The sequence below is a fragment of the Crinia signifera genome, chromosome 12 (genome assembly GCF_055691185.1).
Source record: "Crinia signifera chromosome 12, ASM5569118v1, whole genome shotgun sequence".
Lineage (NCBI taxonomy): Eukaryota > Metazoa > Chordata > Amphibia > Anura > Myobatrachidae > Crinia > Crinia signifera.
In genome coordinates this window covers 26,661,656-26,787,536 of record NC_139228.1, presented here as the reverse complement: position 1 = coordinate 26,787,536, position 125,881 = coordinate 26,661,656, and the positions used below count along the sequence as shown (strand labels likewise).

Here is a 125,881-nt window from a genome sequence, read left to right as displayed (position 1 = left end):
AATTGCAAAAAAAAAAAGAATTGCTAAAAACTACTGGGGACATCTGTACCAGCACTGTTGAGGGAATGATATGGAACTGGAACTAAATATCTGCAAGAAAATGATTGCTAAGCATTCAAATTCAGTGGCTGAGATTGTACACAAACTTTGTTTCATGTTTTGTAAGCTTGTTTTATGCACAAAAACTTTGTTTTATGTTTTGTAAGCTTGTTTTATGCACAAATAAAATATATTTGTGTGTATTTCATGTGTTTGATGTGTGTATACAATATAAATGCAAGATACCTCAAGATACATCATTGAAAAATAAAAATATTCTGAAATACAGAATAATCTGTTATCCAAAATTCTTTTGGTCCCGAGCATTTTGGATAAGGGATACTCAACCTGTATACTGCACACATATTCTACAGCACTTTACAGAGAATATATATAATTTACATCTGTCCATGCCCCAGCAGAGCTTACAATCTATATTCCCTACTACATGTGCAAATACATTCACGCTATTTACTACCAATATATTTTTACATTTACTAACAATATATTTTTTGGATTGTGGTTATAAAACATAGCACCTGGAGGAAACCCACACAGGTACAGGGAGAGTATTCAAACTCCACAGTTAGTGCCATGGTGGAACTTGAACTGTGACCTGTGAAGCAGTAAATGCTAACCATTGCACTGTTTATGCTGCCCCATGCCTTTTTTTCATATACTGTACAGTACCGAACTAGTTCAAAATTCAGTGCTGGATAAAAAGAAAAAAAAATACAATATTGTTATGTTCATAATGTTGCCGGACAAGTGGTGAAATATACTGTAGTCAAACAAATAAAGATACAATTAAAGATACGGTACTCTTTACCTAGAACGGCGCCAAAGAATTGGATCTTGGGCATCGCAAGGTAAAAAATCGCGTCAGTCACATCGCATGCGACCAAAAAAATCGCATGCGATGCGACAGACGCGATTACCGCGATTTTACATAGGGAACAATGTTAAATGGCCCAATTGACCCGATTTTACATAGGGAACAATGTTAAATGGCCCACAGAGCCCAAATAGCCACCCTCAAGTGTGAAATGGCCCCCCCAATTGTTAACGCCACCCCACGATCAACGTCAACCCAAAGGGTGGCGAGCGCAGCAAGCCCGCGATGGGCGGCGGTACGCGTCCTCCGACCTTTTCATACCCCCACTATCCACGTCAGCCTGGAGTTGAGAATAGAAAGTGTGGCAAGCACAGCGGATACCTTCACAGGTATCCGCGTCCCCTCGCGGGCTCCACAGGTATCCGCGTACGCTCGCCACGCTTCGGGATCGGAGGCTCACTGCGCTCGCCACACTTTCTATTCTCAACTCCACACCGACGTGGATAGTGGGGGTATGAAAAGGTCGGAGGACGCGTACCGCCGCCGCTCGCCATGCTTCGGGTTGACGTTGATCGTGAGGTGGCGTTAACAATTGGGGGGGGGCATTTCACACTTGAGGGTGGCTATTTGGGCTCTGTGGGCCATTTAACATTGTTCCCTATGTAAAATCGGGTCAATTGGGCCATTTAACATTGTTCCCTATGTAAAATCGCGGTAATCGCGTCTGTCGCATCGCATGCGATTTTTGGTCGCATGCGATGCAACCGACGCGATTTACATTTTAACATGCATTTCTATGTGAAATCGCGGGCATCGCATCGGTCGCATCGCATGCCATTATAATGCCATGCGATGTACATGCGATGCCCGCGATAGGCGCCGTTCTAGGTAAAGAGTACCAAAGATACAAATAAAGATACAAATAAAGATACAAATAAATATTATTATAATAATAATGATAATAATAATAATAATAATGAGACAGTTATACCCCTTTCACACTGCACTTGTTAAACAGCATATTGCCATTATTATTTCCATTTCAAAACGTTTAAGGCTACAGTGGGAAAGCACCAGAGTTGATTTACCGTTTAAAGATAACCGGTATTTCAAAATGTTTAAAAAGTCCTACACGTTTCAGAGCCGTTTTTTATGCAGTGAGAATGGCTCTGAAACGGTATTTAGTAAAAACAACAGATTACAGACCTGTGATAGGCTGTCCCCTGCATTCTGCCTTGAAACGTGTTCAGGGGATTAAACGGGTTGACTGATGTGAATGGTACTTAAACGGTATTTAAAACGGTAATCTACTGCACTGTGAAGGCTCAGACCCGTTTTAAATACAGTTTCAAAATACTGTTTTTTAAAACGTTTTGGCAGTGTGAAAGCGGTATTAATGAATGCACTGGCTAGCTTCTATAGCCAGATTATAATTTATTTTCTGTATCATCTAATTGGTACAGTCCATGTGTTCATTTATGATGACTAGAGCAGATCATTTGTATTATATACAGTATGTAATTATGCAAAATTCTATTCTTCTGCAACTCATCAAAATGTTTATGAAGAAACCACAATATTCTTTTGCTGAGAAAATGTTCTTGTGTGTGACTCTAAACAAAATGTCCCAATAAGTTAAATTTTTTCGTGGCCACAATTGCAAAAGCACATACAGTAGATCCGACAACATACTATACACTGGATACTTTTTTCCTCATTTTTTTTATTTAATTGACCCAAAAAATCATGGTAAATCCATTTTTTGCTCATGCAAATGTAACGTGCTTTATAAAATTCCCAACATATTCTAATTTGTGAGAGTAGTCCTTACTAAATCACATTTTATTTTATCCAGATGTTTTTCATGGTTAAACTATATGTTTAACCCAATGTTAACACAATGTATTTTTTTGCAGAATAAACCTTTCCACAAATGTGCTAAATTAAATAACATATATTTTTTATCATAATTATCTTTTACTTACGTAGTGGCCCATAAATAAGCAATAAGTAAAAAATATCATGAAACAAATTACAAAAGTCATTGTACAGTTTCAAACTAGTTTGCAAATTGCCAGAGTTGCATGATTACATAATAAAAATTATATAAATATGAGGGTGGTTCAATAAGTAAGGTAACAAGACCTCTCACGTGTGTAATATTCTTTATTTCATTTTAGTTTTCTGCCACGGCAGGTAGGCCACTGTTTTCCTTCACGGCTGTTAGACTGTGGCTTGTATCAGTCATAATATCTCAACATCAGTTGTAAAATGGCTGGGCTGGTGGAAATATGGTCAAACATTGAGGTATGTAGAGTGATCAGATTTCTGTGTCTAAAGGAGTAGTAAAGAGTAAAAGAGGTGAAATTCATTGACAACTTTTTGAGGCGTACAGTGATAATGGCATGTTACGAAAACATGTTTGGATTTGGTGCACTGTCTTTGATAATGGCAGGACAGACATGTTCAAGATGAGCTGGGATCCAAGTATGTCCACCACAGTGCACCAAACCCAAACCTGTTTATGGAACATGAGTTTGTCACGGTACACCTTTGCAATTTGGCGATGAATTTCAGCTGGTGATGTTTCTTTTAGATGCAGAAATATAATCAGATTTTCATACATATTGTCAGTCCTGATTGCATCTGATAGCTAAAATCTATACATGGATATCTGTATTCTGACTATATAATGTCTTCAAATTATTTGATTTGCTAGAGCCAGTTCATTCCAGCGAGATAGTGACACGCATTAAAACTGTGTTTAGTTTTAACTTGGTTTTACCTTTAAGTAATTGCCTCCAATATTTAAATCTAGTGATTATTTTTTTTGTAATGTATATTTATTGTATTTTGAAAATATACAAAATACAAAATATGGCAAAATCTAGTGATTATTTTGCTGGAATTGTACATATTGTACAATTAATTCTAATTTTCAACTTCAGACTAAATTATTTTTTTTTAATGCAACTATTGTTAATATTTGACCTAATATTGCAGACTTAAATGCATTCTTGTGTGTAGTGTTACCGAAACACGTTAATTAGATGATGTACTAATATTATATTTTAAAATTATTTATTCTCCTTCTGTTACAGATATGCAGTATATTGTAATTAAAATGGATCAAGATAACATGACTGTGGTGAAAGAATTTATTCTTTTGGCTTTTCCAAATCTCCACCAGTTCCAACTTTTACTTTTTATTGTAGTCCTACTCATGTACATTACATGTGTTTTTGGATACTTAACAATAATTTCCCTAATTATGTGGGACTTGTGTCTTCATGCGCCTATGTACTTTTTTATCAGTAATTTTGCTTTTTCAGAAATTATTTACGTTTCTATTATTATTCCACCATTCTTACACATTCTTGTTGCTACCAACAATAGGATATCATATGTTGGCTGCTTTGTGCAAATGTATACTGCTAATACAATGGGAGTCGTGGAATGTCTTCTCCTGGTTGTTATGGCTTTTGATCGAGACTTGGCCATTAACAGTCCTTTTCATTATTTTAACATTATGAGCACGCAAAAAATTAAACTCGCAGTAAGTTCTTGGATTGGAGGATTTGTCTTTGCCGCTATCCCTGCAATATTTACGGCTCGCCTAAAATTTTGTGGTCATAATGAGATCGACCATTTCTTTTGTGATTTGACACCTCTGCAAAATGCGGCTTGCTCTGATTCTGTAGTTAGCAGGCTAGCTACAAACATAGTAGCCCTTGTTGCTGTAATGTTCCCATTCCTCGTTATTATAGGGTTTTACTTGCACATTATAGTCACCATCTCCAAAATTAAAAGTGTGGAAGGAAAACACAAGGCTTTCTCCACCTGCTCTTCCCATCTCATTGTAGCCAGTCTGTTCTTTTTCACAACAATTGTTGTGTATGGCAGACCATATCGCAGTCAGTATGACAAATTTCTCGCTCTTATATACACAGTAGTCACACCATTGTTAAATCCATTTATTTACGCACTGAGAAACAGGGATGTGAAAAGTGCTTTCTTTAAGTTGGTTGCTTATGTAAATCCATTGATAAAAAGTTCAGAAATAATTTAACGCATGCCATGAGACATTGCTATTTCGGAAAATCATAAACATTTGCAGAACAATGTCTTCAAATTTGTAAATGATAAATGGCAAACACTATTATTATTTCTTCGTTTTCTTTCTTTCTTGTCCTTCCTTTGCCTTACTTCATCACTCATCTTTCTTATGTCTCCTTTCCCTTGTCTTCCTTCTTTCTTTTTACTTCGTTTTCCCTCTTCCTTCTTTTTTCTTGGTTTTCTTTTTTGCTTCCTCATTATACTTCTTCTTACTTCTTCCTTTGTCTTCCTTCTTACAGTACTTCTTTTTTCTTGGTTTTCTTTTTTGCTTCCTCATTTTACTTCTTCTTACTTCTATATTATTCTTCCTCGTTCTACCTTCAGCTTCCTCCTTCATCTGCTGTCTTAATATTTGCTTTCTTCCTTCTTTGCCTTTGTCTTCCTTCTTGCTACTTCTTTCTTCCTCCTATTCCTTTGTCTTCCTTCTTTCTTCCTCCTTTTCCTTTGTCTTCCTTCTTATGTATTTTTCCTTCATCTTCTTTCTTTCTTTCTTTCATCTCATTTATTTGTCTTCTTCATTCTTCTTCATATTACCTTTATCTTCTTTTTTCTTCATTATTCCTTCTTCCTCCTTCTTCATTATGTCACCTTCTTTCTTTTGCCCTCTTTTAGCGTCTTCTTTCTTTCTCAATCTTCCTTGTGCTTCTTATTCTTCTTAATTGTTCTTCTTCATACAGTATATCTTCTGTCTCCATTGTCCTACTTTCTTCTACTTTCATTAATAAAATCTTGATAAAATAACTTAAAAGTTTTGTAATATAAATCAGTAATAAATAAAACATTTATTTATATAGCGCACACATATCCCGCAGCGCTTTACAGATAATATTTGAACACTCACATCAGTCCCTGCCCCAGTGGAGTTTACATTCTATATTCCCTACCACATGTATGCACACACAGACATTCTAGGGTTAATTTTTTTTAGGAGCCAGTTAACCTACCAGTATAATTTTGGATACTGTTATGAGCTTGTAAAAAGTCAATATGCAGCTCTCTTTAATTTGAACAACCATTATTTTTTTTGCACCATTTATGTGCTGAAATAATATACAGCTATGTCCATATGTAGACTTAGCGCATCATTGACTTGCATTTACTGTAAGATAAGAAATGGGGTGAACGAGACTGGTAATCCTAGCTGAATACATTAATAATTTACAGGAGAGGATAACAAAATAAGACATGGATAAATGCACAGATATATTTTTGGAGGTTTATATCTTGCATATACTGTTATTCCATTGATGTTAAAAGATGGTGATTATCAGCAACAATAAGGTGCCTAGTGGGGTAAGAAATAACTTGGTTCTTCACTGGAACACCATCAATGGAGATCACTGTAGGTAGGAATAAATGCTGCATTATTGCCTGAAGATCACATGTCAGCACTAAACAGCATTGACTTACCATATGTAAACTGTGAAGAAAATATTAAAAACAATATACAGTACAGTAGCATCCACTGACAGAGTAATGCTGACATCTAGTGTCTGAAAAGTATATTTCACTTGCAAAAAAAGCTATTATATTCTAACAAATATACAGTATATCTAGCACAGCAAAACTGGATAGTGTGCTACATTTTACAAAATAATATCCTCAGGGCCGGAGCTACCATTAGGCAGCTTTGGGTAGCTGCCTAGGGCGGCGGCCGCTGGGGGGGTGCTCTTCCTTCAGCGGGTCCCAATTTGTGATGCAGTTTCAGCCCGCACTGCGCTCCTCACCACAAACAGCAGCCGCCCGCCCGTCTGACCTCACGCCTGCTTATTTTTTGCATATTAATTGTCCCTCCCCCCACACAGTGAGGAGAATAAGTGTCAGCCAGTGCTAATCCAGGAGCGCACCCACACAGCGTATAACACTCACACGCTGTGCTCCGTCTCTTCTCACTCCCTGCGCACTGTGTCTTGTCTCGCCTGCCAGACGCCTTCTGCAGTGAAGCCACTCAGCACCGACAGCTAAAGATGGGTTTCCCTGTTCGGATGACATTACAGGGACACCCACTGATCGCACCACTCTGCCCCGCCCTTGCCTGTCAATCAGCCCCCAACGGGGTCCAGACAGAGGCTGCAATGACCCGCAGATGCAATTTGCATAGAGTGGGTGGGCGCCGGCGTGCCCACCCTCCTGGGGCGCTCCGGTGCCTAGCACCGGCCCTGAATATACTAGATGCAGTGGCGTAACTAGAAATTTTGCTCCCCCCTGCAAAAAAAGTTTGTGGCGCCCCCACCCCCTGAACAGGGAAATTAAATTATAAATATTTATACATGTGTGTGGATAGATAGTTTGATATACTGTACATGTACAAGTTTTGTGTGGGTGTTGTCAGCTCCTGTGAGGCTAGGGATGGGATAATTGAAATACAATATAGACTACAGATTGTAGGGATAGCCAATATGTGCAGTGGTTGAAGTGGGAAGCCGGGGGGGGGGGGGGCACATCTCCCTGCATGTCTTCCCACAGCACATAGTCACAGCAGCAGGCTGTCGAGCAGGGAGCCCACCCCATACCTCTTACCAATCTGCTCTCCCCAGCAGTCACTGGAGCATGAAGGGTCACTTGAGCATGAAGGAGAGACCCAACGCTGGCAGGTAGGATCTCGGCCAGATAAGCACAACGCAATGCAGTGGGTAGATTGTATACCGCTGCAGATAAGCTAGTGCTAATGTCCTGGGCCCAGCAGTGCACGATGTGTGTGAGGTTGCACCTGAAGACATTATTCCAGCTTCTCTCTCCCTGCATCCACCAATAAAAAATAAAAAGGGCGTGTCCTATTATGCAGCAGAAGCTCCGCGCAGAAATAAATGCACAGAGCGGAGCTGCAAATACTTGTCTGTGCAGCTGTGAGGCAGCCTCTGCCTCTGCCTTTGAATTTCTTGACTATGAATATAGCTGTGGTGCGCCTTAATTCTTAGGGGTGTTGGCAGGTTAAGGAGTAGCAGATAATATAAAGTGGTAGTACTTGTTGCCCTGTCAGTGATTTCACAACAGTGTATCAATGCACATAAAATTTGGAATGATCCTATTTCAAATGATATAGTTTTATTGTTAGTCATATACAATGTTATTTCAATGTTTCTAGCAGAGAATCTCTCTGATACTTGTGCAGACCCTAATGCAGGAAACAATATGTTTTCAAGATCGCTGGTGCAGATTGTTAGTAGAGAAATCCACTGCAGTTACCGTACATATCCCCAGGCACACTTTTTGTGGGGCTACTGTCGGGCAGTGACTGGCTACTGGATGCCGCTGTCAGTCACTCCGGCAGCACAGATGGTAGCCGTTGCCGTGAGTCTGACCAAGTGGCCTGTCCATGTGTTCCGTCAAACTGTCAGACAACAAACGCCAACATGCCTAATGTCAGTCACTCCTGCGGCACAACTGATAGCCACGGACGTGAATCTGTGTGGTTTCTGCGATGTGCAGTGAGCGTACGGATGCGCGCCAATTTAAGCTAAACACATTTCAAAATACATTTCAAGAGGGTGCACTCATGAAGCCCCGATCAGAGACAACGGCCTGCGTACGCTTCACAGTGAGCTTCGTTATGCAGGAGTGGGGGATCGGTCCCAAGAGAGCAGTAGTCTGTGGACTGGAGAACTGTCCAAAGCAGCTGCTTGGTTAGGTTTTTTTAGTGCGCCCAGCCAGCACTGACGCACTATAGCTATGCCACTGCGTAGATGGAAGGAATTATGTGCCATAGATGTGCGAACGGCCACATTATACCTTTAAGGCTCTTGGGCCCCAACAACAGGTCACAGCTACACAAAACGTATAACTATTTCTTTATTGTTTCTTATATAGAGCAGAATATTCTGTTGTTCTTTAAAATTAGCAACTTATCATGAAATATATTTTTACTATAAGAAATGAATGAACCCCAATTAAGTATGCAGTAGTTAGGGTCTCAAACCTAAAATCCACCATATTTTATCTGTAAGTCTTTTACCCCTATTAACCCCTTGAGTGGTGGGTTTTGCTGGGGCAGGAAAAACCTACAAGGGCAGGTTTGTCCTCCCCCAGTAAAAACCACCACAGAACATAGGAAGGACCCCTCTCACCTCTGCTCCGGCGTTTGTACGCCGGAGCTCCCCTGCCGCCACTGCCCCAGTCACCAGTCAAAGTCAGCATTGACCACAGGCAGCAGGCTCGGGGATGTTCGCGGAGGCTCGGGAGGACTCGGGCGCCTGAACTCCTGAGTGCTCCCGAGTCCCCACGAGCTGCCCCAAACATCCTCATCTGATCTAATTAGAAAATGATGAATACACTTGCGCTGTCCCAAGGTGGACTTGACTTGTCTTTCCAAGATGAAACTCGGCAGACGCTTCTCAAATATAAAAACAGAGATGAGGCAGCAACAGTCAGTGGTTATCCCAATGCTCAGACACCTTAGGGGATATCACCCTCTATAACTGACCTCTCTGCAGGGCCCTATAGGCACGTAAAGGTATCTTTAACTGGAAATATCCACTCTTTCAATCTTATTAGATTAGGGCTCACCTTAAAGCTGTGCCCTATGGGCCTTGAAAGGTTTCTTTTCACAGCGGTCAGTTGAGAGACATCCCAATCATCAAGATCCAAGGTGATAAAAAAACTTTTATTCAGGTCAAAGCAGGTGCAAATTATCCAAGTACCATAAAAGGAAGACAATAAAAATTCCTTTAAAAATAGCTAAAAAGTCCATACACTGTAGGGATTCAAAGGAGCCAGTCCTCCACCTCTCACTCACCCGGGTTAGAGACGAGAGTGGGTGTCCACCAGATGAAAAAAAGTAGACACTGGAACCCCAAAAGTGCTCAGACGATACTCCTCCTAACCAAAGTGTTTCGGGCCTCACATATGGCCCTTTTTCAAGGTATGGAGGAAGTGTGATCTGAGCAGGCACCTACTCTAATTACCATAAAAACTGGGCTACTTAAAAAACATGTACCGGGTTTATCCTAATACATCAGCACTAATACAAAACGACAATGCTATCGCTAATACATAGTACTCATTATTGATCAAATATACAGACACAATTTCTATACATGGTATCAAAGCAATAAAGCATATAATACAAGGGCTGGTTTTATCCGTATTTTCAAAGTTTCCCAGCACTTGCGGTATCAGCTGGGTCTTGAAGCTTAATTCACCGCACCGGAAGCGGATGTGACGTATCGGAGTCCCGTGGATGCGTCTCACGTCTCCTGAAGAGAGCGGATGTGACCTCAGTGGAACGCAACCCGGAAGTAGCGGTGTTGTATTATTATATTGGAATGCAGCTGACCCTTGCTTGTATCCGTAGATTGTCATGGTAACGTTTATACAGACGGAGGTACCAATAATCATACAAAGAGAAAAGGAGGGTATTAGTACAAAATCAGATATTCATTCTGAATCACAGAGAATTTTATAAAAAACATTTCGGTTCGAAATCCATGTTAATCCCTCTTGGTTCAAGGGTTTTCAAATCATATATGGATTTCATCTCTAATTGCGATAATCTCAAATCCCTATTATCGATCCTCCAATGGGTTTTGACCGTGCGGATACCGCAAAAGGATCTTAGGTGAGAGATATCGCAACCATGAGACTGCTTAAAATGTGCAGAAACATTATGGGACTCCAAGCCCTTCTTTATGTTTCTGACATGTTCTGCCATTCTAACTTTAAGTACTCGCTTGGTTTTCCCTATGTATTGTTTTGAACAGTCACATTCCAACAGATAAATACAGTACTTGCTATTGCAGGAAATAAATTCCTCAATATTGTACACTCTGCCTGTACTGGTAGAGTGATATTGGTGAATTACCGATGTGGGACTTTTACACAATCTACAGAGACTACAGGTGCCACATCGATAAAACCCTTTAGATTTAATTGGATTGTACGGCACCGGTGTATTGATTGCGCTGCTCACAATGGTATCCTTTAGATTTCTAGCTCTTCTGTATACAAATTTTGGTTTGTGTGAAATGTACTTATTCAAAAGGGGGTCATTGGAAAGAATTTGCCAATGTTTACCAATAATCTGTTCAATTTGTTTATGCTGACTGGTGAATTGTGTAATAAAAGCCACATCAATTTTGTCATTTTTGGACCTCATCAGGGTTGGTTCTCTCCCCCTGTTAGAGAGGAGATCCCTTCCCTTCTTCTTGGCCTTTGTGACCATACATCCATCATATCCTTTGCTTAAAAACATCGTTATACACTATCATTAGCCACGAGTTAGGATTAAGAGCAGTGGCATACTTTTCAGATAAAGAGGCCATGTCGGAGGACAAAAAGAAATTTGTGTTAGAAGGTATTTCTCTCATTCTCACAAATAACTACTTTTGGTTTGAGGGCACCTATTATTTGCAGCTCATGGGCACCGCTATGGGCACCAGACTGGCACCTAGCTACGCCAATTTATTTATGGCGTGGTGGGAGGAGCAATCTGTATGGACCGGACATCCATATGGTGCCAGTCTGGTGCTGTGGCGTCGCTATATCGATGATGTCATCCTGGTGTGGCAAGGTGATGAGCAGCAATTAAAACTATTTTGTAATCATCTTAATGCCAATGAGTACAATATCAAATTATCGTTTACCATAAGTAAGGAATTTGTGGATTTTTCTGGATGTGACCTTCTATGTTGATGGTAGCGAGTTAAAAACCAGAAACTTCATAAAAACCACCGATTGCAATTCATTTATTGGGGCTGATAGCAATCATCATCATAATTGGCTGAGAAGTGTGCCCAATAGCCAATTTCAACGCATTAGCAGGAATTGTACTGATGTGGAAATATATGATAATCAGGCTAGTAACCTTGAAGATCAGTTTTTACGCAAAGGATATGATGGACGTATGGTCACAAAGGCCAAGAAGAAGGGAAGGGATCTCCTCTCTAACAAGGGGAGAGAACCAACCCTGATGAGGTCCAAAAATGACAACATTGATGTGGCTTTTATTACACAATTCACCAGTCAGCATAAACAACTTGAACAGATTATTGGTAAACATTGGCAAATAAGTACATTTCACACAAACCAAAATTTGTATACAGAAGAGCTAGAAATCTAAAGGATACCATTGTGAGCAGCGCAATCAATACACCGGTGCCGTACAATCCAATTAAATCTAAAGGGTTTTATCGATGTGGCACCTGTAGTCTCTGTAGATTGTGTAAAAGTCCCACATCGGTAATTCACCAATATCACTCTACCAGTACAGGCAGAGTGTACAATATTGAGGAATTTATTTCCTGCAATAGCAAGTACTGTATTTATCTGTTGGAATGTGACTGTTCAAAACAATACATAGGGAAAACCAAGCGAGTACTTAAAGTTAGAATGGCAGAACATGTCAGAAACATAAAGAAGGGCTTGGAGTCCCATAATGTTTCTGCACATTTTAAGCAGTCTCATGGTTGCGATATCTCTCACCTAAGATCCTTTTGCGGTATCCGCATGGTCAAAACCCATTGGAGGATCGATAATAGGGATTTGAGATTATCGCAATTAGAGATGAAATCCATATATGATTTGAAAACCCTTGAACCAAGAGGGATTAACATGGATTTCGAACCGAAATGTTTTTTATAAAATTCTCTGTGATTCAGAATGAATATCTGATTTTGTACTAATACCCTCTTTTTCTCTTTGTATGATTATTGGTACCTCCGTCTGTATAAACGTTACCATAACAATCTACGGATACAAGCAAGGGTCAGCTGCGTTCCAATATAATAATACAACATCGCTACTTCCGGGTTGCATTCCACTAAGGTCACATCCGCTCTATTCAGGAGACGTGAGACGCATCCACGGGACTCCGATACGTCACATCCGCTTCCGGTACGGTGAATTAAGCTTCAAGACCCAGCTGATACCGCAAGTGCTGGGAAACTTTGAAAATACGGATAAAACCAGCCCTTGTATTATATGCTTTATTGCTTTGATACCATATATAGAAGTTGTGTCTGTATATTTGATCAATATTGAGTACTATGTATTAGCGATAGCATTGTCGTTTTGTATTAGTGCTGATGTATTAGGATAAACCCGGTACATGTTTTTTAAGTAGCCCAATTTTTATGGTAATTAGAGTAGGTGCCTGCTCAGATCACACTTCCTCCATACCTTGAAAAAGGGCCATATGTGAGGCCCGAAACGCGTTGGTTAGGAGGAGTATCATCTGAGCACTTTTGGGGTTCCAGTGTCTACTTTTTTTCATCTGGTGGACACCCACTCTCGTCTCTAACCCGGGTGAGTGAGAGGTGGAGGACTGGCTCCTTTGAATCCCTACAGTGTATGGACTTTTTAGCTATTTTAAAAGGAATTTTTATTGTCATCCTTTTATGGTACTTGGATAATTTGCACATGCTGTGACCTGAATAAAAGTTTTTTTATCACCTTGGATCTTGATGATTGGGATGTCTCTCAACTGACCGCTGTGAAAAGAAACCTTTCAAGGCCCATAGGGCACAGCTTTAAGGTGAGCCCTAATCTAATAAGATTGAAAGAGTGGATATTTCCAGTTAAAGATACCTTTATGTGCCTATAGGGCCCTGCAGAGAGGTCAGTTATAGAGGGTGATATCCCCTAAGGTGTCTGAGCACTGGGATAACCACTGACTGTTGCTGCCTCATCTCTGTTTTTATATTTGAGAAGCGTCTGCCGAGTTTCATCTTGGAAAGACAAGTCAAGTCCACCTTGGGACAGCGCAAGTGTATTCATCATTTTCTAATTGGACATTGTGTTGTGGGATTGGTAATCCCTGGAGTATATACTGCTGCAGTCCTGTGGCGTGGATCTCTGAAACAAATGTTTTTGTATTTGTAAATCCTCATCTGATCTGATCGCCGGAGCGGAGGTGATGGGGGGGGCGCGACAGAAGGGGAGGGGGGTGATGGGGGGCATTAGAGGTGGTGCGCCAGTGGTGCTCCGCTGGACCGGGCATACCACTCAAGTGGTTAATACACTCTGAGAACACTGGCACATGTTCAATGATTTCGTATTTAGGGTACCAATACAATGATGTACCTTAGAAAAGTGGCGGGCCACCGGTTGTAAACACATACCGGTCTGTAATGTTGTGCCAATGACCATTCTATGCTGAGCCATTCTGATTTTAAAAGAACATTGAGTCTTGCCTAGGTAATTTCGTCCACATGGGCACATAATCACAAAAAAAACCTAGAACTACTGGTAAGTGGACAATTGAGTTGACATTCCTTTCCAGAGTAAGGGTGCATAATTGAATCACCTGTTGCAAACGAACCACAGGTCTTGCAACTTGCAATTTACCACAATGTTTCTGATACTTTTTGCCATCTAGATATAATACCGAAATTATTCAGAGGGCCTTATTCACTGTGAGATAATCATGATGAGCAGAGTCAATCTAATGGCCAAGGTCGAAGAAGGAATACATCAGAGAATTAGTGTTCCAATGGAGAAGACATAGCAAACAAGCCAGAAGATTCCTATAGGAAACCTGTTGTTCTCGTGTAGGAAAATGGTACTGTATTGTAAACTATTTGACACTATTCCTTTACAGCCCAGGTGAAGACAATGGGTTCACGATGCTGAGAGTCAAGTGAGGACTTGGTGCTTGTCGAAGTTGAGGATCCTAAAAATGTCAAGAAGTATATTCATTGGTAGGAAGGGTTGACCATGCATAGCAGCATTTCTAAAATAGCTTCCTAAATGGCACTGTGTGCTCTTTGATGCTGGAAGAAGAGAAAAGTCCTCATATGGGCATTAAGTTCGAAGCCCCTATTAAACCTCATTGGCATATGTATATAGTGGTTTGAATTAATCATTGATTCTTAGTGGGCACTAGGTGTAAATCCTAGCGTTTGGGTTATTTCACATCTTAACAGAAATTATCCATACCATGACTATTTGAATTGTGGAACTAGAGCGCACACTTCTACATATACCTATGTTTGTATAATGATCAGCACACATTGGCAAAGTAATGTTAAAAAAGTAAATATTTTCTTTATTCTCACACGCTCACGCACCACATTCTCCACAATAGATGCGCGAGTTTGTGAGCCGCTCATGCGTCCACACCTGCCACCCGGCCAGCGCAGTCCAGCTACTAAAATCCGGCGCATTGACGGGAAGGGGAAAGTGGCTCCAAGTGTATGTGGGCCATACCTGCCTACTTTTGAAAACTCCTTTCCGGGAAAAGCCCGGAGAGGAGTGAAAGGGGGGCTGAACGAGGCTCCATTTTGGGGGCGGGGCGAGGCCGATGTCACTAAGCCCCACCCCCATGACCAACAGTCACATTAATTTGCGGGGCTGTGGATGGGGGGAGGGGCTAAATGACGCAAAATGACCCAATTTGTGTCATTTAGCCCCGCCCCCTCCCCGTGGACCTGCAAAATTCAGAAATTTATACTGCGGGGAAGGGGGGAGCAGGGGCTGTGGCCGCAATGCGGGAGACTTGCCCACCTTCCCGGGGGGGCGGGAAGGGGACCCGATTTGCGGGACCCTCCTGGCCATTCCGGGAGGGTAGGCAAGTATGATGTGGACACATCTGTTTTAGGACATTCATTCATATAACTCCTACATTTAAAAAATGTCCTTAATGTGAAAAAAGTCTCCTGAATGTGAAAAAAATTCCTACATGTGATAACAAAATAAAAAAAACCTAAAATGTCAGAATGAGCTAGTAGTGCTATAATATAACATGTACAGCACTGTGCATCATAATGACTTAAAGAAAACAGGTCAGATTAGTCCCAGCAGTGTAAATTGGTGAATCCACCTAGATTCCCTCTGGAGTAGCAGTCTGTTTTGATCATCCCCTGTGTTATGTAGCATGACATATATATATATACAGCCCCAGGTGCAGTTCTTCCCAGCTAATTAAGTGTCATGTCTCAGTGTGTTGTTGTTACTGCTGCCTCCATTGCTGAATTATCTATCTGTATTGTGTTGGTTTGTTCAGAATTGAAGTACTGTAGTGTTAACCTGTTGGTGTAGCCAGCTCACTTTAAGCAACAAACCATCTTTCAGGTCATTGTTCTTTGTTTTATACAGTTGTTGTTGTTGTTTTAGTAAGGTGGGCACTTTATAGTTTTAAATAGACTAGGTGTCATGCAGGAGGAGTATACATGTTGCAGGAGATGGCAGACAAACATGTGTCCACAGATGACAGAACACTCGCCCCATCATTTCTGGGAATTGTAAACATACCTTCTGGACCACAGCAGACGTATCCACAACTGCAGTTTTAATGGCAATAAAAATGATAGAGAAACCGGGAACAATTTCTGTATATTCTGGATGCACAATTTAAATATACACTAGATCACCAGTTAATTGGAAATGCAGCTCCCAGTAGTAACTTGGGAAAAATGACTTACTGAAGCTAGATTTTAAAAAGAGAGCGCAAAACCAATTAGACTCAAAATATATAAAAATGTATTAACCAAATAAAAATAATAATTATGTTCAAAGTACATATAAAAACATCTAAGAAATTCAATGTGGGATATCAGGCATCACAGCCACAATCCACTTAGTATCTGCATTAATAGAGTGCAATGCTCAACCTTTATGATAAAGGAAAATGTTCTACTGTGCTAAGAATGGGAAGAAAGAATGTTCCTTATTCCAGTTTTATCGGCACCCTAAGCTGAAAACTGAACACAGTGCACAAACGAGGGAGAAACTTGCCGGTAAGTGAAGAGTGCAAATGGGAAGCAGCTGTACAAAAAGCCCAATTACTGGACTGACGCCTCCATCTGAGCCAGTTCAATCACCCAGAGTAAACATAACCTCTGGAACTAGGAGTTTATGGTAACAAAGGTGTTCCTAATGGATACGGTCATTACGTCGACCCTATTTAGGTCAACATGCATCTGGTCAACCAGAAGGTCAACAGGGCTTAGATCGACACCTGAAATATGTTGACATGGCTAAGGTCGACAGGGTTGGAAGGTCGACAATCAAAAGGTCATCTTGAGTTTTTTCCTGTTTTTATTTTTTGAGCCGACATGTGCCAACAGACGGTATTTCATGCCCTACAATCCACTACGGTGTGGTGGGAGAATATAATAGTGTACCAAATGTAGCAAGGCACCCTGCTGTCAAAGTGTACTGCGTTCCCTTGCATGGTTCACTGTACTCGCCATGCAAGGGAACACGGTGCACTTTGTTGGTGTCCATATCGACTATGTCGACATTCTGCCCAAAAATATGTGAAAAATTCATCTCGACCTTTTGACCGTTGACCTTGCCATTGTCGACCTAATGTTTGTGTCAACCTTCCAACCCTGTCGACCCAATGACTCATACCCATTCCTAAAGAATGAGTTCACACCCATTTCTAATGGCCCCCTCTGCACTGATGGAGATTGATCATTTACAAAGGAGAGAGCTGCAACTCCTTCAACAAACTTTGTATATATTACTTACATGTATTTACAACTTGTTCATTTTTTTTTATACTCAATTATCTACTACATTCACACTACCAACATACCCACAATCACATACAGTATGTTCCTCTGGTCATTCCAACTGAAGCACAGACTGTCATTTTGTTATGTTCCTATGCAATAATATATCCTTGGGTATGTGTAGCTGCAGGGCTGGGTCTACCATTAGACAGCTGCCTAGGATGCTGGCACCTGGGGGCCCCATGACCGAGTCTGCCTATTACAAAATTAAGGATGCCTATGAGAAAGACATACTTGTTGCAGGTGGCAGCTGTGGATCTTCTAAGATGCCACCTCCCCAATTTCACACTGTAAAGTGGGTATTGGCGGCAGTGTAGAGTTGTGGGTAGGTGGGCAGTTGGTAGATATTTTGCCTAGAGTGTCAAGAAGCCTTACATTGGCCCTGGCTTTGTGCATGTTCATTATAGTTGCTTTTCCATAGGTCCATTGTTTGGTGTGGGGGATGGGATATGTGACCAGACTGTATTAAATTTGTGTATCAGTTACATATTTGCTTTGTGAACTTTTTTAAACTCCTCCATATCATTGAGTTTTTACACTGACTTAAAATTAGTTTTAGCAGTCCTGAACTAAATCTGTTTCTTGGCCTCCATCGTATACTGTAGGCCAGTAAATGCATACAAAGACTGGACTAAGTCAGCATCCTGTACATTTCATGTAGAAAAGGGCATCACTTTATTAAGTGGTACCTAATAAAATTCCATTCCATGTTAGCCAGTGCAAGTCACTATTATCAAAGCAATTACAAACATCACAACCTCAACAGGTTGTACAGATGGAGCACCTCTCAGCCAGTGCCGGGGCTCGCCAGAATGCCCCCGTTGGTGAGATGGCGCTCCATCTCTGACATCCCACACGCACGCGTGTCCCAGTTACCGTGCGGGCTGGGACGCGAACCCTGCCCATCTCTGCTTCAGGGAGACGGGCAGGGTTAGGGGGGAGCAGGTAGGTGGGGGAGCAGGTAGGTGGGGAATGGTGTCAGGAACCGGTGACGAGGCAGCGGGGACCCTGGAGGAGCTCCCTTAGAAGTGGATGCGATTGCATCTCTTGCGTGCACATCCCCTTCAAGCGGCTGGCGAGGGCTGGTGGTTGGCAAAGATAAAAGGCGCTCCATCTGTAATACAGTCCAAACTGGGATTTTTTTTCAAAGCACCAATCATGTTAAAAAAAATCTGAGTTTGTCCAGCAACCTGCGCATCTGGCAAACTAAGACTGTATTACATCCCACCGCATTTCTCAGGCAGCCTTGTTCGGACTTCATCACAAAAGTGATGGTGCCTCCTACAAGGTCCATAGTGGAACCTCCTGGAATAATACATTTTTTTATCTCAACTGGTGTAGTTGCTTAACCCTTTGAGTGCATTTGTCAAAATAGAGGGGTTATTCTGATTCACTCAGAAAGGCACAATCACTCTCTTATGGACAAAACCATATGCACTGCAGGTGGGGCTGATGTAACATGTGCAGGGAGAGTTAGATTTGGGTGAGTTATTGATTCTGTGCAGGGTAAATACTGGCTGCTTTATTTTTACACTGCAATATAGATATCAGTTCGAAGTACACCCCCACTCAGATATAACTCTCTCTGCGCATGTTACCCCACCTGCAGTATAACCACCAAGGTGTGAAAATTGTCAAGCAAACATTTGTATTCATCATAATGACCTGTAATGTTACTGTCAGGAGTAGCCGCGACAGCGCACGGCGGGTTCACTACTCACCCCTCCGTGCCCGCCGGCAGCTCTCCTATCGTGCAGCGGGTCCCGGGCGGCAGGCAGCTGGCAACAGGACAGCAGCTCGAAGGTGCAGTGGGAGCCACAGGTCCCGGCGGCAGAAGTGACTCTGGCACCGGCCATCTTGGATATGGGCAAAATCATCTTTGGGCCAGCCAGGTTAGTTCCGGCCCCTCTGGGCTGGTTAGCCAATGGCAGCTGCTCTCTAGGGATTTAGGGAGGCTGTCTAGTGCAAACCAGTGTCAGTTCAAAAAGTCTTCCTAGCTAGCTACAGCTGGAGACTCCTGGCTCTCTATGGCTCATCCCTGCTTCCTTTCCTGGTGGTCATTGTCGGTTTTGGGACTCTCCACAATACACTGTCTTCAGCCCTAACCTGTCTGTGTGTGTGATCCTGTCAGTCCACCCGCTGGGTGTCCCTCCTGTATACTCCAATTACCCACCATTGATCTGCCTGCAGTATTCAATCTGTCTCCGGTTCCAATCCTGCCAACTCTTCACAGCTTATTACTTCAACCATACTCCATGTCTTTCAGTTGTTCAAGTTTGGGCTTCTCAGTACGTCCATCATCTGCACCTCTTTCCAGCAATCAACTCCGGACACCTGCAAGCAACTTCTTTCTCCATAATTATCAGCCGTCATCATCCTCACTACACAGTAAAGTCTCTCAATTCTATTTCACGCAAGAAGCATACACCTGTGTTTAGACTTAGTATTCTGCACCTGCTCAAAGAAGTATTTGAGTACTGTTTCTTTGCAAGTTTGTTTCTTAAAGGGACACTACCTTATTTTTTGAATTCTTATGAAACCCGCCATAATTTACCCAGCACGATTTAACCCTACTTCTGCTCGTCCTAGGGTGGTTCCTGAGCACCACACAAACCCTCCCAGTCCTCCATCTGTGACAGTTACCTTATATAAGAAATATAATCTTTTTTAACACAACATTTTTTATTTGAACTTATATAACAAATGTGAGTGATGCTGGCAGTTCTAGCAGATATCTCCTCACAAAGATTTTGACACTTAAAGGGTTACATTGCACAATTTTTTCTAGTTCAAAAGAACTACAGATGGAGCCACTCTCATTAGAAAGGCTCCTGGCAATAGAATTGCCATGCGCCGTCCCACACCAGTCCATTCAACAGAATGGCGCGAGCGCACACAAGATGCTCATGTGCCCCATTTTGATGGAAGCCCTGCAGCTGGCTGCCTGTCTCCCTGAAGTGGAGATGGGCAAGGAAGCACCCGGTCCCCACTCCTCACCACCGAAGCTTGGAGCGCATGAGCACATGCAGTGGAGCGCATGAGCAAGTGAGTTGTCCACACCCCCCGCCAGCACCCGCCAATGCTATGGATATGTTGAGCTGGCAGGCTGGCTGTGGCTGGCTCCATCTGTATATGGATGAATAGGAAATGAAACTGATATAGATATGTTCAGGCTTTAGTAAATAAAATACTTAATTTATGTCTAAAATTTTAATTTGGGACCTTATAAAATTCTTTAAAAATGTATCTATGACAAAAGTTATATGCTCTCAAGCGCTCCTGGTGTTTACAAATATAATGACACTCAAAGTGAATGGTAATAAAGGATTTTTCACAGTCACCACCAATGGGGTAAATGATCCTCTAAGTGTCAGCAGGTATCTGTTGTCCGTCTTCAGTAACCATTCCTTTATGCTCTGGATGGACACATAAAAATAAATGCATACAGTGCAATATGTTTGTTACATATAACATTTAATGAGATAATGCACTTACAAAGGTAGACATAGATAAAGGCATAATAATGGTTCTCCCAGGCAAAATCAGCAATCAGATGGGTCCAAGATGATAGGATGGGCTGGCAGCTCCAGGTCCGGACCAAAGATGTGCTCCAGCATATGAATAGCGCAAATGCCAAAGGGGTACCAGGTAGTTATGAGGCACACTTAAAGCGTTTCTGACTTAAAAGTCCTTCATCAAAAATGTATCTACTAAGCACAGGGTACGTATGAGGTTTTTCTTTCAAATGTAAGCACAAATGTGTGAGTTTTGGTGATGGCCTGGTAAAGAGGGTGAGAGGAGATGTTTCCCTATTCTACCAACTTTTTATCTTGTACACATAAAATGATACAGTAGGTAAAATCGTAATGAATGCTACAATAAACAACTTGTTCTCACCGTACAACCTTGTAGACCAGGGCTGGGCAACACCGGCCCTCCAGATGTTAATGAACTACACATCCCAGGATGCTTTGCATTCGTTTTGCTATGTGGCCATGCTGAAACTGATGCAAGGCATGCTGGGTTGTGTAGTTCATCAACATCTGGAGGGCCGGTGTTGCCCAGCCCTGTTGTAGACAGTCAGTTATAGTGGTCCATAATACGTCTTTTAATTTATTTTTGCACTTGACTTTGTATCGAAACACATATTGGTGACACAGATAACCCTTCAGTGTTGCTGTTGTTGTTAATATTTTATTTTTATTTTATTAAAAACATCTAGTGTGGATATGGAACATGTTGTTAACAATACAGTTGTCTCCGAATTTATTCTTTTGGCTTTTCAAGAGCTTCATCAATTCCAGGTTTTGCTTTTCATTGTGGTTTTATTAATATACAACACATGCATTGTTGGGAACATGATCATATATTTGCTCATTAAGTTTGACGTTTCCCTTCATACGCCAATGTACTTTTTTATCAGTACATTTGCCATCTTGGAAATCATATTTGTCTCTATCATTGTTCCCAAACTTTTGGATATACTTATTGCAGGAAAAAACACAATATCTTTTGTTGGATGCTTTACACAATTGTATTGTGCGGACACCACGGGGATTGTTGAATGTTACCTTTTGGTCATTATGGTCTTTGACAGATACTTAGCCATTACTAACCCTCTACACTATTCTGCTATAATGAGTCGAGCAAGCATAAAGCTTGCAATATTCCCATGGATTGTCGGAATTGTTGCGGCTTCCATCCCCATGGCCTTCACGCTTCGCTTAGTATTCTGTGGTCCTAACACGATCAACCATTTCTTCTGTGACTTGGCTCCACTACAGAGTTTAGCATGTTCTGATCCCTTCATCAGTAATCTGGTTACAAGCGTGACAGCCATCTTTGTTGTGCTTCTACCCTTTATCATAATTATAGTGTTCTATACACATATCATAATCACAATCTTAAAGATCAAGAGTGATGTAGGTAAACATAAAGCCTTCTCCACCTGTTCTTCACACCTTATTGTAGCCAGTCTTTTCTTTGGCACTGGCATCATTGTTTATGTAAACCCATACGGTGGCAGAAATGACAAATTCTTTGCCCTCATATACAAAGTTGTCACCCCATTGTTGAATCCTTTTATCTATACATTGAGAAACAAAGACGTGAAGATTGTTTTCTTGAAATCATTTAGAATTATCCTTGGGATGTTAAGAAGAAAATGAGGATACTTTTCAAGGTATGTTAATAGAGTTTTAAGTCAAAATAAAATAAATGTATTTTTAAACAGTTAGTGGCACCTCCATTTGAACACGTTGATACTGGTCCCAGACTTGGAAAACCATTGCTATAAATATGTTGGCTCATAATACTATTATGATCTTTAGCGGTTTGATACGTGATTAAGAAATTGGTGATCTGTTGCGGTACCGATCTCACATACAAATCGAGCATCCTTGTAGACAATAGGGATGTACACATACATGTGTCCACATGTGTCCACATACATCTTGGCTTTTTTCTCAATTTGTCACAACATGTAAAACACGGCTTAGCTGTTTTTCCAAATGTAGCAAGTGGCTGGATTCTGAAAATTGTTTGCAGCAGTAGAATTTGTATAAAGTAATAGATTAGAGGTGGAAATTTTTAGAAAAATCACAAAGCGTGACTTTTGCAGAGTCCAAGGTGTGCCATATTGTGCCATACATGGCGCAGCAAAACCAAGACGTATGTGGACACATCGTATTTACTAAAATGTAGGTTTAAAAATATTGAAGTTGTTACCTGTAGCAACCAGGCAATGGGCTTTGTCTAAGATGTGGAGGTCTGGGGCTGTAGATCCATTTATTATTTTGCTATTTTAGCCCTGGTAATAACAATTAGCTTTCAATAAAAAGTAGCATATTTCAGTCATAAGAGCCTGCAGTACTCAACCCAACAATAAACTTAATTTTACCAAACCCAGCTCTCTTATTGAGTAGAGCCTCAGGTTCAGCCTTGAGGTTTATTTTTTTTCAGGTTTAACTACCCAGCCCATTTACTTATTAACAACAATTGTGCTGAGCAGTCTTAAGCTGGATATACACCTAAAGATATATCTGCTGATCAAGTAATCTGCAGATAGATCTGCAGACAGATCGGGCAGCATGCACCGCATACACACTGCATGATCAGTCATGACTGATGTCACCTCTGGCCCGGAATTTAAATGTACCTGCCCAGTTGCTCTGTCAGTCATTGCACAAGAGAAAATGTTTGTGGTACGGTGCCTTGTGATGGATAAACCAAAAGTGGTAACCCTAGAACCACTAAAGAGACAAAGTGCAGAAAATATATAGCAAAAAGCGATCCACAGTGGGGGCTATCCATCTAGTATGGATAGACTTCAAACTCCTCCTCCCTCGCAAGATGTATGATCACCAGACGTCACCCAAAACAAAGATGATTGGGAAGTATATAGTGTAAAATCATTTATTACATGGAATTAACGTATTAAACTGGAGGTAGATAAACAAAGTGGTATATTACCGTGGGTGGTGGAGAACTAGACAGAAATCTAAATTCTCAAAACAAGCAAAGGTGAGCAGGGCTGATGCCCAGGATGACAGCCACAGCTCTTTCTAAGCGTTCACAGTAAGTCCCCAAATGTCCAAAAACCTCCAGAGGAAATCCAGAAAAGAACTCCAAACGCGTTTTCGACTGCTCACTGCACAATCCCAACAAGCAGAGTACAAACAAACATACATATTGTCCAATGATGAGAAGCCGCGGTATCCGTCATGTAAAACCTAACTTCCGGTCAGCGGGTGACGACTTCCGCTGTACATCGTGAATGCGGTGCTGGTGTGCGTCATTGCATAAGTCCCGGTAAGATGAGCTTCCTGGCAAGTGTGGCAGATGCAAGTTCCTGTCAAGTGTGGCGGAAACCAGACATTTCTCATTCAACTGCCTGGGTGAACCAGCATGGCGTCACGAAGTGGGTCTCTGTCAGTCATTGTTGGCTTGTAAAGCAAGTGTGCCGGCAGTCGGTTGATCACTGGTAAACACACATCAAGATACGCAGATATATCTATATATAAGCCATTGACTGTGCTACTGAGCCGATGCAATATTTCTGCGAACAACGTCAGTGGCAGACATATTGCTAGTACACGGTGACCGACAAACCAGTGATATATATATCAGCAATTCAATTGAATAGTCGATATGTCTGCCAGTGTGTACCCAGCATCAAGGGAAATGTAATATAGTTTGATCTTGTTAAAGTAATGATTATCGGGGATATTGCATTCACAGGATTGTTTTAAGAGATTTTTTACTTTTTGTCTAAATTAATACAGTAGGAGTCATTTATTTAGTATACTACCACTATTTTATGTGTAAATGTTTTGTCATTGATTTTGGTTATACTATATTTTCAGAATTGATTCACTGGACTTGCTTCAAACCTAATTGTTATCACAATCCAACTGAATGAATGAAAATCTGACATGTGAACAAACCAGTTTTACTGCCATATGGGAAAGTGAGGTTTTGATGAAATTCCCATGGAAGAGTTGATTTCAAGAAACTTGGTTACAAAATGTTATCTGCTGCTATGGCAACTATTTATAAGTGTTTTTTCTCAGTGCATAAGGCTCATGATTACATCAATACTAGTCGACTGGAGCAGACAATCTTGCAGTTCTGGGACTTTCTCCAGAGAGTATTGTAGTCAGGGATGAAACTACCAGAGGCAATGTAGACACCGTCCTTCTTAAAAGGTGGGGGGGTACCAAACTCCATCTTGCCTCTGGGTGACTGGGATGAACTTATGCCGCTGACTGTAGTCATTATATATAATTTAAAAATTGAGCAGCTGTATTATAATCCTTGTGCCCCAATTAATTTGATGAATGTGTTCATTTTTGGAAAGTACATGCTTCTTACTTAAACCACATTGCCTAGTTGGTTCTCAATGCTTTAAATGCTATGCTGCCGTGACTGAGAAGATATGAATTATAATTACTCCATACATTACCTCCACACCACCAAGGGCTGGCAGTGTCCCGTGGTGAGGGGGGGGGGCAGTTGGGAGCCCCCCTGTCTGCCACTGCTCACTTAGCAGAGCAGTGGGGAAAATACATTGTGCGCATGCGCACAGCATCTATTCAGAAAGACAGAGGAGATGGGGGTATGGCCAGAAACTCACAAGGCCTTGCCCCCTTGGACCGAGGCCAAGCTCCCTTTTCAGACATGCATGCTGCTCCTTAATGTTGGAAGGTATGGTTACTCATCTGGCCTGGATTATGACATCAGCAGATACAACCTGCCAGTGTGCAATAGCTCCTGCCTCAAATTAGTAGCACTGGTACTACTGTCTCTCTAGATTACAAAAGGAAATCCTTTCCTAGTGAACTTTGTTAGGTTATTAAATTAAATTCTGGTTCCTCTGCAATGCCCTGGAAGATCTTCTGTGTATTAATCTTTCCGATCTTGGCCTGAACTCGACTATTTTACTTTGTTCCACGGCAGTTTAAAATGCCATGTATCAAATACACCCTGGACTGTATTTTGGACTGTGCTCTCAGTCTTGCTGGTAGATTTCAGTGTGTGGCTGCAAGTCAGAAAGGTTGGTTCAAACACCTGAACTATTCAGTTTTATAAAGTATACTATATGTCTAAAGTGAGCTGTCAGGCTCAAGTAGAAAAGGACAAGGGTTTAACATTAGCTACTTAGGATATAGTTGGGGTGGAGTTTATGGTATCCAGTTGATAGATCTACAGGGGTAAATTTACTACGATGGCAGATCTATTAAAGATGGGATGTTGACCATAGCAACTAAACAAATTCTACTTGTTTAATTAGCACCTTTATCTAGAAGATAATGGATAAAATCTGATTGGTTGGTATGGTCAACATCCTATCTTCAATAAAACTAACATATTAATAAATTTACCACACAGTGTCCAGATAGACAGTCAATAGGTCAACACCAAAAGGTCAACCTTGGCTGGGTTCCTGCAGGAAGGCACAAGTTGACTTATCGTGCAGCCAGTTTCTTTGGGCTGAAGCTAATGGAGCCCATAGAAGCTAGGCTTTTGAACATGTGTAGCACCGTCGCTGCTACTGCACATGCGCCAGGCCCGGAACCTTTGAATCTGAATTGTACCGGTGCAAGCAGTGGCGTAACTATAGCACCGCAGCCCCCGCCACCGCGGGGGGGCGCTGTGCATGGGGGGGCGCCGGGGGCTGCGGTGCTATAGTTAAACCCCCCCCCCCAATCCCCTGCAGACTTACCTATCTCGCTGGTCCCAGCGGCTCCGTTCTTCTGCTGAGGACCACCACAAAATGGTCGCCCCCATATAGCACACAGTTCTCTGAAACTGTCTGCTGTATGGGGGCGGCCATTTTGTGGTGGTCCTCAGCAGAAGAATGGAGCCGCCGGGGCCAGCGCGATAGGTAAGGCTGTGGGGGATTGGGGGGGGGGGGTTGCATAGGCGGCAGGGCAGGGGGGTAGGGGTGCTTGGCGGGGCGGCGGCGAGAGCCCCCCCCCTAACGTCGGGGGGGCGCCCAAAACGTAGCTACGCCACTGCGTGCAAGGACCCTGGAAAGTGGTGGAGACAAGACAGCGGAGACCTGGCAGCAAGGCCAGGTAAAAGCTGCCACTTATTGTCCAGGTAGAAGCCACTGCTGATTGTGACCATGCTAGTAGGAAGCGTCAAGACACACTCAACCAATCAGAGGTGGTTGCTGGTAACATCATAAGCATCAGTTTTAGTTGAACAGGTTTGGGGCATCGGCAAGTTATTTGCCTCTATGTTGTGGTCTCCATAATCCACATAAACTGAATCTGCATAATGGTAAGAAATGGTGGTGCAAATGGGTAGCAAATATTGAATGAGTGGAAATTGCAAACAAATCATATGTTTGTGTCCAATTGAGAAAGATCCTAGATACATAATGCTTCAGATACCCATTCTTACAATAATCTAAGGCGGTCTATAAACTAAAAAGTAAATTTACCTTTCCCAACTGGATTGTTATTTCTGGAATGCAACTGAACAGCAATAATTAGAACTCATGCAAGAGAAAAATGTTGGGGTGTGTTACTGGTGGAACTGTAGGTGTAAATGTTGTTGATAATGCCAGTGGTTGCTCTCACATATGGGAGTGCAAGGTAATGAGTATTGCTAATAAATATGTAGGTAAGTCAAATTAGCATTCTATTATTGCATTCCATTCATTAGATGTCATTTGCATTACTTGCAACTTAGAATCTTGCTCAGAGTGTTAATTTGCTGCAACATCCTTAACCCTTGGAGAGCCAGCATTGCTTTGAGAGAGCCTCAAAATATCTGTCAAAAATGCCAGCGCTGCTCACAGCAACTGTTCTCTTTTTGGTTGCAAAATGTAACTAAGGGGGACATTTACCAAAATGGATTTGTAGAAAAAAGGTGTATTCGTAGGGAGAAATACACCTTTTTTTTACGAATTTGTATTTTCGGGATTTACAATCCCAAAAATACAACAATTCGTAGTCCTAAAGATGGAACATTCGTATTTGTAGTTACAAATACGAATGTCCTACACCATCGATAGGATACGACAGAAATCACCATTCAAAAGAATGGTGGTTCCTGATTTACTAAGCAGCCGTATGGATAATACGGCTGCTAAGTGGTGTGAAACACCCACGCAAATACGACAGGAAAATAGAACACCATTTTCCTGTTCTATTTGCTTTAAGCCTGCACGGATCAGTCAGATCCGTGCAGGCTTCGGTGTAAAAAAATAGAAAAATTAAATAGCGGCCAAACTGGAGCCGGCTCCTGATTGGCCAGAATTCATTCTTAGTGCAGACGCCGAGGAGGAAACATCTCTCCTCAGCGCGATGCGGAGACAGCGGGGACCGGCGACAGCTGTGAACATTACCTGGACTACGGCGGACCAAGAGAAGACTTCTTCAGCGCAGGACCAGGTGAGTAGGATTTCCTTCCACAGCTCCAACATGGATTTCTTCGGACCCGGACACCGCCATGGACCTGGAGGACGACACGGACCGTCGACATGGACCTGGAGGATGACGCACACAGCCGACATGGACCTGGAGGACGACACAGGACATCAGGACCAGGGCTACCTACGGGATCAAGAAAGGTAAGTATCAGTATGTGTGTAATGTATGTATTAAACTTTTATTTTCATTGTGTCAGTGTGTTTATTGTACTATTTTTTTAACTGTGGAACTACAAGTGCCAGCGGGCCCTTTAATGCCCAGCAGGCTGGGACTTGTGGTTCTCCAAGTCCCAGCTTGCTGGGGAGGCTTGCTGGCACTTGTAGTGCCACAGTAAAAAACAATAGTTTAATCTTTTTTTTTACACTTAATCAGCCCGATGCCCACCACCCAGGGGCATCGGGGACAGTACCAGGCTTCAGCCTGGTCAGGTAAGTCCTGGAGGGGGGGACCCCTTCATTGGGGGGGTCCCCACTCCCCCAGGGCCCCTGGCCAGGCTGACTGGTCGGTAGGGATGAATGCTTTGGCCAGGGGGACTTGTATAAAAAGTCTCCCCCCGGCTGTGGCATTACCCTGCTGGCTGGTTTTGCCTGGGGCTGGTTAGTAAAATACGGGGGAGCCCTAGTCATTTTGTCCCCCGTATTTTGGGAACCAGCCCCAGAGCAGGAGCCTGGGGCTGGTTGTTAAAAATCGGGGAACCCCTATTTGTCAGGTTCCCTGATTTTTAATTACCGGCTCCAGGCTCTGTCAGCCTGGTGCTGGTTTCGGCTGTGGGGGGGACCCCACGCCGTTTTTTTTTTTTAATTTATTTTTCTATTTTTTTTTACACCTTGCAGCCTGCACGGATCTGACTGATCCGTGCAGACTGCTACAAATAATTCGTATTAGCAGCCGTATATATGGCCAGCTAATACGAATTGTTACACCATCGGAGGGTTACAAAGCAGTCGTACATGACTGCTTTGTAATTTCCCCTCCGGAACACGACTTTGCATACGACTAAAACAGTCGTATGCAGCCGTAGGGGAAATACCAATACGAAAAACTAGGTTTTTCATATTGGTAAATTTCCCCCTAAGCTTCAATTTACTTACTTGGCTGTATTTGTATTTATGGGTGCCAGACGCGTTCCCGACAGTCGGGATCCCGACAGTCATTTACCCGACGTTGGGATCCTGACTGTCAAAATGCAGACAGCCGGGTGCCCGACGGCCACCCGGTATTTTCCCTCGTGGGGGTCCACGACCCCCATAGTGGGAGAATAGAATAGGTGGCGAGCATAGCCCCCCGCAAGGGGCATTTTTGCGCTCGCCATGCTGTCAGAGTCCGGGCAGTCGGGATCCCGAAGTTGGGCTAATGACTGTCGGGATCCCGACTGTCGGTACCCCATACCAAACCCGTATTTATTTAGCAGATATTTTGAGGATCTCTCATAGGAATGTTGGCACTCAAAGGGTTAGAATCAATGGAAATAGTGCTACAATCAAATAAGTCTCTTTATGGTCTTACAGCAATAACCATTAACTCTAAAATAAACACAGGAAACTGGAATTTAATAAACATTTTGTCACAATTTACTTAATATAAATTGAAAAAGGGTCTGAACAACAAATGGTATGTATCTCTCAGCTTCAGTAAGAAACATGCCAGATCCAGACATGGCACCAGTACAACTACCCCTCACTAGGCTCTCCCTTGTGAAACTAGATTAACCCAGTCAGTACTCCATATGCATCTGATGTTGTTGATACTTTTCCATCAACCCAAGGTAACCTATGGATATTGAAGACTTCAACCATACACAACACACCCACAAAAACAGCCCAACCAGATCTCCAATCTGCCCTATTATTCAGGAGCACACCATCCAGCCAAAGAAATGACAGAAATTACAAAGAGTAAAGGTAGAAATCAAAACATCATCATCATCATCACAGTCATCCAACAGCTGCACTGATAAGTGACCACTGGACCACTACCACTAACCTTATCACCCCTATCAGGTACACCACAATGACCTTCTGTGAATAAATGAACATTGTCAAACAGCCAATACATACAAGTCTATACACATTGCAGCCAAACAAATGTTCACACTAGGAATACGAAACCAAACTTTTATAGACCTCACCTGAGCGAAATGCTACAAGCCAAGGTTAAATGTGCCAGTGGTACCATTACCTACTGGCTGCTTTCATGCCTGACCTTGGACCAATATATGGACTTTTATGGACACCCTTGGGAATTATTGAGACTACACGGACTACCCCTTTATTTGCACATTGGTACTTTATATCCACTGTGAATCCAGTGAGGACCAACTAAAATAGAGCATATATCTGTAAGAACTTTTAGAACAGTCTTCCAGCATTGTAATTACCATCTCTCATGGATTGCAAACCTTTTATAAAGGAGTTAGAGGTCAATTCAGGCCTGCTAGTTCAGCAGCGAATACTGACCCTCTGTCAATGGTGTGCATGTGTAGACCCCCCGCTGTGAGTGCCATCGGCAAGACTTTTACTCAAAGGGGCGCTCAAACAGTTCTTGATACCAGGAGTGCGTTTCGGGATGGACACCCGCCGTTTCATGGCCACAAAATCGGTTGGCACGATCATAGAAATGCTGAGTGGACCCCAGAGAATGCAGGTGTTCCCCTGCCTGCTCAGGACGGGCGGCTAACATCACATGACATCAGTGCCCTCCCCCAATTCGGATAACTACTTGTAGCCAAAAAGTCCTGGGCTACCTTTCGGCTGTGAGCAGAGGAAAAGTCATTCAATGATGAGTAACCATGGAAAGATTTTTCCTCTGTGTGGGCACTTGCGATCTGATGTGTAGGCGTACACATCCACTCACAGTGTAGCAAGGAATTTCAGGCAGCGGTGGGAAGTGCGATTGGTGGGGCAGTGGTAACCTGTTTGCTAGGCTACAAATAAATGCAGCCTAGTGAGCAGGTCTGAATTACCCCTTTAATGAGCTCTCATCTCCTAATACAACCTAGTCCAGTTATATTCCTAGGACCAAGCCCAGGACTATTCTAGATAAATATGTATGTCATGTGGATAGATGAATTGTTATTTCATGAATGTATGCTGTCATTATTGTTACATGCATTTATTAAATGTACTCATTTTATCCAGACAATCACACAATTTTCATAATTTTTATACAATAGAATTGAGTACTGTTTTTTTATAGTCAGTTGTTTGTTGCATATATATAGGTTTTTTTGGGAGTGACTATTCCCTTTTATAAGCAGCAGCTTTAGGAAAACTTTGCAGTGCCAGAGTTTTAGTAGTCTGTCTTGTACAAAACTTTTTGAAAATTCGCAGATAATAACTCAGGAAACAATTATTCACACTTTTGTTTAAAGCGGCAATCCATTACATTTAAAAAACAACCTGTTGTTTTCAGTGTAATTGCCGCTTTAAGAAAACAAAAAGCTCCCAAAATCTATCACTTCTGATTCTCACACCCTATAACATTTGGCCCATATTATGTTACAAAATAAGAATAAAAATTAAGCAGGGTCCCACAATGATTCCCAATCCAAAAGTTCTTTTTTTACTTTTCGTTTACTTAATGTGACATTCTCAAAACTACCGTAACTAGAAATCCACAGAGTGTTAAAGAGATTTTGTTTTGAAAAACAATTACATATTACAGTTGTGGTTTTATGAATTTATACTTAAAAAAAATAATAATAGTAATAATAATAATAATAATAATAATAATAATAATAAATATAGTGCTTTTTGTGGCCATACTCAGTGGTAAGCAGTACAGACACTTTTTCTTTGCTCTGATTTTTTATTCTTATAACTAGCTCCAGATAAAGTAAGAAATCAGTGAAAAAAATTCAGAAACTAATAAAATAAGCATCTTATCCAGTGACTGTAAGTTACTATAAATAATGTACCAATTTGAGTTGATTGCTGGTTCCTCTTTTTCAAAGTACCTTTTTCCTTAGAAATTAAGTTCTGAATAAATTAGAATAGATCTGATATAAATTATAGTGATCTGCTTTCTTAATTCAGGGATACAGTGCTGCTAATGGGATGTTGGTAAACTCGATTCAAATTAATAAAACAGAGCTCATTCCATTATGAAATGCTTTGTAAAAATCCTGGATTTACAACAATACAAACATTACTCCTTTCAAACAATGCCTTTGAACTGTACAAACATAAACATGCAAAACCTAATAAAAATAATTGTATTATTGATTAACTGCTATTATGTGTCTATTAATATGATAATTAACAATGGGTGGACAGTAAAAGAGAAATATATCTTAAATGTGAACAAAATGCAAAATAAACTATATAAAGATTCAAGTAGTTGCTAAGCATCTAGTTCATTACAGATGAAAAATACTGATATACAATAGAAAGCAAGTGAATCTTTATTCGTCATTCTATCTGCACAAATGAATCCTCCCTTTCAATCTTAATTTACGCATCACATGACTGAAGAGACTCATCTATGTTCTCCAATCTAATAGTCTCCCCTTTCACTCCCTTTTCGTATCTCTGTTCTTGGGATTATGTGCCCAAAATTCAACTGGGACAGTACTCATGGACACAAAAGTGAACAACAATTTTCTTACTGCAATGTATACATTGGCTTCCGCATTCTCATCCTTCAAAATATATCTGATATTTTCTAGTATATTGTTCTTCCTTCGTTTGCACATACATCAGCTAATTAGTTTTCTGAGATTTTTCTTAGAGTACACTTCTTTTGTTGATCAACTGTGATTCCTTTATGAAATCCTCTCTTTCTCTGAGATTGTATCTGGTTGACAGATCTACGATGTCTAGATCACCCATTTTATGGTCGGCCACCCTTTGTCAAACCCGTCTAGTTAGACAGCTAAAGATAGTCAAACACGTGGTCGATTATATTTAGGTGTCTAACTAAATGGGTTCAACTAAGGGTGGTCAACCATAACATGATCACTCTAGACCACTTTGATCCGCTATTCCATAACCCTCTGAGATATGCCCTTCTCTTCTATGTTGTGTGACCAACTACCACACTGTTATTTCCCCATGTCCAAAACATTTGAGTTTATAATCTTTTTCGTACTAAAATGATCTTCCTTCTTCATGGTGCCTCCATAAAATCTGGCTCCCTTTTAAAAATACTACAATTTTCTCAGTCACTTTGTGTGACCCTTATTTCTATTCTCAGCTCTACTCCTTACCTTCTGTCTCCCTTGCAAACCTGTAACTTCCCCTTGCATTCATCATTCACTTACTTAAGATGCAACCAAAACTTACCTAATGTATTATTTTTCTCCACCTGAACAACTACATCTGTCTTAAATACAGCATTCCCTTCATCCTAAATGTGATACCATAATTTATTTTTCTTTTCTGTTGATTCTCATCCATAGCAAAACTGTAAATATATGCAATCATTTGTTACAACCTCCAAAATCTCCTCAATGATAATATCTTTTCCCACATTTACAAGACTTCCACCATGCAGCTTTTAACCTGTGGATTGTCCTACTAGTAAAATTATTCTTATTATTATTCTTATTATTGTTAGTATTTCATGCTCTGAGAAACTGGCACTGTAAATGCAGGGTGCTAACTTTATGCTCCTTTTAGTTGGTAAAATAATTGTTCACCTATCAGTATTCAATCAGAGGCGTTTTAACAAAGCAAATAAAAACTACTAGTGTATAAAGAATTTTTAAAATAAATATACGATAATTGATAAAATATACATAGACGAATTAAAGTTATTTTTAAAATATAACTTTTTTTTATAGAAATAAAACCATTGTAGGATATCCCGACAAATCTAATAAAACTTTATTTTATTTTGCAAACACTAACAGTTTTGTTATTTTGCCTTGTTTGCTGTAAGGTGGATGTGTGGCTTTTATTTCATTAAATACATGCAAAAATACTGAAAACTGCCTCTTGTGTCCTATCTGAACGGCGAACCTGTAACACTAATAAAACTTTATTTTATTTTGCCTACACTAACAGTTTTGTTATTTTGCAGGAATATACTACTTCCTCGAAATGGCGGGTAATAATATTACCGTCGTTACAGAATTTATTCTATTGGCTTTTGAAGAGATCAACCAAATGCATTTTCTGATTTTTATTACAGTTTTTTTTAGCATACACCACATGTGTTTTGGGAAACATTATTATATTTTTATTAATTACATTTAATCTTTCTCTGCATACACCAATGCACTTTTTTATTCGTACATTTACCATTTTGGAAATTTTATTTGTATCTGTCATTGTCCCTAAGTTCTTAGATATCCTCATTGCAGCTAAAAACAGGATATCATTTATTGCTTGTTTTATACAGTTGTATTGTGCGGATACCTCTGGTATCGTTGAATGTTACCTCCTGGCTGTAATGGTCTTTGATCGATATTTAGCCATTACCAACCCTTTGCATTATTCCACTATAATGAGCCAAGCCTGTACTAAACTGGCTGTGTTTCCATGGGTTATTGGCTTTGCAGGCTGTTCCCTACCTACCACCTTCACAGCTCGTTTGGATTTCTGTGGTCCTAATCTAATCAATCATTTCTTCTGTGACTTGCCTCCATTACAGAATTTGGCATGTTCTAAGTCTTATGTCAGTAATCTGGTTACAAGTACAACAGCCATCTTTGTTGTGCTCCTTCCTTTCCTCATAATTATTGGATTCTATACACAAATCATAATCACAGTATCAAAGATTAAGAGTGTGGAGGGAAAACACAAAGCCTTCTCCACCTGCTCTTCTCACTTAATTGTGACTAGTCTCTTCTTTGGTACAGCAATTATTGTATATGTCAGGCCAAATGGCAGGCAGTATGACAAATTCCTAGGACTAACATACACAGTTGTGATGCCATTGTTGAATCCTTTTATTTATACACTGAGAAACAATGATGTCAAAAAAGTTTTCTTCAAATCGATAAGGACATTCATAAACCTATCAACTAACAGAGGACATATTCAGAAAAGCTGCACTGTAAAATCAACATTCTTTCTACAAATGCGTCATGGCACTTCCGGTTTCTGATTTTCTTCCGGCTTCCTGTTTTTTTGCCGCCGCATACACGTGGGCGGACTCCAGTTCAGCCTATCATGCTTTCCCCTGTCTGGTATATATATAACCTTGCTTGTCCACATGTCTATAGCACATGACTAAGGTGCTCATTGGCACCGAAACGGCCGTCGTGCAATGACCTTTTGTGCAGGAGAACCATGATCGCTAAGTATATTCAACTTATTCAGATCGCTGCAATTGTTTAAATGGACTCCTCTTCTTTGTACATTTGTCACTCTGCACTTTATATATGCCTGAACTAAAAGCATTTCTTATACCAAATCTGATGTTGCTGGTCTTCAGTTCTACAAATATTACATTGCCATATCTGGACCAGGCACTCAGTGGCTGATTTAGTAAGTGGGTGCGGTTTATCACAAATATTCCTGTCTGTAACCTATATGGTAACCGGCACCACCGCCATTTATATATTTTTTTCTTTTTTTTTTTAATTTTTTTCTTTTTTCCTTGTTACACTTTTTTCTTTTTCTTTTTTGGATACATCATTGCTCCACACATATTGTCCATACGCTATAAATCCAAACAGTGATTTGACCAATATAAAATGCTTTGACAATAAGGACATTACTAGAATATTGTTTGACGATACTGCATCATTGGCATTCGACGTAGATAGCCCAGCGGAGATCACCTCTGACCTAATCAAATTGAAAAGGAGAAGGACAGAGCGGAGCCTTCATGGTTTAACCCTGTCCCAGTATTTTAAAGAAAAACTCATACCGCGAGGGTTTCGACTAAGGAACCAATCGACGGTTGGACGATCAAATGCCACGTTTTGTACCCAATGGTGCCAAATTTTAAATGACTGTTCATTCCAATTAATGATCCTTGTGATCGAGCAGGTCAATGCTGATTTGGATTTACTTGACAGAGAGATAGAACTGTGTGAATCAACAGGTCTTGATGTCCTCAAGGCTGACACCTCTCAGGATTGGCTAATTAAAATTGAGAACAATTTGAGCCAATTTCATGCTGAATTACTGTCCTTTAAAAAGAGTAAATATAGGGCAGTAAAAGACGATTATAAAGAATTAAGGGTGTATAACTGGCTGCAAGGGGGTGATACTAGAACCCCATGGAGGGTGACCAACAAGTCCCGTAGGGCCCATGCCAATAAAAATTATACAGACATTGATTCGCACACTTCTGCCTCTGATTCTGATTCACAGAAACACCCTTTTCAGAAGGGCACAGTCACAAGGTCCAAATACAAAGGGCCAAGCCTTGCAGAAGGGGAGGGGCCAAGCATAAACCCCGGAAAATCAACGAGCAAAGACAGAAGGAAGTAGTTATATTTAACCTGTCAGCATACACTCCTACACCACCCGAGATGGCGGTTCTATCTAAAGGGTTATCTTTTGTTAAAACCTATAAACAAGATCCCTTTGATTTCAAAGTTGAGCTCTTTAAGTTTCAATTCCTGTTAAAACTTAGAGACTACAGTATTTCAGTACTCAGGAACCTAGTGCTGTTGATCCTTCCAAATTTAAACCCAGTAGTACATTCGATCCACCTGGCACTAATCCCCAAATTGAAACATTCATTAATCTTGTTAGAAGAGACGTTATTCCCTTTATGAACCATCAAAAGGTATCGTTTTCAAACCTTACCAGGGAAGAAAACATGGCCCTCAAGTCTCTCAGCGATAACAATGATGTCATCATCCGCCCCTCTGATAAGGGGGGTGGCATGGTTTTACTCAGTAAGGATGACTATGTAGGAGAAATCAACAGGCAGCTGGCAGATAAATGCTGTTATAAGATGCTACTGTATGATCCAACGTACTCTTACAAAAAGGAATTAGACGCCATTATCCTACTAGGGTTAAATAACAGATGGATCGACGAACCTACTTCCTTCTTCTTGACACAGAGCCACCCTAGGTTGCCCTTAATATATGTACTTCCCAAAGTGCATAAAACTTTGGTCAATCCCCCGGGCGACCGATAATTTCGTCATGTGGCTCACTTTGCCAGCCAGTGTCACAATATATTGATTTTTGGCTCCAGCCAATTGTGCAGAATATGAAGTATTTTGTCAAAGATACTACGGATTTTATTCATAAAATCAATGCGCTTGGCACTTTACCTGAAAATAGCTTGTTGGTCACCCTAGACATTACTAGTCTTTACACAAATATCATGCATCAAGAGGGCATTGAAGCAGTGCGTGCATCAGTTTCCTCCAGTCCACACTATCAGGGTCCAGTCATTGAGTTTTTGTTGCTGCTTTTGGATTTTATGTTGAAGAAGAATTATTTTCTTTTTCAGAATTCTTTCTATTTGCAGTTGAGAGGTACGGCTATGGTGTTGAACATGGCCCCCTCATATGCCAACCTCTACATGTACATTTATGAAGTTGAACATATTATGTCACACCCCATTTTTTCACAATTTATCCACTTTTACGTTAGATATATTGATGATTTATTTTTGGTGTGGACTGGAGGAGCTGATTGCCTTACTGTTTTTATTGATGCATTGAATGCCCTACCGACCACCATTAGGTTTACACTGTCTTAAAGTGAAACAACCATCAACTATTTGGATGTGTGTGTCTTTAGAAAGATGAACAAACTGTCTACCAGAATTTACAGGAAGGAGACAGATAAGAACACACTCCTTATGGCAGATAGCTTCCACCCTCTCCCCCTCAAGCATGGACTTCCCTTGTTTCAGCTCCTGAGGGTTGTCAGGGTGACCTTGGAGGAGGAAGAGTTGTTACCAGCTTTAAAGGATATGGGGTCACGCTTTATTGACAGAGGATATGATCCAAGAGAAATTGACGACGCCGTTTCGCATTGTATGCATCTACCCAGAAAACAATCGCTTGCCAAAAGAGTTAAGGATGTCGAAGGAGAAAGACTTACTTTTTCTACCACCTTTTCCATTGCCTCCAAACACATCCGCAGTACCATCTTGAAACACTGGCGTATTGTGCAGAGTGATGAACGAGTTGGCCCGGCATGCTCCAATTTTTGTTATAAAAGGAGCAATAACACCAGGGACATTGTGGCAAAATCAGATATTGGTGTTAACAAAAATCAAACCTGGTTGGCGGCAAGACCAGGAGTCACCAAGTGCCACGGATGTGTCAATTGCCAGTTCATCTGCTCAGGAAATATCGTTACAGATCCTGCACAGGGAAGAAGCTACAACATACATTTCCATCTTACTTGCGAAACTCGCTATGTCATTTATGTCATCATGTGCCCGTGCAAATTGGTCTATGTGGGCAAGACCATTCGCCTCCTAAAAGAACGCATCAACCAGCACCTGTCATCCTTGAAAAAGGCTTTATCATGCATTGATGGAAATACTCCGCCTGTAGCTAGGCATTTTTTCCTCAAGAAACATACCCTGCGTGACTTTAGCTTTATGCCTATAGACCACATCCCACCGCTGAGACGTGGTGGTGACAGGGACAGACTCCTTTTCCAAAAAGAATGTATGTGGATCCACAGACTTCATTCTGTGGCCCCACATGGGTTGAATGAAGAACAATCGCTGAATTGTTTTCTCATTGGCACCGAAACGGCCGTCGTGCAATGACCTTTTGTGGAGGAGAACCATGATCGCTAAGTATATTCAACTTATTGAGATTGCTGCAATTGTTTAAATGGACCCCTTTTCTTTGTACATTTGTCACTCTGCACTTTAAATATGCCTGAACTAAAAGCTTTTCTTATACCAAATCTGATGTTGCTGGTCTTCAGTTCTACAAAATAAATATATATATATATATATATATATATATATATATATATATATATATATATATATATATTTATATATATATATATATATATATATATTTATATTATGTTCGGTATTAAAATTGACAAAACCACTCAGTTGGATACTTTTCGCATCTCTATCTTTTGGATTACCATTAGGTTTTGTATCAATGTGTTTTGTGTCAACATTTGTTCCCACCACATTTATGTAGTCCCTTTGGTTTCTATTGCAGCCACATATTGAGAGTTCTAGTGGGAACTGTCTCCAGAGGTTTCATAAAACATGGCGCCAAAGTGTTATGTAATGATTTATTCTTTCAGAATATGCATATGGGATCATTGGGGAGTGATTCCTCTAGTAGGAGATCTTACTTTAGTGTGATTCCACTAGTAGGAGATCTTACTTTAGTGTGCATACATTTTTTTTAAAGAATTTTTCTTATTTGTGAATTATTGAGACTGCATGGACTACCCCTGTATTTGCACATTGGCACTTTATGCCCAAAGCCAATCTAGTGAGGACCAACCAAATAAAGCATGCATCTGGAAGAACTCTGAACATTCTTCCTGCATTGTAATTACCATGTAATTACCGAATTGCAAACTTTTTATTAAGGAGTTAGTGAGCTCTCATCTTCTAATACAACCTAGTCCAGTTATATTAATAGGAACAATAGAATGTGACTTTGGTGCACTCAACAGTCCTAATAACAGCTAAATATATAGAATACAGGTGTTATTCAAACAGACACCTCAACATTACCTGCAACCCCTTGTATCCGCTACCAAAGTTTACTTAAAGGACATGGGGAATTTACTTTGAAATCTCAGAAATTATACATGGCAGGAAGATGACATACTGTGTAGTGCAGACGTGAGCACACTCTACTCAATAATTGAAAAAATATAGGTCTACAAGTGTTTTCGCGTTTCCTTAATTTATCCCCATAAATGATTTTAAATATTTCATTTTAGAAAGCATTGATTTTATTTTAATGAATAATTATTTTTATCAAGAACGTTGCTTTTATCTGCAGTGTGTGGGAACTGCCATGGGTACCATATTTTCCCCCAGTTATGCCAATCTGTTTATGTCCTATTGGGAGCATCTACAGATTTGGCCTGATGGTGTTTTGGGGGCAGGTCTGAAACAGTGGTATCATTTCATCGATGATGTTTTTCATTTGGAGAGATGGTCAAGATAGTCTTTTAAGTTTTTGTAATATTCTTAATATTAATGGATTTGCATCCAATTTAAGCTTCAGCACCAGCTCCCATGAAATTTCCTTTTTAGATTTAAATATTTATATTTAGGATGGTAAAGTGAACACTAAAACATTTAGAAAACCCACTGATTCCAATGGGTATATTGAAACCACCAGTCAACACCATACAAATTGGCTTAACAGTATTCCTTATGGGCAGTTCACTAGGGTCAAAAGAGATTGCTCAAATCCGCTTGTCTGCAATCAACAAATTGATGAGGTTGCAGAAAGATTGTCAGCTAAAGGATACTTAAATTTATTGAAAGAATGTTATTGTATGTTTATTTTTAGCATGTTTTTTTATTAAGGATTTAAATATTTTATATTGATTACGCTGTTTAGCATTTTTTTCCTCAAACTGCAGTTCCTTTCCTTTTTGTATACAACAAGGGACTGACTATCCCTAACCTAAACTGCAGCTGAATTTGAAATAAGCCCTAAGCAGGGCCTGGTACTCACCTTAGTGGTGATACACACCCCTTCTTTTTCATATTCAGTTGGGGACCTTAATGTTACTACATTGTGAGTACACCCCTTTTTGTATTTTATTGTTAAGATGTTTTACCAGTTTTTTGAAAGAATGAGCTCATTAGAGAGTGTGATGGCCGTGGAACGCATTCGTATGTGAGTGGAATGCACGGCCATCTTACATCTTCCCGATGGCTGTGATTGAAGGATCACACTTCTCATCAGCAGGTGGAACGCACGGGCATGTAATTTCCGTCGGAAGACTGGAAGTTCTAACTGTGGTAGCCACTAATCAGCACAGGTACTTTAGGCGCTTATTGGCAAGAGAAAAACACACTACTGAGTAAGGATCTATTGATCCAAAATGCGTTTGGGATGCCTTGCCTTCTCATTTGGATCCCTCACCTCAAGTTGGGACTCCAGGCCTCTTGTTACCTTTGGATGGCACTAACCAGATCTGGAATTGGACTGCCTTCCCTTAAGAAAATCCATGTAACCTGTCATGCCAAGAGACATTGTTTATATGCTTGTTTCCTCCGTTATATTGGGCACATCTTTATTAAATTCATATATACTTTTTATCTATATATACATTACATCATTTGAGGAGGATCTTGAAATCATATCATCAAGGATTCACCTACTGTATGCTTTAAGATTTGCTTTATTGGATGACATTTATCTTAATTCATAATTCATCCACTGGTGGTGATATTTCTTATTCTGGGAACCCTATGAGCGCTGAAAAACAGTTTCATTTTTGTTCCTCATTAATAGAAACAAGCCCAGGAATATTCTAGATACATATGTATGATATTTGTATAGATCTCTCACATTCATAGTATGTTACAAACTGAAAACAAAAATTAAGCAGAATCCCACAATCATTCTCAAAGCAAACATTCATTTTTTTTATTTTCTTTAATTTAATGTGACATTCTCAAAACTAACAAGAAATCCACAGAGATTTTTTTTAATGAAATCCAGAGGGAAACTATGTCAAAGAACCTAATTCCCTATGTGTATTATTGACAAATAGCTCCCTTCTCGCTCACAGGAGTATATATGAAGTGACATTGTGTTCTAACTAAATCTGATCATTATCTGACATTTGTTGTAGCGAGTGACGCAATTATACTTTTTCAAAGAAGATTAACACTTTAGCACTACCACTTAGGGTTCATTTTTTACTTCAAAACTAAGAATTATATTTTGACTGTTACATGTTTCCAGTAAGTACACCGTTCTATTGTAGAGGTATAACAATATATTTTTCTGCATAATATCTTAGCTTTATCAGTCCATCTAGAAGGAATATATATATATATATATATATAGATATATCTATATATATAGATATATCTATATATATAGATATATCTATATATATAGATATATATATATATATATACACACAGGTTGAGTACCCCTTATCCAAATATCCATTATCCAAATTATTCCGAAAAACCATACATTCCAGAAAGTAAACATTTTTTATTTTTTTTGCTAAAAGCGCTACAGGGGACATCTGTAACAGCACTACTGAGGACATGATATGTAACTGGCACTACGGAGGACATGATATGTAACTGGCGCTAAATATGTGCAAGACAATGATTGCTTGGCATTTAAATTCAGTATCTGAGATAGTACACAAACTTTGTTACATGTTTTGAAACCTTGTTTTATGCACAAATAAAATATATTTGTGTGTATTTCATGTGTTTGATGTGTTTGTACAACAAACAAAATTTTGGGAAACGGATTATTCCGTATTTCTGAATATTTTTATATTTCAATGATGTATCTTGAGATATCTTGCATTTATGTTGTATAAACACATCAAACATATGAAATACACACAAATATGTTTTATTTGTGCATAAATCAAGATTTCAAAACATGAAACAAAGTTTGTGTACAATCTCAGATACTGAACTTGAATGCCAAGCAATCATTTTCTTGCAGATATTTAGTGCCAGTTACATGGTATTTCCCCAGTAGTGCAGATGGAAGTTGCAGATGTCCCAAGGAAGTTGCAGATGTCCCAAGTAGGTTTTTAGCAAAAAAAAATTCACTTTCTGGACTGTATGGTTTTTGGAATAATTTGCATAACGGATATTTGGATAAGGGATAATCAACCTGTATATATAGATAGATAAATATATGTATAGATCTATAGATAGACAGATAGACAGACAGAGATAGATTAGATTATAACCAAACTTATTTTGCTTATTTTTATAAAAATTCATGTCACCAAGTAATTTTTGTTTAGAAAAACAATTACAGATTACAGTTGTGTTTTTATGAATTCATACTTACCTAATTATAATAATAATAATAATAATAATAATAAATCTTGTGCGTTTTTGTGGTCATACTCAGTGGTAAGCAGTAGAGACACATTTTCTTTGCTCTGATTTTAAATTCTTATAACTAGCTCCAAAAAAGTAAGAAATCAGTGAAAAGATTTCAGAAACTAATAAATAAGCATCTTATCCAGTGACTGTAAATTACTATAGATATTGTAGCAAATTAAAATTTTAGTTGATTAGCTGTTCCTTTTTTTTCAAAGTACTTGTTTCCTTGGAAAATAAGTTCTGAATAAATTAGAATAGAACTGATATAAATTATATTTATCTGCTTTCTTAATTCAGGTATATAGTGCCGCCAATGGGATGTTGGTGAACTCTGTTTAAATGAATACAACAGAGCTCGTTCCATTATGAAATGCTTTGTAAATATCCTGGAATTAAATGCAAACATTACACCTTTCAAACAATGCCTTTGAACTGTAAACATATAAACATGCAAAACCTAAAAAAAAATAAGTGTATCATTGTTTAACTATTGTTTAACTGCTATTATGTGTCTATTAATACAATAATTAACAATGGATGGACAGTAAAGGAGAAATATATCTTAAATGTAAATAAAATACAAAATAAACTATTTAAAGATTCAAGTAGTTGCTAAACATCTAATTCATTATGGATGAAAAATATTGAAATACAATAGAAAGCAAGTGAATCCTTATTCGTCATTCTATCTGCACAAATGAATCCTTCCTTACAATCTTAATTTACCCATCACATGACTCAGCCTTTTTCACCAATTACAGATCTCTCTCATCCTTTGTCCTCCTGGATGTATTTATGTTCTCCTATCTAGTGTCTCCTTTCACTCCCTTTTTGTATCTCTGTTCTTGGGATTATGTGCCTAAAATTCAACTGGGACAGTACTCATGGACACAAAAGTGAGCAACAAATTTCTTACTGCAGTGTATACATTGGCTTCCCCATTCTCATCCTTCAAAATATATATGCTATTTTGTACTATATTGTTCCCCCTTCATTTGCACATACATCAGCTTATTAGATTTCTGAGAAATGCTTCTGACCGTACCCTTCTTTTGTAGATCAACTGTGATTTAGTTTTGTATCCTTCTGTTGCACCTCTCTATTGAAATCTTCTATGACACCCTCTTTTTCTCTGAGATTGTATACAGTTGACATATCTACGATGTCTAGATCACCAATTTTATGGCTGACCATGCTTAGTCAAACCCGTCTAGTTAGATGCCTAAAGATAGTCGACCACGTGGTCAATTATCTTTAGTTGTCTAACTAGATGGGTTCGACTAAGGGTGGTCAACCATAACTTGGTCACTTGGGACCACTTTGATCTGTTATTCCATAACCCTCTGAGATATGCCCTTCTCTTCTACAGTATGTTGTGTGACCAACTAACACACTGTTATTTTCCCATGTACAAAACATTTGAGTTTATAATCTTTTTCGTACTAAAATTATCTTCCTTCTCCATGGCGTCTCCATCAAATCTGCCTCCCTTTTAAAAATGCTACAATTTTCTCAGTCACTTTGTGTGACCCTTATTTCTATTCTAAGCTCTACTCCTTACCTTCTGTCTCCCTTGCAAACCTGTGACTTCCCCTTGCATTCATCATTCACTTACTCAAGATCCAACCAAAACTTATCCAATGTATTATTATTTTCCACCTGAATAACTAAATCCATCTTATATCCATCTTTCCCTTCATCCTAAATGCGAGAGCATAATTCCTTTTTCTTTCCTGTTGATTCTCATCCATAGCAACACACACTATAATTATATGGAATCCTTTGCAATAACCTCTAAACTCCAATTTATATTACTGCACCCCCACCTCTTCACTGATAACTACTTTTTTCACATCTTCAAGACTTCTCCCACGCAGCCTTTCACCTATGGATTGTCCCAGGATTAACATTTTTATTATTATTATTATTATTATTATTATTATTATTATTATTATTATTATTATTTCATGCTCTGAGCAAATGGCACTGTAAATGCAGGGTGCTAATTCTATGCTCCATGTAGTTGGTAAAATGTATTTTTTCTGGTATCAGAAACATACAAACTCATATACAGTTACCTTCACCCAGTAGAATGTTTGACATAAACCATGGATTTTCCTGACTTGATTTATAACTAGGGGGTATTCAATCCTGGTCGAATTTATTGTTGCTATCAGTATTCAATCACAGGCATTTTTGACTGTTTTTGAGTACATTTTCTACCATGCAATTTAATTTTTTTTTTTTGGGGGGGGGGGGAACAAATCGGCATGGGTAAAAATGGCTGCAAAAACAAATTCGCCAAAACCATGTGAATTTTCTGCAAATTTGCATATCCACACGGCTTTCGCCGACGCTGGAATTTTCACAAAGGTGAAAACTCAGCATGGGGACTGAGTAAGGTGAGTTGAATTCAACCTAAAACAGGTGAAAAGTTTGGGATTGAATACCCCCTTAATTTAAATGAAATGCAATGTAGCTAGAATAAAAAATAATAATAAACCAATGAAAACTACTAGTGAATAAAGAATTAAAATTCGAAATTTAGGATAATTGATAAAATATACATACACAGCTTAAAGTTATATAAAAACTATATTTTTTTTTAGAAGCAAAAGCAGTGTACGAAATCCAGACAAATTTAATGCAGTGAACAGGGTTAGTTTCACCAGAGAGTGCAGTATCTTTATGGTCGCAACTGCCCTGTAAAGGGTTAAAGAGCCATCTAGCCTTAGAGAGAATGTTTTACAGTCAGGTAAGAAAACCTGGTCCAGTGAAAAGCCATGAATGGGTCTCTGAGGTATCTTTGAGGGAGAGGCAGGTGGGCTCTCAAGCATACGGCTTTGGTCCTGGTTTTCAGACCAGCACAGCCACAGGTGGAAACTAAGATTATTGGAGTAGAAGTGATAAAAACCTTACTATGGGGGTTATTCTAGTCCATTCTTTCTGACAAAATCCTTCTTAGATGGACAAAACCATGTGCACTGCGGGTGGGGCAGATGTAACTTGTGCAGAGAGAATTAGATTTGGGTGGGGTTTTTCTTCAAAGTGAGATCTATATTGAAGTGTAAAATCATGCAGTCAGTATTTTCCCTGCACAGAAACAAAACAGCTCACCCAAATCTAATTCTCTCTGCACATGTTACATCTGCCCCCCTGAGTGCACATGGTTTTGTCCATCTAAGAAGGATTTTGTCAGAAAGAATGAACTAGAATAAACTAGGGTTACCACCTAGTCCCTTTAATTCCGGACACATATTAATTACACAGGTTCTGTGGCTGGCTGACTTCAAGACTCCACTTCACCTGATTTTAAACTGCCACAGAACCTGTGTAATTAACATGTGTCCGGAATGTGTCCTAGGTGGTAACCCTAGAATAAACCCCTATGTGGGCTGTTAATTGCACTGATGCCTGGTAGGAGCCAGTTAGTAGACCTAAGTATTGTAGCTCCTGGGATTTGGACTGCCAGTGCCCAGATGCACCGAGGCACCACGCGCATAGAGCGCTGCATGGACAAATATATTTCTTTGATTGTTTAAATGAAGCCTTGTTTGCTGTAAAGTGGATGTGTGGCTTTTATTTCATTAAACACATGCACAAATACTGAAAACTGCCTCCTGTGTCCTATCTGAACAGCGAACCTGTAACACTAATAAAACTTTATTTTATTTTGCATACACTAACAGTTTTGATATTTTGCAGGAATATACTACTTCCTCGAAATGGCGGGAAATAATATTACCGTCGTTACTGAATTTATTCTGTTGGCTTTTGAAGAGATCAACCAAATGCATATTCTGTTTTTTATTACAGTTTTTGTAGCATACAGCACATGTGTTTTTGGAAACATTATTATATTTTTATTAATTACATTTAATCTTTCTCTGCATACACCAATGTACTTTTTTATTCGTACATTTACCATTTTGGAAATTCTATTTGTTTCTGTCATTGTCCCTAAATTCTTAGATATCCTCATTGCAGCTAAAAACAGGATATCATTTATTGCTTGTTTTATACAGTTGTATTGTGCGGATACTTCTGGTATCGTTGAATGTTACCTTCTGGCTGTAATGGTCTTTGATCGATATTTAGCCATTACCAACCCTTTGCATTATTCCACTATAATGAGCCAAGCCTGTACTAAACTGGCTGTGTTTCCATGGGTTGTTGGCTTTGCAGGCTGTTCCCTACCTACCACCTTCACAGCTCGTTTGGATTTCTGTGGTCCTAATCTAATCAATCATTTCTTCTGCGACTTGCCTACGTTGCAGAATTTGGCATGTTCTAAGTCTTACGTCAGTAATCTGGTTACAAGTATAACAGCCATCTTTGTTGTGCTCCTTCCTTTCCTCATAATTATTGGATTCTATACACAAATCATAATCACAGTATCAAAGATTAAGAGTGTGGAGGGAAAACACAAAGCTTTCTCCACCTGCTCTTCTCACTTAATTGTGACTAGTCTCTTCTTTGGTACAGGAATTATTGTATATGTCAGGCCAAATGGCAGGCAGTATGACAAATTCTTAGCACTAACATACACAGTTGTGACGCCATTGTTGAATCCTTTTATTTATACACTGAGAAACAAAGATGTCAAAAAAGTTTTCTCTAAATCAATAAGGACATTAATAAACCTATCAACTAACAGAGGACACATTCAGAAGAACCTTACTGTAAAGTCAAACTACTGACATATTTAATGTTTATGGGGCTATGCACATTGTTTAAACTTCTCTTACACATGTGAAAATATGGTTTAAATAAGACTTCCTTCCATTATTAGGGTCCCATAAGGTTCACTTACTATTCAGAAAACTCCTATGAACATTTTCTGAGTTGCCTACAAGAACAGCATTTCTTCTCAGAGCCCAGTAACTTCCTTTGGAAAGCAAAAAAATGTGATATTTTTTGTATTTTATCCACGTAATAATTGGGTAATTAATGACATTCTGTACTGTATGTATAAACCTACTCCCACAACCTTCAAGTCAATACTTATATTCCCGGATGCCCCGATTAGTGTTTCTAATAACCAGTGGTTAAAGTGGGGGGAACGTGGTGGAACTGAGTTCTACCACCTGTAATGGTAGGTGGAACTAGTTTTAACTCCACCATGGCGCTACACAGAAATTCCAACAGAAAAACAGTACCCACATCAATAGATGATGCAGCCACATCTGAAATCTCTCTTTCTAATCCCCCTTCCTTCATTATTCTCTTCCACCTGTGGCCCACCCCTCCTTGCACTCACATGTGTTCGACCACCTTTCCTGGACCACTTTAAACCCTCCTAATAACCCTTTTGCACCTATGTCCCAGGTCTCACACAACATTTAAAACACAGTTCAAAGTTTACACAAAACATGGGTGTGGGCGTGTTCAGAATCTTAGAAGCATTATCCGTAGAAATACTCCAGTTCTGCCCCCCGGATGACAATGCTCCCCCCCAGTTAAGTGCCAGTGCTGCAGGAAGCAGCATCCCCATGGATCACCCCATGTTTTAAATGGGAGCTGGGTTGGAAGACCCGTTTAATCCATTTACACTGCTCCTTAACTGGACACAATCTTTTTCATGTTTTTTCATGTTTGTTTCACAAGAATAAAACATTTCCAAATTTAGCTTTAGTTGCTTTATCTACTGAATAGCTGAATAAAATGTAGAAACAAGAGTTTATTGAATTTATAACATTTATTACATTTTATTGGATATAATTTAATAGCTCACCAGCAGTGATCGGGGCTAACTGAACACCAGCCATTTTGAGACAAGTGCTGAGATGTTGTGTATACTGGTATAATTTGTTTTTATGAGTCAATAGAAATATTGAGTTTGGTATACAGTCATTAAGCTACACATATTAGGTTGACATGCATTGGGTTGACCATTAAAGGTCGACATGGCTTAGCAATAAAGGTTGACATGCCTTAGGCGACACATGAAAGGTCGACATGGCTAAGGTCGTCATGGTTGGATGGTCAATAAAAGCTCTAGGTTGTTGATGGTAAGGTTCACACAGTCAAAAGGCCAATATGAGGTTTTCACCTTTGGAGCCGACGTGCTGACAGGCGGCATTTCATGCCCTACCATCCACTAGGGCATGGAGGGAGAGTAGAATAGTGTGCTGAGCATAACGACATGCGCAACGCTTGGCAAGCGCAGTGAGCCATGCGTGGGGATGCGATATACATTGACGGTGTCCATGTTGACTGACTTTTGGGACAAAAACTTGAAAACCTCATGTCCACCTTTTGATTGTTGACTTTGCCATTGTTGACCTAATGCTTGTGTTGACCTTCCAACCCTGTCAGCCTTAGCTATGTCAACCTAAGCCAAGATGGCCTTTAGTGGTCGAACCAATGCTTGTTGACCTAATATTGGTCAACCAAATGACCCATACTCATTGAATTTAGTAGAAGACAGGTAAACAATGGAGATCAGCATGGGGTAGTATTATGGAGGGGTTTTTATATGCTTGTGTTTAAACTTAAGGGGTTTGTTTACTAAGATGGGAGTTCTATTTCAGATTGGATGTTGCTATGGGCAACCAATTAGAATGTACTTCTTGTTTATTTAGCACCTTCTAGAAGATAATAGATATAATCTGATTGATTGCCTATAGCAACATCCCATGTAAAATAGAAATCCCATCTTAGTAAATAAATCACTTCATTTTTAATAAAATTCCTGATGTGTTCCACAATAAAACAAAAGTTACTTTATTTGTTAAATTCTGTGTGGTTGTCATTTTTCTTCATATGAATGACAGTTTGGAGTGCTATTCTTCTTGCTTGAAGAACAAATGTTCTTCTGGATTGTTGTTCTTGCAATAACTTATACTTTGGACTCCATTGTATATTATCTATGGATTGGCCATAGTTAAAAGCCCTTTTCTAAATATATATTAAATCAATGGGTGTCAGACAGGCCTGCCATCAGGGGCTTGCCGCAGGTACTGCAGTCCCGTACTCTGAAAGAAGGGGGTCCGCTTTTTACTCCTGCAACCAGGACTAACTGCAGACCTGCTTGACAGTTATCTCCCACCCTGTTCAGTGGCAGCCGCTGTGGGTCGGTGATTGACTGATGCCTGACTTGCAGCTGCCACTGCCCCATCCCCCTGGCATCTAAATCTGCAAATCCTGATCTGAACCACGGCTGCCGATAACCCCCCTCCACTCCTACCACAAGTGTTGGGGCTTCTAATTTGCTTACTACCTGCCGCTGCAGCTGTTTTCAGGAGTATTCACTTCAAGAGGCAGGAACAGCAGCACACACTGTCAGACTGAGCTGGAACAACACTGTAAATGTGAGTGGGGGGGGGGTATTGGAACAGCACAGTACTGTATATGCGAGTGGAAAGGCGGAGATGACTAGTACAGTACTGTAAATGTGAGGGGTGTCGGGAGAACTGGCACAGCACTGTAAACTTAATGGGTAGCCGGCACAGTACTAATTGTGAGGGTGGGGCTTGCACAGAACTGTAATAGGGTTTGCGCACAAGGGCCCTGCCTATTTTGTCTGTCCCAGACCCCCCTATTTCTGATGACAGCCCTGGTGCTGGATGAGTGACCAACAGTAGGGATTCCAACAGTCATTTCTCTGACATCGGAATCCTGACTGTCACGAGCCTGACAGTCGGTAACTCAACACTGGCTATTTTCCCTTGTGGGGTCCACGACCCCCATTGACGGAGAATTGTATAGGTTTTGAGTGCAGCAAGCTCGCAAGGGGCTTCAATGCGCATGCTCACCTGACAGGCTCCTGACAGTCAGGATTCCGATGGCAGGGAAACAACCGCAGACTGATGGGGACATATACCATACCCAAAGCAACAAGCTCTCTCTACTTATTATTTCCCAGCTCGGAATACCATGGGTTTTATCATGCAAATTAGCTCTGTATATTCACCAGTGTTAGAAACTGTCCAAACGTATATTTTGATACAAATGTACAAATGTGGTATCTGCAAAATACTGTTCCATTCACATATAAAACAGTGGACATATTTATTTTTTAGAATGCTCAGCAAGTTTAAACCAAATATTAAACCAAGACTTAAACAAAACATAATTTTCCCAGAGAAATCTGCAAAATCAGTGAAAAGATCATTTCAGTCTATGGGTACATGGTGAGCAGTGTTGAACCCACTTCACCGAAGGCTTCATGTGTGCCACACACCCTGCATCCATTTTTAATACCCATGCTTTCCCCATTTTTGATAGCTTTGCCATTATCCATGACAAGACTGCACACTAGTATCTTCACCTTGTTCTATCAGCGCCCCCCCCCCCCCGCCAAAGCACCGTCATTCCCCATCCCACAAAGCTATTCCACCTTTTTTAGTGGCTGCTGCACCAGATGTACAGTATAGGGGGTAAATTGCCCCACTGGTTTTTGACCCCCTTACAAAAGGAAACATCTCAGTGGGTTGGTTAAATCAAGCAACCAAAGAGCTTACTGAAACTAACAGTATTATTATTATTATTATTATTATTATTATTATTATTCACATTTTGAAAATGTCTTCATCATTCTCATAATTAAACCATATCACTGTTACTAATATCATCATCATCAGCCAATATTATCCCCACCAGAATCCACCATTACAGATGTTTCTGTTGTATATGTCTTTCTCATAGAATTTATAGTTTTTTTAAATAATTTTTGGGAAGAATCCTCTTATGCTGATCACTTCAAAAGTTCCCGACTGTGCTAAACGATATTAACAAGTAGACATCTAATAATGGCTGTTTAAGTGAACCAAAGCTAGTTGGTACAGTACAAGTGGCTCAAAAATTGTAACATTGAAGATGTTGTACTCTGAGGCACAGTTGACTCATCATCATTATCATCATCATCGTCATCATCATTATCACAGGTTAGTTTTTCCTCACAGCGGCATTTGCAGGAGAAACTGAAGCAGGAGACATTTTCATGTCATGAGTCACTTAAGATAACGGATTGCTCATAAGAGGCTCTTTGCAGCTTTGTGTCCCATCTCACAGTCCATCAGCAGCGGTGGTTACACTGTTACTTGCTGCAGTACAGGCTGAGTGGTACCAGATGGTAGCCATCCTGTCTCTTTATTACAATTACTAATTCTACAACAGCAGCGAGTGCTCAGCAGAACTCCATTGGAAGAGCAGTGGTCACACCTGGATCCTGCTGTGAACCACAAAAGTACACTGTACATGCAGGTGCCCTTTCAGGGCTTGGAATCCAGAGGCTGGAATTTCTATTTTCTCTAGGACTTACACCCCTGCTTCATCTAAAAATTTAGAGACAGTCATACACAGATATACAAGTGTCATATATCAGATAAACAGTACAATCTTCTCATATGTTCTAGTTGCTTTACGTTGAGACTTACTGTATACCCATTTTGACAAAAAAAAGTTTCAACATGACTTCACGTAAATCTCACACAACCTGGTATGTCATATGTTTAAAACAATATCACTAGATACAGGGGCAGTTCCAGAGAACTGGAGAAGAGCAAATGTAGTTCCACTGCACAAAAGCGGAAGCAAAGAAGAAACAAGTAACTACAGACCAGTGAGGTAAATTAATGGAAACACTATTAAAAGAAAGAATAGTGGAATATCTTAAATTAAACAACTTACAGGATCCAAAACAGCATGGGTTTTACTGCAGGGAGATCATGACAAACAAGTCTCATTGACTTTTTTGACTCCGTGACCAAAATATTAGATGATGGGGGGCTGTAGATGTGGCATATCTAGACTTTAGTAAGGAAAGTGCTCTTTAAAATCTTTGTTAGTGACATTGCAAATGGTATTGAAGGGAAAGTATGCCTTTTTACAGATGACACAAAGATATGCAACAGAGTAGACACACCAGGAGGGGTAAATCAAATGACTGATGATCTAAGTAAACTTGAGAATTGGTCAAGAGCATGGCAACTACAGTTTAATGCTAAAAAATGCAAAATTATGCACTTCGGACTCAAAAACCCAAAGGCTCAATATATTATCAAGGGTACTATAATGGAAACAACTGAGGAGGAAAGAGATCTAGGAGTCACTATTTCAAGTGACTTAAAGGCAGGAAAGCTATGTAGCAAAGCAATGAGGAAGGCTAGTCAGATGCTGGACAAATAGCAGGTAGCTGTCGAAACGCGTTGGCATCTGGAGTGACTGATCCTACCTTCACCTGGGTTGTGGCATTTCCCACTCCCAGCCACTTACCCAGATCTGGAATTTGTCCAATAGTCTGATGACCAGGGACTAGGATAAAAGAAACCTTGATGTACTTCTTGAATATTATGTGACCGTAAGTACGGTATGCATCACTTCTTTAGGAGTTCCTTACAGAAATGGTGATGCCCTTTTAAAAGATACCTTTACAAGCACGTAACCACTAATTTTTGTGTGAGTTTGGTACGCACAAAGACCCCTAAAATACCTCTATGTAATTATTTACTCAATAAGGTCTTGAATTACATATATCATTTTTCCTTTCTTACATCATTATAACACGTCTATGGTCATGTATGGAGCCTAAATCTATGGTCTGAGGGGAAAAGAAACCGCTACGAGAGTATAAAGATCCACTTACTAGTGAGTACGGTACGCAGCATACTCCCCATCTATATTACCTCTGCACGGATGGTGATCCATAGAAAAGAAACCTTGATACACGGGGTCTCCCAACTAACCTTGTGAGTTCGGTACGACTCTAGTCACCACTTCTATCCATCTCATTGATGTGGTATAATTTGATAATCACCTGACACCCATTTTCTTTGTATCTTTATTTTATACCTATCACATCAAAAATTGAATGATCATCACCCTACAACTGGAGTCAAGCGCCATCATTGTTGTTTTCCAAAAGCACAGTATTCTTCAAAGGAGGTGTTTCCAGTGACCCTCCATCAACTTTGAGGCAGCACGGACTTCTTTATTGCGCCTTGGTACTTTCTATTTTTTGTTTGTTCGGTAGAGAATGTTTCCCAGCAGCTCTGATTTTTTTGTAATTCTCAACCAAAGCAGCCAGGGAGCAATCTCTACCAGCCTCACAAGCAACTCCGGAGGCTCCAGCAAACCCCTACTCAAAGGCCCCTAGAATTTTGGACCCTAAGGCAGCTGCCCAGTAAGCCCATGGTTAAGATGGCCCTGTTTTCCCTATGCTGATGCTCTTTCTTTGGTTGAAACTGAAACTTCACCCAGGATGATCACATTTGAACCTTTTAGGAGCGGGGTGTCTAGATCAGCTGCCTCCACTACAGTACCGGTCAACCCTCTAAAAATATATATATGCTAGTTATAGCAGGAGGAAAAATAGATGAAAACCCAGATTTGGTGACTCCAGGATGATTTGTGAAAGATTGTGAACTAATTTCCTTAAAAAGAGATGAGTCCCCTGATATTAGTTAGCAGTCCACTTGATTATTTAAATATTTTATAAATATTTTTGTGACTGGACTTCTTATCATAATATGGGGTGTCACTAATATGGGAGCACCCAGTGTGGACATAACTCATGTTTTCTGGAGCGCAATACTGAAATGAACATAATTCAATAAATATCATTATCCACTAAAACATATATAGTATTTAGCTTTATCTAATCTCAGAGAAAAGGAGCACAAGATTTTAACTACAAAAACTAAACTTTAAAATGTGTTTTCTTCTTATTCATGGTGGACCTTTTTTATTTTTTACTCTCAGGTGTCCCATTAACAGTATGCACAAAAGATAGCTGTGTGCCAAAGGAGACGTATTCCCTATGTAGAGTCACAAATCTACAGGTACCTTCTCTGTATGGCTTAAACTATAAATGGATGAACATTACACACATATGCGTCTTGTTCAAGACTCTTGCTGCCGATATTCAAGAAACACAAATATTACTTTTATTGAACAGTTCAATTTAAAAATACAGTATGGGTGGCATTTCTCAAGTAAGTGTTTTTGCAATGATATCAATCATTTTGTTCTGGTTTTAAGGTTTTTTTTTCTATTAAAGGATGTAAAAGTACATTCAGAATGAAATGTCTTTTTAACACAGGTTCTCAAACTTGGTCCTCAGGACCCCATACAGTACATGTTTTGCATGACTCCTCACAGAATCACAAGTGAAATATTTAGCTGAAACTGTGAATGTTTTAAAATGTGTCTGTGAGTAATAAATTCTTATGTACATTTGCTGGGTAACCTCGAAAATGTGAGATGATGGGGATCCTGAGAAACGAGTTTGAGATCCACTGCATTATAACTTTTGCCAACTTTTCATCTCTAAAGATGAAGATGTCATCAATAAAATCTGTCCTCTGAACTTATCAATAATCTAGTTCAACACAAGTAATATGAATCCTACATTAAGAGAAACTTCCAGGAACAGAGCATTTTGTCTCTCCTGGAATGGGTCATGTTGGGAGGTAGGCTTATACCTTCAGGGAGTTGCAGCTAGTACATTTTTTGTGTGTTTATATTTCAAATTTCTTCACCAATTTTTAGCTAATCTCCAGTGCATTGGTGAGTTTTGCATTACATTATTGCTATATTGAAAAAAAAATTTTTAATCAATCAATGTATTTGCAGCATCTGTATTTCAATATGACTTGTTCTGTATGTAAAGTAATTAGTTTTTTTCTCAGAATCAATCCTGAAGGCACATTGTATTTTTAATCTTTTCCATGAGTTAGAGCAGGGGTGGGGAATCTTTTTTGTGCCAAGGGCTGTTTGTATGGGGAAAAAATCATTCGGGGGCCATATGTAAAAATTACAAATTGTCGTGCTGCAGCCGTCTCACCCTTCAGCAGCTGCCGCTGAACAGGACTGACAGTCTCCGGATGCTGCTGATTAAGTGGAACTACCGACCTCTCGCGAGAATTCCCATGTACTCCACTCAGACCAGCTACGGGGGCCGCACATGGCCCCAGGGCCTGAGGTTCGCCACCCCTGAGTTAGAGCTTAACAAACTATAGGTATTACCAGCATGTATTTCAATATAGTATTAATCTGCATGTCTCAGTCCTTAATGTAAAATATAAACAATTGTATTGCATAATATACAAATGTCACAAAAAAATCCAAAGAAAATTATTTACTTGAATCAGATTGAGTACATTCTGAGAATTATGTTATTTAGATTCTTTGATTTTAATGCATGGTAAATCTTAAATCATATATTAAAACACAACAAACACAATTGTAGTTTCCCCTCTTTCTGTGCAGAATATAAAAAAAAATTGAAATTGGAAAAAAAAAATTTGTCTAGGGATGTAATAATTTTTTTTTTGCTAAAAACTTACTGGGGACATCTGTAACAGCACTACTGGGGATATGATATGTAACTGGCACTATATAAGTGCAAGAAAATGATTGCTTGGCATTCAAAGTCAGTGTCTGAGATAGTACACAAATTTTGTTTCATGTTTTGAAACCTTGTTTTTTGAACAAATAAAATATATTTGTGTGTATTTCATGTGTTTGATGTGTTTATACAGCATAAATGCAAGATACTTCAAAATACATAATTGAAATATTAAAATATTCCGAAATACGGAATAATCCATTATCCAAACTTCTCCTGGTCCCGAGCATTTTGGATACTCAACCTGTATCTAATATTTAACAAATGTCTAACTTAAGTTTGCCTTCACAAAATATCCTTCATTAAATATGTGCATTTAACATATTTGCATTTAACATGTGGTTATTGAATCTTTTGGTGTTATTGAAAAACACAATTCAAAAAGTTCTTCCCACTGCATCACTTTATGTTTTACATTAAAAATATGTAAAGACTTTCAAATGTTTGTGCCCATTATGAAAACTGGAGTAAATTGGCACACATAAACATATATATTTTAAAAAATACATAATACCGCTGCAGATTTAGCTGGTCTTAGAAATTAGATTTGTGCTTTATTTAATCTTGTCAATTTGTCTTTTTTAGGTTATTTTTCTTTTTTTGTGTGTTACTGCCACTATTAGAATTTTAACAGTTTAACTATTTCAGCACTGATTTTCTGCAGCATATACTTTATAATACAGTAGCTTGGTTGATTTTTTTTAGCTTCTAAATATCAGAAACAGAGCACTTCACCCTATTGAGGCAACAGTCTCAGGAACCTAGCAATTCTTACCGTTAAATGCAGAAGCTCCCACTTTTCTTATTACTTTAGATTTTGCTATGGGGCTTAACAATTTCAGATTATGGGGTAAATGTACTAAAGATTCTAAAAATAAAAACTGGTGATGTTGCCCAAAACAACCAATCAGAATCTGTCAAAAAAAAAAAAATGATATCCATGTATACCATTTGGATGTCCTCAGGTTAGAGCCTCTAGGTGAAATTTTCCACCAAATACCATCTACAGAGGACTTTTCAGTGTTTTCCCATATTGCCCCACCTTACTCCCCCCAGTGACCCTTGGGGGACACCACATCATCAGTGAGGCCAAATTGGGCCAAGTTGGGGTCTCAAACACCATTATATAGTGGTTCTCCTTCAGTCTCTACCACTTGGATGCCCCAGAGTGAGAGCTTTTAGGTTAAATTCTCCACCAATACCATCTAAAGAGGACCTTCCCACTGTTTGCCCATATCTCCCCACCTCACATCCTCCAGTGGCTTTTTGGGGGACATCACGTCATCAGTGAGGTCACATTGGGCCAAGTTGGGGTCTCAAAACACTTTGATCCCTACACAGATTCCTCCAGCGGCATCGACTCAGTATACCGTACAAATAGAGAGGACCTGTGTTACTCCATTCTTCTACCATCCAAAAACAACGATTTGCTTTCCAGTCCCCTTGGTAATGTGCACTTACCTCATTCTATTCTCCACAGAGAAATTAACATCCACGATCTTATCCAATCCTGAGAGTGATCTTATCATTGAGTTTTTAATAGTATTCCAATATTGTCATTGTACTGCTTATGTATATGTTTTAAACAATTTATATATAAAACATTATTAGTATTAGTATTATTATTGTGTAGTGTGTTTTCATTGTAGACAAGCGCTGCTATATTTGTATATAAGAATATATCAAATACAATCTAGTAATTAGATCATATCGATATCAAATTGAATGCAAAAGTACAGATCTAATGCCAAATTGAATGGAAGAATTTAATGTCAAATATAATGGAAAATCGAAATGAACATCGAATCTAAAGCAAATCGAAGCCTGTGTACACACGTTACTGCATGTTTAAGCTCAAAATTTAAAAGTCCAATGCTTTTAATGGCAAAACATGAAATTGTCAAATATTGGAGACAGCTAAAAAATCAGGCCGCATTTACAATAACAGATAATAAAATTATCATAGAAGCGTATACAGTATATATGTGTGTGTGTGTGTGTGTGTGTGTGTGTGTGTTACTTTAAAACTAACTGGTGTCACCTTTTTTTTAAATATAATTATACAAAAATGAATTAATAATAACTTCTAATATTTCCCTTGAAGGACTCCCTTTCTAACACAAAGGAAGACGTGAATGAAACCATTGTGACGGAATTTATCTTAATTGCTTTTTCTAGCTTGCAGCGCTTGCAGATTCTACTTTTTGCTGCCATTTTGGTGGCATACATAGTCTGTGTTGCCGGAAACATTTTCATCATTGTTATGGTCATCGCTTCACCATTGCTACATACTCCAATGTATTATTTTATATGTACCTTTGCAGTTTTGGAAATCATGTTTGTGTCAGATACCATTCCCAATCTTCTCGCTAACTTAATTTCAGGGAACAAGAAAATATCACTGATTGGATGTTTCATACAGATGTATGCCTTCAATGGTTTAGGAATTACAGAATGTTATCTCTTGGCCGTCATGTCCTTCGATCGACACTTAGCAATTAATAATCCTTTGCACTATTCAACTATTATGAGAAGGGTCATTTATATTGAGCTAGCTGTAGCTCCTTGGATTGTTGGTTTTTCCATCTCTGCTATGACTGCCATTTCCACAGCTCGTTTGAAATTCTGCGGACCAAACAAGCTTGACCATTTTGTCTGTGATTTGGCTCCATTGCAAAAACTGGCATGTTCCAATCCCTTCGTCAGTAGAGTGGCCACACTCTTAGCAGCTGTCCTTGCTACAGTTATCCCATTCATTGTTATTATAGTTTTTTACATTCACATCATCAACACAATCTTCAAAATTAAGAGTTCTGAAGGCAAGCAAAAAGCCTTCTCCACATGCTCCTCCCATCTTATTGTAGCCAGCATGTATTATGGGACAGCCAGCATTGTATACGTCAGGCCTGATGGCAGCCAATATGATAAATTCCTGGCACTTATGTACACCGTTATAACTCCTCTGTTGAACCCATTTATTTATACTTTGAGGAACAAGGATGTGAAGTCAGCAGTAAGAAAAACAAGATTATTGAAACGTGTCCTTGACTCATATCCCAACTAACCAAGTTTTGCTGTATGCTCTTTTTAAGAATATGGGGGATATTCAATCTTTCTGCACTCGTCTATTCAAAGCTGTCATTAACGACAGCATTGAAGGTTGTCAGATCTGACAGTTTTTAAAGTCGGATCTGTTTAGTTGGAAACGGCTGTGGATTGGCGAATTCACGGTTGTTTTTTGTCAATCCACAGCTGTATTCGCTAATGCACAAATCTTCCGACACTCAGAACATTGAATTCCTACTGTCGAGTTACAGTTGGATCAGTTGAAAACGGCCCAAGAGTCTGACTGTTCTGGCAGTCAGAATCCTGGATGTTTGCTTATCAACATAGTCTGAATATATTGCAAAGTGGCTTCACTTCAAATATTTAAACTAATACAAGTTTAATTCAAATTAAATCTTAAAATCTGTACCATGTTCAATAAAAACATCCATTGTTCCATTTGAGTTCTTATCTTCAAAATAATATATTTAATCAAAGTAATTTTTCAGAATATTCTTATTTGTAAATGACTACCATTGATATTGATAGCTCACAATAGGGCAGATCTATTAAGTCTGCTGAAGAGATAAATTGGAGTAAACGTAGAGAAACAGTGGACGGAGATAACACACCAGCCAATCAATTCCCAACTGTCATTTTAAAATGTTATGATAATTTTGTAATTTAATTTTTGATTAATTTATGTAAAATAAAATAGAAGGATTATGGGTACTTGTGCAGTTTCACTGCGGCACTTTATGCTACGCTCTCAGCGTAGCGCAACGGCAGCCTAGCATAGTCGGCGTAGAGTCCCCGCAGCAGCCTTGCATAGTGAGCGTAGTGTCCCTGTCAGGCAGCGTAGTCACCTTACTGTCCCTGCGAGCTGCAGCTCTGTCCCTGGCAAGCCTAGTGAGCGCCTCTCACACAGCGCTGGTAACCGCCAGATCCCCTGCGCTAGCGGACGCCGGTGGAGAGGCGATCATGCGGGCGCCGGCAGAGAGGCGCTCCATCTGCATGAGACGCATGAGCGTCTTATACTATTGTGCGTCCCAGTAATTTGTGCGGCAAGGTATGGCAACCCGCTTCAGGGAGACGGTCAGGGTTCAGGATTCGGTAACACGTGCGTCTCGTGCACAAATGCAGCAAGTCACTGAGCCTGAGGGGACGCGGAATACTTTCCATGCTTTGGGCTCATTTTACACATCCCCTCGCGGGGCTCAGTGGCTCCCTGCGCTCGCCGCACTTTATAAAATAAACTCCATGCCGACGTGGATAGTGGGGGTATGAACAGGTTGGGAGGATGCTTAACGCATCCTCTCCTCACGCTTCAGGCTGATGTGGATAGTGGGGGTGTTTCAGAAACACATTCACACCTGTAATGTCAGGCAGGTTGAAATTGCTCAATGGTTCTCACAAAATGTAATAAGCCATGACACAACGCTGACTGACTACGCTAACTCCGGTTAGGTGTGAACATACACACAGTCGAAGACATAAGCTGACTATGCTGACTACGCACTGACTATGCTGACTACGGGAAAACAATGCTGATGCTGACAGGGACGCTGACTACACTATCTACGCTGACTACGCTGGCCGCGGGAATGCTGATGCTGACAGCTGATGATGTAAGTGGTGCCGGATTATGTGCATAGTTGGCTCGGCTGTGTTCTAAGTTGCAAGTGGTGAGTGCTAGGCCCATTAGGGGTGATCTGGGTAACTATAGGTGGATTCCAGAGTGACAGGTTTAACAGAAAACATTGCGCCGTGGGCAGCAACTGTGGGGGCAGTATAAGACGTGTCGCCAAACACTTTAACTGGATACACAAATGCAAAAGAATAAAACCACCTATGGTTGCGCCGACTATATAGAGAGATGGAATTTAACAAACCCTCACAAAAAGGCTCACCAGTAGGTTCTCTGTGGTAGTGGTGGCAGCTCCAAGTATAGCCAATATGGTCAGACCCATATTGTGACCATATTGGCTACTGTCAGATTTGGAGTCTGGAATTGTACGTACAGTATGTATATTTGATGTATATAATCACATAGTCGGCGCAAACACAGGTGGTTTTATTATTTTGCATTAGAGTGACAGGTTTGTTTCGTGTCTCAAGTGATGTTTTTTAGGCCCGATAGTGATGGATGCTAGGTTGGTGAAGGGTGGTCTGAATAGCAAATCAAGATAAAGACCTGAGGTCAAAGGTCGAAACGCATTCGTGACTGACAGGATAAGGAAGTGCAGAAGGACGCTCTTACCGTATGAGGATTGGGATTCCAGCAAGCCTGCCCGGGAAGCAGTCTGGTATACACCACCTACCCAAGCCCTTTTTGAACTGTTTCACTTTAGCTGTTCAACTGTGACACCCCAGAATTGGGGGTATCTCTTACTTGCCCAGCATTCACATTGGTGGCCAGCGTGGCCCTACTTACACAAAACCACAGGGGGTTGCTAGGCAACCGCCCTGCAGCAGTATTCTACACAGGACTTAAAAGGACGGAGGGCACTAGGACCCAGCACTTACCCAAGGTGCTGGGACAGAGCCGAGAAAAGGGTGCCTGGTGATTGGTGTAGAAAGGGCGCGAAGCTAGAAAGGAAGGAGGGTGAGAGGTCGCAGAACAGCAAGGAAAGTGCGCAGGGTGTAGCAGTTGTGAGGAGTAAGCAGAGGACGTGCTGGGAGAGAGCCGACTGAGACAGAGGCTGGGTGCGCAGCAGCACATTGCCCAGCCAGAGCCGCGACTGCCGATGCAAGTGTCGGGCGGTGATTGACAGCCAGGAGCCGGGACGCGCGCGGCTCTGAAGATGAAGAGAGAGGCCAAGTGCGGCAGCAGCTGACGTCCATCAGCAGAGAAGCCGGCAGCTACGGAGCGGCGGTGAGTGACAGCGGAGAGCGCAGAGACGCTGCGGGCAGAAGAGGCTGATTGAGACCCGGCAGAGAGAGTCCTGGCGAGCAGCGGCGTGGTGAGCAAGGGGAAGACTGAGCGGAGGAGTCCCTTCACCCCCAGTGACCAGCAGCAGACAGCGTTCACCCCTCCAGCCGGCTGTGAGTGACAGGCCAGCCTAGCAAGGCAGACAGAGTCATCTTACTCCCAGGTCTTGGGAGTTAGGGAGAGGAGGCCGCTACGTGAGCCCAGCAGTGTACAGCCAACGGCAGGCGCCGCAGCAAATAGTAAGTGCTGCACCGCAGCTCCACCCTGGGTCACCCCCAACTGTCCCTGACCCTACACGAGCCCTAACGCCACACACCTGCCAGCAGAAGTGACCCCAGCAGGGACAATCTCTCAGGACCTGAGCAGGCCAGGAAGATAGAGGCTCACACTCCCTCTTCTTGCCAGAAGTCTTAACAGTAGCCACCAGGCATTGATTGCCAGTCACAGAGACTCTCGACTTGGCCCTCGTAGTCTCCCCAATAGGGCCCAGAGACTGCCACTAGAACTGCTGAGTCCCATTGTGTTCCCTTGTACCTCCCAGAACGGCCCCTGCGCTGTGGAGCAACAAGCTACAGCACAAGCCTTGAAGACCAGTAGGTCTAGAGCACCATCTTGTGGTGCAACCAAGAAAGGGCAATCACTTTGTCAGCTCTTGTCAAAGGATAGTCCTGCATTTATCCCTTTTAATCGGAATCTCGCCCCCAGCACGTTGGACTCTCCACCGCTGTGAAGGATTGTTGCTTCAAATTCGCTATACATTGTGCAGAACTATCAGAGGCCTCCAACGAACTCACAGGTCTGTCTTAGAGACAGTGGGTGTTCATAGGAACTGGGTACCCAGTAGCGTAATATCATGTACAGTAAAGTAGTACTAAGGTGTTGTTTTAAATTGCACATAACTAATGTGTATAGTTTAATGTGATTGCCAAGTATTGTATGTTTCTACCAAGTGATAACTTTGTTTGATTGCATTATCCAGACGTGCCTTGTGTTAATACGGTGAACTTGCTGTGTTACAAATGGTGCACCCCTTTCAGTGCTATCTATGCCTTAGGTAGCCCTGCCTGCTACCCAACCTCAAGTATCCTATTTAATCCCAAATAAATTCTGTTGCACCATTTCCTTGGTCTGGTTCTTGTCCTGCGTCCATCAAGACAAGAAGAAGAGTAGACGGCGATCCTCCCAGAGTGCAAGGTAAAGGGGTTACTGGCCTTTTTGTTCCGGTTCACCACATCTAACTTTGGCGTCCACGAACAGGACCGGAAAATGTCGGAAGCCGGTACTCCAACACCATCACCCCGCAGACGTCTCCCACCACTACCGGAAGACAAAGAACCGCCGAAGGCAGCGGCGGCACAGATCACGATGCCCTACTACTTCGGGGCCACGTGGCTCCTCACATTCTCAGGAGATACGCGGACGAAAGGCACAAGCACTTTTAAGGCATTCAAGGACCGCATGAATTCGACGTTCACCCTTTACCAACTGAACGAACAGCAAAGCAAAGAAGTATTGCTGGCGCAACTGAGAGGGTCCGCCCTGAGAGAAGTCAAATCATGGTCAGAAGGCGACAAGGAGACGGCGGACAAGATATTGAAAAAACTGGCAAAGATCTTCGATGCCAAAACTGTGCCAGTGCTGAAGAGCAGGTTATATGCCAGGAAGCAGAAACAGGGAGAATCACTGCGTGATTTCGCACTGGCATTACATGAGGCCATGAAGGCAGTACAAGCCGCAGACCCGAGAGAAGTACAACTAGCAAATGAAATGCTGATAGACCTCTTCGTAGAAGGGGCAAGAGAAGAGACCACTCGCGCCCAACTCCGAATGATAAAGCGGCAAGAACAAGGCTGCACATTTAAAGAACTCAAGGAATCGGCACTGCAAGTGCTGGAAAAAGTCCAGAATGAGGAGCCGGAAGAAGGTGCTATGGCGGAAGAAGAAGAGACTGAGGATCACTGTGAAGCCAGACGCCAGGGACCTGGTAGTGTAAAGAAGAGAACAGTACTTCAAGAGGCGCAATCGCCAGCAGGCCTAGACCCACTGTCCGCCATTAACAGCAAGCTCACAGAACTGGCCCTAAACATCGCCAGAATGGGACAAAGGCTGGAGCAGAGCGAAGCCAGACATAATGAGTGGCGCCCGCGAAGGGAGAGAGGAAGCCGACCACGTTGGAGCACGCCCAGAGAATCGGGAGGAGGCTCAATCGATCAGTTCGATGAAGAAGGTATGCCGATATGCCAAAGATGCCAACAGAGCAGACATATTGAAGGAAGTTGTCATCAGAATACTTTAAACGAGGAGGCCCCGAGGAGGAGGACCGACCCTCGGGAAGAGACCCACTACAAGGTCCGCAGAAACAAAACTGGTGGCCCTGCTCCATACAAGATCCATCGATCAGTCCGCCAGAGCTCATGCAAAGTCAGACCACGGCGAGAAGACCACGTGACACGGAGGATCGACGAGTCAGAACAAGAAGAGTGACTGGCCAGGTATCGTGGTTCAGTGTGGCACGTGGCTATGGCTTCATAAGGGCAGACAACAAGAAGACCGTATACGTGCACTACACCGGTATCCAGAAGACCCCCAGGAACAAATACTTCCGAAGCCTAGAAAAAGGAGAACGGGTTGAATTCGAAGTGACCAATGGGAGGAGAGGTGTCAAGGCAACCAACGTAACAGGCCCCGGTGGCGCTGCAGTAAGAGGCAACAGATATGCAACTATCCATAGTCAACATCGACGCTTCATGCACCGGCCATATGGTCAGCACCACCTGAAGAGGAGAAGATCGCAGGATGTTTGTGGCGAGATTGACCGGCCCATCCGTAACCACCCCCGGCCTGACCAGATGCCACGATCACCAGAACCCATTAGGCCACCGCCTCAACCTAATTTCCCTGTGGAGACCCCAAAAGAAGCGGAGAAGGCCAAAGCCCAGTTGAAAGAAGTGAGGTCAGGAACCGAACACAGGTACCCCTCTAGAATGGTAGATACGGGTGACCAGACCGCAGCTCTACAGCAGACAGGTGCCAGTACTGCCGAACGGAAGAGATGCCTCGAAGTGGTGGCTCACATGACCATGGCAAAGAAAATAGAGCCGTTGAAACTTGAAAGCCCAAAGGCAACTGTGCCACCGCCTAAACCAAAGGTCACTACGGAAATCACCAACACAGCTGAAAAGGCCGAAACCCGCCCCATGGAAGAGAAAACTGGTACAGACCAGGAGTACACGACAATTACAGGAGAAGAATTTGTGTGCATGATACAACAGGCCATCAACAGGTCCAGAAAGAGTGGAAAAGGGACCCCACGTGCTCATTGCAGACCGCATGCTGTGGTCTAAGGTGCAGTTGAAGGACCGCTTCGACAGCTAGTAGGTCTGAGCGGTACATGAAAAGGGTGTTACCAGCCGATATAGAATGTAAATATTTAACTGCAAATCCTTTGTAGATTGTATGTACGTAAATTTGTGTACAGTATTAAGATTTATGTAATATGTGATGTTGTCCGTGGCCCAATTAAGAAAGGACATTACGGACCTTATATTTATGTTCGGGACTTTATCCAGGACTTTTGCTAACCTTGCAAGTGGATGCCCGAGGACTGGCATCATTCGAGCAGGGGGACATGTGACACCCCAGAATCGGGGGTATCTCTTACTTGCCCAGAATTCACATTGGTGGCCAGCGTGGCCCTACTTACACAAAACCACAGGGGGTTGCTAGGCAACCGCCCTGCAGCAGTATTCTACACAGGACTTAAAAGGACGGAGGGCACTAGGACCCAGCACTTACCCAAGGTGCTGGGACAGAGCCGAGAAAAGGGTGCCTGGTGATTGGTGTAGAAAGGGCGCGAAGCTAGAAAGGAAGGAGGGTGAGAGGTCGCAGAACAGCAAGGAAAGTGCGCAGGGTGTAGCAGTTGTGAGGAGTAAGCAGAGGACGTGCTGGGAGAGAGCCGACTGAGACAGAGGCTGGGTGCGCAGCAGCACATTGCCCAGCCAGAGCCGCGACCGCCGATGCAAGTGTCGGGCGGTGATTGACAGCCAGGAGCCGGGACGCGCGCGGCTCTGAAGATGAAGAGAGAGGCCAAGTGCGGCAGCAGCTGACGTCCATCAGCAGAGAAGCCGGCAGCTACGGAGCGGCGGTGAGTGACAGCGGAGAGCGCAGAGACGCTGCGGGCAGAAGAGGCTGATTGAGACCCGGCAGAGAGAGTCCTGGCGAGCAGCGGCGTGGTGAGCAAGGGGAAGACTGAGCGGAGGAGTCCCTTCACCCCCAGTGACCAGCAGCAGAGTGCAGGAACCAGCGTTCACCCCTCCAGCCGGCTGTGAGTGACAGGCCAGCCTAGCAAGGCAGACAGAGTCATCTTACTCCCAGGTCTTGGGAGTTAGGGAGAGGAGGCCGCTACGTGAGCCCAGCAGTGTACAGCCAATGGCAGGCGCCGCAGCAAATAGTAAGTGCTGCACCGCAGCTCCACCCTGGGTCACCCCCAACTGTCCCTGACCCTACACGAGCCCTAACGCCACACACCTGCCAGCAGAAGTGACCCCAGCAGGGACAATCTCTCAGGACCTGAGCAGGCCAGGAAGATAGAGGCTCACACTCCCTCTTCTTGCCAGAAGTCTTAACAGTAGCCACCAGGCATTGATTGCCAGTCACAGAGACTCTCGACTTGGCCCTCGTAGTCTCCCCAATAGGGCCCAGAGACTGCCACTAGAACTGCTGAGTCCCATTGTGTTCCCTTGTACCTCCCAGAACGGCCCCTGCGCTGCGGAGCAACAAGCTACAGCACAAGCCTTGAAGACCAGTAGGTCTAGAGCACCATCTTGTGGTGCAACCAAGAAAGGGCAATCACTTTGTCAGCTCTTGTCAAAGGATAGTCCTGCATTTATCCCTTTTAATCGGAATCTCGCCCCCAGCCCGTTGGACTCTCCACCGCTGTGAAGGATTGTTGCTTCAAATTCGCTATACATTGTGCAGAACTATCAGAGGCCTCCAACGAACTCACAGGTCTGTCTTAGAGACAGTGGGTGTTCATAGGAACTGGGTACCCAGTAGCGTAATATCATGTACAGTAAAGTAGTACTAAGGTGTTGTTTTAAATTTCACATAACTAATGCGTATAGTTTAATGTGATTGCCAAGTATTGTATGTTTCTACCAAGTGATAACTTTGTTTGATTGCATTATCCAGACGTGCCTTGTGTTAATACTGTGAACTTGCTGTGTTACAAATGGTGCACCCCTTTCAGTGCTATCTATGCCTTAGGTAGCCCTGCCTGCTACCCAACCTCAAGTATCCTATTTAATCCCAAATAAATTCTGTTGCACCATTTCCTTGGTCTGGTTCTTGTCCTGCGTCCATCAAGACAAGAAGAAGAGTAGACGGCGATCCTCCCAGAGTGCAAGGTAAAGGGGTTACTGGCTTTTTTGTTCCGGTTCACCACACAACTACATATGGTAAACACACTCTTTGCACTTTATCTGCCTGTGGAAGATTTGTATTATTGCATTTTGCACTTTATCCTGCCTATGAAAAAACTGGAAAAATCTGTATGAAAGATGTTATGAATTTTTTTTATGTGTTAAATTAAACGGTATTATACTATGTCATTTTCCTCTCTCCTTTCAATTTTCCATATATGTTTGAATTTATTGTGGAACGGTGGAAAAAAAGGACAGAGGATCTATTTCAAGCCGTGAGGCCCAAAAGGAGAGTTATAAGTATATCTATATATTTTATACTAGCGCTGGTGAAGGGTTATCCACTTTGTTTGTTAATAAATAATATAAGAATATTTTGGAAAAGGACAAAACTGGAATCTCTCTTTCCACCATCTCCTGGTTTGTCCTTCGATAGACTGCCTCTCTCTCTCTCTCTCTCGTCTCTCTCTCTCGTCTCTCTCTCTCTTGTTTCTCTCCCTGTCTCCTCTTAAATTTCTTCTACCAGCTCCCATCTCGCTTCATGAACCTGTCCATAATCTTTTTAGGTACTTGTGTATTATAGCGGCACGCCCGATGTGCATCACGCGATGTTTTCATCGCGTCGCATCGCATGGCATGCCATGCGATGCGACGCGATTTTTGCCCCCTATGCGATGAAAGATCGTATAAGCACCATAAAGGGTGCTTTTAAGCACCCTAATGGGTGCATACAATGTGAAATGCACCCCCACGCCACCCCCCCCCCCCCACTATAAACGTGAACCCAAAGCGTGGCGAGCGCAGCGAGCCCGCGAGGGGCGGCGGTACGTGTCCTCCGACCTTTTCATACCCCCACTATCCACGTCGGCGTGGAGTTGAGAATAGAAAGTGTGGCGAGCGCAGCGAGGGGACGCGGATACCTTCACAGGTATCGGAGTCCCCTCGAGGGCTTCACAGGTATCCGCGTCTGCTCGCCACACTTCGGGCTCGGTGGCTCGCTGCACTCGCCACACTTTCTATTCTCAACTCCACGCCGACGTGGATAGTGGGGGTATGAAAAGGTTGGATGACGCGTACCGCCACGCTTCGGGTTCACGTTTATAGTGGGGGGGCGTGGGGGGGGCGTGGGGGTGCATTTCACATTGTAAGCACCCATTAGGGTGCTTATACAATGTTTAATCGCGTCGCATCGCATTGTATGGCATTGTATGGCCATGTACAATGTCATACAATATAAAAATTTAATGACATTGTACGATATTGCGTTGCATCGCATACCATCGTATGCCTTATGGTATGCGATGCGATGGGCGCCGCCAAAATACACAAGTACCTCTTTTTATTCTATCTATTGTTGGATCACTGTGGCTTCTCTCTACCAGGGCAGGATGTACAAACATCAGCTTCTTTTCGCATTGGTGCTGTAGAAGGATCAGATCAGATACCTTCCTCCGTACTAAGAAGCTGAGCCCCTGGAAGTCCAGGAACCAGCAGACATCACAAAGGCTGCTCGTTGTATACTAATCACATGTTTAAGTACATATGTGATTAGTTGCAGTGTGATGTGTGGCAGAATGTATCGCAAGATGTTGGTACATCCTACCCTATGAATTGCAACTCAAATCTCTAACAGTGCCGGATGTTAACCACCAGCTCACCCTAAAAGGAAAGTATAGATCTAGTGATGACATTCAGGGAGGAATCTGCTCATCTCCAGCCTCCATCACCAGCAGCAGCTCTTCCAGCAGCAGGTAGAGCTGCTGCTGATGTCGAAGGCTGGAGATGAGCAGAGTTAGTCCCCACACTGCTTGAGAGGAGGCTCCAGTTCTGTCCCCACTGCAGAAGTGTAGTCAGGACCTGCACTGCTGCTGCTGGCTTATGGTCATGTTAGGGAAGAAGGCACAAACACATCAGGCACAGCCAGGGGCATGGATGACAGGATATAGGTGTGGGAGGAGGTTTAAAGCTGCCTAGGACTAACTGTGGACATGGTTTGTCACTATTGGCAATGCCAACATGATGGGTTTGTTCATCTCTTTACTGAGTCAAAAAAAGATCTCTGCCATTTACGTCTATTACATTTTATAAATTGAAGAAAATTCAGATGTCCCAGGCAGCAGTAGATATAAAATGAATAAACAAATACAAAATTTCTAGTATTATACAAATACTTAAATAATATCCCTCAAAATGTAAATGCTCAAAGCCTATTGCTGGGTGCCTTCCCATGGGGACAGCCTCCCTTTCACCAAAGAAGTGCATAACAAGTGAAATAAGTACTTTCAATAATCACCCTTGACCAATCTCCTTGTGTGCTTTAAGGCATTGCCTGCCTTTAGTCCCCATTTGCGGTGACATCATCACACTGGCTGGGCAAGCGGTCATGTGGCCAATAACAGCAGGGCTGCCGCTAGAAATTGTGGGGCTGGGGACTGATTTCTAGAAGGAGTGGCCCGGGCCCTCAGAGAAGCAGGGTTTGGGACAGCTGTAACCACAGCACCCCCGTGTTAGTGGCCCTGACTAACAGCAACAATAATACAGACACAAGATCGTATTAGTTTTGCAATTAAAAATAGTGGAAAAAAGTGATAAACAAGAATCAATAAACATTGTGAAATTAAAGTGCATAGTACAATATCAAATATAAAAACCATAATGTGCACATGAACCATATTTTAACATTTAAATTAAGCTGTCCTATATTGTATATTGTCCTATATTGACATCTAGTGGCAAAAATGTAGATAAATTATTTGTTAATAGAATCTGAATATAGATACTGTACAATAAGTGGCATAAGCTCATCCCAGTTGCCTGGAGGCAAGAAAACAGTTGCCACCCCCCATCCTTATATAGATAAACATATGTATGCATGTACACACATACACACACATACTTTACTGCTAGAGCTATCAGTTCCTGCTATTAGTTTCTGCATAGTAAGCCAGCAGATTCTAAACATCTCCATTCATAAGCAATAGCAATTTAATCGCTGAAAACAAGCAACGTTTCAATGCTCAAGGCATTTTCATCAGGCTAACAAACATTAAAACCATCTCTTACGTTAAATGTACCCGTGTGGACACCAGCTGTTAGCAGGACCACACGCCCGTGCAGCGCCACATAATGAGTGACGTCATCCCGCTGCTACAGACCACAGTGCCCGTGTGACTGCTCACAAGTGACACCATCACCTAGCAACAGACATAAACAAATAATAATAGTATAGTACTATCCGCAGTAATAAATAATCATAAGCAACAACAAATAATAAGATAATAAAGAACGAAATAATATATATAAACACACAAGCATACTGAATTGTGATGCTGCTATGGAAATATACATTTTCCACAAAAAAATGAAAATATAATAAGATATTACCAAATACAGGCTGATATGTTTTAACACTTCAATGCAATAGTACATTTAAACCTGAAAACTCATTGAATCCATTCGGGAGCAGCGTACCTAACCGCAAGAACCACATCGCTTCACAGCGCAACAAAAGTAAACCCCGATCACTCCCTCTCAGGTATTTTGGGATATGGTCGATAATACGATACTTCGACTGTGAAATAGTATGTGACGTTGTCACAAAGGGACATGCGACTTTATGTTCGCTGGTACCTGTAGAGATAGCCGCTTTAATAGCTGACCGGTGGGCCGCCATACGCGCTCTTTAAAAGAGTGTTCTGTCTTTCCAATGCATGTGAGCCCACAGGGGAATATGATCTGATAACCTACAAATTTTGTATTGCATGTTAATGTATGGTTAATATACATAGTTTTACCTAACTGTGGATGTGGAAAGGTAGCACTCGAGATAAGGAACCGGCATGTTGTACAAGTATAACGTATACAGCAGTTATTGATTTTTCTCTGGTTTACATTTAGTGAGATATCCGTCTTCACAAATTTGCCCCTCAGATTGCGGGGCCGCTTGTAACAGAACAGTAGATTGGTATTTTGTAAACCCAAATCAGGGTCACATTGGACCATACCCCACGATTTTTATAGACTAAATTGAATACCTCGATTATAGGTGGTAACCCATGGCAACCTATTTGAAGGTAATTTATCATTTTTTTGTGGGGTTAACAAATCACTTCTGTCAAAGCAAATACTTTAGCTTTGACAGGTTGGAGTACAGATTGAGGATAACCTCTGGCCTCGAATCATTTTACCACAGCATCAATTTGAACTACAGCATTAGCAGTGTCCGAATGAATGCGTTTAGTCTGTAATAATTGCAAAAAATAAATAATCTACACATATATATATATATATATATATATATATGTCTGTTCGCGCTGGCCGGCACTCTGAATGCTGTGCTGCGTTGCTTGCCCGGTGCCTTCCAAAGTTTCCCCTCGGGTGGGGGGGAGAGAATATAGCGTGGTATGGTCGGCGGCACTCCCAGACTGGGAAATAAAGAACAACGATATGCCCAAATGTGGATCAACGTTTCAGTGCCCGTGCACTTTTATCAAGATCAGCAGAGTGAATAAAAAACAGTGAAACTTACCACTCTAAATAGACAGTGAACACATCATGGGGAGTCAGCTGCTTCCGGACGCCTTCACAAGATCCGGCGCTCGGTTACTGCGTCATCGCCAGTACACAAACACGTTGCTAAGCAACCACATCGTAATAATTAGTAGCACATCTAAAAAAAGAGATACAAGAGAAAGTGTTAAGAATATGCAATGGTTAAAATAAGATCTCATGAAGTAAGTATTCAATGAGAAATATAGTGAATACATGAAGGGATAAATAGATGCAGTATGTGGAATTGTGGTGGGTGTAATCTCCCTTTACGCAACCTGTCAGCTGCATAACCATGTCAAAAAACCCCATGAAATATATATAAGAGGGAACCAATGCTGGGGTTATATGTCTTAATACACATGCCCAATATTGCGTCCTGACGGGGGATGGCTAATGCTTTCTGTTTCATTAGTTGTATCGTTTTTTGTCATAACCTCTCTCGAGGAATTTATTGGCCATAGTGTCCAATTCTACCAAGGCCTGACTGCGCTCACTGTTAATGCGCAGTACCCGTAGAAATTGACTATAGGGTAAAGCTTTTTTAAGGCTGGTAGGGTGGGCACTTGATGATAGGAGTATGTTGTTCCTATCAGTGGGCTTATGATACAAGGAGGTGATGATATTATTATTTGCCAGTGTCAGGGTGACGTCAAGAAAGTTGGTCGATTGATCACTGATGGAGTAGGTGTATTTTACTGGGCTTGAGGTAGAATTGTGATTTTCCATAATTTGAGAGAATGTCTCTCTAGTGCCACTCCAAAATATCAAGACGTCATCAATGAATCTAAAATAAGCAAATACATGTTTAGCAATGGATCTGCAAAGAAGGTTTCATTTTCAATCATTATCATAAAAGCATTAGAATATGACGGAGCCACACATGATCCCATTGCTACCCCAGCTGTTTGCAGGTAGTAATTACCATTAAAATAGAAATAATTTTTGGTAAGGATGGTTTCCAATAAGGTCATGTATAGGTTAAGGTCAGGACCATTGTACAGGGGGTTATTGGTTAATAGCATTCTTGTTGCTTGTAACCCCAAGTTGTGTGGTATGCAGGTGTACAGGTTACATACATCAACAGTGCACAATAAGCATTTCTCAGGCAGCGATGTAAAGGCATTAATGGCTGTAAGTAAGGCGGCTGTGTCCTTCAAACAAGTGGGTTTGGCTTGAATAATCGGCTGGAGATATCCATCAAGATACACCGAAATCGGTGAAAAGATGGAACCCCTCGCCGATATTATCGGCCTGCCCGGTGGTTTATCAAGATTTTTATGAATCTTAGGTAGTGAATATAAAAGGGGCCTTACTGGGCGTTCAGTCGTCAGACAATTTTTGATGGCTGATGAAATAAGTCCTTCTTTGTGAGCATGTGAGATCAGACTGTCCAATTCTTTTTTAAAAGTCATGGTAGGATCCCCATTGAGTAGACGATAGGTGTTTACGTCGGCCAATTGCCGGTCAAGTTCAAGTTGGTAGTCTGTTAAATCTTGGACCACAATCGATCCACCTTTGTCCGATTGTCGGATGATTATGTCCTTATAGTTGGAGAGAGCACGGAGTGCTATCCTTTCTTGGTTGGATAAGTTCCAATGTGTCGGTTTCAAACTGTCAGTTGTTTTCGGTGTCTCCTTCTCCAAAAGTCGACTGAACGTTTTCAGGGATGCGTTCGTACTCACTGGATCAAAGCTGGACTTATGTTTGAGGGGGAAGAGATGTTTAGGCAGTGGTTCTGAGATGGGAATACTGGGATTTTTCCCATAATGTTCTTGTCGATGGATGGATCTATTTAGTTTATATGTGTCGACTCTCCATTGTAGGGGGTCAAATGCGGCTGTCGGCACAAATTAAAGTCCTTTTTGGAGAATAGACATCTCAATGGTGGATACAACTCTAGAGGATAAGTTAAAGACAAGGCTCTGGTCCTCCCTTATTTGCCCCGCTTTCTCCTTCCTCCTTTTGTTTTGCCCGCCGCGGCGGGTGGCGTTGTGTCGGCGCTTGCTAGTTGGGCACGGGTCCGTACCCCTAAAGGGCGGGAACCAGGGCCCGATCTTACGTCGCTGTCGCTGCCAGTAGAATATTGGTCAGTATGGACTGGTTGTTTAAGCTTTCTCCGAAATAAAGGTCGCCTTTCCTCTCTGGGATATGCGCCCGTCAGCCATGGGTATATGCGCAGTTGTTCATAATCCTGGTCGACTTTAATTTTTTTCTCCTTCTTGAACTTTGTCAGTTCTTGAGAATATTTGTCCATATCGGTGGTCAGCTGGGTTAGCCAGTTGGTAGCTGTGTCATCAATCAACTGTTTCATTTTTGCCGACTCAAATGCGTTGATTTTAACTTTGTATTTGTCCATTTCTTTCCTGGATTCCTCGATCACTAGTAATAGGAGATCGAATGAACATTTGTTCAGTATGGAGGTCCATTTAATACAGAAGTCCCCATTATAGCGTCCAATCGTGGGTGTGTTTCTAACGCGGAATCCGCGTGGAATTTTTTTCTCTCTATAGTAATTGGAGAGGGTCAGTCCATGTTGGTAGAAGTCAAGTTCTTTCTTTTTTAACCAAAGTAGTTCTTTATAAATGTCAGGACAGGTGTCATTATTTTGTGGTGTGTCCGGTTCATCGGAGAACAGTATGTTTTCTGCCTCCGATTCGGAATAGCTGTGTAGGGCTCCTGGAATCAGGGTGACCCGTTCTTGCGTCTTTTCAGCTGGGGTCGCTTTGGGTTGAGACATGGAGCCGGTGGCTGGTGCGGTATGGGGGAGTGAGGTTCAGAGGGAATAATCCCAATTACAAGGGCTGATGCCCGGTGCAGTGTCAGTGATGATTCACTGCTGTTCCGACGTGGTAAAGGTAAATAAATAGCTTGGGTGCCTTGCCAGAAATCCTTCACTCAGTACTCACAGTTAGCCGTGTCTACATGAGCGAGGGTACATATGTCTGTTCGCGCTGGCCGGCACTCTGAATGCTGTGCTGCATTGCTTGCCCGGTGCCTTCCAAAGTTTCCCCTCTGTTCCCTCTTTTATGTGGGAAAAACTGAAACCATGTTCAAAGAAAGAATGGCTAACCATCGGTCAGCCATTAAAGCAGCAGTTGGCAAGGACAACAGTGAACAACCAGTGGCCAGACACTTTGCTAAGGCAAAGCATAGTGTCACGGCCATAAGATACATGATCATTGATCAGGTTCCACCTCTTAAAAGAGGAGGTGATAGACAAACCAAGTTATTACAACTTGAGACCCGGTGGATTGAAAGATTGGGGACCCTAGCACCCCGTGGGTTAAACGAATCATTGGGATTGCATGCATTCTGTTGAAAATCCTTATCCAATAGTCAGGACGCAATATTGGGCATGTGTATTAAGACATATAACCACAGCATTGGTTCCCTCTTATATATATTTCATGGGGTTTTTCGACATGGTTATGCAGCTGACAGGTTGCGTAAAGGGAGATTACACCCACCACAATTCCACATACTGCATCTATTTATCCCTTCATGTATTCACTATATTTCTCATTGAATACTTACTTCATGAGATCTTATTTTAACCATTGCATATTCTTAACACTTTCTCTTGTATCTCTTTTTTTAGATGTGCTACTAATTATTACGATGTGGTTGCTTAGCAACGTGTTTGTGTACTGGCGATGACGCAGTAACCGAGCGCCGGATCTTGTGAAGGCGTCCGGAAGCAGCTGACTCCCCATGATGTGTTCACTGTCTATTTAGAGTGGTAAGTTTCACTGTTTTTTATTCACTCTGCTGATCTTGATAAAAGTGCACGGGCACTGAAACGTTGATCCACATTTGGGCATATCGTTGTTCTTTATTTCCCAGTCTGGGAGTGCCGCCGACCATACCACGCTATATATATATATCTAGTGTAGTGTCCATTTTTCTGTATCCGAAACACTGCCATCTGTTGGCAGCGAGTGAACCTACATCTCTTTCTCTCTCACACATGCACAAACACAAGGTACAGATGGAGCCGGCTCCTACCATTCAGGGGCTGGCGATTCTATCGCCAGCCCCCGCCAGCGGCCGGCTCTCGCCAGGGGCGCTCGTGCATGAGACGCTTGCGCATAATCCGTGGCTAGCTTACTCCGCTGCCCGCCGCCTCCCCTGGTGCCCCTCGCTGCCCTGCTGTCCCCCTATCCCTGCCCGTCTCCCTGAAGTGGAGACGGGCAGGGACCCGCAGTGGCGCTGTCCTGAAACTGGAACACATGTGTGTGTGTGAGAAGCACGTGCGTCCCAGTCAGGTGATGTGCCTCTGCGCCAGCGATCACCAGCAGAGACATGCTGGTCATCCCCCGAAGAGAGGCACTCCATCTGTAGCAGACTATCTTTTGAAGTATACTGGAAAAAAACAGGTACCGGAGTAGCTGTTGGAGCGCCTGTATGAGTTGTGAGGCCAGCAGCAATCTGAAAAGAGGGATTGTCAGTCCCTGTATGGTTGGAGGCGTGTGGTTCCTCCAATTTGCATTGGAGGAAGCAACACAAGGGTAACCACGCACATTTGTCTGGAGGAAAATTCCACCTTCTATTCTCCCTTCTCCCTACCCAACTGTGGACTAAGGTGATATTATCACAATAACTGGATGCAGCCTTTCTATCCACCTGTTAATCCCAACTTTTACTTTTTTCATTGCAATTGCATCAAATTTTAGCGTGTTATATGTACTTATTAAATTGTGATTATTTTTAAACATATATCTTGTTCTGCCATCAATTTAGCGCAATCTACACCCATACAATTTTTATCTTTTGAAGTATTTGCTTCGAGCGGGCTTACAGTGTAGTATAATTTGATGAGGGCACACATTTTACTTGTTTTAAAACAATCACTTCGTACACAATATCTGCAATCCAGTGAGAAACTCAAATGTTACCACAGTGTAATTAAGATCAAACCATATTAAATGTGCTAATAAAAAAAACTTTGCAGTGTACAGTGTTCTATCAGAATAATCTCTAATATTTCCCAACAGAAAATAATGTTTCAAAAGTTATCCAATTTTGTTATTGCATTTGCATATGAACTAAGAAAGCAAAATTACTTAACTGATTTATCTTTTCACAGTAATAGCCCTTTGCACAGGAGCTTGCAAAATCCTGGTTCTGCGGGTGGTTTAAAAGATTTGACCCAAGTCGTGAGACCTAGGATTTCAACCCAGCAAGTGGGCAGAGTTGAACATGAGGTCAACCTAGATCGCTATGCAGTGTAAATGGGAAACCCGGGTCAATGCAACCCAGGACCCTTTCACTGCAATGGAAAGGCCGGCGCTGGAAGATGCTCTCATTTCCCAGCGGCAGCAAAGGGAAATGAGTCTCTGGTGATACCACCTGCCCAGCATCTTGCCGAGTCAGGACACCGGTCTAAAAGTCTTGGAGCCGAGTCTAAAATCACGGGTGTGACCCGGCTTGCTGGTGCAATTATCTTGCGAAGAAACATGCTGCTGTGATGATCATACTGTACTTACCATTGGAGTGTTATCAAGAAACTACACATGAGTGTGAATACAGTGTATACATCTTGATTATCAAATAACTGTACTTTGCTAAGAGGCTTACTGTAGGCCTTCCTCACCAACTTCTAACTGGCTTGCATGCATGAAGATAAGCGCACCAACCCAAAATGTGTATAATATGCTATTATTGTATAAATATAGTTTGCAAGTAAACCTTTACAACCCTGTTGTGGTTTAAGTCACATTTCTATTGAGTCTTTCTATCAGGCCACTATGATGTGAAAGGGCCTTTGGAAAAAACCTGGGTTAAGCAACTCGGCAATCTGACACGGGTAAAAAGAAGTGTTTTACCCGGGAAGGATCTGGGTTGCTGGACAGTGTGAACGGGTAACTTTGGTCGAGCAACCTGTTCACTTCGATGGAAGAAGCAGCAACATTACCTTAATGCTTCCTCTTCCCTCTCTTCATTGCTTTATGCGCCACCGCTCCGCCCTGCCCCCCCCCCCCCACCCCCACCCCACCAAGATCTTTAGGTCAAGTTACTGTAAGTGGAATCATGACATACTGTAACATCTGAAGTATATTTCCATTATCTTGTTCTTTAAAACCATACAATACTACAGGAATACATCTAAGCCTGACCGAAAGAGCATCAATCTAAAGTTCTGTACACTACCCTCAGTACAAATATACATTTATTAGATTAGATAGTATAGCGATTATAGAGAGCGGAAGATTAGAAAGAGAGTGAGTGAGATGACAAGTCATTATAAAATGCATAAGTATCGCATTGAATATTTTTCAGTTTGATTTTCTAAAGTGCCTTTAAATAATGGATACATGTACTGTATGTGAAGAAGTCTTTAGGCCATTTCACTACAAAATTTTGCAAAACAAAAAACATATTTTGTAGACAGAATAAAATATAGAAGTCAAAAGCAAACCATTATCAATGTAAAAGTAAAAAAATCCTAATTAAGAACTGATTGTTTTTAACAGAATCTCATTACATAATTTCGTAACTCAGATTGAATTATCAAAGGATGTCATATTCCCACTTGGCAGAATTCCATATATGAATACGGTATAAAAGGTACAAACACCTGTATTATCTTCTTGCTTGGATACTGCTTTGATAATCCTTAGCATTCAACTAAAATATTAAAATACGTTCAGTACTTTCTTTAGTGATGGAGTTATTAAAACAAGAAGTCATTGTATAAGAAGTCTGTACCAAGTAAGTCAAACATATTTTAGATATTTTTTGTATAGTGAATTACTAACTGACAGAAAAAAAGGGGTTGACTACTTAATTAGACTTAGGAGTTTTCTCTTGTAATTACATTTTCATATCTTAGTCTAAAGCCATTATCCAGTATATACATATACCGACGGTCAAAATCCCGACAGTTATTGACCGACGGTCAAAATCCCAACAAGGTCAAAATCCTGACATGGTCAAAATACTGACATTTTAAATCCCGAAAAGGTCAAAATCCCGACAAGGTCAAAATACCGGTGAAAAAAACAGTGAAAAAACCCATGTCGACCTTGCGACCTGACGACCGAAAGTCATGTTGACTTTTTCAGCTGTCTACATTCGGTCAATGGTTGTCGGTATTTTGACCGTCTGGATTTTGACCGTCGGGATATTGACTGCATCCCAAATTAGATATGTCAGTTAATTAGATATTACTTAACTGCCAATTTTTTATTCCAAAAACTCTTCAGAATTATACGGTTTTTATGTTTAATTTAAATCAAGAACATGTATTAAAATGTTAATTTTATGAAAACAATAAATACATTTTAATTTTTGGAACATTAGGCACATTGCAACCATCACAACTTTGATTTTCTCAGTGGCTGCTGCTACTACCAGGTACATACTAGGGGTCTCCGGGAGGTTAATTTACAATTGTTGTATGGATGCTCTTCTTTGCCTGCCCAGGGGGGGTCGGGACTGCTGTGATGACTGATCAGCAGTGATTGGCAGCATAGCAGGCTTTGGGTATGGGTGCAGACAGACCAGAAGGTCAATATGTTATTGGCAATTGCCAGTAGATTATCTTCCAGTAGCTTAAGTGTGGGCAATAAGTGGCCCTCCAGCCAGGGCAGATGACAGTGGGGTCAAGGGAGACAAGTGTGATGGGCCCCAGAGATCTGAAGGGCCCCAGAGTTTCCATACCAGGGCACGGCTACTGCCTGTACTAGCTGGCCTGTCAGTGACCCTTGCGGCCTGGCCGTCTACTGTGCACCATCTGTGTGTGGCTGAGTCTGACTGACTCACTGTGTGCTACTGCCATCTACTGTGTGTGCACCCTGCCACTTGGTGCGCAGAGCCATCTACTCTGTGTGTGCGCATGGCCTGGGGCCGCAGGCGCACATCCGTACCCTCCGCTGGTGCTGTGGCCTCAGGCTCCTGTACTTTTACTGCGCATGCGCGGGTCGTCTGTTCCGCACTCTGCGAAAGACCTGCCCTGCCTGCTTGTAGTGCTCAGCATTCTTTTGTGAAAGTGACAGGCCAGCAGCAGCAGGAGCCAGCAGGAAGCAACAGCCATGAGCCAAGCCAGCAGGACTGAGAACGAGAGAAGTCCGCACCTGAAAGCAGGATCTGGAGCAGCAAAAGGTTAAATGTGGCTCATGCAGAAGAGCACTGTGTGGATTTGGGATTAGGTGGGGGGCCCCAGAAATATCATTGTACAGGGCTCCAGGATCGAAATGGTTTTTTTCACTGTTTTTTTCACCGGTGCCTGCCTCTTTAAAAAGTCTCCAAGTTTGGCCAGCTTCCCACACCTCCACCACCGGACTCAGAATGCATTGTATACAGCTCTATGGGCAGTATTCAATGTGAATACTGGCAACGTGCAGCGAATACTGTTTAGGATTCGCTGCACATTCGCCACTGCTCACTGCGTTCCGGAGCCTCGCCGGCTCCGGTATTTAACTAGTCAGGGCTTGCTGCCCCTGACCGGCGAATTTGAGCTCCTGCGGCGGACGCCGCAGGGAGCCTGAGGACGGTGGCACGCAGGGAGAGGGAAGTCTCCCTGCCTGCCCCAGAACATTTGTGGGGGGGAGGTGGTCTCCCCGGGTGCCAGGCAGCACAGGCTGCCCCCCGGGGTGCCAGCAGGGGACCGGGTATATTCACTACACCCCATCATGCATATGTAATGATCGGGTGAAGTGAATATATGAATATCTAATGAGCGGCTCGGCTCCGGCCCCCTGCTGGCTGGTCTGTGTAAAAAAAAAAAAATATATATATATATATATATTTTTTTTTAAATTAAATATATATTCATGTGCTTACAGCACATGAATAAAAATAGCATGCCCCCCGTAAACCGCCCTCATCACCCCCCACCCCCCCCCCCTTACCTTCTTTCTTTCATCCCTGACTTCCCTTTTCTATATTCTCTACTTTTTACATGAGCCGGTTAACATGCAACTCTTTTACCTTCTCCCATGTTTTTCTAATTGTCACAACGCCCATCTAGTCATGGTGGCGTAGTTGGTGGTATTGATGTTATCTAGACTGATCCTCCGTTTAGTTCCACGGAAATGCAAGGGATTGTCTATAACGAATGCTTCAAGTCTGGAACAGAGGTCTGCCACACATTGTATTGGGCTACATAACTCTGTAATATGATGAGAGCTACTAATGTAACAGTTAGTTGATGTTCATTTGATGTTTGCTTGTTTTCCATTTTTCTTAATAAAAATTGATTGCAAAAAAAAAAAATAGCATGCCCCTCCTCAGAATAAAATTCCAGATTTTTTGACACCAATTGTAAAAAACAAAACACTTTATTTTAAAAGTTCACCTTCCACTTCACCATAAAAAGATAGCGATTGCTACTCGGTGAATCGTGGCGAAAAAAACCTTGAAATGTATTCGCCATCTAGTCATTGAATAGGGTGATTCACCGTTTTAGTCAGAAATTCGCCTTACAGCACAAAATCGCCATAAAAACCTGGCGAATCAGCCTCATTGAATACCGCCCTATGGGCAGTATTCAATGTAAGTACTGGCGACGTGCAGCGAATCCTGTTTAGGATTCGCTGCACATTCGCCACTGCTCGCTGCGTTCCGGAGCCTCGCCGGCTCCGGTATTCAACGAGTCAGGGGCTCGCTGCCCCTGACCGTCGAATTTTAGCTCCTGCGGCGGACGCCGCAGGGAGCCTGAGGACGGTGGCAGGCAGGGAGATGGAAGTCTCCCTGCCTGCCCCAGAACGTTTGTGGGGGGGAGGTGGTCTCCCCGGGTGCCAGGCAGCACAGGCTGCCCCCCGGGGGTGCCAGCAGGGGACCGGTATATTCACTACACCCGATCATGCATATGTAATGATCGGGTGAAGTGAATATATAAATATCTAATGAGCGGCTCTGCTCCGGCCCCCTGCTGGCTGGTCTGTGTAAAAAAAAAAAATATTTATGGTACTTGTGGATTATCACGGCTCCCATCACATGCCATCGCATGCCATATATAGTGGCATGCGATGCGATTTTTACCGATTTTTGACGTTTTTTGACAAAATCGTATGCAATCGCATACGATTTTGCACTGAAAAGCATCCAAATGCATTGGAATTAGTATTAAACATGTTCAATGGCCCCCAAATGGCATTTTTGAGGCTGTACCACCCCCACTATCAACGCAAACCCGACGCGTGGCGAGCGGCGGCGGTACGCGTCCTACGACCTTTTCATACCCCCACTATCCACGTCGGCGTGGAGTTGAGAATAGAAAGTGTGGCGAGCGCAGCGTGGCGAGGGGACGCGGACACCTGTGAAGCCCGTGAGGGGACGCGTATACCTGTGAAGGTATCCGTGTCCCCTCGCCACGCTTCGGGCTCGCCACACTTTCTATTCTCAACTCCACGCCAACGTGGATAGTGGGGGTATGAAAAGGTCGTAGGACGTGTACCGCCGCCGCTCGCCACGCTTCGGGTTCGCGTTGATAGTGGGGGTGGTACAGCCTCAAAAATGCCATTTGAGGGCCATTGAACATGTTTCATACTAATTCCAATGCATTTGGATGCTTTTCAGTGAAAAATCGTATGCGATCGCATGCGATGCGATTTTTTCGCATACGATGGCCATCGTGGGAGCCGTGATAATCCACAAGTACCATATTTTTTTTTTTATTAAATATATATTCCTGATTATTTCACACCAAATGTAAAAAACAAAACACTTTATTTTAAAAGTTCACATTCCACTTCACCATAAAAAGATAGCGATTGCTACTCGGTGAATCATGGCGAAAAAAACCTTGAAATGTATTCGCCATCTGGTCATTGAATAGGGTGATTCACCGTTTTAGTCAGAAATTCACCTTACAGCACAAAATCACCATAAAAACCTGGCAAATCAGCCTCATTGAATACCGCCCTATGTGTTTGTAATGGTCGCATCATTGTGACCAGTTCACAACTCAACTTGGAGCTGTGAAGTCCATGGGGAGAAGAAGGCTGCTGATGATGGATGTGGGAACGCACAGAAAATTACGGCGGCATACCCTCAAATGCCCGCAAGGTGTCACTCACCTTTCGGGTGGGGTTTTACACCTGCCTCACCTGCAGTGCACATATTTTTGTCCATCTAAGAAATATTTTGTCAGAAAGAGTGAACTAGAATAAGGGCCTCAGTTCCTGCTGGAGCCTGCTGAAAAATAGCCCTGTCAGAGAACAGAGCTTTCTAAGTTCAGACAGACATTCTCCAGTTAATTGCTAATGTGAAATATTCAAAGTATATTTACTACATCAATTCTAAAACAAATAAAAAACAAGTAGAAATTCAAAATGTTGACCTGATTGTAGATACAATACAAAGGTGGCTGGTGAATATATGGTACGTACTGATATGGATTTTATTTACATAAGTCAAATGGTACACATGAAACCCCAATACAGGAATGAGATCTCATTACCGCAAGTTTGAACTTAAAATAGGGATACTCCAGGTGTAGTAACCTACTATACAATGTATTGTTTGTCTGAGTGGTGAATAATTCCCAGCAGCCTCGGCAGCTGCACAGAAACTCTGTAGCATGTCACATGACCAGTGTCAGGAGGAGAGTTAGGCAGGGCAAGGGCAGTCTCTCTCAGTCTGTGAGGAGAGGTGTGGGGAGTCAAGCCTCAAAATACATTCATCCCAGCCCAGAAGAGGGGTGTTCTTATATTTACCTATGCTGTATACTGTTAAGAGGCATTTTACCTCAGAAAAGCACATTTTACCTCAGAGAGCTACATAACTCCCAACATGACCCTCTCCAGGAGGGACACATTGCTCTACACCTGCAATTCCCTCTTGATGCATGATTGCCATCACCTGTGGTGAAACACCTTTCTTATCAATTAACCTGTTCAGCACAGGTGACGGTAATTCTACATCAAGAGGGAAGTGCAGGAGCAGAGCAATTGTGTCCATGTTGGAAGGTATGAAGCTAAAGTCAGCTATTATCTATACACAGCCACAGACAGAAAAGAGACATTTTACCTCAGAAAGGCTGTTATATGCTCCTCTCTCACCCAGATGTACAGTATATATTTAAAGTTGTACTATACCAGGAAGGTTACAAGAAGCTAATAACATAATGCAGGGTTAACACAGAGATTGCGTTTACCTCAGATGATACCTGTATAACAGGCAGACATTTATTTCAATCCTCATCAGAAGGAGAAAAGAAGAATTTTTCCCTTACTAATATTATTTGATGGAGAAATTGTGACTGTAATAAGCAATATGGTGTAAAGACTTTATACATTGAGTTACACGCTTAAGCAAAGGATATGAAGAAAAGTGGAGAGAGAATATACAGGAGGTTGTTCTGATTCACTCGGAAAGGCACAATCACTCTCTAATGGACAAAACCACATGCACTGCAGGTGGGGCTGATGTAACATGTGCAGAGAGAGTTAGATTTGGGTGGGGGGTGTACTTCAAACTGATATCTATAATGCAGTGAAAAAATAAAGCAGCCAGTATTTACCCTACACAGAAAAAATAAAACAACAGATCTAACTCTATCTGCACATGTTACATCTGCCCCACCTGCAGTGCACATGGTTTTGTCCATTAACTGTCCCGCTTATAGTGGGAATGTCCCGGTATTGTCCCGCGGTGGGGGGGGAGGCAGTTGTGAGTACCCCCTGTCGTCCGTGAACAGATGTTGTGTGCATGCGCACAGCCTCTATTCTTGCAGACAGAGGGGCTGGGGGCTGGCCAGCAGCTCACAGAGCTGCTGGGCATGCCCCCACCGTGGCGGAAAACGGGGTGTGGTGTCGTGACAGCGCCGCAAGTTTAGGACATGCCCCCTTTCTGATAGGCCACACCCCACAAATTTGAGGCACGGCTTCGGCGCGTACCCTGTCCCTCGGTGGAAAATCATTCAGTGCATTCACATTGAGCGATTTCCGCCCATCCCAGGGGTTAACCACCTTCCACAGCCGAACGGACAGCGGCGGTCGGCGATGATGCGGGAGCATGCATCATCGCCTACCGCTGAGGCATACACACTGAGGGATTATGAGCTGAAAGTAGCTGGAAACACTGAAAGTGAGCTACTTTTAGCTCAAAATCGACCAGTGTGTGTGGGCCTGAAGCAGGGCTGGGCAACACCGTCCCTCCAGATGTTGATGAACTACACATCCCAGCATGCCTTGCATCAGTTTTTCAGCATGGCCACATAGCAAAACTAATGCAAAGCATCCTGGGATGTGTGGTTCACTAACATCTGGAGGGCCGGTGTTGCCCAGCCCTGGCCTGAAGTATGTATTGTTACTTTAGTTTGATATTAAGTATTGCATTTATATTTAGATGATGCTTGTATTGCTATGTTTTGGTCTAGTCTATGCTTTCTATTCTCAGCAGCATTCTTAGTGATGATTGTTATACACGTCACGTCTGTTGTCTGCTGCCTGGCAATTTACGTTGATGCTGGTGCGACGGCTATCACAGCTGATGTTAGGAGGTGGCGCTGTCTTTTGGGCACTGGGTGAAGTAATGTAAGGTAAGAGCTTGCATGTATTAAGATGTATCTTGATGAAAATTTACTAGTTAAACATTGAAGCATTTTATTTATAGAAACTTATTACCAGACTGTAAAAGACATTACCAGACTGTAAAAGACATAACATCAATGTCAGCGCTGAGGCCATCTAGTGGCCATTGGCAAAACCTGAGCAAGCTGATGTAGATGTGTGTGGTATACGGTCTGACAGTCAGGATGCTGGTTTTGCATGTGCAATGGAGATCAATATAATTTCAGAGCAAGAAGGCTGACCTCCAGTAACCTCGCCGGGACAAGCCTGTAGTGCAAGTTCTGTCCCGGAATAAAGTTCAATTTAAATGTGATAACATTGTTGAAACACAGTATGCCACAATAACATGCAGTATATTTCAAACAATTACTACTTTTTATACTAAATAATCTAATTGTTGGAGCCTCATTAATGTCTATATTTCACAACATTACTTACTGCCTAGCTGCTCAGGAAGCCTCCCAAAATGTCAAAATAGGGGTTGCTGTACTAGGTCAAGCCCAGCCACACCAATGCCCTGCTCCTTTTTCTATGTAGTGAAGGCCCCACAATAAACCCCCACACACACACACACACATCGGCTGTTCGAGGAATGCCCAATATAACATAGTAATTAAGGCTGAAAAAAATCGAGTTCAACCTATCTAACTTGTAACTACTGACTTGAGTAGGTCATATCCCTTAGACGCCAAAAATTCATCCAGTTTTGATTTAAATTCATTAACAGTAGTTGCTGTAACCACCCCCACCGGCAATGAGTTCCAGAATGTTACTGCACTAATGGTGAAGAATCCTCTTCTTAATTCAGTTCAGAATTTATTTTCCTCGAGCCTCAGTACATGCCTGCGTGTCCTAAGTATAGGCCTGTTAGTGACCAATCATCTCCCAGTTCCATATGATTCCCATTCCTGTATTTGAACATACGAATCATATCACCTCTCAACCTCCGTTTATCCAGTGAAAACATTCTGCCTGGTTAACTTATCTTTATATTCTAGTAATTCAAGAGCTTTTACTAGCTTAGTTGCCCTTCTCTGTACCTGTTCCAATTCATTTGTGTCCTTTTTAAGGTGCGGTGCCCAGAACTGAACACAATATGCCTTGTAAAGAGGCACTATCACATTGGCATCCCTTGAATCCATTCCTCTTTTAATGCATGCCAGTGTCCAGTTTGCTTTTGCTGCTTCACTTGAGCAGTGTACACTATTACCCTATTTTTCATCTATGATGACCCCCAAGTCCTTTTCTACAGCAGCATTCCCTATAATAACTCCATTTAGCCTATAAGTAGCTTGTTCATTTTTGTTGCCATAATGAATTACTTTACATTTATCAACATTAAACTGCATTTTCCACCTTTCCGCCCACCTTTCCAGTTTATTTAAGTCACTTTGTAGTGTATCCACATCCTCTTCTGAGTTAATTTCCTTACTCAATTTCATGTTGTCTGCAAATATTGCAATTTTACTTACTATGTCACTTCTAATATCATTAATGAATATATTAAACAAGGTGGGTCCCAATATTGAACCTTATGGGACTCCACTTTGGACCATACACCAGCAGGAATGTATGCCATTTACCACCACTCTCTGTCCCTGATTGTGCAACCAGTTTTTAATCCAATTACAAATTTTATCTCCTAACCCTAAAGTACCTAGTTTCCTTAATAACCTTTTATGAGGCACCGTGTCAAAAGCTTTATCGAAATCAAGCAGTATTACATCTACAGATTTCCCTAAGTCCAGCCCCCTACTGACTTCCTCATAGAAGCTAATTAAATTAGTCTGACATGATCTATTTTTGATGAACTATAGAATGTAAGCTTGCAGCAGGGCTCTCCTACCCCCAAGTCTGTCTGTTGTTACCCAGTTTGTTTTATCACTGTCTACTAATGTAAAGCGCAACGGAATCTGCTGCGATATATAAGAAACTGTAAATAATAAATAAATGAACGAACGCATGCTGAGCCTTACTTATCACTTTCTACTGTTCTAAGAAATTTTGTATACTATCTCTTATTATTCCTTCTAATATTTTCCCCACAATGGATGTAAGGCTGACCAGTCTATAATTTTCAGGGTTAGTTTTGCTACCTTTCCTCCATATTGGTACTACGTTAGGTATGCGCCAGTCCCTAGGTACCATAGACGAGTTAATTGATTCCACGAATGTCAGATATAATGGTAGTGCTATGACAGAGCTCAATTCTTTTAGTATCCTAGGGTGTATTTCATCCAGGCCAGGAGATTTGTTACTATTTAGGTTCTGTAATCTATTTTTGACTATTTGCTTACTCAAACATACAGTTTGGGAGCAATCAAGAGCTGAGCATTTAATCTGTGGCAGATCTTCTGAAAATTCTTCCCTTGTAAATACCGAAGCAAAAAATTTAATTGAATAATTCCGCTTTCTCTTTTCGTTCTATTACCAAAGTACCCTGCTTATTTTTTTAGTGGGCCAATATTTTCCTTCCTTAAACATATCCTGTTTATATAACTGTAGAATTTATTGGGATTCTATTGGCTATCTGCGGCTATTTTACGTTCAGTTTCTAATTTAGCCATCTTGATTGTATTTTTACATTTCTTATTACATTCTTTATATGCGGCAAATGATTTGGGTGTCCCATCTTGTTTAAATGCAATGACATTTGAATTGCAGGATGCATGAATTGCATCACTGTAGTCCTGCCCATAGGCGAATCTAGAATTATGGTAATGGGTGGTCCCAGATCTAGACAAAATAAAAGGGGGACCTTTGCGCGGCGTAGCCGTGCAGCAAAAAGGGGGCGTGGTCTCATGGGAAGGAGGCGTGGCATCACAAAAAGGGGTGTGGTATTACACTTTAGACCATACACAGTAATGCCCATTACACATTTTTAGCAAACTCCGTAATACCCATTACACATAAAGCCACACGCCGTAATGCCAATTACACATAAGGCCACACACCATAATGCCCATTACACATTGTGCCACACATCATGATGCCCATTACATACTATATAACAAACCATAATGCCCATTACATATTTGCCACTGCTTACCTACGTGCTCATTGCTAGGGGGTTCTTGCTTGATGGCACCATAGTACCCATTACACATGATGCCGCACACCATAGTACCCATTACACATGATGCCGCACACCATAGTACCCATTACACATGATGCCGTGCACCATAGTACCCATTACACATGATGCTGCAGTGACTCTGTCAGGCTTCGGCCTCTTCAGGGCCGACCGCGACAAAGAGCTCTCGGGCAAATCCAAAGGAGGGGGCATCTGTCTGTACATTAACGACAGGTGGTGCACAGACATAAAGTCCCTGGGCAAGTCATGCAGCTCCCAACTAGAGACTCTTACCATCAAATGCAAACCTTTCTACTCCCCTCGGGAAATTGCCTCTATTATCCTAGTAGGAGTATACATCCCCCCACAACCAAGTCCAACAGAAGCCCAACTTCAGCTGGCCACTCTGATAACGGACAACGAACTTAGACACCCAGACTCGTTGCTCATTGTGCTTGGTGACTTCAACTGTGCCAACCTGAGCCAGGAGCTCCCAAAATACACCCAGCAGGTCACATGCCACACAAGAGAGGGGCGAACACTAGACCACTGCTACACCACTATAAAGTCTGCATACCGATCCATACCCCATGCAGCACTGGGTCTCTCCGACCACTGCATAGTCCACCTTCTTCCAACATATATCCAGAAGCTAAAGTCTGCTAAGCCTGTTACCAAGTCTGTCAAAAACTGGTCAATCGAGGCAAAAACAAAGCTTCAGGCCTGCTTCGACTGCACTGACTGGATGGTGCTCGAAGCCTCTGCCTCTGACATAGGTGAACTAGCGGATGCAGTCACATCCTACATCAGCTTCTGCGAGGACTTATGTGTACCAACCAAGCAAATCCGATCCTTTAACAACAACAAGCCATGGTTCGGTAGCCAGCTCAGGAAACTCCGCCGAGCCAAGGAGGAGGCATACAGCAGCGGGGACAGGACACAGTACAAAGAAGCCAGGAACTCCTTGACTCGGGGTATCAAACTCGCAAAAAGGGAATATACAAACAAGCTGACACACAACCTCACAGCAAAGGACCCTGCGGCAGTATGGAAGGGCATGCAAAACATAACAAATTACAAGAAAGCCCAAACACAGTCTGAAACCAGCCATGAACTTGCAGAAGACCTGAACAAGTTCTACTGCAGATTTGAGCTGGCTGTACCTCCCCCACTCCATCCCAAAGACCACCACACCCAGGCCCTCCACTTGGACCAAGGCGAGGTAGAAGCAGTACTCAAAAGAATAAAACCTAAGAAGGCTGCAGGACCGGATGGTGTGTCGCCATCCAGCCTTAGGACCTGTGCAGCTCAGCTCGCCCCCATCTTCACAACGATATTCAACTCCTCCCTGGACTTGTGCAAGGTTCCTGCCTGCTTCAAACGCTCTATCATCATCCCCGTCCCTAAGAAAACACCCACGAAGGACCTAAATGACTTCAGGCCAATTGCACTAACCTCAGTGGCCATGAAAGCATTTGAAAGACTAGTACTGAAGCACCTGAAAGAAGTGACAAACTCTTACCTTGACCCCATGCAGTTTGCCTACCGGGCGAACAGAAGTGTAGAGGATGCGGTCAACCTCGGGCTGCACCATATTTTACAACACCTCGGCCACCAAGGCACCTATGCAAGAGTCCTATTCGTGGACTTCAGCTCAGCATTTAATACTATCGTTCCCGGCATCCTGCAGCCAAAACTCCTCTCCTTAGGAGTCCCAGGATCAACATGCTCATGGATAGTGGACTTTCTAACAGCAAGGGAACAGGTGGTCAAAGCCGGCGCCTTCTCGTCCAGCACACGAACAATCAGTACTGGAGCCCCCCAAGGATGCGTCCTCTCCCCTCTGCTCTTCTCTCTCTACACGAATGACTGCACCTCAGCTGAGCAGTCAGTGAAAATCATCAAATTCGCAGATGACACCACTATTATCGGCCTAATCAAGGATGGTGACGAGACCGCGTACAGGCATGCAGTGGAAAAGCTGACACAGTGGTGCAGCAGCAACAACCTCGATCTAAACCCCACCAAAACAGTTGAGATGGTGGTTGACTACAGGAAAAAACCAAATGCACTAGCCCCGCTAACAATAGCCAACGCAGTGGTGTCGCGGGTTGATTCCTTCAAATTCCTAGGGACAACCATGTCCAGTGACCTAAGATGGGGATTAAACATAACCACAAACATCAAAAAGGCCCAACAGCGCCTGTTCTTCCTGAGGCAACTCAGGAAATTCAACAGCCCACAGGAGCTGCTGTGCGTATTCTACACCGCCATCGTGGAGTCTGTCTTATGTTCCTCGATCACAATCTGGTACGGTGGCGCAAGCGAGAACGACAAACAAAAACTGCAGAGGGTAGTGAAGACTGCGGAAAGGATCATAGGGACCGACCTCCCCCCGATAAGGGATCTGTTCTCATCCAGGGTAAGGAAACGTGCTGAGAAGATCGCAAACGACAAGCTGCATCCTGGTCACAACCTGTTCGACATCCTACCATCCAGAAGACGGTTCAGGTCCATCCCCGTCAAAACGTCCAGATCAGCAAGAAGCTTCTTTCCGTTAGCTGTCCATCACCTGAACAATCTAATCAAAGTGAATTCAATCCCAATATCAACAGCCAAACAACGTGTCCCTACTTGGCGACCTGACCACCATAGTCGTAGCTAGAAATTAAATGCTTGTAATGTCTTTATGTAATATATGTAATGTCTCCCTCCCCCCCCTTTTCATCCCTGCTTGATGCTGCACTGTAATCCACAAAAAATTCCTAGTGTGCGCAAGCACACATGGCCAATAAAGTTGATTCTATTCTATTCTATGCTATAATGCCCCTTACATAGGATGCTGCACACATAATGCCCCTTACACATGATGCTGCACACATAATGCCCCATACACATGATGCTGCACACATAATGCCCCTTACACATGATGCTGCACACCGTAATGCCCCTTACACATTAAGCCACGCATTATGCGTAATGCCCCCACATACCGCCACTTGTAGCTTCCCTTAAGCAATGCCCCCAAAAGTGCCACTTACTGTAAATTTTTATATGAGCCTTTGCTGCTGCTGCAGGGAGAGATGGAGAGCTATGGGGAGAGGAGCAGAGCGCAGCGCAGAGCACGCTCCCACTCCCCTCCTGGTGTCCCCTCTAGCCGAATGGACATTTGAAATATTGTGTGCGCTGTTGTTGTGCGTGACATCGGGGGAGCACGCCAGGCGCTGGCACCACATGATTAAAGGGGGGGCTGGCTGAGGTGAAAGCGGGGAGAAGAATTGAAGCGGAAGCTGCAGGGGTGACAGTCATTGACAGCTGGGCAGAGAGCAGGGGGCTGCCCAGCTGTATTCAGAGCACTGCAGGTCACGGCTGTTTGAAATAATACCCCTTTCACAACAGAAAATGCAGGGATTCACCCAGGAATATGGTCCCAGGATCATGCAGGGACATTCCCAGGCTGACCCCTTATACACCAGCCTAGTCCCTGCATTTTCTGGTGTGAGGGGGAGGAACAACCACTCCCCTCTCCCTACCCCCCTTAAACCAACCAGCTATAACTTCTGAACCAACTGACCCATTTACATGAGACCAGTATCATATTGAAGAACTTTTGAGTTGGCTTCAAATGATTTTGGACCCGTGAAACTGGGCTGTTTGGTTCTAGAGAAATCTGCCCTCAAAGAACATAAACAGTCATGAAATTACATTTAAGAAATGAAAAAAAAAAGGTTTAACCTCAATATCCCTGGAACCAATTAACCCATATGGATCCAGCCTGGTATCAGATTGAAGGCCCAGCGATTTGGGTTCGACTGCGATCAACCTCAAGCTTCAGTGATGCTGAAGGGGGAACTGGCAGCCGTTGAACTGGGTGGGGGTCGGAATTAGCGGGTCCCATGTTATCCTATAGGAAAAACGTTCCAGCTGTGCCTGGCAGTATCTCTGGTTCCCAGTGGGCTAGAGACACAGGACTGGGCTCGTTGGAAAGCCCCATTCCCCATCTACAAAATGGGCTAATGGGTGGTCCTGTGCACCCCCGGACCACCCCCTAGATTCGCCTATGGTCCTGCCCCCACAATACAATGCCTGCTTTTTTTGATGTGTCACCCCCTGGTCACCAGTGGTGCCCCTTCTGGAGGAGGGGCAGAGAGGTAGGTAATTATGCATAAAATGATTCTCTGTATGTAGTGATAATATATAGACAACTGACATTTACATGACTCAGACTTAATAGTAACAATGATTTTGTATTTATTGTTGCAGGTTTATTTTCCCAACAAAATGCAAGCTGCAAACAATTTGACAGTGAACAAATTTATTCTTTTGGGGTTTTCAAATATCCACCAGTACCAAAATGTCCTCTTCTGTGCTGTTCTCTTGGCATACATTATATGCATGATTGGAAACTTTACAATAATAATTTTAGTTAGAACCGAGTCTAGTCTTTGTAGTCCAATGTACTATTTCATTGGTATATTTTCTACTTTGGAAGTAATGTTTGTCTCAGTAACGGTTCCAAAACTCTTAGCCATCCTCATTCAGACTAAGAGGACAATATCGGTTTCTGAATGCTTTACACAGATGTACACGTTCAACGCACTTGGGGAAACCGAATGCTTCCTACTAGCCGTAATGGTCTTCGATCGCTATTTAGCTATAAAACACCCATTGCATTATTCTGTTATTATGAACAGAACATTTTGTTACAAATTGGCAGTCTTTCCATGGTTGTCCGGTTTTTGTGTGTCTTTTTTTCCAACAATTTTTACAATTCTTTTGGATTTTTGTGGCCCGAATGAGGTCAACCACTTCTTCTGTGACCTGGCGCCAGTGCAGAATTTGGCATGTTCAGACTCGTTTGTCAGTAATGTGGCCACAAGTTTGGCGGCCATTGTTGCAACTGTTTTGCCTTTCTTTACTATAATAGGGTTCTACTTTTATATCATACGGACTGTGTTAAAGATTAAAACCAAAGAGGGGAAAAAGATAGCTTTCTCCACCTGCTCATCCCATCTCATTGTAGCTTCTATGTTTTACGGCTCTGCTATTATTGTATATGTTAGACCCAAAGGCAGTCACTATGATAAATTCCTTGCTCTCACGTATACAGTTGTTATACCAATGCTGAATACCTTTATTTATACTTTCAGGAATCGAGAGGTAAAGAATGCTTTAAGAAAATTAAGTAGGCCGCTTCACATGTAGTCTCAAAGTTAACACTGTACAAAGGCATTTTTTTTAAAGTTGTATACAATCCAGATTGTTCCACAGTTAAGCAATAATCAGGCAACTAATGTTGCGATGGTTTTGCAACAGTGGTCCTGAGGAAGGCTTATGCACAGTGACAGGTGGGGCCCATTAATGGGCGCAATGGAGTTGCTACGACTCAAAGGCAGGCGTGTCAAGGGGCTTGTTTCAGCCTGCGACTGTGATCCCATATGCAGTAAAAAGGGCTCTTACTTCCTGTTGCCATGCTGTGTGTCAATAGGGCTACTCGGATCTATGAAATGATTTGTGATGGATTTTGCATCTTTGTACACATCCTACAAGATCTGCAAGTCTTTTGATGGATGTCTCAATCAGCGGTGCAACTACACATTTTGTGCCGCTCTGTAAAAAAACTTTCAGATGCCCTCCTTCCCATAGTACCTGCTGGTTTTCCCAGAGTTCTGCTCATTATCAGGGGATCCCCAACCCCAGCTACCACTGTCCTGCAGGTTCTCCGAGGGCCACTGTTTGCACATGCCCCCTTCATACTATTGAAAATGTCCCTCCTAAAATGGCTGCCGTCTCCTCTAGAATCCTAATTAACTGTCTCCTTTGAGGTGGTGGCCATTTTAGGAGGGACATCTCTTCCATGGTGCTGATCCTTAGGCCAGTGGCTCCTCCTATGCTGCACTGACAGCGACGTGGCAGCCTGGGACAGTTGTCCCCACAGTACTACCCGTGCCCACAAGCCAACCAGGGTCTCCAAGCCACCGCAGAGACTGGGCGGACTGTTACTACACCACTGGTCCCATTTCATTTCCAGCGGGTTGCGCAATAGCATATAATCACATATTAGCATTTTACAAATTTGCAGCTTCCAATGGATTCGTGTACTGTACATCTCTGAATTAGGCCCTGGGACTCGGCTTTACTTGTGAAGGTGCAAAAGGATATCTTAACTGTTTTAGGCTGGTATCCTATAAAATGTGATCATATTTCAGCAAAAATAAATGGATCATTATGGCGATTTTAGCCCAATGGTCATCAGTGGGCTATCCAATTATTGTCCTTTTTTTACCGAAAATGTATCATACATAAGGCATGGGATCCAGGATAAGCTCCCAATCCCATGTGCTATCGCATCATTCTGCATCACATTGATATCCAGTTAACTTCAGTGGTTAATTTCTGTTAATTCTTTATCCTAATTTATTATTGGTAATTTGTTTGAAGACTGGATGTTGTTTTATTGCATAGCAGAATGTGCCCTTTTAGTAACATTGCCAAAATGTGGACAATAAATATTTTTAATATTGTTTAATCCTTGCTTTTGTGTGTCAATGTCCACTTTAGTATATGCGGTATAACCCTTCTACTTAAAAAAAAAAAAACAATATTCAATGATTTAAAATTGATGGCCAACATTTTTTCGAATTAGCAAAGAAATTATAGATGTAAACAGTAAACAGTAAAAGTGGCCAAAGAGAGGTGTCTATGGTGCTAGGGGATAGGGTGGTGTATTGTGTCACCCTGCAGCCACCGCGCTGGAGGAATGCCAACCTCCAAATGTAGAAACAAGAAAAAAGAAGAAGCGTGGGGCGCTCAAAGGTACACACTAAATATTAAAAATGTATTAGCTTCACAAAACAGACATAACAATACATATATTAAAATATAGATATATATCAATTGATGCAAGTGCTGAATCTTACTTAACATCTTTTGGTTAACTGAATTTTTATCAGTCCTTTTTTTTATGGGGGTATCGGTGAGTCACTGGTTGCATTAATAGCTCAATTGTATATCAACTATATTAGTGGTAAATGTCTCTTGGTAATAGAAACATAGAAACATAGAATTTGACGGCAGATAAGAACCACTTGGCCCATCTAGTCTGCCCTTTTTTTTAAACATGTTACCTCAAACCATATTTGACCCTTATTTCTTTGTAAGTATATCAATATGCCTATCCCAAGCATGTTTAAATTGTACTACTGTATTTGCGTCTACCACCTCTGATGGGAGGCTATTCCACTTATCTACTACTCTTTCTGGGGTAGATTTATTATAGCGGCGCCTATCGCGCCGCTATAACAGTTCCTGCTTCGCCTCATTAGCGAGGCGAAGCAGGAGGGGACACCGACAAGATCTATTAACCCCTTCCCGACATTTGACGTACATTTACGTCATGGCCGGGATGTACTTCCCGACGCATGGCATAAATGTACGTCATGGCTTTAAACTGTCACCGCGTCTATAGACGCGGTGACAGTTTGGAGATGTCTGCTGTCCCTGACAGCAGACATGTCCCAGCATGTCCAGGGGGGGCGGCGATGCCACCCCCCGTCGGCGATCGCTGTGATTGGCTGTTCAAATGTGAACAGCCAATTACAGCGTTTTCTGTATACCGGCGAATAACGTTCGCCGGTGACACAGGGATCGGTAGTGATTGGTGCTGTAAAGTACAGCACCAAATCACCACGGGGTGTAAGGGTGACACTGGTGTCACCCCACCTCACCCCACCCGCCCCCAAAGGCCGTGATTGGTCCGTCGGACCGACGGACCAATCACAGCCATGGAGGGTGATTTAAACTAACGGTGACTGCACTGCAGACGCCATTCCGGTCTGGAATTGCGTGCAGTGCGGTCACCGTGCCTATCTGCCGTGATATACTGACCTGATCCTTGCAAATACTTACCTGATCACTGCTTGTAGCGTGCTGGATGCTTCCTGGATCTTGTGACTTCTTGTGACTTCCTGTGTTGTGCTGCTGCAGTGTGATAGAGTTATAGATAGAGAGATAGAGAGAGATAGAGAGAGATAGTGACAGAGAGTGCTATATTTTGTGTCTGCTGCCCCCCCCCCCCCCTGTTGTGCTGATCAGTATATCTGTGCTGATCAGCAACTTTTTGGGGGTGCTGGGTTTTTTTTTTTATATATATACAGCTGTGCTGCGTGTGCAACTGACTGCTGCCCCCCCTTTTGTGCTGATCAGTATAAATTAACTGATCAGCAACTTTTTGGGGGTGCAGAGTTTTTTTTATATATATATACCTGTCAGTGCTGCTGCTGCAGTGTCATAGAGTGATAGATAGTGAGAGATAGAGAGAGATAGTGACAGAGAGTGATAGAGAGTGCTATATTTTGTGTCTGCTGCCCCCCCTTTTGTGCTGCTCAGTATATCTGTGCTGATCAGCAACTTTTTGGGGGTGCAGGTTTTTTTTTTATATATATACCTGTCAGTTGCTGCCAGTTGCACTGTCAGTTGCACCAAAGGTTGTGCACCTGCTGCCCCTCACTGGCAATCAGTGTCGCATCAGTGATCACCTTTTTTTTTTTTGAGGGTGCTGTGGGGTCTTTTTTTAATTTTTTTTTTTACACACACTGTGATTTTGTGGGTGTCCTGTGGCCACTGTGCTCTGATCAGTGACGTACATCACTGATCAGCTTTTTCGGCACAGGGTTGATCTATTTTTTTTTTTTTTATCAAATTCCTGTTGCCTTTGAGCGCTGTTCAGTGACGGACGTTACTGACCAACATCTGTGCTTAATTTTTGGCGCAGGACCTTTTTTTTTTTTCTGCACTACATACACACTACACACTACATACCCCCCCGGGTTGAAATAAAGTTTGTACCCCCCCTACACTATACACGTGTTGAAACATTTCACTACCAGAAACACAAAAATAAAAATGGCATCCCAAATGTCATCCCAAATGTCATCCCAGTCATCCAGAAGAATGTATTCAGCGGAGGAGGCATATGCCATGCTTGCCTCTGACTCTGACACAGCCAGTGATGCAAGCGGGGAAATTGAAGGATTCATCTTAAGCTCCTCTTCCTCCTCTAGTGATGAGGGACCCCCTCAAAGACGCCCCCGTAGAGCAGCTGAGACCCCCCCCCCCAATAATTGATCTCGTATGGACCCCACCACCAGACAATTTTGAGCCCCAGGTTCCTGAGTTTTTGGCCATCCCAGGAATCCAATTTGATTCCACAGGTCTCAGAGAAATTGACTTTTTCAAATTATTTTTCTCTGATGATTTTATAAATTTAATGGTGGACCAAACTAATTTATATGCCCAGCAGTTTATTGCTAAAAACCCCAAGTCATCATTTGCTAGGTGGACCCCTGTAGATGCAGTAGAGATGATTACGTTTTGGGGTCTGGTGTTTCATATGGGCATAGTAAAAAAGCCAGAAATTAGGCAATATTGGAGTACAGATGTTCTGTACAGCACCCCACTTTACCGTATGGCCATGACCCGGACTCGTTTTGAGTTAATCCTTAAATTTTTGCATTACAACGATAATGCACAGTGCCCACCCAGAGATGATCCCACCTTTGACCGGCTATTCAAAGTCAGGCCGGTCATTGATCATTTCAGTGCCAAATTTGCAGAGATGTACATCCCAGATAAATTCATTTGCATAGACGAGTCCCTTATACATTTTAAAGGAAGGGTTAAATTCCGCCAGTACCTTCCCAGTAAGAGGGCAAGGTATGGCATAAAAATGTATAAGCTGTGTGAAAGCACCTCAGGGTACACCCACAGGTTTAGGGTATATGAAGGGAAGGATTCAAGAATTGAACCGCCAGAATGCCCCCCCCTCCCTCGTAGGTGTTAGTGGAAAAATTGTCTGGGATTTAGTGCACCCCTTCCTGGATAAAGGTTATCACCTCTATGTGGATAACTTTTACACTAGCATCCCCCTGTTTAAGGCCCTTGGTTCAAGAGGTACAGCAGCTTGCGGTACTGTGCGCAAGAACCAAAGAGGCCTCCCAAAAACGCACATTGCCCAAGTAATGAGAAGGGGTGAAAGCAGGGCACAATCCACCGAAAATATGTTGTTGGTCAAATATAAGGACAAGAGGGATGTCCTTATACTGACAACAATTCACGGAGACAGTACCACCTCCGTCCCTGTACGAGGTACCAGTACCCACACCTCAAAACCTAATTGTATCCTGGATTACAATAAGTACATGGGCGGAGTGGATCTTTCAGATCAGGTACTGAAGCCGTACAGTGCCCTGCGGAAAACAAAAATCTGGTACAAGAAGCTGGCCGTGTATATCATCCAGATGGCACTGTATAACGCTTACGTGCTATTCCGTTCTACCAGCCAGAGGGGGACATTTATGCACTTTCAAGAGGAAGTCATAAAGGGCCTAATATTTGGGAACCAGCAGGCAGAGGGCCCCAGTACTTCTAGTACTGGCCCCCGTATTGTACCAGGGCAGCATTTTCCTGATGAAATCCCCTCCACTGGAAAAAAGGGCAGGACACAAAAAAGGTGCAAAGTTTGCTATAAAAAGGGAATAAGAAAGCAAACTATTTTCCAGTGTGACACTTGCCCCGACAAACCCGGCCTATGTATAAAGGAGTGTTTTAAAATATACCACACATCTATGGATTATTAGGTTCATCATTTCACCGTGCTTCGGGGGTCTTGCTAATGCCACATAGCACCCACCATTCATTCCACCAGAATCTGAGCCGCAAAATCCAAAAATCACTCCTTCCCTTCTGAGTCCTGCCATGCACCCAACTGGTATTTTTTGGTCACATGTGAGGCATTGCCGTACTCGGGAGAAATTGGGGCACAGATTTTGGGGTGCTTTTTCTCCTTCATACCTTATGAAAATGAAAAATTTTGAGCCAGAACTGCATTTTTGTGTAAAAAAATGTAATTTTTCATTTGCACAGCCCAGTTGTATCAAAATTGGTGAAACCCCTGGGGGTTTGAAATGTACACTATACCCCTAGATGAATTCCCTGAGGGGTGTCGTTTGCAAAATGGGGTCACTTGTGGGGGGCTTCCACTGTATTGGTGCTTTGGGGGTCTTGCTAATGCGACATAGCACCCACCAAAATTCCACCAGAATCTGAGCTGCAAAATACAAAAATCACTCCTTCCCTTCTGAGTCCTGCCATGCACCCAAATGGTATTTTTTGGTCACATATGAGGCATTGCCGTACTCGGGAGAAATTGGGGCACAGATTTTGGGGTGCTTTGTCTCCTTCATTCCTTGTGAAAATGAAAAATTTTGAGCCAGAACTGCATTTTTGTGTAAAAAATTTAATTTTTCATTTTCACTGCCCAGTTGTACCACAATTGGTGAAACCCCGGGGGGTTTGAAATGTACATTATACCCCTAGATGAATTCCCTGAGGGGTGTAGTTTGCAAAATGGGGTCACTTGTGGGGGGCTTCCACTGTATTGGTGCTTCGGGGGTCTTGCTAATGCGACATAGCACCCACCAAAATTCCACCAGAATCTGAGCTGCAAAATCCAAAAATCACTCCTTCCCTTCTGAGTCCTGCCATGCACCCAACTGGTATTTTTTGGTCACATGTGAGGCATTGCCATACTCGGGAGAAATTGGTGCACAGATTTTGGGGTGCTTTTTCTCCTTCATACCTTATGAAAATGAAAAATTTTGAGCCAGAACTGCATTTTTGTGTAAAAAAATGTAATTTTTCATTTGCACAGCCCAGTTGTATCAAAATTGGTGAAACCCCTGGGGGTTTGAAATGTACACTATACCCCTAGATGAATTCCCTGAGGGGTGTCGTTTGCAAAATGGGGTCACTTGTGGGGGGCTTCCACTGTATTGGTGCTTTGGGGGTCTTGCTAATGCGACATAGCACCCACCAAAATTCCACCAGAATCTGAGCTGCAAAATACAAAAATCACTCCTTCCCTTCTGAGTCCTGCCATGCACCCAAATGGTATTTTTTGGTCACATGTGAGGCATTGCCGTACTCGGGAGAAATTGGGGCACAGATTTTGGGGTGCTTTGTCTCCTTCATTCCTTGTGAAAATGAAAAATTTTGAGCCAGAACTGCATTTTTGTGTAAAAAAATTTAATTTTTCATTTTCACTGCCCAGTTGTACCACAATTGGTGAAACCCCTGGGGTTTTGAAATGTACATTATATGCCTAGATGAATTCCCTGAGGGGTGTAGTTTGCAAAATGGGGTCACTTGTGGGGGGGTTCCTAACTTTTAGCATCTTATGGTGCCTAGAAACCTACATGGTGCCTAAAAAATAATCTCATAAAAAGGAGGCTCCAAAATCAAGTAGGTGCTCCTTCTATTATGAAGCCTGTGGTTTGGTCAACGTGCACACTAGGGCCACATATAGGATATTTATGAAAACAAAAGAATTGGGGGAATCAATTTTTAGTCACATTTCTCTAGTAAAATGTACTGTGTTCCTTAGAAAAATGTATTAAAATTGAAAATCTGCAAAAAAAATGAAATTTTGAAATTTCACCTACACTTTGTTTTAATTCCTGTGAAACACCTAAAGGGTTAACAAACTTCCAAAATGCTGTTTTGAATACTGTGAGGGATGCAGTTTTTGAAATGGCATCATTTATGGGGGTGTCTCACATACAAGTCCCTCAAAGTCACATCAGAACTGAACTGGTCCCTAAAAAAATCAGTGTTTGAAATTTTCTTGAAAATTTGAGAATTTGCTATTCATATTTTAAGCCTCCTAGTGTCCAAAAAAATTAAAAGGAGGTTGAAATAATGATAGCAACATAAAGTAGACATATGGTCTATGTTAGTTATTAACTATTTTGAGTGGTATGATTATTTGTCTCACAAGCAGAAAATTTAACATTTTGAAAATTGCAAAATTTTCCATTTTTTTACGACATTTTGGTATTTTTCACAAAAAAACACAGACTGTATCGACGAAAATTTACCACTAACTTGAAGTACAATGTGTCACGAGAAAACAATCTCAAAATCACTGGGATAAGTAAAAGCAAAAAAAAGTTATCCCCACTTAAGTGATACATGTCAGATTTGAAAAAAAGGGCTCTGTCAGGAAGGCAAAAACAGGCTGCGGCGGGAAGGGGTTAAGATCTTGCCGCCGGAGTGGGGGAGCGCTAACTCCCCCCTCCGGCGATGTCCCTCCTGGAGACAGCGCATCAGTTAATACTGATGCGCCGTCTCCTTCCCCCCGGACGGCTTACTGCGAATGCGCGGGATCTCGCTAGTCTCGCGAGATCCCAGCGCAGATCAGCTCCAGCAGCAGGGACAGAGCTGTCCCTGCTGTTAGGTATAGGGCATCGCCGCCTGCAGCTGGCGAAGTCGACAGCTGCAGGCGGCGGAACGGTCAGCGATGCTGACCGTTCATAAATCTGCCAGAAGGCAGGGGCACAGTGCAAAATATCGCCCCTGCGCTATGCCTCCTGCCCCACACCGCTGGCGTTAGAGTAAACGCTCGGCTGGTGTGATAGATCAGGGGAAGCGCTATCCCCTGCTATAACGCACGGGGATAGCGCAGATTCCCCTGATCGACGAGTAATAAATCTACCTGTCTGTGAGGTAATTCTTCCTCACATTTCCCCTGAATCTTCCTCCCTCTAGTTTCAGTGCATGTCCTCATGTTCTGTTGCTCCTCTTCCTGTGAAGAATGTCTCCCACCTGTACCTTGTTAAAACCCTTGATATATTTGAAAGTTTCTATCATGTCCCCCCTTTCCCTTCTCTGCTCTAAAGTATACATATTAAGATCTTTTAGTCTTTCCTGGTACGTTTTGTTATGTAGGCCATGCACCATTTTAGTTGCTCTTCTTTGTACAGTCTCTAATGTATTTATATCCTTCTGGAGATATGGCCTCCAGAACTGAACACAATACTCTAGGTGAGGTCGTACTATACAGTGGCATTATTCAAGGACTTTTGATTTGAAAACCCAGAATGGTTCGCCAAGGCGGTAGTGACTGAATGGACTTCTTTCTGGGTGAACCTACCAAGTGCTAAGGTATTTGGGGCCACTGCAGGGTGCCAGGGTGCCACTTACCATCCCTTGCTGGCTCCAAATACCCTTAGGGGTAAGAACTCATCCCATCTTTTTGGAATTGTTTTTTTTTATCATGTTATTTGCAAAATAAATTTGTATATATTTTTAACTCTATCTCTGGCGCCTGGTGATATTATCACACCAACCCATCTTCTACTTATGCTTAAGGTCTGTGGGAGACCTTAAGTGATAATTAAAAGGCAGTGTCCACTACCAGGACACTGGTTGCTCAAAACCACCATTCTAGATGATATGTAACTAATGGGGACATAAAAAGGGGGGTGTTTACCAAGTGGTAAAGAGTAGGTGCCAAATATGGGATATCGTGCCCAGCAGCTCATATGAAGGGAAGTTTCAGTTCCCATCAACTGTACACATAGAAAAGAAAAGGGAAGGTGGAGCCCTAGTGAATGGAATGATCAATTGGGTATTACAATGTCATAAAAATGCATTAATGTATCATAACCGTCTCATTTGATATTAGGAAAAATAATATGTAAATTCGTTAAATTTATAAATGTAAAAATACAATACAATAGTGCACTTGATAAAAATTCAAATAAAAATGGACAATGAAAACTAATTATACTTATGGTTGGGTACCGCTTGTTTCTGTAGTGCTCTGTTGGCAGTATTGCTGATCCCAAGATTATTACATTGGAGACTTGGACATGGTTTTTGTGCTGTGAAGAGATGCTGGTGTTCCGATTTTACAGACAATTGCACAGTCCAGATGAAAAGGCAGACCCAAAAATAAGCAGGTGTGGTATCCCAAAGCAATTGTATTCCAAGTAGCAGAGGCTTTCAGAGGAGCTGGCTCAATATGGGCAGTCCATCAAATAAAGTGCCAAATTCTAAGTGTATCCTGATGTGTTTCGTCGTCTGCTGATAACTACTGGGTGCATATGTAACTGGCAGTACTGGGGCCATGATATGTAACTGGCACTATTGGGGACATGATATGTAACTGGCAATACTGGGGACATGATATGTAACTGGCACTACTGGGGACATGATATGTAACTGCTGCTACTGAGGACATCTGTAACTGGCACTACTGGGGACATCTGGAACTACTGGGGACATGATATGTAACTGGCACTACTGGGGACATATGTAACTGGCACTACTGGGGACATGATGTGTAACTGGCACTACTGGGAACATGATGTGTAACTGGCACTACTGGGGACATCTGTAACTGGCACTACTGAGGACATGATATGTAACTGGCACTATTGGGGACATCTATAACAGCACTACTGGGGACATCTGTAACTGGCACTACTGGGGACATGATATGTAACTGGCACTACTGGGGACATGATATGTAACTGGCACTACTGGGGACATGATATGTAACTGGCACTACTGGGAACATGATATGTAACTGGCACTACTGGGAACATGATGTGTAACTGGCACTACTGGGGACATCTGTAACTGGCACTACTGAGGACATGATATGTAACTGGCACTACTGGGGATATCTATAACAGCACTACTGGGGACATCTGTAACTGGAACTACTGGGGACATTTATTTATTATATATTTATTTCCAGTTTCTTATATAGCGCAGCAGATTTGACCAGCAGGGATGGTTTACCTGTAGAGGTGAGATCAACAATGTGATTTCCCGATGAGCGTTGGCCACTTAAAAAAGAAAACAAAAAAACATGAATGCCCCAACCCTAGAACAACCACCCTTAATGCCATCAGCTCTAGGACTAGGTTTTCACTTGTCTTTTCCCCATTGTTGTTGGTATGAAGGTAATAAAGAGGTAAAAATGATTATATTTTATTTTGCTGGTACCCTACAAGTTCTAGTCCACCTAATCATGGCCAGTATGTAGGGTTGTAAAATCAATGTGAATAAGAGAGAAGTCCTCTACATTCTTGTACAAATGAATCTAATCATTGTATGGCAGCTCCTCCAGGTTACCCCAGTCATTGTGTCCCCATTTATTTCTTAAAGTCTCACCAGTACAATTCCACACTGTAGTAGCACAGGTATGTGTTTAGTCACATGACTTCATCAGGGGTGTGGCCTCAGGTACCTGACAAATGTTTAAATGACTATGAAGACGATTTATCACTATCCACATACTCAGATCTATCGATTATCGCACACAGGGACAGAGCTTTCTATCATTAAACACTTCCAAATTCCCCCTCCACTCACTGCGCAGGGATGTGCACACAGCCTTACTGCTATATACATGGTCCTTCATCGGTGGACCCAAGCTCTAAGAAAAACAACTGAATGCTGCTAACCGACCTGGGGCTGCTGGGGCACTATGGCAGGTTGACCACATTTGTAGGTTTCCCTGCCGTAGTAGAAGCTTGTCCTATCTTGGCAGCACATTACCAATACACGCATACTGTAGGTCTGTAACAGAATTATAATTTTAGCATGCCACAAACTGTAGCTTCTGCATTTACAGGGATTATACAAAGGAACAGCAACATACTGTATCAAAGGTATGGTAAATGTCAATTGGCATATTGTTGGGAAATATAATAATCATAGTATCCTGTTAAGGTAGAGTAAGTGTTTCGTCCATAGCTCTCTCTCATTGCCAGTTCTTTCTATATAACAGTGAGACTATTGCAGAACACACTGACATCACAACATTCATTGTCCCCTTAACATCTACCCCCCCCCCCCACAGAACCTAATGACCGCTTACTGCCCAAACCATCTTCACTGTCCACTCAATGAGCTGACCCTCGACCTCATAGCACTCATTACCAACATCAGAGCAATCATTGAACCCCCTTACTGACCCCCTCACAGCACTCCTCCATTATACTGTCCACCTCAGAGAATTCCTCCCTCTCTTTGAAGTGGGGATGCTGTGAAGTGGACATTAAAGTGCACTTTACAGCACTCTACTTTACTGTCCACCTCACAGCATCGATCAGCCTTTTCAATGTCCATCTTACAGCACTTCCTCAGGGCCCTTCACTGTCCACTTCAAAGCACTCAATGCACTCCTCCCTTCAATAACCAGCTCACAGCATTTCCCTAGTGCTTTCAATGTCCCCCTCATAGCAGTAACTTCCTTTAATGTCCACCCTACACGTGACCTGCCCAAACATCTCCAATGTGAACCCCAAAACACAACTCACTCCCAGCTCCTTTATTGTTCACCTTACATCACCTTCATTGTCCATCTCACAACACTCCCGCCAGCACCTTCAATGTCTCTCCCACAGTATTAAACCACAATGCAAATGCCCTCTACTCAGCACCTTTAATTGCCCATCTCCTCACATTGCTCTCCCAGCACATTTATGACCCACCCCAAAGCATTATACCCCAGGAACCTTCAATGTCCACCCACAGCACTCCCCTGGCAGCACCAGTGCCAGCACACTTATCTGCTTCTATTTGGGCTGGTCCCCCATTTGGCTGCCGGATGACGCTCCGACAGTGGGGATCCTGACAGTCAGTATCCCGACGTCGGGATTCCGACTGCCGGTGCTCCGACAGGGGGAATCCAGATTCACAGGGGCTATTCTCCCTTGTGGGGGTCCTTGACCCCCATAGAGGGAGAATAAAACTTGTGGCTAGCGTAGCGAGCCACTGGGCCTGCAGCCCAACAAGCCCTCAATGGGGCTTCTTTGCGCTCACCCCCCTGTCATATCACTGGCAGTCTGGATCTCGACGTCGGGATACTGACTGTTGGGATACCCACTGTCGGAGCCCCATACCACACCCACCCATTCTTCTAGCTGACTTTTCTTGCTTGGAGGCTCTCTCTCCCCTGCAGTGTCAGGCATTCAGCCTGATAAGACATTAAGATGTCACAATCACATATGCGCATTAGTAAATGCTGAGAGACAGAGGAATTCAGCTAAAAAGGAGTGCCTGGCTGCGCAGTCAGAGTGGCCAGCATGCAGCGGCAGCAGTTGCCGTTGTCACTGCCTCATGCAACCAGCCACATACTGTATATGCAAAGTGTACTGGCTTGGGGAGGCATCCCATCCCAGTCTACCACTGTGCCTCACCCCTAATGTACAGATACAAGAGGAAAGAGCAATCTATTTGATGAACTTGATGAATTTCCCAATTTATGTGATAGAGTTGTTCAGTTGCTGGAAAGAGACAAAGGCATAGAAGTCATTTTGTTACAAACAACATTAGATTTCAGTTAGGAATGTACTTATGCAGCAGGGTTCATTTACACAAGATAAGACATATACTGTGGACCAATAATATTCATCATGATTAAGAAATACGTAGATGTGTTTAGTACTGTGGTTGCCAAACTGTGTGCCGTGGCACCCTGGGGTGCCTTGAGACACTTGAATAGGTGCCTAAGGGTGGTGGTCCAAGAGTAATTCAAATTGGTTAGTATAATAAGTAAAACTGGGGCTTCCGATTATAAAATATGTGTACAAACAAAAGCTAATCCTATCCCTCACCACATCATTTACACTAAGAATGATATTTAAACACAAATTGCTTAATTTAATATATATTTAATATATTTTTTTCAAATTTCTCAATATGAACCTTTTGGACTAGGGGTGCCGTGAATCAAATTCTGATACTCTAGGGCGCCGTGATTAAAAAAAAAAGTTTGGGAACCACTGGTTTAGTACATTGGGCATCACGGACGGTGTAATGGTTAGTATTACTGCCTCACAGCGCTGAGGTCATGGGTTAAATACCCACCATAGCCGTAACGGTGCAGAGTTTGTATATTCACCCCGTGTTTGCGTGGGTTTCCTCCGGGTACTCCGGTTTCCTCCCACAATGCACAAATATACTGCTACGTCAATTGGCTTCCAACAAAATTAACCCTAGAATGTCTGTGTGCGTGTACATGTGGTAGGGAATATAGAGTGTAAGCTCCATTGGGGCAGGGACTGATGTGGTAGGGACTGGGATACTCTGTAAAGCGCAGCGGAATATGTACGCGCTATATAAGAAAAGGTTAATAAATAAATATTGTTACAACCTATCTTGTCCAAGGCCAATGAACATCTAGGTAGACTAAAAGCAATGATTTCTTGTTAATCGACATTATAATTACTTTTTCGTAAAATGTTGTTTTTCCGCTCAGTGATAATTTGGCCAATGCTGACCTCTACTGTTGTAAATTGATAGAGCACCTGTAATGCTTAAACACTATTAACGTATGTGTAGTATGAAATAAGATAACAAAGGAGACTACTGTATAACCCCTTGGGCACAAAATAAAGAGTTCAGAGTGACTTGGGAAACACGCAATGCCTGTTGACGTGAAATAACTCCAGGGCTGTAATGCATGGAGATGTATGCTGATATGAATGACTACAGTACTTGCTATGACTTGAAGGATTGAGGGGCGACAGTAGACCCATCTTTAGCACTTGCAGTATCAACATCTAAAATGAAAATTCATTTCACATTTTATATATCATAATAAAATGTATATACAGATCTATATCAGATTGCAAATGAGCTATTTTCCATGTACTGTAGAAATTACTGTCGCTCGACCCGTTTAACCCGTTCACACTGTACAGCAACAACAACAACAGACACTGTACAGCGTCTGGCGCCAGCCCGTGCTATGATAAAGCTGGCTTCATCTGTAGCTCAATGTTCCTTCCTCTGGGAATGTTTTGGATGGCCGGGGTATCTTTATGGGGCTCCTTGGGACCTGCTGGGCCCTAGGCAGGTGCCTAGGTTACCTTGTGGAAAATCCACCTCTGATGTATTCCTAATGCACATGCTATGCAAATGACCACATAAAGTACAAGTATGTTCAATACAGAGTAATACAAATTCATTCAATATGGGTATGTCAATGGAATGACAGACAATGATCTGTATACTGTAGAAGCGGATGATGAGTATCAAATCATATTAGAAGTAGGAACATCACAAGACGCACGCATCTCTACATGTCCACTAATATACGGTTATAATCTAAAGCAGGGGTGGGCAATGTACAACCCACGGGTCGGATGCAGCCCGCCAACAGATTTTGCCTGGTCCACATCCTGGGGTGAAAGCCGCAGCCCAGCCTGGCTATGCGGCTACTTCTGACAACACCTGTACCGCCGCTAGGTGTAGCTGAGTAGCCAGGCAGCGCTACCCCTGCAGCTTCCGCTCCAGTCCCCCTCCCCCCCCCCCCCCCCCCCCCGCTTCCAAACCTCTCCTGCAGGAGTAGAAGCCCACCCCTCCATTTAACCATGGGGTGCCGGCGTCCTATCAAACCCCGCGCACCATCATGCATGGCACAACAAGCACACGCAATATTTGTAATGTCCGCTGGACTTGACTGGAGGGGACACCAGGAGCATCCCCATAGATACAGCTGCACCGCTCTCCGTCTCTCCCTGCAGCAGCAGCAAAGGCTGGGCTGGCCCTCATATAAATATTTACAGTAAGTGGCACTTTTGGGGGCATTGCTTAAGGGACACTACTAGTGGCAGTACGTGCAGTGGCAAACGCAGGATTTTCAGAAGGGGGTTTCCAGAGGGGCGGAGCAAAGCACGGAGATGGACACTTAGGTGACCCAGTATATGCCGGGTCAGTTAAAGTATTATAGATAGACCAAATGTATAGAAATCATAATAATAATAATAAAAAAAAAATATATATATATATATATATATATATATATATATACAATACACACACACACACACATATATATATATATATATATATATATATATATAACTATATATATACATACATATATATACATACAGGGGAGTCAACAGCAGTCTAGAACCCTGGGCATAGCAATGTATTGGGGCCCCTACTGATCCTCCAGCGGTAGGGGTGGGGGAAGCTTTGATATCCCGCAGGTGGTAGGGGTATTATATCAACCGCTCAGCATGTAAGGCCTGGATCAGTAATTCCCACTAATTACCCCTTTACTGCACAGATGGTGGGAGATGGGGGGCATTGGGCTGAATGAAGGGGCCCTGATACATAACTTCCAGGGTGGTAGAGGATGTTTAATATGCAGAGGAGGGGTGTATAGTGGAGTGGGCTTATTATTCATAATTTTCTGGTGGGAGGACAGCTTGCTTAACTGCAGATATCTCCAGTTCCCAAAAATAGATTTCTTAGATTTTAATGGAATTAAAAACTAGAGAATCCCACCTACCAAATGGTATTGGAGACTAGGAGATCAGAATTCAGGAGGCAGAGCAATCAGCCAACGAGTATATAAAACTACATACCAGGTGTGTGGAGCTGGAGCAGTAACCAGCTGCTGGAAGGGTGATTTCTCTGGTTCTGGGAAGAGTAGAGACAAGCTACTAGTGTCAATCAAAGTGGGAGAGTCCCAGCTTTTGGAAGATACCCTCAGAAAAACTCTAAGTCAGACAGAAAGTGAAATATCTGACTGGGAAGGCCAATTAACAGGCTCGGATGGGGACCACTGGTTTGAAGTCAGATATCTCCGGTTCCCAAGGGCCGATTTTTTTAATTATTATACCCATGGAAAGAGGGGATCCTCTGCCTAGGGTCCTTAGACTCCTGGAGGGGTTTCTGGGTATCCAGAAACCCGCCCTGCATGCGCTTCTGACGTGGGGGCATTACGTATTACATAATGTGTGGCTTCATGTGTAAGAGGCATTGTGATGCGCAGCTTTATGTGTAATGGGCAATTCAGTGTGTGGCATCATGTATATGAGTACTATGGTGTGCGGCATCATGTGTAATGGGTACTATGGTGTGCGGCATCATGTGTAATGTGTACTATGGTGTGCAGCATCATGTGTAATAGGTACTATGGTGTGCGGCATCATGTGTAATGGGTACTATGGTGTGCGGCATTATGTGTAAGGGGCAAGTGTAAGGGGATCCACTATTGTGTTTCGGAATGTGTATAATGGGTATATGGTGTAGTACATTACACTCAAGGACACCCCCTTTTGAGTGGTCAAACCCCCTTTTGAGTGGCCACACCCCCTTTTCCAGAGTGTGGCCCTCGAATACTTACTGGAAGTGTTGTGGCCCTCCAGCTGAAATAATTGCCCACCCCTAGTCTAGAGGATAGACAATGTCTAGGTTGGCAGTCACTAGATCCACCACTTTAAGTTGTCAGTCAACACCTAAGAATGGTCACCAGTAACCAAAGGTCGACACAAGGTAAAGATTGACATGAACATGGTAGACACTGAAAAGGTAGACACAAGTTTATCATGTTTTTTGGTGTCTATGTAATATATGGACACCATATAGGTACCCCACGCTGTGCGCACCATGCTTCAGGCTTGGCACACTATTATATACTCACTCTACGACCACTTTGATGGTTAAGTATGAACCAAGTCACTAGAACAAAATAAAACATGAAAAACTTGCGTCAACCATGTTAATTTTGAACTTTAGCTTGTAACGACCTAGGGTATATTGACCATTTTTAGGTGTTGACCTACTCACTGTCAAACATTAGTGGTTAACCAAGTCATCGTCAACCTAGACAATGTCGACCCAGGGACCTGTTACCTAATATCCCGTTCACTAAATGCATAAAAGTTTGAAAAAAAATCTACAAAAATGTACAATGTTATAGATTATGAACATTCACTGATGAAAATGGTTTTGCCAGACGGTTTATTGAATTCCTGAGGACCTTCTTCACATCCCTGTTTCTAAAGGTATAAATAAAAGGGTTAATCATAGGTACAAATGTTGTGTACATAAAAGCAATATATTTATCATTTTGGCTTCCCCTAGGCTTGGCATACACAATGGTGCCGGTTCCAAAAAATAGTCCAGCTACGATGAGATGAGAGGAACACGTTGAAAATGCATTCTGCTTTCCTTCATTACACTTGATCTTTAAAACCGTCATTATTATATGGATCTATAATCCTAAGAATATCAGGAAAGCCACAACAATATCAAACACTGCAGTTGTGCTGGTCAAAACAATGCTAATGAAGGGATCAGAACATGACAATTTCTGTAGAGGAGCCAAGTCACAGAAGAAGTGGTCGATCACATTCGGACCACAGAAGTCCAGCCGAGCTGTAATGATGTCAGGGATTAACAAACTACCAAATGCTGTGATCCATGGTATAAGTGCCAAACGCATAATAAATATAGGTGTCATGATAGCAGAGTAGTGTAAGGGCTTGTTAATTGCTAGGTGTCTATCAAAAACTAGTAGTAAGAGTAGATAGCACTCGGTTCCTCCCAAGGAGTTGAAAACGTACATTTGGAAAAAACATCCAATAAAAGAAATAATATTATCATCAGAAATTAGATTGGCTAAAAGTTTGGGGACAGTGGCAGGAATATACATAATTTCTGAAAAAGAAAATACTATAATAAAAAAATACATTGGAGTTTGTAGAGAAGGTTCTACTCTAACCAGAACAATGAGCATAATGTTGCCCATGACGCAGATCATGTAGGTCAACAGAAAAACAAAGATAAGTAAATTCTGCAACTGGCGAAAATCATCAAAAGCCAACAAAATAAAATAATTTACGACAGTTTTGTTGGTTTCCACCATTTTTTTTAAAGATGATGAATCCTAGGAGAGAGAATGGACATATTCCATAATCAGTATCTAACTATATGTATATTATTATTCACTATAATAATTGGAAGTCTAAAATTTCTCCCAAAATACCAAAATATTATTAGGTATATATTTGATATTTTTTGGCTTGGTTTATATAAAAACCATTGTAGTTTCTCTTTTTAAAAAAAAAATAATAATGACAGGAGTAGTGGTGTTTTAGAGAATGATACCTAATTAGGTAATACAGGTTGAGTATCCGTTATCTGATAAATGAAATTTTCCAAAAAACATATATTTTTCTGAATATTTGTGGGTTTTTTCAACCCCCTGCACCGTTTTTCATACTCACCGGGTTCCCTGGCTGACCCCCGATGTCCACAGCATCTACAGCAGCCATAGGGTTTGTCTTTTGAGGCATCCTCGGTCCCAAGGATGAACTGTACGGGTGTGCCAGTTACATCACAATGTAGCTACCACTGAAGAGGAACCCAATGGCTGCCGTGGATGTCATGCACATCGGGGGACCGCCGGGGGACCAGGTGAGTATGCAAAGAAAAATTCCAAAATAAAAAAAAAAACCTAATTTAAAATGCTTGTGGTCCCAAGCATTTCATATAAGGGATGCGCAACCTGTAACATGCTTACTTTACTCCATCTGGAAAACACATGACAGAAACACAAACATAAGAATTTACAGTGTATTAGATCATAACCGGATTAACAGCCTCATGGGCCTGGAGCTGGAAATGTTCAAGGGCCTAACATGAGAAGTGGAGGAGGTGAGGCCGCCATGTAGGCTTGTGGAACCCATACACTGGGCGGTATTCAATGAGCCTGATTCGCCATGTTTTTATGGCGAATTTGTGCTGTTTGGCGAATTTTTGACTAAAATGGTGAATCACCCTATTCAATGACCAGATGGCGAATACATTTGAAGGTTTTTTTCGCCATGATTCACCGAGTAGCAATCGCTATCTTTTTATGGTGAAGTGGAATGTGAACTTTTAAAATAAAGTGTTTTGTTTTTTACATTTGGTGTCAAAAAATCAGGAATTTTATTCTGAGGAGGGGCATGCTATTTTTATTCATGTGCTGTAAGCACATGAATATATATTTAATTTTAATTTTTTATTTTTTTTACACTGACCAGCCAGCAGGGGGCGCCGGAGCCGAGCCGCTCATTAGATATTCATATATTCACTTCACCCGATCATTACATATTCATGATCAGGTGTAGTGAATATACGCGGTCCCCTGCTGGCACCCCCGGGGGGCAGCCTGTGCTGCCTGGCACCCGGGGAGCCCACCTCCCCCCCACAAACGTTGTGGGGCAGGCAGAGAGACTTCCATCTCCCTGCCTGCCACCGTCCTCAGGCTCCCTGCGGCGTTCGCCGCAGGAGCACATATTCGCCGGTCAGGGGCAGCGAGCCCCTGACTCGTTGAATACCGGAGCCGGCGAGGCTCCGGAACGTGGCGAATGTGCAGCGAATCCTAAACAGGATTCGCTGCACGTCGCCGGTATTCACAGTGAATACCGCCCACTATATACAGTACATCTATACAGTATAAACCACAATATCTCCCTAAATATATAACAGCACAAAAATGGCATAAATGTGTAAAATAAATGTGTCAAATATAAATGCAATTTTAATAATGATGAGTTTGGCTAACCATGAGGCCAGCTGGTGTCTGTCTGGTGACCAGCATGCTGTCTTCAGGATGGGCATATTTTTATTTGAGGACCTGGAGTTGCAGCTCCATCCCCCCCATTGTTAAACTGGCCCTAGTTTATGTTTGTGTGAATAAACTAAAATTCTACAAATTTGTCAGTATTGCTAACGACACTTACAAATATTGTTCCAGACACTAACTTCTTCTGTTGGGTAAAGTTACTAGCAGCTTTGCCTACTGGTTGGGATTTTTTTTTCCTTGCCGTTTTGCTTCAGGTTTCTCACGTTGGTTGGATGATACTTGACTAATAATAACACACGTATAGGCCATTGAAATCTGAACTGTGACCTGGCCACTGTAGGATATTCTAATTAATATGCACATGTTACATGATCTGCCCCACCTGCAGTGCAGCATGGTTTTGTCCATTAGGGAAAGAGTTTGCTTTGGAGATTCTTAGTGAATATCCCTCGTTATAAAGTACGTAACAATTTACTTTCTGGAAATCAGAATTTGGATTAATTCCTACACACTTTATGGCAATGCATATAAAACACAGAGATATTCTTAATTGCATTTTAGGAGATTAAAAAAATATATGTACTTGACCTAAAAAATACAGAAGAAAATGTAATGTAAAAATAATCTTTTAGTTATGGTATTTGCTAAATAAACTTCAGAAGAGAAAACGACTGCAAAAATAGATTCTGCTGTGGATTGAGTCTTGTCAGCATTAGAACCACAAAATATTGTCAGCCTTATACAGTACATCCGTTTATCATGTTTGCAAAATAGAAAATACACGGAGGAATATGTTGTATATGATTATCATTATCCTTTGTTATGGTACTTAATTAAAGACAGTCCTAACAAGGTCTTTAGTGACATTATGGGCCTTATTTTGGTTCATTCTTTCTGACAAAATCCTTCTTAGATGGACAAAACCATGTGCACTGCAGGGGGGGCAGATGTAACATGTGCAGAGAGAATTAGATTTGGGTGAGTAATTTTGTTTCTGTACAGGGAAAATACTGACTGCTTTATTTTTACACTGCAATATAGATCTCACTTTGAAGAAAAACCCCACCCATTCCATCTAATTCTCTCTGCACAAGTAACACCTGCCCCACCTGCAGTGCACATGGTTTTGCCCATCTAAGAAGGATTTTGTCAGAAAGAATGAACCAAAATAAGGCCCTATATGTTCTTCTTCTATAACAAAATCAACAGAGAATTTTATATTAATGTGATTGGTTTCCTAAAGATCTGAGAATAAATGTAAAACACTTTACTGATGTGAGCAATAACACAGGACTGGCCAAGTATTTATATTCTGATATAGTGTAGGATTTACATTATGGTTTGATTTGGTATCTGGACTATTTGTATACAATGGCTACAGTAGATAGAAAGTCAATAGGTCAACACCAAATGGTCCACAGGTAAAAGTCTGGCAATGTGAACAGCTCAACAGGGTCAAAAAGATCAACCGGTAAAAGCATAGCTGAAAAAGTCAAAAGTGTAAAAAGTAAAAATGGCAATAGTCGGTGCACATATGGTCGCTACAAGTTTTACTTTTTTCAACTTTTGCTTGGCCACACGGACTACAATTGGAATTGGTAACCTGTGCCGAGCACACCTTGGCCGATGCGTGGAGAGCTAAATGAGCCCGCAAGGGTCTAAGTTACCACTAATTGGGGTCACAGATGATATAACAAAAGGACAACAAAAAAACATTCAAATCTGTGTGTTAGGCGCCGTACCTGGCGTCGCCGCCGTCCAGGTCCCTCGGCAGCATCTGCGCTGCTAGGACGGCGGCCATCTTCCGACGCGCGTCATCAGGAAGCTTCAGGGATGTTGCTAGGCAACACCCCGAACTTCCGCTCCGGACGCTCCTGCACGGGGAAGACTATGCAGAGCGTACAAGGAAGTGATGTCACCACAGGGGGCGGCTATTTCAAATATAAGCCGGCGTCTTTCTCTCACTGACGCCGGTTATAGCGTTCTGTCAGCTGTTGCTAAAGTTCGTGTTCCTGGCCCTGGTCCCAGTCGGAAGTTCCCTTGCTGTTACCCGCCTGCTCTGCCTTGCCTGCTTTGTCCTGCGGTGTCTGGAGTTCTGTCGGTGTGCCCAGCTGTGACTCATCATCCTCAGAAGTCTTCGGAGGCTTGTCTGGGTCTCTTTCCAGATAAGTCAGGGGTCACCCTGTGTTTCTCCTCCTGCTGTTTGGCATCATTTCGTATTGGGCTTCTCAGTCAGCATTATTACCATTTCTCTTTATAATATCTTACCGGCATTGTTGCCATCTTTTTGATATCACCTCCTGGGCATTGTTGCCATTTCTTTATATAACATCTCACAAGCATTGTTGCCATTTCTTTATATAACATCTCACAAGCATTGTTGCCATTTCTATATATAACATCTCACTAGCATTGTTGCCATTTTGTGTCACCTATTGAGCAGTATTGCTCCCCTGGGGTTTCTGGGAGTTCCCCGGTTCTGGGGTTTAGTTAGGCTGTCCCCTTGCTCTCTCCTGGCCTCGGCGGATGTGTTGTATTTTCCTAAGACCTGCCTGTAGCGGAGTGGGGCGGACCTAATTCGCCCTTCAGCCGAGACGGGCCCAGGTGAAGCCTAGCACAGCACACATCCGTCAAACCCACCCAGAGGCAACGGAGTTAGGTTGCCGGGGATACTCCCAGAATCCTTACATTGTGTCTATGTACACCTTTTGACCCTGTCGACTATTTTTTTCTTTTGCTGCTGTATGCTATGCTGTGCTCTTCCACAACTGCTGTGTCCATCCATAAGTCAATGATGTTACTTTTAAATACCTTGTGAATGCTCTCAAAGCCCACTCAGGGTAACAGCCATCCTTCATCGATGATTCAAAATCATTGATGGTTTATGGCCGATGTAGAATAGTTTTCCGATGTATGTAATGCTTAAAATAATAGTTTAGTTTTTCCTTTTTCCCCCAAGAGTCTGGGACACGGAGCATAGCTCCGCCCCCAACACCCTGTGTTTTGATTGACCCACAGGCCAATCAGTCAAAGAAAATTAAAGACCATCGACATACAAAAACATCAATGGTCATTCATTGCATAGTATTACAGTATTGATGACCAGTTGCATAGGCAACAACGGCCATCCCTACTGCCCAGGATCTATGACACTTTACATTAAAGGGACACTCACACAAGAAATAGTCCATATTCTCTACCTCCCCTTGACATTCCTTATGTGGACAATCATGATCATCGGAACTGAGAAATCTCACAGGCTCTTAACATAAAGCCCGTCTTGGATAGAGAGAAGGGCAATGTCTCAAAATTTCATGGTAATCTTCTGCAGATTTAGCATCTTCAACCCCATTGAACAAACATCTCCCAGGCAAACCCTTAGGACCAATGGATTATGAAAATAGGATTACAAGGTCCTTTTACCCAACTCCTTTCTAGAGAATTATTTTACTTCACCCACTTCCAAACTCCATCACGATATTACCCTTATGAACTGGATCAGTAGGTAGCCAGTCCTGCATGGAGGCTTTTCACTCAACCTCCTTCTGTCCATGTCCTAATGAAAGAGATCACCCATTCTCTGAAAGCATTTACCCACCGAGGGAGGATCTTCAAAAAGAGATTTCCAACAACATTTTGCCTTAAAAAGGTTGTTATAATGAAGACTATAGGGTTCGCCATGGGGGGTATTCAGATGCGATCGCTTTTCTGTGATTTTACAGATTCCTACATCAAATAGCCACCATCCCACCATATTAAAGACACACCATGTGCAAGTCTGGCTTTTGACGATCACGCCAACCGGATCCATACGCAACTCACCATCTAATTATTTTCCCAGTCTGCGCATAACCTAGAACCTACTCTAGCTGTACGATAGAACAGGCTAATCAGGGCCGGAGCTGACATCACACACCCTCCCTGAAAATGCTTGGTCATGCCTGCGTTCTTCCTAACACTTCAAGAAAACGGCCAGGCGACGCCCACACATGGCAGTTTCCTGTCAATCAACTTGCAAATGGCTAGCATTCAAAAAAGACGCTGAATTTTATTGCTGTTTGGGCTCACGCATGTCTATTGTTCTGGTAAACCTTCACGGGTGTGGTATGGGGTTCCGACAGTCGGGTCCTGACGTCCGAAGTCGGGATCCCGACTGCATGGCGAGCGCAAAAAAGGCCCTTGCAGGCTCACTGCGCTCGCCACGCTGCGGGCACGGTGGCTCGCTGAGCGAGACACCTATTCTATTCTCCCTCTATGGGGGTCGTGGACCCCTACGAGGGAAAATAGAGGGTGGCCATTTTATTTTCGCAAGCCAATCAAATATGGAATGACTGCACTTGCATCTGGGCAAGTGCGCACATACGCAGCACTAAAAAGAGACAAAAATCACTGTACAAATGTGCAAAGTCGACGTATGCGGGTGGTAACTGGCCATTCAGGTATAAATTCTCCCCGCTATATCCTTTAGTGCTATTATTGCAATTTTTCCCTATATACTGTACATAATTCCTGCTGATTTTAATTTCATGCTATTCCAAATATATATATTACAGTAGTTTAGCAAATGTCATGATTTATAAAACATCTTGCACCAAAGAGATAACGGGTCTGCAGCATCTGTGTGGGAAGAAGAGCAGAGTGTGTCTATTTCATTTCCTGTGCAGATAATTGGATCAGTGTGCAGTGATCATGCAATTTTATGAGGCCTGCATTGGCTTTATGCCACTACAGAGGTACAATGGATAGTTGATTTTACAATTCCAGTACATGATTTATTCTGACACCTTCTTATTGATCGTTTGAAGTACTTAGTTCCTGCAATTAATGTCTGTATTTGCCTCTTACCAGTGCTATCAGATACATAGGAGATAAGGGAGAGAATATACAGTACACTTATGAAAATGCATAGCACATACCCCCAAAAAAAATACTAGGCAAGGAAGGGTATATTACCAAAGTAATATAGTAATAGGACATCACGAATGCACCAATAATAAATAAATATATTTTTGTTGTTGGTAACGGACAGGGGCGGATTGGCCCACCGGGAAACTGGGCCATTTCCTGGTGGGCCAGCCAGAAACTCTTTAAAAAGGGGCTGGCCGCGCTCCCCCCTGGGCTGGCTGGGCAGTGGCCATAGAACTTTGCCCCAAAAATGGCCTCAGGAGGCTGCTGCACATGCGCGCACAGTATTTCCCAGGGCCTTCAAGCTGCCGCTCAGCACCTCACTGAAAGAAGCAGCAGGTGAGCCACCCGCCGCCCCCCCCCCATGCGCATTGCATAACGCCACCCCCCCATGCATTACATAACGCCGCACCCACCCGCGTGCATTACATACCACCGCCACCACCACACCCCCCGCACATTACATACGACCACCCCCCGCGCCCAGGCCAGAATCCAGTCCCAATCCGCCCCTGGTAACGGATTACTCATTCTGGTAAAGATGACCACTTGAGGCCTATTTATAAAAAGCGAGTGCTAGTGTTTTGCCACTACAGATTTTGGTTGTGACGTATATTACCGAAACAGGGCTGACTCCTTCACCTCCAGCCTTTACTGTGGAGGGACACTGAGGTAAGGCATATCTCTGTGTCCATTGCTATTCTGGGCCTGCCATGAATGTCAAACAAGCCTGGGCCCGCATATACATATTTCACCCCTCACCAGTGGTGCAACAATGCCACCACAGCCCAAGCGGTGGCTTTCGGGAGTTGGTGCCGCAGGGGCACACGGTCTCTGTAGATTCAAAATGGTCTGGCCAGCTGCATGGAATCTGCTGTAAAATGGCCCTCCAAAAATGGCCACCGCTTCAGAGAAGACAGATGCTAGAGGACCTAGTGGACATATAGCGACTGTTAGATAACTGCAGCATGTACAGCGTTACCCCAAAGTGCCAGATTCCGTGAACACTTGTGTGTCTGCAAGCTAGAAACCCCTGACAATGAGCATGTGACCCCTGGCAATGAGCAGGAAACCCCTGACAATGAGCATGTAGGTAAAAAAAATCTAATAATGCATGAGTCACCAAAAACTTTTTTGACATGGGGGTGCAAAATTTCTAATTACACTACTGCCCCTCACCCTCGCTCTGCATCCTTGATTGGTCACCCACTGACTCAAGACTCTCCAACATGACCCTTTCCATCAGGTACAAAATGCCCTGCTCTTGGACTTCTACTCCCTCAATTTGCGATTTCAGTCACCTGTTGATGGCAATCATGGGGAGTCCAAAAACAGACCATTTTGTACCTGATGGAAGGGGCCATGTTGGAGGGTTTGTAACATTCATGTGTAAAAAAATGTATTTAAATGTTGGAAACTATAAGGCATAACTATTGTGTGCCTGGAGGAAGAGTGGAAGTAAAGCAAGGTCAATTACATTTAAATTACCTTCTCTCTGAATGTTGGGGAGACTCCTTTACAGTATTTCACATTCTCAGGAAAGTAGATCAGCCTGCCGTACCCCAATCCTGCTCTTGATGAGTCAATGAGATCATCATGAACCCATTGTACAAAATAAAAATCACCAATTTCACAGCACTACCTCTCCTGCCTCCAGAGGGCGCCATTATAAATTTGACCATACATTAGCTCCTCTATGCTCCAAATTCTTCCATCTCCAGTGTGATTGTGCTAGCCATCTCTATATCTGGATATGGATACAGGGAGCTGTAAAGACAGAGGTTGGAGGTAAGAGCACATGGGGACTGGGGGTGGGTGTCACAGCTCAAAGTGAGAGTACATTGCAGAAGTGGTCATTTTGACAGGTTTCTAACTAGTATAAAATGTTAGTACTGAATTTATAACATGATTACACTGATTTCAGAACTGGAAATTGTTTCATACTCTTTATTTACAGTGTCATCCACCAAAAGTGTTCAATCCTGCAGGAGGCTCCCATTTCAGTCACAAATCTCCTGCTGCCCTGCATTGTAATTCTAATCTCCTGGATTCTTCAGAGGGTGCTATAAAGGAGGGTTTTTTTTTGCAAGGACAATGATTTGCTGTAATCACTGAGACTTGCTGTTGCTGCTCAGGAGTTCTTCCAGATGAATCTCATTATGCACCCTTGTGGGAACCCCTGACACAAGTGAGACACAAAAGCAAATAATTGTGTAGGGTCTTCTTATCTCTGCTGTTGTTCACTCATCCATAGCATGTTGCTGCTGGTGAGTGACTTAATATGAACAGGATATGGAAAACAACCTATCCAATAAATATAGCTAGTGTCTACGAGTTGCAGACAGTCCAGTGTTCACAATAAAATAACATTTAATACACCTAAAACATAATTATATGGTTAAGGATGAATTCACAGATGGTCAAATTGCATTTGAAATCTATTGCACAGGCATCACATTAATGAGTTTTTTAATGTGGATTTTTAATGTGTATTTTATATTTGACTGTCTATTTAGATGAAAGAGGAGGAGGAGACCCAGGAGAAGGGTTACTATGGCGACCGCTAATAACATCATATTCTGGTTTTCATTTGCTGACTGCGGCGATCACGTGACCCAGATCATGCGGGCGTCACGTTAGAATCTGTCCCGTAGTCAGAGCTATCATAATCCGGGAGTCGGGAATTGGCCATCTTTGATGAGGGAAGAACGCGCCCACACGCCGATAAATCCATCTAGCGTATCAGCGGGAATCAGCCATCTTTGATGAGGGAAGAACGCGCCCACACGCTGGCAACCCATTCAGCGTATCAGCGGACGGACCGGCAGGAGCGGGTCACGTGACCGCCGTAACGTCAGACGCGTCATAGCACTGACGCGAGGGCAACGACTTCACTGATTGGATAACCGGCAACTATGCGGGACTTTAAATATTGCCGGAGGGGACTCATTCAGATCACTTCACAGCCTTGATAAAGACCACAGTTGTGGTCGAAACGCGTCGGCCAGTCATTGGAGAGGACCACGGAGGACCCACTACTGAAGCAGAAATAGGACGGAGGTAACGCTGCCCAAGGACTTACTGCAGGAGTCCAGGACCAGCGCTGAGTCGCGCATCTTGCCCACTTTGAGAACTTAGTTGGCTACTAGTTCTCAACTACATCCGGTAATTTGCTGACACTCCTTACTTATTACATCTCTGAAGTGGTTCCCTGGTCATATTTATGTGTTTTTAGAGAACTTTCAAATTGAAGTTCTCCATTTCATATGGTAATTGTGTATACTAGTCCTTTTGCAAAAGGATATTTTATCTTTCTTTCGTATGTGTACCTGTATGTTATTAAATCTGTTTACGCTATGATGGTATGTTTATATCTCTTTTATGCATGATACTTATTGGAGATATCCGAACAGAAAAAGAGTACACGACCATTTGGATCATAAGATAAGAGTCTATTGTGAAATTTCACTTACTTTATATATACATGTGGAAGGGTTGAGGCGCAAAAGTGCTGGGAGATAATATCTTTTTGTCTATTGTGTATTCAGGAGGGGTGTGGAATCACCTCCACTTATCTCACCAGCAGATTTGCTGCCCACCTGGGAGCGCACTATTTGTGATTTTGAAACCTTTTTTCTATATCACGTTACAATTATTGTATACAATATTGTATACAATATCGCATCTCATCACATATCGGTTTTACGATGAGATGAGTTCTAGTACAAAAAGTATGTGCAGCACATACTTTTTGTACTAGATCTCATCTCATCGCAAAACCGAGATGCGATGAGATACAATTATTGCATACAATATTGTATACAATATCGTAACGTGTATGGGCACCTTAAGAAGAAAAGATTTATCACAGCAACTATGTTAGTATCAATACTTGCAAAACTTCCCAAAATATAGTGTTTCTAACTTTATAAAAAATTATCTTGCAACAAAGAGTCTTTACATAAACATGTCCATATCTGGAGCTAGACACACCCTTTGGGCAGAGTGTGACATGCCCCCTCTGCAGCGTGACACATCCTACTATAACCTCCCTGATACTAGATTTCACCAGTAGCCAAGTATGATACTGTACATATACAGTTAGCTTCAAAACAGCCCATTCAACTGCGAGACCTGGTTTGCATGGAATTGTTCTGCAATGTTGCTCATCTGTAGATCGGAGTCTTTGAACAAGCGGATGTAATGACACTACCATGACTGCCCACTGATTTGTGCAGATGCTGGAGGTCTTGCAGAGCACATGGTCCTGTTGCACGCATCATTTACTTAATTAGGTACAAGCAATAGCAGCATGGTTCATTAACTTAGACCTAGACACTGCTCTCCCTCAACAAACAGCCAGAAGCTGCTGATGAACTGAGCTTGCTGAGCGCAGACTTGTTATATTCATCAAGGCCGTGCGATGGGCGATGGTAACCAGGCAGCCTTAACAGTTACTAATCTGGGAAACAAATACAGATTTGTTTACCAGCTAAAGATAGGGTTACTCCTGCATATGCACATATTATCCTACTGCACGCAGATACACAGGCTGAATCCAGCTCTGCCTATCTGATTTCTGGGAAAGATCCCGTTCGTAGCCTTACAGAGTCTACCTATTCTCTTCTAGGGCCGATTTTCAATAGGCACGTCTCCAAAAGGCTAACTCCCGGTGGGGATAATCTTGCAGTGATGCATGTCGTTTGTGTTCTTTTCCATTCATTAAAGTGATTTTAGAACCAGCATGATCTATCGGAGACAAGCACTTACATGTCCTCTAAACCAACTATTGCTTTGTACAAATATGTAAAGTTACTTTCTAACCACCGCTGATTATAACCAGCAACACTTGGCTGTCTATTAACAGGCGGAGGCACCTGCTACTGCGTTGGCCGGTCCTGTTTATTTACGGACAAAGAAAAAGTATTTACTGAACTCTTAAGTTGGAACCTGCTCTAGGAGTAGGCATTCTAGGCAAAAGAGCAAAAGCCTGGGGCCTGTGGCATGTTGGGGAACCGTGAGATCATCTGTTACCGTGAACGGGCAGAGGACAGAAATTAGCTTGTGCGCATGCGTAGCTGCTAATTCTTTAATACAAATTAAATGGCCACAGGCACGGATGCAGAGTATGTCCAGATCCTGCCATGGGCCTTTGCGGAGCTCTTGAGTCTTACGGCTACCTAGAATAGATCATGGTTTCGGGATTGGAATCCCAATTGGTAAGTTTGGACCCGGAAAGTATGGGGTGGGGGTTTAAGTTTAGGCACTAGATGGGGGACTTAGGTTAGGCTGCGGAGAGGGAAAGGTTATGGTTCGGCTGCGGAGATAGGGGTTAGGATGTGGGGAGGGGGGTTAGGTATAGGCAGCAGGGCAGGGGGGATAGATTTAGGCACTAGCCAGGAGGGTTAGGAGTAGGCTGCTACAAGGTAGGCTTAAGGGGCAAGGGGGGAAGGTTAGGATGCCATCGGAGCCCCTGTCAGGATTTTCACTATCAGGAGGCCAGAATTGGTTTTATGATCACTGGTATCCTGAGTGCCGGGATGACATAATTATCCCCTCCCCCTGTCTTTTTATCAGGCATATTTACTCAATTCAATCAGAAAAAGTGTATTTTCACACCTTTTCACATTATTTTAGTTTCCCCTGATTGTACTAAAAGGCAATTGAACGATAATTCGCTAAATTCTATTCCAAGCCCCTCAATCTGTGTTTTCTTTAATAATAGTATCACATACTGGGAACTGCAATCTGACCAAATTGACTAAATTTACAATGTAAATCTTGTAGTAAGAGCTGTCCGTTAGGATGATTGCACTTCCTGGTTCATGACCCGAAGTCCTGTCTGCTCATGTGTCTAGTGACGGGATAAGGTCTATTGGTCGAGCTAAAGATGGTCGACAGTCATTAGGTCGACATACTGCAAGGTCGACATGGGTCTAGGTCAACAGGTCATTAGGTCAACACAAGCATTAGACCAACATGGTCTAGGTCAACAGTCAAAAGGTCGACATGGGGTTTTTCACTGTTTTTTGAGCCGACGTGTTCCGACAGGCGGTATTTCATGCCCTACCATCCACTAGGGCGTGGTGGGAGAACAAAATAGTGTGTCAAGCGCAGCGAGGCACCGTGCCCAAAGCATGGCAAGCGCAACGGGCCATGCGAGGGGACACGGTGCACTTAATCCTGTGTCCATGTCAACTTTTTAAAGATAAGGTTGCTGACCGCATCTAAACCACGGAACCTATTGCATTCTGTGGCTGTTGCAAATATGGTAAATAGCCAAGCCTCTGAAAACTGCATTTTTAACCTTCTTGCGAAGAGAAATAAAGGAGTTAATATTTGCCACAGAAACACTGGGACTTGGCATGTTCCTATAAACAGCAGCTTCCTATTTAATGTCACTTATAAATAGATGTTTGTTAATGCGTCAGGCGTGATTATTACAGCTGGAACGCTCACTGCCACTCAGGAGTACATGCCAATGGGTCATATGAATAAGAGGTTTCCATGGGAAATCACTGTGTATCTGTTTAACCGC

General features: G+C 42.3%; 5 protein-coding genes and 1 pseudogene across 5 annotated transcripts; 5 read left to right on the top strand and 1 right to left on the bottom strand.

The window, feature by feature from the left end:
• The first annotated feature begins 4,316 nt into the window (after nt 1-4,316).
• On the top strand, nt 4,317-4,943 carry LOC146049496 (olfactory receptor 10A2-like). Its single transcript, XM_083166042.1, has one exon. The coding sequence runs from the start codon at nt 4,317-4,319 to the stop codon at nt 4,941-4,943; it is 627 nt and encodes a 208-aa protein (XP_083022168.1).
• Nucleotides 4,944-21,671: 16,728 nt separating this feature from the next.
• LOC146049495 (olfactory receptor 10A7-like) lies at nt 21,672-22,610 on the top strand. The gene has a single exon (XM_083166041.1). The coding sequence runs from the start codon at nt 21,672-21,674 to the stop codon at nt 22,608-22,610; it is 939 nt and encodes a 312-aa protein (XP_083022167.1).
• Nucleotides 22,611-47,040: 24,430 nt separating this feature from the next.
• Nucleotides 47,041-48,015, top strand: LOC146049494 (olfactory receptor 10A4-like). The gene has a single exon (XM_083166040.1). It carries the CDS (start codon nt 47,041-47,043, stop codon nt 48,013-48,015), a length of 975 nt encoding a protein of 324 aa, XP_083022166.1.
• Nucleotides 48,016-55,233: 7,218 nt separating this feature from the next.
• Nucleotides 55,234-59,730, top strand: LOC146049493 (olfactory receptor 5V1-like). The gene is made up of 2 exons (XM_083166039.1): nt 55,234-55,251; nt 58,771-59,730. The coding sequence occupies exons 1-2, from the start codon at nt 55,234-55,236 to the stop codon at nt 59,728-59,730; spliced, it is 978 nt and encodes a 325-aa protein (XP_083022165.1).
• Nucleotides 59,731-75,675: 15,945 nt separating this feature from the next.
• On the top strand, nt 75,676-94,409 carry LOC146049492 (olfactory receptor 10C1-like). Its single transcript, XM_083166038.1, has 3 exons — nt 75,676-75,823; nt 78,356-78,420; nt 93,468-94,409. The coding sequence occupies exons 1-3, from the start codon at nt 75,676-75,678 to the stop codon at nt 94,407-94,409; spliced, it is 1,155 nt and encodes a 384-aa protein (XP_083022164.1).
• Nucleotides 94,410-111,777: 17,368 nt separating this feature from the next.
• On the bottom strand, nt 111,778-113,161 carry LOC146049491 (olfactory receptor 6N1-like; annotated as a pseudogene).
• Between the last annotated feature and the right edge of the window lie 12,720 nt (nt 113,162-125,881).

Coding starts and splice junctions, on each gene's coding strand:
- LOC146049496 (XM_083166042.1), top strand. CDS start 4,317: ATGGGAGTCGTGGAATGTCTTCTCCTGGTTGTTATGGCTTTTGATCGA.
- LOC146049495 (XM_083166041.1), top strand. CDS start 21,672: ATGGAACATGTTGTTAACAATACAGTTGTCTCCGAATTTATTCTTTTG.
- LOC146049494 (XM_083166040.1), top strand. CDS start 47,041: ATGGCGGGAAATAATATTACCGTCGTTACTGAATTTATTCTGTTGGCT.
- LOC146049492 (XM_083166038.1), top strand. CDS start 75,676: ATGGCTAACCATCGGTCAGCCATTAAAGCAGCAGTTGGCAAGGACAAC. Junction 75,824..78,355: donor TCCACCTCTTAAAAGAGGAG/GTGATAGACAAA, acceptor TCTTTCTATCAG/GCCACTATGATGTGAAAGGG. Junction 78,421..93,467: donor AACTCGGCAATCTGACACGG/GTAAAAAGAAGT, acceptor TTATTGTTGCAG/GTTTATTTTCCCAACAAAAT.